This window comes from Pelophylax lessonae (genome assembly GCF_965119305.1).
Source record: "Pelophylax lessonae genome assembly, chromosome: 3".
NCBI classification, from domain to species: Eukaryota; Metazoa; Chordata; class Amphibia; order Anura; family Ranidae; genus Pelophylax; species Pelophylax lessonae.
The window spans coordinates 180,920,952-181,048,801 of record NC_138770.1 but is presented as its reverse complement, the minus strand read 5'-3'; the positions used below and the strand labels follow the sequence as shown (position 1 = coordinate 181,048,801).

Sequence of the window (127,850 nt, the reverse complement as noted above, 5' to 3'; positions counted from 1 at the left end):
TATATGTGTGGTTTACACTTTACTGTATTGCACTGCTCTCTTAAATGGACAAGTGTTAAATGTTTATTGTATGTACACACTGTACATATACTTATGCAAGCCAAAAAAAAACACCTTAAAAAAATTTCCCACCAAAAAAAGCCCAATCTGTCCTGAAAAAAAACAAGATATAATCCACCTGGATACACTATGTAGTTGCAATGATATGTACACTTTTACTAACACACATCAAAGGTGAAAACTTGGGCTTGGGCATTAAGGTTTGTTTTGACCCTGGTCATAAAGGAGTTAAACTATTTTCCAATAAGGAGGAGAGCATATTTAAAAGAAGAAATACTACCACAAGAGGACACCGTTTTAAACTAGAGGGGCAAAGGTTTAAAAGTAATATGAGGAAGTATTACTTTACTGAGAGAGTAGTGGGTGCATGGAATAACCTTCCTGCAGAAGTGGTAGCTGCAAATACAGTGAAGGAGTTTAAGCATGCATGGGATAGGCATAAGGCTATCATTCATATAAGATAGGGCCAAGGACTATTCATAGGATTCAGATATATTGGGCAGACTAGATGGGCCAAATGGTTCTTATCTGCCGACACATTCTATGTTTCTATGTTTCTATGTTTCACACATTCTTAACCCTTTTTCTGCCTTGCAGCCCATCGTGTCATGGGCCATTTGTTAGATAACAGGAGATTGGAGACCTATTTTCATGTGAAACTTAGATAACTGGTTAAACGAGGATTGGTGAATTGTGCCTTTGTTTGCTTAGGATCAAGAATACCTGAACCTGCAGAAATAATGATATTTTGTAGAGTATGTAAAGTAGAAAGGAGGGAGTGAAAGGGGAGTGACCTTTTCTAAAGATGCAGAGTAAGTAGACATGTGAACAGAAGCCAGATCATTCTGGAGTAAAGAATGGTGACCTGGAAGAAGGAGAAAAGTCTATGAAATTAAATTCTCACCATTAAGTTTTATTACAGATGATTGTTTTAAATATCAACAAAGATGCCCATGCAATGTGTAAGCTGCAGGTAAGAAGAGAATGACTGACAGCTATTGTTGTATGCATGTGACATTCAGTTTCTGTTTATTGGGGGGGAATTATCAGTTGAGCAGTTTATGACTGATCATTTAGCACTGTAACCTTATGCCTGTATTTTATGCATATTCCCCATTAAAACTACCTGTAATCTGGTATTTTAAGGTTAGAAAGCATGGTTTTCAGTGAAATACCTTTTCAGCCACACAATTGCGTATTAATGGACCACTATACCTTAAACATCTATGTAAATGAAGAAAGGGAGTTCAAACTAGAAGACAGCAATTCCAAAATAAGATATACATTTAAAATTCATTTATTTTCTACTGGTCACTTCTTTAGATTGTGTAGAAAGGTGCAACAAAGTGACCAGGTTGCTATTTTATAACTTTATTTGGCACTGTTATCTACGGAAGAGCCCTGGGGTGATCCTAAAATGTATTAGGCACAATTCTCAGTTTCACACAAATTTCACAGTCAGAATTCTGAGATTAAAAAACAAAATTCTGAGTTTCAGAATCAGAAGAATTTTGACTTTAAGCCCTCGTTCACATTGGAGCGATTTGTCATGGGATTTGACAGGTCAAATCGAATGACAAGTCACAGCCTATTGATGACAATTGCACTATTCAATGTGCACGAGGGCTTAATCTCAGAATTCTGACTTTGAAAAATGTTTGATAAATTTTAGGATGTCTCCACGGTTCTTCTGTATTTGTATTTGGGATGGCCCCAGGGCTCTTATGTATTATTATGTATTTATCAGGTGAAATCGCATGACAAGTCGCAGCCTATTCTTGGCAATGGCACCATTCCAATCGGTGCGGCGCCGACTTTGTGGTGCCACACCGATTTCCAAAAGTAGTTCCTGGACTACATTTGGTGACTTTGGGTGCGACTTCACTAGACATCTGTGCATGAAGCTTCACAGATGTCTTTCAAGTCACACCTAAAGTGGCACTGAAATGCGGCTTTGAAATTGTGCAAGTTCAGATGAAGTTGCACGATTTCAAGGCCATGTTCAATGTGAACGAGGGCTTAATCTCAGAATTCTGACTTTGAAATTTGGAATTTTGTTTGATACATTTTAGCATGGCCCCAGAGCTCTTCTGTATTTGTATTTTGGATGGCCCCAGGGCTCTTGTGTATTTATCTTCCAGTTTAGTTGTCCCCATACAGTTTGAATGACAGTCAAATGCCCCAATGCTCCCAGCAGAATTGGGAAGGAGTTTTCCACTGCAACATGCTGGTTTTACGCTATTGTGCCCCTGCCTAGTGATTTTTATATTTCCATTAGAAAACCATACGCCGATCTGGAGATCATTTGAAGGAAAGCTCTCATAGTTAATCAAGTTTATTTACATGTTTTAAAGTTACGATTGTCAAAACGAAGTAGTAGCAACCATGTATACCTGCTCTACCTGAAATACTATAACATATTTTTAGGTCACACACGTAAAATGTTCCGTTGTTTATTAAATGCAAAAAAAACCTTTCATGAAAGAGTTCGCTTATGTGTTTTGGACGAGTATGGATTTTGTCATAGCTTACCTAGTTATCTATATGACGGGCCATAGATGGTTCATTTTTGTTTGATCAGCCAGCGGCTGATAAAGAAAAAAAAAACATTTTCTCCCATCCACATGGTAGATGGAGGAACTCCTTTAGCCGTCAGAATACACTGATTTGCGGATTTAGCCAAATGTAACTCATTGTTGTGTGCATTGCATTTTGTCTAATCTGATGTCTACAGTCTTATATCTTTTTTTTTTTTTAAATTATACATAAAAACATTGTAATGAGTCTAACATGTGATACAGCATTGACCTATGGCAATGGTTTTACAATTGAGCAGTAGGTATGCTTTGATAAAGTCTCATCCTATTTGAATCTCCATTCTGAACAGAGCGGGCAGGAAGGTATAGGGGTTAATATCTCCTCTGACTCTTTTAACCATGTGTGTTTGAGCTTTTGATATTAAGATTTGAAAACAACAGATTTTTTAATTAATTACAAACTATTCACTTTCAATATTTCATATTTACTTGTAACCTACAGCAGAACACTGCAGGCTAAGTAAAGGGAGCACAGCTCACTTTGCTGATGAATAGTAATATTAAAGATGTTGTGGTATTACATTTGCTGAATAATAGTAATATTAAAGATGTTGTGGTATTACATATACTGATTTAAGTACAAACTATTGGCTGGATATATAAAGTACATGTCAGTTATTTACATATATTAAAGTAGAACTAAACTCACTGCAACAACCTTTTTTGTTTTATTTTATCCCTCCCCTCCCCATCCATACTCAAATGCTTAAAAAATGTATTCTATTTTTTTTCTGCTTTACTTCTTTTTGTGCTGCAAAGCAGCATGTCTGGGTTTCTGGCCTCGGCTGGACCTCACTGTCTCCTGGGATTGCTATGTTAAAACTATTCCCAGGAGGCAGTATGTTACTACACTGCCATGGTATACTTACATAGTATAGTCTGGTCAGCTATTAAACTAACAGAATACAAAAATCTGATCATGTGATGACTGAATTTGGAATACAGGTGCTTATATTGGACATCATGCAGTCTGGTAGACTAGCTCTGGTATCTGTCAATCATAGAGGTCCTTTGGCTTTGACCCTAAACATGTATAATCAGGTAGCCAGGTAAGGACCTAGGACTAACCTCACACATCCAAAGTTCCCTACCTGGTAGCACATGCCATGTCAATTTGACAGCTGGGGTTCTAATCGCTGTAGAAGAGTTGCTGTCAGTCAAGTTTTTAAACAACTCAGGGTGCAGTGATTTATTTGTTTCGGAAATGTGTGTCAGTTGTGCACACATGGAATTTTTGACATGATGAGTGTAGTATAGTGTAGTATAGTGTGTCATGTTTAACAATCTACTGTATATACAATACATTCTTCATGCACAGTACAAACTTTTCTATGTCGCTTCACCTATTGTGTTTAAATTTTTGATTATGTTGCCAGCAAAGGGAAAATAATGCATGTATGCAGAGCTAGAATGCTAAAGAATGTTTGACAAATTGATGTACAGAAATTGTAGTGTAAAGTTACTTATTTTGCATTTGTAAATAATTATTTAAAAAAACATGTAAACTCGATCAGTGAGTTAGTGTTTTTTTTAGCAATCAATGTAGATGTGAGGCAGAATGTTTACATCATTTAATAAAGCTGAGTACTCTTTAAGCCACTGTGACCAGAATCCAAGAGCAATCACAGAGTCACTAGCAGTGTACTTCCTGAAGTAAGTTCTGTGTAACTTTTTTTCTTTTCTTCATGTGTCACCAACTATATTCAACCATTTTTTTTTTTTCAAATCAGGTAAGACTTTATTGAGATGTCGCAGAAATAGACAAAAAACAAGAAAATATATTTCAAACATCCAGTTGCATTACAGTCCCAACACCAAGATCAGTCAGCTTAAAAAAAATTGCAATTCAAATTACTGAGAACACAGTAAGCAATAAGATAAACAGTTAGTACAAGATAAAGCTCCCAACAATCCTAAAATATCTACTCATTGACCCAAGAAGAATAGGAAGGATATCTATCTGTGCAGTCAGTTATCTGCTTTACCTATTACAGGATACTGAAGCAGATAAATTGTACCGCGTATTACAGTAGGATCCTATCCATTACTAAGTCAGTCGATGCTAGCCCTGGAGTAGCCAGCCAACCTTTCCCCACTTTGTCAAACTTTGAATGGCTGTCTCTGTGCTGATATATAATTTTCTCTATTTTTAACATTAAACCATTTGCTCAATCCACATCTGGAGCGTTGGGGGAATGGGAGAGGTCCAATGAAGTAAAAGGAGGTTGCGGGCCTTAAACAGGGCTCTGGTAGCCGCCTCTTTACCATACCTCTTAGTAATTACGGCATCAAGCCTGCTTAAAATGCAGTGTATAGGGTCTCAAGGAGTGGACACCTGGAGGGCAGTATTTACCGTGGCAACAATAAAGCTCCAATAACGATGCAATTTCAGGCATCTCCATAACAAATGTATTAACCACTTAAGCCCCGGAAGATTTTACCCCCTTCCTGACCAGGGGGTTTTTTGCGATTTTTTACTGCGTGACTTTAACGGACAATTGCGCGGTCGTGCGACACTGTACCTAAACGAATTTCACGTCCTTTTTTTCCCACAAACAGAGCTTTCTTTTGGTGGTATTTGATCACCTGTGCGATTTTTTGATCATGCGCTATAAACAAAAAAAGAGCGTAAATTTTGCAAAAATAACAATATTTTTCACTTTTTTTTTATATAAAATTTCCCAAAAAAAATGTAAAAATCAAAATTTTTTAACATTTTCAGCCAATTTGTTTTATGCTACATATGTTTGGTAAAAAAAATCGCAAAAAGCGTATTTTGATTGGTTTGCGCAAAAGTTATCGCGTTTACTAACAAAGGGAAAGATTTTTGTCATTTTTGGTGTTTTTTTTTTAACGAGTAATGGCGGCGATCTGCGATTTTTTTTGCGGGACTGCGACATTGCGGTGGACAGATCGGACCCTTGACTGACATTTTTGACGCTTTTGGGGGTACCCAGGGCAGCCATCAGAAATTTTGGGGCCCCTTACACAGTTTTAGGCCTGGGCCCCCCCTCGGGCCTGACCACCAACATTCCCCAGGGCCCGCCTACCATAGTGTCATCCTCCTCCAGTCCCATGTCCTCCTGCATCCCATGGCCTCCTTCTCCAGATCCATCTCCTCCATCCCATGAAAAAAAAGGTGATCGGTACTAGTAAATGCCGCTCCTCCTGTCCAGGAGTGAACAGCTGGAGAACAGGGGAGGGCGGGGCCTACAGCGGTGTGTGGGGGCTAGTGAGGGGCAGGACCCCCTACATAGTGCCAGTCTGCAAGGGAACGGCGGAGCTTACAATTGAATGGTATTGTGAGGACAGGAGGCAACCCTACCCTGTTTGGGGCCCCTCGGGAGGCCCGGGCCCCCTACATGTGTATGGGCTGTACCCCCCTGATGGCAGCCCTGGGGGTACCAGTGACATTACTGCAGTAATCAGTGCTATACATATGCACTGTTACTGTAAAAATGACACTGGCAGGGAAGGGGTTAACTGTATTGGAGAGGGAGGGGTTAAGTGTGTCCTAGGGGCGTGTTTCTAACTGTGATGGGACATGTCTCCTATTGTAAAAACAGAGATCAACGGTTCTACATAGTAGAACCGTCTGATCTCCATTTTTACACAGGGGAGAATGACAGGCGGCTTGTTTACATAAGCCGCCCGCCTTTCTCCCGCTCTACCGACGTTCGTAGTGTGACCGGCGGACATCGGGTCCTCCCCTCACACGCGCGGACTCCTCTGTGAACGAGCCGGGGCGGGCGCGCGCCTCAGCGGGCGCGCGCTCGCCCGCCTCAGCGGGTGCGCGCTCGCCCGCTATTGGCTCAAAAGCCGGTCACAGGCTAGTGACGTAGATCTACGTCACTCTGCCTGGCCGGGGCTGACTGCCGCAGTAAATATACTGTGCGCAGTCGGCAAGCGGTTAAGTTCTCTACATCTCTACTACATCTTGCACATATAGGATCAGGGCGCAAAACCATAGAATGCAACCTGAGTGGGGTGCAGTGAACCTCATTAAAAGAACATAGCCATACAACCTCCAAAGCCTCCTCCCACAGGTCTCCAGGTATATCACCCACATCCCTCTCTCGAATCTCACACGCAAATTTTAGGGAAGTTCTCCAAGTACAACCCTATTACCCCCATTAAAATGGTGTAGCAATTAGAGATAAAGCCTTTTGTGGAGGAAGATTGTTGCATGTAATTTAAGATTGGGGTAGGGGACATTTCTGAGGCCCCTAGGGACCGCTGAGCCATCACAGCATGTTTTAATTGTAGGTAATAAAAAAGCATATGAGAGGGAATTCCATATTTAACCTGTAGTTGCGAGAAGGAAAGTAGATGACCATTGGCAAGAACATGTTTAAGATGGGTTACCCCATAGGCTCACCACAAAGAAGCATGTTGCAGTTTGGCTATTTCAGGGTTGGTATGGTTCTCCCAGATAGGGCTATAAAGATCTGAATATGGAGTTGACTATACAGAAATTTTTAAGGGGAATGACTTCAGGGGAACTGTGGAAAAAATAGAGTGGGGGCATTAAGATCATTTTGAACAAATTAGCCCTTCCTGCCACCAAGAGCCACAGTTTGGTCCATAATTTAACTTTTTCTCTAAATCTTGCTAATAGGGGGAGAATATTTAGATGGCAAAAATCTGTAAACAGAGGGGAAATTATTATTCACAGGTATCCTGACAAGAGCTGCTAGGTGTCCCTATAACTTTGGGATTACTTTGGGAGGAATTAGGGTAGATAAAAAGGGATGTAGTTGGATTGTGAAGAGGAGTGGAGAGAAGCAGAGTTTCTGGTAGAGTGGAGCGAGGATGGTTCTCACAGTAGTGGGATCGTTGGGGATGATTTGGAAATCATGTAAAGACCTACTGTGTAGCCCCCACCACTCCATTTCACTGAGGACAATCCGGAAACGAATCCCCCAGAGGGGCTAAGCCAGGGCAGAACTGCTTGAGTGCCTTTGAAGAGAAAGATGTATTTAAAAGTTTTCCTTTTGTGGGAAGTGGACCTGGAACATTAAAGCTGAGGAAAGAGGAGGACAAAAACATTATTCAAAAAAGGACCATATGCTCTGAAATCTCTGATTAATGTAAACATTGTTACAAGTGAGTCTTCTTATATTCCTATGGATATTTGGATAAGCCTATACTAGGGGGGTAGAGGCACTGGGGGAGATTTACCAAAAACTGCATTGTGCAAAATCTGGTGCTCTGCACAGAAACTAATCAGCTTCCGGGTTTTACTTTCAAAGCTTAACAGAACAAGCTGAAGTTAGAAACTATTTGGCTACCATGCATAACTGCACCAGATCCTGAGTGCATCAGTTTTAGTAAATCTCCACCCATGAGACCAGTTATTGTTGTTAAATAGGTGGAAATGTAGTTTAGGAGACTCAAACTGTCTGGTGGTGGAAAAAAGAGTTACCTATCATACCACATGGCAGTAACTTGGGACCACCATGTCACATGGGCCTAAGTGTACAGCATGACTCTCCCATAAACTAAGACTGGAACCAACAGAAGCAGAGAGTCCCTTTGTGTATGTATATGAGCGTGTGGTTTGTTACAGTGTCTCAGACCCCTCATCAATGAAAATGTACAGTATGCTACAAGTATTTGATCTCCAGCTGATTTTGTACATTTGCCCACTGACAAAAAAAGAAAGCATATGTACAGGCACCTCTGAAGTTTGCTAATGAACATCTGAATGATTCAGAGGAAAACTGGGTGAAAGTGTTGTGGTCAAAAGAGCCAAAAATCAAGCTCTTTGGCATCAACTAAACTCACCGTGTTTGGAGGAATGCTGACTATGCCAGCAAGAAAACCATCCCCACTGTCAAACATGGAAGTGGAAACATTATGCTTTGGGGTTGTTTTTCTGCTAAGGAGACAGGGAAACTTTACCGCGTCAAAGGGTTGATAGACAGGGCCATTTACCATCAAATCATGGTTGAAAACCTCCATCTCTCAGCCAGGGCATTGAACATGGCTCGTGGATGGGTATTCTAGCATGACAATAACCCAAAACGCATGGCCAAGGCAACAAAGAAGTGGCTATAGAAGAAGCAATTTAAGATCCTGGAGTGGTCTAGCCAGTCTCCAGACCTTAATCCCATTGAAAATATGTGGGGAGACCTAAACGTTTGCTTTACTAAACGTCCGCCTCAAAACCCTAATGACTATGAGAGGATCTGCAAAGAGGAGTGGGACAAAATCCCTCCTGAGATGTGTACAAACCTTGTTGGCAACTACAAGAAACGTCTGACCTCTGTGATTGGCAACGAGAGTTTTGTCACCAAGTACTAAATCATGTTTTGCGAAGGGGTCAAATTCCTTATTTCACTAATTTAAAATGCAAATCAATTTATAACTTTTTTTTAAATGCATTTTTCTTGATTTTTTTTTGTTGTTATTCTGTTTTCTCACTGTTAAAATAAACCTTCCATAAAAATTATAGACTGATCATGTCTTTGTCAGTGGGCAAATGTACAAAATTAGCAGGGGATCAAATACAGTAAAACCTTGGTTTGAGAGTAACTTTGTTTGAGAGCGCTTTGCAAGACAAGCAAATTTTTAAAATAAATTTTGACTTGATATACAAGCGATGTCTTGATATACAAGTAGCGTCATATCACAACTGGGTATAAAAGAGAAGAGAGGCGCCTCTAAGTGTAGCAATATGGTTACATTTAATGAAGGTTCAATATTTAGCAGCTCCTTGGTTGATGATTAAAACAGGCACATCTAAGTATGCAGGCATCTGGGGTAAAGCTGTCCACATAGACCATCCTCCGCACTGCCATCTTCATCACACCCTTCCACGCTGCGCTCCACGAGCGATTCAAAGTCTCGCTTTCAGATCACTCTACTGCAGGGTAGTCTTCCTAATCACAATTGCAGACTGACATCGGTGAGAGCCAGTGGTTCAGAAGATGGTCTATGTGGACAGCTTTACCCCGGATGCCTGCATACTTAGATGTGCCTCTTAATCATCAACCATGTGAGTTGCTACATGTTGTACCTTCATTAAATGTCCCCATACTGCTACACTTAGAGGTGCCTCTCTTCTCTTTTATACTCTGTAGCTCCTGCTGGATGTTGCTTCTAATCCCCTTGTGGAGGCGCCATTTGTGGATGGACATTTTATGATGACACAACCTATCACATTGCTATAATCTTTGTATATGGACTATAAACTGAAGGACTTATGAATAAATGGTTGTGGAACGAATCATCTGAGTTTCCATTATTTCTTATGGGAAAATTTGCTTTGATATAAGAGTGCTTTGGATTACAAGCATGTTTCCGGAACGAATTATGCTCGCAATCCAAGGTTTTACTGTACATGTTTCCCTCACTGTTAGTGACAAGAATTGGTTAAACAATTTGCCACAAGCAGAACACTACATGCAGTTATACACATTTGCTATAAACTATAAAACCGCAATTTAAATACAATAAGATCTAAATAATAATCTAATAAAGTCTATAATTCACTAGTTTAATACCATTAACCATCAACAGCTACCACTAGAGACTTACCACACACTGTTTCTTTTCTATATTGTATGGTATGGAGATGAAACATAATTTGTTGTACTGTCAGCCAGTGTAGCCACAGCAAAGTGAAAATCGGAATGTTATTTGGTTTATAGCAATTGTATAGATGCAGATTGTACCTAATAGTGCAGTGTAAAAATGTCTCTTTATCTACGTATGTAACAGGCTTGTATTGCCTGAATCATGTTGTTTTTCGCAATTCTTAAATAGTCTGGTTTATATAAGTTTCTGAAGAAGGAAGAATCCATATAGACCATACAATCAGTGAGAATCTCATATTCGCCCATTCATACTGCGTGAAAGGGAAACGGCGTCTAGGACTCTTTCGGTTTCAGGCAAACAATGCACCGACTCCGACTCCTACTAAATATAGATTGGAATTAAAAAAAAAAAACAAGTTTAAATGTCCCAATTCACAAAAAGTTATAATTAATGACTTAGTATAAGGAAACTTATAATTGAGGAGGCCAAATGTAAAAAGGAAGAACTACAGAAAGTTCTGAAAGGACGTTTTGTCTTCCTTAAAATGGATGCATGCACACGTCACAGAGTCAATTATTTTGCTATTAATGTTAGATTTGTGGATGAAAATAACAAAACAATAACACGGACCCTCGGATTAAAGGACGCTCAGGCACATCACACCAGTGATTACCTTCAGAAGTTAGTGGAGGGTGTTCTAGAAGATTTTGAAATTACAAAGGAACAGATTTTATGTGTTGGGACAGATAACGCTTCTAACATGTTGAGCACAATTGAGAAGATGAACGCAGATGAAGAAGGTAACAAACAGATATTAGAGTTAGAGCTCTGCAAGTATTGGAGAAAGTTTAGAAACTGAAGAGAAAGCTGTCATTTTTTTAGACAACTTTGTTGAAGAAGCATTGAAGCTTGCTACTATTCATCATATGCAATGTACTGTTCATACACTGCAACTTGCCATAAGAGATGGATTAAAAGATCGCCATGCAGCTACACTAATTGGCAAATTACGACAAGTAACTGTTGCAGCCAGGGCCCCGAAAACAGATGCAATTTTGAAAAGACGTGCAGGAAAAGGAGCCATTTTGGATCAAACAACTCGCTGGGGAAGCACGTATTTAATGGTGAAGCGTTTGCTTGAACTTAAAGACTTCATAGAAGAAATGGACAATGAAAATATTGCATTAACTGAAAGCCAGTGGACACAAACAAAAGAGCTGGAGAACCTTCTTTCTCACACCTTCACTGTCACCAAGAGGTTGCAATGTGACGATCTAACCCCGGGTTAATTCCTCTTGGAATGGAAGAGCCTGTTATATCGCCTGAAAAAAAATGGAGGGTTAATAGCTGAGGGCATTGCATCAATGATGAAAAGAGAGAGTCTTTTGCTGGAAAATGAAACCTTGTTAGCGGCTATTTATGTAAACCCAATGAGCCGACTTTTGTTGAACAGTGAACAGACTGCTACTGGGAAAAAGGCCCTCTATGATGTAGCAGTTCGTATGAAGGGATTACGACCTGAAATACCTCCACAGGATGAAATTCTTTTAAGCAATAGTGGTAACTCAGGATCATCTTCTTCAAACGAAGAAATAGACTTTGATTCCTTCTTAGACAAAATGGAAGTTGCTAAAGGAAAGCGAGTAGCCAGTAGTCCTGTGGTAATGACATGTATGTTGCCTTTCTTTCCTTCAAGGAATGTATAAAATACATTTGCATATTAATACAGAGGAGTCGGAGTCGGGGAGTCGTAGTCGAAAGTACAAAAAACTGAGGAGTCGGTGTCAGAACATTTATCTACCGACTCCACAGCCCTGGTTTTAATACAGTTGTAACTACATCTTTTCACCCCTTTTTAATATTAACAGTCATATACCATGCTCCTCAAACAGTTAGCCACTTAATTGATCAGATGACCTTGCATGTTCTTGGGTCAGCAATATTACACTAACTGCTCTTTGAATTTCCTTAGCTACTTTGTTTGTCAATCAGCTTTGACATTAGCTAAATAAGGTATCAGAAATATTTTTTTTAAAGGATCCAACCCTTATCTGCCATTTCAAACGCAATGTTGGCTTCCACTGGTTTTATGTTTGCAATCTTTGATACAGGTAGGGGAAAGGGACACACTGTTCTCAATTTTGTTTGTTTTTGTCCTGGAGACATAACTTATAATGGCAAACCCCAACAAATTGCCCATAGACTGGTTGGCTAGGCACTACGTTTGCTTATTTGCTTATAATATCATAATCTTCACATTAGCCAGATTTCCTTATCTACATTTTCTGTTGGATGAATTTTCTATTGTATCAGTGCTGAAGATCAGTAGCTTTGCGTTCAAAGCCCTTCATGTCTAACTCAAATAACTAGAAGTGAATTTTGTCTTTCTTAGGGAACCCATACACGTTTCTCTAGAATCCACCAATTTAGTGGATAGAGATTGTGGTTTTATTTTGGTCTTGGATTTTCATCCTTACACACCTTTACATGGACCAGCCATTTGGACTGCTACAAAGTGTATTGTTTAGATTGATATAGGGCTACAAATAGTCAAGAATTATTAACCTTATATAGGAATAGCTAGTAGAAGTTTTCACATTCAGTTGGACTTGTTCTGTTATGTTAAAGACAATTTGCAGCTTGTTCTTTGCAGCTTGATGCTTCTTTAGTACTAATGAATGCAAGGAATATATCCTAACATTTACAGTCACAAGGGAAACTCCTTAAAATGGTTCTAAAAGGAAAATGTTTTTTACTTGAATGCATTCCCTGCATTTTTGTAAAAACTACATTTTACCACTTGCCGTGGTCCCCCACCTCCCTAAACACTTACCTGAGTCATCTATTGATCGTAAGACTGTTAGTGTGGGGGGGGTCAGTGTAGGGGGGGTCAGTGTAGGGGGGTCAGTGTGGGGGGTCAGTGTGGAGGGGTCAGAGTAAGTGTCAGTGTAGGGGGAATCAGTGTAGGGGGGTCAGTGTAGGGGGGGGCCAGTGTAGAGGTCAGTGAAGGTGTCAGTGTAGGGTGGGTTCAGTGGGGGGGAGCAGCGTAGGTGTCAGTATATGGGGTTCAGTGTAGAGGGTTTAGTCTAGGGGGGCCAGTCTAGGGGAGTCAGTGAAGGGGGGTCAGTGAAGGAGGGGCAGGGAAGAAGGGTCAGTGAAGGGGGGGCCAGTGTAAGTGCCAGTGTCACTGTAGGTGTCAGTGAAGGGGTCAGTGTAGGTGTCAGAGAAGGGGTCAGTGTAGGTGTCAATTAAGGGGTCATGGTAGGGGGGGTCAGTGTAGGGGTGTAAGTGTAGGGGTCAGTGAAGGTGTCAGGTAGGTCAGTGTGGGAATCAGGAATGTCAGTGTAGGGGTCAGTGTAGTAATAAGGTAGGTCAGTGTAGTGATCAGGTCAGTGTAGTGGTCAGGTAGATCTGTGTAGTGGTGAGGTAGGTCTCTGTGTCTCTGTAGGTGTCAGTATAGTGATCAGGTAGGTTAGTAGTGTTTGTTATATGATTATAAGAAGGTACCGACATCCCAATGAGATACACATTAATGGGAATGACCCCAATGAAAAATAGGATGGGGATCGGCTCAAGGTGCCCGAGCCAGTCACCAAAAAGGAGAGAAATATGGGAGAAGGGTACAGAAAGAAAGGAGGGGGAGGGTGTAGTGTATTAACACAGACAGGCTTGTACAGGTTGCTTCTTTATTCACTGCACATCAGCATGCAACTAACCTCAGCCACACCCAGCTCCCAGACATATACATAATTGTAACATTTTGCAGACAGCAACTTAACCCGTTGCTTACCATACTACATTCCCTCCTCTCTTTGAATAAAACATAACATGCACAACGTATTAATAAGATTAACAAAATGCATGGATGAACAACTAAAAATTTAAACTATAAACTCCTGACTATACACATAGTCCTTAAGGTAGGCCGGTGGATTTGTTGCTCGTTTTTCTCTCGGCCATTCCGATGTGGATGGTTGTGGATTGAAGTCTGGATCACTGGCAGTATCATCACTACTTTTTGCCTGTTCGCCATCTTCCGATACTTGACCTTCTGACTCAATAAATTTCTTCACAAATGAGGAATTACGCACTTTTGTGTGACCATCTAAATCCTCTAAAACCACTTGAGTACCTCTTTTCTCCTTTACAACATAAGGCTCAGGTTCAAAGGACGGAGCCAGTTTGTTAAACCGATCACTTTGAAGCAACACCTTATCACCCTGTTGAAGGCCACTAGGTTGACAATGGCGGCGGTGGTTTGCATACTGTTCAGCCCGGATCTTCTTTTCCTCATCAATATGCCGAAAAGGTTTCTGACTTGTAGGAGGACCCCCAAAGTCTGGCAATTTTGTCCTGAATTTGCGACCACAAAGAAGTTCCGCAGGACTAACGCCAGTGACAGTATGCGGAGTTGTGCGATAAGCCAAAAGAAAACGCCACAGTTCCTTTTTCCAGTCTCTTCTCTCTAAATGAGCAATCCGCAAAGCTTTCAGCAAGGTTCGATTCTGGCGTTCCACTTCCCCGTTAGCCTGTGGCCAGTATGGAGTTGTACGATGATGTTCAATAGCATTTGATTTCAGATAATCCTGAAATTCCTGAGAAGTAAATTGGGCACCATTATCACTCACAATCCGTTTAGGCAACCCATGAGATGCAAAAATGCTCTCCAACCCCTCAATTACAGTTGATGATGTAGCTTTAGTGAGAACTACCACCTCTTGCCACCTTGAATAATAGTCCACAACAACTAAAAGATGGTGTCCAGATGGAATGTCGCACAGATCAATGGCTAAATCTTCCCGTGGTCCCTCAGGTAGAACAGTGTGAGTTACTGGTTCTGGTTTAGGTTTGCTGCCCACCAACTGACATGCTCGACATGAAGAAACCAAACGTTCCACATCCTTGTCAATTCCTGGCCACCAGACTTTCTCACGTAATCTTTGTTTGGTGCGTACAATGCCTTGATGGCCCTCATGGGCTAAATGTAATGTATGTTTCCGTAAGTCTTTAGGCATCACAATACGATTGCCACATAGAACTAGTTGTCCTGCAATACTCAGCTCTTGTTTGATTCTGTGATAGCTTGGGTCACAATCCACCCAAACCCCTTGTCTTACACATTTCCTCAACCGAGCAATTTCCGGATCCACAGATGACAATTCTTCAACCTCCCGCGGTGTCAATGCCTGAGGCATGGCGTTAGTAGCCACAAAACTAATGTACTCTTCTGCCAGGTTATGAACAGGTGCAGAAGACTGAGGCAATCTGGTAAGTGCATCTGCCGCATTAGTCGGTCCAGGTCTGTACCGCACTGTAAAGCGATACGGTAACAATCTGAGAACCCATCTCTCAATTCTGGCGGATGGTTTTGAGCGTGGCGAATATATCACTTCCAGAGGCTTGTGGTCTGTGATGATTTCAAAATCAAGGCCGTAGAGATAGGTGTGAAACCTTTCACATCCCCAAACAACAGCCAAAGCTTCTTTCTCGGTCTGAGAATAACGTCTCTCTACATCAGTGAGGGATCTGCTTGCATACTGAATAGGCCTGTAATTGCCTGTGCATTGTCTCTGAACCAAGATGGCGCCTAACCCCACAGGGCTAGCATCGACAATAACTTGGGTGTGTGCAGTAGGATTAAAATAAGCCAAAGTTGTGGCGCAAGTCAGCCGTCTCTTAAGTTCATCAAATGCACCTTGTTCCAAAAAGCCCCACTTCCAAGGGACTGCTTTGCGAGTCAACACTCTCAAAGGTTCACTGACAGTCGCCATATCTGGAATAAACTTGGCACAGTATTTCACTAGCCCAAGAAAACTGCGTACTTCTGCAGGGTTTTCAGGATTTCTGGCATCAGACACAGCTTTAATTTTACAGTCCTCCGGACCAATGCCCCTGTCAGGCAGCACATGGCCCATAAAAGTCATTTTATTCATTTGAAATGTGCATTTCTTCTCATTTAATGTCAACCCTTTCTCCTTCAAGCGATTTAGCACTGCACGGAGACGTTCATCGTGCTCCTGTGTGTTTGTTCCCCACACAATTATATCATCAGAAATGTTATGTGTGCCTTCACAACCATGTAGCACTTGCTGAATCACATGTTGATAGGCCTCCGGTGCGGACGATACGCCAAACATCAACCTCTTGTATCTAAAAAGACCTTTATGGCTTGCAAATGTAGTGATGACTCTAGATGCTGGGGTCAATTCAATCTGATGATAACCCCATTTCAAATCCAGTTTACTGAAGACACTTGCCCCATTCATTGCATGTAGAACATCTTCAATAGTGGGAATTGGATGTCTCTCTCTCTGCACAGCTTGGTTAGCACATCTCATGTCCACACAAATCCGAATATCTGTGCCCTTTGGTACAACAACTAACGGCGATACCCACGGAGTGGGCCCTTCCACAGGTTCAATAATGTCAAGGTCTAGCAGCTCTGCCAGTTTGTGCTCAACAGGTGATCTCAGGCTATAAGGAAGTCTGCGTACTGGCTGTGCAATAGGCTTTACATGTGGATCAATGTGAAGCTCCAACTGAAAATCCTTTAATTTTCCAAACCCAGAGAAGCAATCTTTAAATTCCTCTTTCAATGCAGAAATAGCAGGAGACACCATATTCACTCTTGCGCTGCCTACATCACGGCCAATCTGTAACACCCCTAGTGCCATTGCGGTTTGACGACCAAGCAGAGGCGACCCTGTGCCATCTACAACATAGAATTCGGTCTGCAATGGAGGACCAGTCTCATGTGTTTGAACAGAGGTATAAAATTTGCCTTTAAGTTGCAGTGGTGTACTGGAGCCATAAGTATAAATCTGTTTAGTGGTGTTACACAATTTAAGGTGATTTTCTCTGCCATTAAGACTGTGCCAAGAAGCCAAGTCCATAACATTGCATTTAGCTCCAGAGTCAATCAACACTGACACATCTGTATTTCCAATCTTAATGGTTAATGCCCCAGCTTGCAGAGAACACAGGGAGAAAATAAATTCACAGTCAGGAGCACTCTCTTTATCCTCAGCTATAACATTTACTTGTGCAGATTGTCCTTTGGTTTTGTTATCTCTGGTTGTACTTCTACACACAGCTGCAAAATGACCTGTCTTTCCACAAGCAAAGCACATTTTATTCTGTACCACAGTGCAGTCCTGACTTGTGTGTCCCGCCCTGCCACATTTATTGCAGGTGATATGTAAAGTCCTCTTTGGAAAACTCTCTTTCCTACTCCAGATATTCCTATTATTATAGGTATATTTGAGGATTCCCCTTGGGGTGGGACTTTGGAGGTCACTCAAAAGATATACAAAAAATTGTATTTAAATATATATTGGTTTTATTACAAAAATAATAAAAAGTAAACATACACAAATAACATTGAAAGCTAATAAAATTATTGGCAAAACTGATATTGATATGAAGGTGTGCAAATCACTCAACCAATTATTCCAAGCAAGATCCGACGTTTCAAGGTAAGAACCTCTTCTTCAGGGATTTTTTGGGGAATAATTTTATCTGTAAGTATTGAAGAAATATATCAAAGCAAACAAGCAGTTGTTGATAATATAAAATATAGCAACAAAGTATTCATATGAACATGTTTTTGAGTATAAACATACATTCATTATAGAACAACATTGTAAGTAAAAAAACGTTGTATACACTTACATGGTTGAAGGATGCATGGACACCACAATTGTTTTGCCATAGATTAAAAACATGGAACATTAGCAACACCCACAGAAATCATCGTCAGCCTTGTCTATAAAAGGGAGGTTTGGTATTTGGAGTGGATCCAATAAAGAATATAGCATATGGTAGAAAGTGTGCAGACCAGAGGGGGCCCAAATTGCTCCAGCTGGAGTCCAAATTGGCTCAACCAAGGGGGCGGGGGTCAGTCACAGTAATGCTGTAAATAGCAAGGAGATACAATGAATAAGACGTAAAAGATAAAAATAAAATACAAAAATGTTTGTTTTATCTGGGTACAATGCACAGAGAGTACAATGACGCAGCAAAACCAAAAATATGCACGTATATACAAATACTACATATATAAAAGGCAATAGCCCGATAGGTATATGTCTAATGAATGCATGTGTGGCATCTTACTAGGATCAGGCATGGTTGATAGCACTGCTAAAAAAGAAGCTAATGCATAGAATTAAATAGAGCCCATGCTCTAGCAATTTTGTGACTATAGAGGATAGCCAGTGAGACTGGATATATAGAGATGAAATATAGTCATGACATAGGCTAAATGTGCATATTTATATATGAATAAAGGTTGGTAAATCCCTTTGAAATAATGAGAACTGACCTTAAGACAGCAGACTCCAAGGCAAACTTCCTCCCAGCAGTGGATGTACTCAGTACTCCATGCTGGGAGTGGTGCCTAAATAGGAGCGCAGTCCGATGAGAGCAATCAAGCTGATTGCATCTCCGCCCCCTGGTGGCCCTGGGCTCCCTGAGCGGCGCTCGCCAGACCCGCCCATAACCACGCCTCGATGACCACAGGAAGTGCGTCACCGGAACGAGAGGCCAGAGGCGTAGCCGGCGGGCGTCTCCCACCGGCACGGGATGTGACGTCGCTGAAGCGCACGAATGCGTACAGCGGCGTGTCCCGGAAGTGGAGAGGACATCCGGAGATGTCAGCAGGGAAGGTCCCCACCGCCAGGAATCTCTGGGTCTTGTATAACAGACCCGGACCCCGTGCCGGGCTAGAGCAGAGGGTCCCCGAGGATGCACGAACATATCCACACAAAAGAATGTCAATCAAACAGATGCATGTACTCTAAATAATACATGCAAGTATTAGAAACAGAGATGTCTACATGTTGTGACCATAATAACATCAACTATTATGATCTTGGGCTATTTTATGCTATAGTGGTGCCAATTGGCCACTTGTTAGTAGGCAGCCAAACATACACTCAGTGCTGACATCTCCGGATGTCCTCTCCACTTCCGGGACACGCCGCTGTACGCATTCGTGCGCTTCAGCGACGTCACATCCCGTGCCGGTGGGAGACGCCCGCCGGCTACGCCTCTGGCCTCTCGTTCCGGTGACGCACTTCCTGTGGTCATCGAGGCGTGGTTATGGGCGGGTCTGGCGAGCGCCGCTCAGGGAGCCCAGGGCCACCAGGGGGCGGAGATGCAATCAGCTTGATTGCTCTCATCGGACTGCGCTCCTATTTAGGCACCATTCCCAGCATGGAGTACTGAGTACATCCACTGCTGGGAGGAAGTTTGCCTTGGAGTCTGCTGTCTTAAGGTCAGTTCTCATTATTTCAAAGGGATTTACCAACCTTTATTCATATATAAATATGCACATTTAGCCTATGTCATGACTATATTTCATCTCTATATATCCAGTCTCACTGGCTATCCTCTATAGTCACAAAATTGCTAGAGCATGGGCTCTATTTAATTCTATGCACTAGCTTCTTTTTTAGCAGTGCTATCAACCATGCCTGATCCTAGTAAGATGCCACACATGCATTCATTAGACATATATCTATTGGGCTATTGCCTTTTATATATGTAGTATTTGTATATACGTGCATATTTTTGGTTTTGCTGCGTCATTGTACTCTCTGTGCATTGTACCCAGATAAAACAAACATTTTTGTATTTTATTTTTATCTTTTACGTCTTATTCATTGTATCTCCTTGCTATTTACAGCATTACTGTGACTGACCCCCGCCCCCTTGGTTGAGCCAATTTGGACTCCAGCTGGAGCAATTTGGGCCCCCTCTGGTCTGCACACTTTCTACCATATGCTATATTCTTTATTGGATCCACTCCAAATACCAAACCTCCCTTTTATAGACAAGGCTGACGATGATTTCTGTGGGTGTTGCTAATGTTCCATGTTTTTAATCTATGGCAAAACAATTGTGGTGTCCATGCATCCTTCAACCATGTAAGTGTATACAACGTTTTTTTACTTACAATGTTGTTCTATAATGAATGTATGTTTATACTCAAAAACATGTTCATATGAATACTTTGTTGCTATATTTTATATTATCAACAACTGCTTGTTTGCTTTGATATATTTCTTCAATACTTACAGATAAAATTATTCCCCAAAAAATCCCTGAAGAAGAGGTTCTTACCTTGAAACGTCGGATCTTGCTTGGAATAATTGGTTGAGTGATTTGCACACCTTCATATCAATATCAGTTTTGCCAATAATTTTATTAGCTTTCAATGTTATTTGTGTATGTTTACTTTTTATTATTTTTGTAATAAAACCAATATATATTTAAATACAATTTTTTGTATATCTTTTGAGTGACCTCCAAAGTCCCACCCCAAGGGGAATCCTCAAATATGCTTCTCATATCGGGATGTGGCACTCATATTTAGGGACACAGTGAGAGCACACCTTCCATATTATTATAGGTAGGTTTGGAGACTGTATTGACAGATGCAGTGTTCTTGGATTCAATATGCAGAGCCTGGAGCCCAGACAGTTCAATGGCTCTTGCAATCTCCTGCAGACTAGTAAGTGTGAGACTAGGTTCTCTCAATAATCTCCTCCTGAGGTGCACAGATGTGCATTTCTCTATGACCTGATCTCTGATTATCTCCTCAGTTACAGTCCCAAAATCACAAGACTTTGCCAGATATTTCAGCCTAGTCACATAACTGTCTGTGGTTTCTCCCAGTTCTTGCACAGCCTGTCTAAACTTATATCTTTCATAGATAATATTTTTCTTTGGCTCAAAGTACTCACTCAGTCTATTCATGGCTGTCTCATAGTCTGAATCTTCCCCTGTTGCTCCCAGGGTTTCAAAAATGTCCTGAACTTGAGGTCCAGCTAGATGCAGCAGCATGGCTCTCTTCTGAGCAGGTGCAGTCACTCCTGTGGCTATAACATAGAGCTGAAATCCCTTCTTCCACTTGTCCCAGCGCTGTGAGAGACTAGTGTGGTCTCCAGACACATCAAACGGTCCGATAGCCGGTAAATCCAGAAAGCTAGCCATCCTCGTCGCCAAAATGTAGTGTATTAACACAGACAGGCTTGTACAGGTTGCTTCTTTATTCACTGCACATCAGCATGCAACTAACCTCAGCCACACCCAGCTCCCAGACATATACATAATTGTAACATTTTGCAGACAGCAACTTAACCCGTTGCTTACCATACTACAGGGAGGGGAATGTGGGGGAGGGGAGAGGGGGGAAAAAGGGGAGAAAAACGAGGGGGGGGGAAGGGGAGGGGGAAGAGAAGAAAAGGGGGAAAAAAGAGGAGCAGAGGAGGACTGGTGGGATTTTTAAATGGTACCGTAGCTCATGAACATAAAGAAAAAATATTGAATTAAAATGTTTAAATATTTATTATTACAACATTAAAAGCAATGATCAAAAAAAGAACATATTGTAGAAACAGAATGTACAATAACAAGTACATACAAATATATTGCATACGCGGCATATATTTATACAATTTGTCCAATGATAAAATCATCGGAATTTAACCCGACATGTTTCGCGGTCTGAGATGATCCGCTTCTTCAGGGGTGTATATCATATTGTAGAAAAATGCCTTTGTTTACCTGCATAATACAAATTGCAAAGATTGTTATCATCATAAATAGACCAGGTCATGCATGTGAAGCTGGTGCACCCATGCGCGCCCAAAGATCTCACCCACGTCAAATCACCGAACCAAGACCAGGGAGGGAGAAGACACCCCAATAACGCCTCACCAACGGACGTGGAAAGAGAAAAGGTAAGCAGACCAAACCACCGGCAAAGGGAGAAGGATAGAAATCTTATAAGGTGTGTCACATATCCGTGTAAACAAACACGGATAAGAAAAGATTGTATCACCAGAAAAGATGCTAGTAAAAAAAGTCTGTATCAAGATATCGTTGTAAATACCTGGGCGTGAGCCACTAGTAAATATACTGCAATAAATACAATGTGGACATGTGTCGGCTGCTGAAGCGACACCAAAGAGGGTCCCTGTTTGGAAACACAGATGGTAGGGTATAAGGGGTCCGGAATGGACACAAGGTGGGTATACAGCTACATGATATGAAAATGTAGATTACCTAGTGGTATTGGTAATTCGAATATCAGGAGGGCGGGCCGGAAAGAAAGGACAATAAATCCAGCTCAATAATCCAGGGTCATAGAATGTGACTAAGGATCATGGAATTCCAGTGGTGAAGTAATATGATGGTAATATAATAGTTTTACATTCGCTCTATCCCAGTGTCTTAGAACATCTGAAATTAGGAATAATGGACAGTGGGTGTTACAGATCTTGCCATACAGACGTTAGATATATAGAAATATAGCCACCCGATCTAGACCTACCCAATGTTGTTCTCAGCAGCAGCCATGGCCATTTCTTACAAGCCACTGGGGATCCGCCCTCGTAAATACTCTTTCAACCCGGCACGCGGTGCGCGTCATCAACATGCGACGCACGCACGCCGGGTCAGGCCCTCAACTGCGCACGCTCAGAAGGAGCGTGCGCAGTGCCACACTCAAATACAGCCACACCGCGCGACTGTGTGTGACCACCGTGACGGCCGAGGGGAGGAGATCCTGCCCATAGGCCGGCACGTCCGAGGACCACACATCCGTTGGGAGACAAGGGGAACATTGGGTGTGTTGGTTATTGGGGTGTCTTCTCCCTCCCTGGTCTCGGTTCAGTGATTTGACGGGGGTGAGATCTTTGTGCGCGCATGGGTGCACCAGCTTCACATGCATGACCTGGTCTATTTATGATGATAACCAGGGCCGGTGCTTCCACTAGGCAAACTAGGCAGCCACCTAGGGCGCATTGCAACCTAGGGGCGCAGCCATGAGTTGGCACTCTCTGTCCATTATGAATGATCCTTGTGAGCTGAGGAGAGGGGGCGGCAGTTGGGGAGGAAGTATAGACAGAGGAAGATGCCAGGTGTCTGGGGCAGTGGCTGAACTACCAGGCCCTGTCTTTCCACCACTGTTGGGGGGGGGGGGCAAGAGGCAGGAAGGGAGCCCACAGGAGTGCTGCCTGCATGATGATCCTCTTTGGCTGGAGCTGAGTGGTGTAAACCCTGGACAGGAAGTGACTCTCTGCACTGAGCTGGTGGGCAGCCATTCATTTCCCTGGGTCGGTATTAAGCAGGGAGCGGAGGAGAGCTGAACCTGACCCCAAGCTTGGCACTGGAGGGCGGCACCTTTACTGGAGCAGAAACGACGAGGCACCGGAATGGTCTGAGGAGGTTGGGGATTAGGGACGTGCGGAGTTCTCTGACTGCTGCTTCTCCCTTCACCAGGAGCCGGTTGGAGCTGTGGTGAGCACTGTGGTCCAGAAGAGGGGCATCCTAGGAGAAGGAATCAGCAGGATCACGGTGAAGGTGGGCAGAGTGCGGGCCACTCTCTTCATACCGCCCAGTGAGTGTCCCCAGAACAGGGGATCAGGGTCCCTGGGTGTGACACGGAGGTTCCCTGGTGTGAAAGGGAATCAGGGTCACCAGGTGTGCCATGGGGGATAGGGGTCACCGGGTGTAACAGGGTTTCGGGGTCACCAGGTGTGCCATGAGGAATTGGGGTCCCTGGGTGTGCCATGGGGGACTGAGGTCCCCAGGTGTGCAATGGAGGAACATCAGGGTCCCCAGGTGTGACATGGAAAAACATCAGGGTCTCTAGGTATGACGTGGAGGAACATCAGGTGCCCCTGGTGTGACATGGAGGATTATCGGGGTCCCTTGGTGTGACATGGAGGGACATTAGGGTCCCCAGGTGTGACATGGAGGAATATTTGGGTCACTGTGTATGACAGCATAACATAGAGGAGCCATCAGATCAGGGTCACTGGGTATGACATAGAGGAGTTTTTAGCCCATTCCCTTTTTATTTTACATTTTTTGGTGGCGGGGGAGGGGGCGCAAGTAGCTGGTCTTGCCTAGGGCATAAAATAGTCTAGCACCGGCCCTGATGATAACCATCTTTGCAATTTGTATTATGCAGGTAAACAAGGGCATTTTCTACAATATGATATACACCCCTGAAGAAGCGGATCATCTCAGACCGCGAAACATGTCGGGCTAAATTCCGATGATTTTCTCATTGGGCAACATAGAAACATAGAATGTGTCGGCAGATAAGAACCATTTGGCCCATCTAGTCTGCCTAATATATCTGAATCCTATGAATAGTCCCTGGCCCTATCTTATATTAAGGATAGCCTTATGCCTATCCCATGCATGCTTAAACTCCTTCACTGTATTTGCAGCTACCACTTCTGCAGGAAGGTTATTCCATGCATCCACTACTCTCTCAGTAAATTAATACTTGCTCATATTACTTTTAAACCTTTGCCCCTCTAATTTAAAACTGTGTCCTCTTGTGGTAGTTTTTCTTCTTTTAAATATGCTCTCCTCCTTTACTGAGTTGATTCTCTTTATGTATTTAAAAGTTTCTATCATATCCCCTCTGTCTCTTCTTTCTTCCAAGCTATACATGTTAAGGTCCTTTAACCTTTCCTGGTAAGTTTTTTCCTGCAATCCATGTACTAGTTTAGTAGCTCTTCTCTGAACTCTCTCTAGAGCAGTGGTTCTTAACCTTGTTGAAGGTACTGAACCCCACCAGTTTCATATGCGCATTCACCGAACCCTTCTTAATTGGAAAAATAAAATATGATTTTTTTCAAATTCAAAACATAGGTATATATTATTTTAGGTATATATTTATACATAAGTGCACAAAATGAACAAAACCATTAAGAACAAAGAACAAAACCATTAAAACATGATTTTCACACAAAAACATAATAATGAATATTTACTGCAAATTAGTGTGACTTCTGCTGTTGTCTTTCAGAGACCAGTTCAGAAATGCGCAGCTTTATCTTGGCAAGTGCCACTCTCATGTCATTATCATGTCTCATGTCACCTCACCCTGGCCTGCTGTAAGGGGGGATCTATATGGGGGACGGAACACCACCTCACCCTGGCCTGCTGTAAGGGGGGATCTATATGGGGGACGGGACCTCACCTCACCCTGGCCTGCTGTAAGGGGGGAGATCTATATAGGGGACGGGACCTCACCTCACCCTGGCTTGCTGTAAGGGGGGATCTATATGGGGGACCTGGTCCCCCATATAGATCCCCCCTTACAGCGGGCCAGGGTGAGGTCCCCCATATAGATCCCAGGTCCCCCATATAGATCCCCCCTTACAGCAGGCCAGGGTGAGGTGAGGTCCCATCCCCCATATAGATCTCCCCCCTTACAGCAGGACAGGGTGAGTTGAGGTCCGGACCCTGGCCTGCAGTAGGGGGGATCTATATGGGGGACCCCAGAGTGACCTAACCTCACCCTGGCCTGCTGTAAGGGGGATCTATATGGGGGACCCCAGAGTGACCTAACCTCACCCTGGCCTGCAGTAGGGGGGATATATATGGGGGACCTCTCCTCACCCTGGCCTGCTGTAAGGGGGGATCTATATGGGGGATCATGTCCCCCATATAGATCCCCCCTTACAGCAGGCCAGGGTGAGGTGAGGTCCCGTCCCCCATTTAGATTTCCCCCCTTACAGCAGGCCAGGTTCCCCATAAAATAGATCCCCTTTACATAGTCTTCTCAGACAGTCAGTCACTAGACTAGTACAGCCAGTACTACTCCAGTCCTACCTTTTTTTCACCTGTGTCCCGACTCCCGATCACAGGCTAGGTTTTCCTCCTGCAGGCTGCAGCACCACTGCCACCACTGGCTCTCTGGCCTCTCACCTGCCGGCTTCTTCTGCTGCTGCGGCTGCCTGGCCTGGTGGTTCTCTCCCGGGCTGCGCTGGGCGGCCGCTGCACGGGTTAGTCCCTCCCCCAGACAGTCCCTCTCCACACGCCTGGCCTATCTCTCCCCCCCCACCACTCCACAGTGGGCAACGCCGGCTCCGGGAGGATCGGATTCGGCCGGGAGCCGAGCTGCACAGCCAGCAGTGAGAGTGAGCCAGGGGCAGAGAGAGCTGCGAGTGCGAGCAGATTCAGCGGGCGGCGGCGGCCAGCCTATCATGACAGAGTGAGTGACATGACACTGCGGAGCAGATGCGCCCCCCCCCCCCTCAGATGTTGCACCCGGCCCCCCCTGCACCCCCCACGCTACGCCACTGGATGTTATGTATTTTCATGACGACGGAGCGGGAGCGGAAGGACATGCCCGAAACTGGAGAAATAGTCCCTGACAGCGAAGTGGTACTAGCGGAGGGTGTGCCGAACCCTCGAGACTGACCCACCGAACCCCTGGGGTTCGATCGAACCCAGGTTAAAAACCACTAGAGTATCTATATCCTTCTGGAGATATGGCCTCCAGTACTGCGCACAATACTCCAAGTGAGGTCTCACCAGTGTTCTGTACAGCGGCATAAGCACTTCTCTCTTTCTACTGCTTATACCTCTCCCTATACATCCAAGCATTCTGCTGGTATTTTGTGCTGCTCTATTACATGGTCTTCCCACCTTTAAGTCTTCTGAAATAATTACTCCTAAATCCCTTTCCTCAGATACTGAGGTCAGGACTGTGTCAAATATTCTATATTCTGCCCTTGGGTTTTTACGCCCCAGGTGCATTATCTTGCACTTATCCACATTAAATTTCAGTTGCCAGAGTTCTGACCATTCTTCTAGTTTTCCTCCAGGAACATCAACCCTGTTACATATCTTTGTGTCATCAGCAAAAAGACAAACCTTACCATCGAGGCCTTTTGCAATATCACTTATGAAGATATTAAACAAAATTGGTCCCAGTACAGATCCCTGAGGTACCCCACTGGTAACATGACCTTGTTCTGAATGTTCTCCATTGACTACAACCCTCTGTTGTCTGTCACTCAGCCACTGCCTAATCCACTCAACAATATGGGAGTCCATGCTCAATGACTGCAGTTTATTGATAAGTCTTCTATGTGGGACAGTGTCAAAAGCCTTACTAAAATCTAGATATGCAATGTCTACTGCACCTCCACCGTCTATTATTTTAGTCACCCAGTCAAAAAAATCTATAAGATTTGTTTGACATGATCTCCCTGAAGTAAACCCATGTTGTTTTTCATCTTGCAATCCATGGGATTTAAGATGTTCCACAATCCTATCCTTTAATAGGGTTTCCATTAATTTGCCTACTATTGATGTCAGACTCACTGGTCTATAGTTGCTCGATTCCTCCCTACTACCTTTCTTGTGAATGGGCACGACATTTGCCAATTTCCAATCTTCCGGGACGACTCCTGTTACTAATGATTGGTTAAATAAATCTGTTAATGGTTTTGCCAGCTCACCACTAAGCTCTTTTAATAATTTTGGGTGTATCTCATCAGGACCCTGTGACTTATTTGTCTTCACTTTAGACAGCAATCTTAGAACGTCTTCCTCTGTAAAGACACATGCATCAAACGATTCATTAGTCATCCTTTCAAGTGGAGGTCCTTCTTCTTCTTTTTCTTCTGTAAAAACTGAACAGAAGTATTCATTAAGGCAGTCGGCTAGCCCTTTATTCCCTTCTACATACCTTCCGTCCTTTGTTTTTAAGTTATTCCTTGTTTTAATTTCCTTTTTTCATTTATATATCTGAAGAATGTCTTATCCCCTTTTTTCATAGACTGATCTAGTTTTACTTCTGCCTGCGCTTTAGAAGTTCTTATAACTTGCTTGGCCTCTTTATGCCTAATCTTGTAGATTTCCTTATCTTCATTGCTCTGGGTTTTTTTTATAATTAGTCAGTGTATTGGTCAGGTAGGTTTGTGTAGTTGTCAGGTAGGTCTGTGTAGTGGTCAGGTAGGTCTGTGTAGTGGTCAGGTAGGTTTGTGTAATTGTCAGTATAGTAATTAGGTAGGTCAGTGTAGTGATCAGGTTGGTCAGTGTAGTGGTGAGGTAGGTCTGTGTAGTGGTGAGGTAGGTCAGTGTAGGTGTTAGTATAGTAATAAGGTAGGCTAGTGTAGGAATCAGGTAGGTCTCTGTAGTGTTCAGATAGGTCTCTGTAGGTTTCAGTATAGTGATCAGGTAGGTTAGTGCAGGAAACAGGTAGGTCTGTGTAGTGGTCAGTGTAATTGTCAGGTAGGTTTGAGTAGTGGTCAGGTAGGTAGGTTTGTGTAGTGGTCAGGTAAGTCTGTGTAGTGGTCAGGTAGGTCTGTGTAGGTGTAAGTATAGAAATTAGGTAGGTCAGTGTAGTGATCAGGTTGGTTAGTGCAGGAATAAGGTAGGCCAGTGTAGGAATAAGATAGGTCAGTGTAGGTGTCTGTGTAGTGGTCAGGTAGGTTTGTGTAGTGGTCAGGTAGGTCTGTGTAGTGGTCAGGTAGTTCTGTGTAGGGGTCAGGTAGGTCTGTGTAGGTGTCAGTATAGTAATCAGGTAGGTCAGTTTAGGAATAAGGTAGGTCTGTGTAGTGGTCAGCTAGGTCAGTGTAGGTGTCAGTGTAGTGGTCTGTGTAGTGGTCTAGTAGATTTGTGTAGGGGGCGCAAATTACTTACCTTGCTCCGGGCACTGGCAACCCACACTACGCCACTGCCTCCACACACCATTCAATTAAGATTATATGAGATCTTTTCTCTGGATCTAGCAAGCGCAGCACAGAATTCTGGTGCCTTCTCTTGAAATGTAAAGATTGCCTGTTTGATTACACAATCTCTCTTATTGTCTACAGGACTGCCCGCTACCTGAAGTTACTGTTCACGTTTTTTATATTTACTGGAATTATTTGTTTGCTGACCATACTACAAAATCAGAATACATCAGTATGGTAAGTAGAAAAAGCCATAGTATCAAATTATACATGAATGTTGCCATATGCAAGGGAAAAGGGCATATTTGAGTACTCATTATCCCCAAATAGGGAAAGTTTAAAAAATATAGCATGTTTAAGAATTATTTCAAAGTTTTGTGAGCTGAGTGGTGATATGGATGGATGAGACAAGAGAACCACTTGACCTAGTCCCAAAAAGAAACTCTTAAGCGTACCTTTAGTTACATCGTTTGTGAGGTTGAAAAAAGACATCAGTCCATCCAGTTCAACCTATGATGTGTGTGTGTATTTGCTGTTAACCGTACATTGTATACCACTGTATGTTGTGGTCTTTAAGGTGCCCATCTAATCGTTTTTTGAAACTATCGATGCTCCCTGCTGATACGACTGTTTGCGGAAGAGAATTCCACATCCTTACTGCTCTGAAAGTGAAGAACCCCTTACGTATTTCAAGGTTAAACCGTTTTTCCTCTAGTTTTAGTGAGTGGCTATGTGTCTCATTGTATTCCCTTTCTCTGAATAGTTTGTTGCTTATGCTAGGTTCGCCAGTACAGTATTTGTACATTGATATCATATCCCCCCTTAATCTTCTCTTCTCCAGAGAGAATAAGTTTAGTGCTTGTAGTCTTTCCTCATAGCTGATGTCCTCCATTCCCCTAATTATTTTTGTTGCCCTTCTCTGGACCCTTTCCAGTTCCAGCACATCCTTCCTGAGGACCGGTGCCCAGAACTGGACAGAATACTCCAGATGTGGCCGGACCAGAGTCTTGTAGAGTGGGAGAATAATCTCTTTATTTCTGGAGTGAATCCCCTCTTTTACACATCCCAGTATTCTGTTGGCTTTGCTTGCAGCGGCTTGGCATTGCATGCCACTGCCAAGCCTGTTGTCTACCAGTACCCCCAGGTCCTTTTCCATCTTAGATTCACCGAGAGGTTCCCCCCCTAGTGAGTAGCTTGCTTTCTGGTTTCTGGCACCCAAGTGCATTACTTTACATTTTTCAACATTAAACCTCATCTGTCATGTAGTTGCCCACCCCATTATTTTGTTCAGGTCCGCTTGTAAGGTTTCCACATCCTGCATAGAAGATATTGGCATGCTTAGTTTAGTATCATCCGCAAATACTGAGATTGTACTAGATATCCCCTCCTCTAGATCATTTATGAATAAATTAAACAGGATTGGTCCCAGGACAGAACCCTGGGGGACCCCACTTTCCACACCCGCCCAATCCAAGTACTCCCCATTAATCACCACCCTTTGCACTCTCCCCTGGAGCCAGTTCTCTATCCAGGTACTCACCTTACCTACCTTCCGTAGTTTGAACAGTAAGCGTTTGTGGGGAACTGTGTCAAAGGCCTTTGCAAAGTCCAGATACACCACATCCACAGGCTTACCTTTATCTAGGTGGCAGTTCACTTCATCATAGAAGGTTAATAGATTGGTTTGGCAAGAACGATTTTTCATGAATCCATGCTGATTACTACTAATAATGCCATTTTCATTACTACATGTGGTCCCTTAACATCCCCTCCAAAATCTTGCAGACTACTGATGTTAGGCTGACTGGCCTATAGTTACCCAGGATGTATCTCGGCCCTGATTGGCGGTGCGCAGTGCATTGGAAGCCCTGATTGGCTGAAGCAATAAAGAATTTGCCCATTCAGGTCACAGAAAACTGTCAGAGCCATGATTGGAGAACGTAATGATGACTGTGCCCAGTCATGGCTCATTGCTCATAGACCCATCCCACACTATAAAATATTCCTTCCCAGAGCAGCCATGTGTAATGTGATATTGGAGTGGAGAGAGATAGAACAGGGCTATGTTCATTGCTACCAGCGGGTAAGTGTGCTATAGTGTGCTATTGTGAGTGTAAAGTATCAGTGCAGTGTAAGTTTAGTGCGACTATTCATTTTTACTTTAGTGTCAGTTTAATGTTTCAGGGCAGTTTTACTGCAGTATAGTAGTGTGTCAGGGCACTTTTACTGCAGTATATTGAAGTGCGTTAGTGAAATTTTACTGCAGTATATTGAAGTGTGTTAGTGCACGTTTACTGCAGTATATTGAAGTGCATTACTGCTGTATATTGAGGTGTGTTACTGCACATTTACTGCAGTATATTGAAGTATGTTACTGCATGTTTACTGCAGTATATTGAAGTGCGCTAGTGCACATTTGCTGCAGTATATTGAAGTGTGCTAATGCACGTTTACTGCAGTATATTGAAGTACATTAATGCACATTTACTGTAGTATATTGAAGTGCACTAGTACTTTTATGGCAGTATATTGAAATGCATTAGTGCAGTTTTTTAGCAGTATATTAAATTGCGTAAGTGCGCATATACTGCAGTATATTGAAGTAAGTTAGTGCATGTTTTCTGCAGTATGATGAAGTGCACTAGTGCGCGTTTACTGCAGAATATTGAAGTGCATTAGTGTACATTTATTGCAGTATATTGAAGTGAGTTAGTGCATGTTTACTGCAGTATATTGAAGTGCATTCGTTCAGGTTGACTGCAGTATATTGAAGTGTGTTAGGGCACGTTTACTGCAGTATATTGAAGTACATTAGGGTACTTTTACGGTCGTATGTTGAAGTGCATTAGTGCACTTTTACTGTAGTATATTTATTTGCGTTACTGCACCTTTACGGCAGTATATGGAAGCGTGTTAGAACAGTTTTACCGCAGTATATTGAATTGTGTTAGTGCACTTTTACTGCAGTATACAGGGAGTGCAGAATTATTAGGCAAATGAGTATTTTGACCACATCATCCTCTTTATGCATGTTGTCTTACTCCAAGCTGTATAGGCTCGAAAGCCTACTACCAATTACGCATATTAGGTGATGTGCATCTCTGTAATGAGAAGGGGTGTGGTCTAATGACATCAACACCCTATATCAGGTGTGCATAATTATTAGGCAACTTCCTTTCCTTGGGCAAAATGGGTCAAAAGAAGGACTTGACAGGCTCAGAAAAGTCAAAAATAGTGAGATATCTTGCAGAGGGATGCAGCACTCTTAAAATTGCAAAGCTTCTGAAGCGTGATCATCGAACAATCAAGCATTTCATTCAAAATAGTCAACAGGGTCGCAAGAAGCGTGTGGAAAAACCAAGGCGCAAAATAACAGCCCATGAACTGAGAAAAGTCAAGCGTGCAGCTGCCAAGATGCCACTTGCCACCAGTTTGGCCATATTTCAGAGCTGCAACATCACTGGAGTGCCCAAAAGCACAAGGTGTGCAATACTCAGAGACATGGCCAAGGTAAGAAAGGCTGAAAGACGACCACCACTGAACAAGACACACAAGCTGAAACGTCAAGACTGGGCCAAGAAATATCTCAAGACTGATTTTTCAAAGGTTTTATGGACTGATGAAATGAGAGTGAGTCTTGATGGGCCAGATGGATGGGCCCGTGGCTGGATTGGTAAAGGGCAGAGAGCTCCAGTCCGACTCAGACGCCAGCAAGGTGGAGGTGGAGTACTGGTTTGGGCTTGTATCATCAAAGATGAGCTTGTGGGGTCTTTTCGGGTTGAGGATGGAGTCAAGCTCAACTCCCAGTCCTACTGCCAGTTTCTGGAAGACACCTTCTTCAAGCAGTGGTACAGGAAGAAGTCTGCATCCTTCAAGAAAAACATGATTTTCATGCAGGACAATGCTCCATCACACGCGTCCAAGTACTCCACAGCGTGGCTGGCAAGAAAGGGTATAAAAGAAGAAAAGCTAATGACATGGCCTCCTTGTTCACCTGATCTGAACCCCATTGAGAACCTGTGGTCCATCATCAAATGTGAGATTTACAAGGAGGGAAAACAGTACACCTCTCTGAACAGTGTCTGGGAGGCTGTGGTTGCTGCTGCACGCAATGTTGATGGTGAACAGATCAAAACACTGACAGAATCCATGGATGGCAGGCTTTTGAGAGTCCTTGCAAAGAAAGGTGGCTATATTGGTCACTGATTTGTTTTTGTTTTGTTTTTGAATGTCAGAAATGTATATTTGTGAATGTTGAGATGTTATATTGGTTTCACTGGTAAAAATAAATAATTGACATGGGTATACTGTATATTTGATTTTTGTTAAGTTGCCTAATAATTATGCACAGTAATAGTCACCTGCACACACAGATATCCCCCTAAAATAGCTAAAACTAAAAACAAACTAAAAACTACTTCCAAAAATAGTCAGCTTTGATATTAATGAGTTTTTTGGGTTCATTGAGAACATGGTTGTTGTTCAATAATAAAATTAATCCTCAAAAATACTAATTTGCCTAATAATTCTGCACTCCCTGTATTAAAGTGCAATAGTTAATTTTTATGGCAGTATATTGAAGTGAATTAGTGCACTTTTACTGCAGTATATTGTAGTGTGTCAGTGGAATGTGTCTGTGTAGTAAGCAGTGATGGTAGTAACTGCGTTTAAGTAAACGCCGTTACTTAACACAGTTACTTTTGAGGGTAACGAGTAATCTATCTGATTACTCGTCCTCTCCCTGTAACGCCGTTGCCGCTACTTTCGGCTGCGTTACCGCAATTACATCTACCGCCACTAGATGGCAGTAGATGTAATTGTAATTCCCCCCTCTCCTCCTCTCAAGGAGCCCCGATGTCCCGCGTGCCAGAGATATTTCTATCTGTTGCCTGAAGGCTGGATTTCCTGTCACCTCCCCTCCACCAATCACAGCAGGACTGCATACCTAGGCGTCTAATTGGTGGTTCATTTGAGGAGCTTGTCGTTACCCCGGCAATCAGGAAGTGTGGTGGAGTGGCTCAATGATAGAGGGTCTCACGGCCATAGGACAGCTCCTGATGCCTGGGAACAGGATTGAAACTAGGGGGGGCATCTGGGGGTTTCATCCAATCTTCTCCTCCTGCCACTCCCCCAGCGCCAGATCTCCGTCACATCACAAGTCTATTGACATGGGATGGAGGAGGAGGGAATATGGGATGAAGGAGGAAGAGGACATGGGATTGCAGAGGAGGGGGCATGGGATGGAAGAGGAGGAGGACATAGGACGGAGGACATGGGATGGCAGAGGAGGGGGCATTGGATGGAAGAGGAGGAGGACATGGGATGGAAGAGGAGGAGGACATGGTGAGGAGGAGGAGGGGGGCATTGGGATGAAGGAGGAGGTGACGTGGGATGGAGAAGGAGGGGGCATGGGGTGGATGAGGGGACATGGGATGGAAGAGGAGGACATGGGATCGGGGGATGAGATTGTAAGAGGAGGACATGGGATGGGGGAAGATCTGATTGTAAGAAGAGGACATGGGATGGGTAGATGGGACTGAAGGAAGAGGAGGAAGAGGACATGGGGTGGAGGAGATGGAACTGGTGAAGGAAGAGGACATGTGATGGAGGAGAAGGAGTACATGGGATGGGGGAGATGAGATTGTCAGAGGAGGAGATGAGATGAGATGAGGAGATGGGACTGAAGGAGGAGGGGGACATGGGAAGAATTAGGGGGAAATGGTATGGAACTCGGTGGGATTGTCAGTGACCGGATTCGGTAAGACGGTCAGTGAGCAGGCCCTAGGGAATGTTCGTGGTCAGGCCTGAGGGGCCCAGACCTAAAGCTGTGTAAGGGGCCCCAAAATTTCTGATGGCTGCCCCGTCTGCGGTACTGGAAAGAGAGGAGGAGGAGACTCAGACTGTGAGAGAGGAGAGGCGAGCGGCAGAGAGAGCACATCGCGCCAGGCCCAGGAGGAGGGCATGCCAGAGCATGCGGCGACCCTCTGCCACTTTGCCAGCCTGGCCGGCCATATAGATAGAGAAAATAAGTATTTTCAGTCACAGGCTCAGTCACAGTCAGAAGTCAGGACTCAGACCCCCACCACCACCAGTGTGCCACACCGCCACCACCAGTGTGCCACACTACCACCACCACCAGTGTGCCACACCGCCACCACCAGTGTTCCACACCACCACCAGTGTTCCACACTGCCACCACCACCACCAGTGTGCCACACCGCCACCACCACCACCAGTGTGCCACACCGCTACCACCACCAGTGTGCCACACCGCCACCACCCGTGTGCCACACCACCACCAGCCAGCCACTCCAGGCAGCAGGTACCAAAAAACAGAAAAAAAAAAAAAATACAGTTACTCACACAGTCAGGACTCAGGACTCCCCACAGTGTGCCACACCGCCACCACTATTAAAGATCTTATAGAACATAATTGCATTATAAAATAGTAAAAAAAAGTCACAGTTACTTTGCTGAGTAACTAATTACTTTTTCAATGTGGTAACTGAGTCAGTAACTCAATTACTTTTTGGGAGAAGTAATTTGTAACTGTAACTAATTACTTTTTTAAAGTAAGATGACCAACACTGGTAGTAAGTACTCAAGTCAAAGTGCAGCAAACCCCACTTTCCATTAATTAAAATGCATCCAAGTACACATTTCCCTGTCTCTATTACATTTCAGTAATAAGCCCCCCATCATTACTGGGAGGCCAACAAAGAGAGGCATATGTTCCCATGGTTCTGTGAGGGAGCCAGCAGCCCCTCACAGGCAAAGGTGGACGTGGTCTGTCCCCAGGCAGGGCAGCATTTCCTCTTTATAGTGATGCTGCCAATGCTTTCCAGCCACAGCATGCAGAGGAGGGGGTGGACTGGCTTACTAAACCATCCTCATCCACCACCACCAAGCAGAGACTAGTGTGCACTTTACCGCAGCTGCCAGAGCAGCTTATTCTGCCTAGTTGTCCATGGCTAGTCCTGCCATAGCCCCAGCATCATGCATGGAGGAGTCAGCTGAGTTATTTGAACACCTTGACGATGCACAGGCATTACTTGATTCATCAACAGTACCTCTATAGGTTAACGGTGTGAAGGCACCGCCAACACCTAAAGCCCAATTTTTCCACACCTGTTACTTCTATCCAAAGTCTGCGAAACAGACATCATAATTTATCCAAAAAATCTATAATCTTGTTCCTAATGCACTAAATTGTGGCCTCATTATACAGACTGGCTCCCCTATGCCTTTTTTATAAAAATAAAGAATGCTTGCACGGAAACTGTAATTGTTTTGCCTTTATAAATGCCATTTTTGCTGCAGCAGGTTCTATACACAGTACAGATGTGACACTTTACAAGCAGATTAGGGGGACCCTCCAGGCACTATATTTAAAGGAATTTTTCATTTTTATTGTTTCACTTTAAGCATTGGTAAATCACTTAAAAATAGAGCTACTCAATAAGTGAACAAAACCTTGTGTATGCAAAATATACAAAAATCTCTATCCCCATAGATCTAAAAACCAAAAAAGGATTTAGAAAAGTTTCCCAAACAAAATATATAAAAAAGTGCAAGAAAAAAATTAAAATTAAATTAACAAGCATGTATCTAGTGAAAGTCAGTGACATGTGCTCCTATGACAGGAAATCCATGCCAATCTGTGACTCTAATGCAATAGACTGTGTTCCACACCCCAGTGTGAATCCACTTACTAGACGGTGTGGACCCCTTAGCAGTAATGCATGTGGGTCTATCGAGCTCAATCTGGTAAGTATAGGGATGGTAATTCCTGAAGTCTCCTAATGACCGTCACTCATAATAAGGAAGACAGAAAAATCCAATAGTGTAATGTGTTCTTGTTTATTTAGGAGTATGAAAGAAATTGCACTTACAATAGCCAGATGTAAATTCGCATTTCATAAGAATAATGGAGTATGCAGAAAACCTGGAGACTTTTGAATCCGTGTCCTGTGTAAAACACAGCAGCATGCGCACTTCCGTGTGCGTTCCACTCGGACCAGGAATGACGTTGCTGAAGGGCCGGAATCTACATCAACGCGAAAGGCATCAAAGTAAATTTCTTCAGCAACGTAATTTCCGGTTCGAGTGGAACGCACACGGAAGTGCGCACATTTTCCACATCTTTAATACATTTTATTAATAAACACCTTCCCATCATGTCTGGGAGGCAAACAAGGAGAGGCAGACATTCCCATGGCACAGCAGGGAGCCAGCAGCATATGTGTCCACAGGCAAAGGTGGAGGTGGTCAGTCCTCAGGAAGGGCATCATTCTCTCTGTTTAGTGATGTTGCCCATGCTATCCAGCCACAGCATGCAGAGGAGGTAGTGGACTGGCTTACTAAACCATCCTCCTCATCCTCCACCCAAGCAGAGACTTATGCGCAGTCCACTGCAGCTGCCAGAGTGGCTAAATCTGCCTCCTTGTCCACAGCTATTACTGCCATCAGGCATGGAAGAGTCAGCTAAGTTTTTTGAACACAGCCATTTCTTGATTCAGATGTTGGTTCTGAGGTTGAGGAAGGTAGGAACATGAGCCTACAGAGAGGGTAGAAACCCTGGTACATAACTTGGCAGTCATGTTTCCCCCCAGCTGCAGCGTATTGCCAAGTTGTCTTCGGTGGCCAATTTTACACCTGTTACTTTTTTCCAAAGTATGCAGAAGAGACACCAGAATTTATCCAAAAAAATTCTAATCTACTTCCCAGTGCACTATATTGTGGCCTCATCATACAGACTGGCTCCCCAAGCCGTTGTTTACAAAAAAAAGAAAGCTTGTAGGGAAAATGTCATTTTTGTGGCTTAAGAGCCGGTTCACACTACCGCCACCTCTAAGGCGCCTCATAAGGGGCGACTTGTTAGCGCGACTTTCAGCGCGACTTCAGCGCGATTTTGCGCGTATTCAGCGCGACTTGTATGATAGACGACTTTGTACGACTTTGTATTTGGCCAATCAGAATATGATGGTTCTGGGTCATGCTTAATCACACAAAAAAAAGTTCTTAAAAATTGTCGCTTTTGATAGAGAGCCAATTATTGAAAAAATTATTGAAAAAAAAATGAGATTTCTTTGGATTTAGTGTCTGGGGGGTCTAAAAAGTGTACCTGTGAAGTTTCAGCTCTGTAGCATGTCCAAAACCAGAAAAAAAAGATAATTTTTCTTAGAATTTTTAGTAGCACAGGGATAGGGCTCCGCTCCTTTCACACCTGGGCGTTTTTGTTTCAGGCGTTTATTGGGCATTTTTTGGGCATCTTTGGAGGCAGGCATAACATCTGAACTTCTGTGTAGGGGTATATATATATATATACACACACACATATATGTATATATACACATACACACATATAGATGTAATAGGAGCGGAGCCCTATCCCTGCTATACTAATAATTCTAAGAAAAATTATCTTTTTCTTATGGCGGTCACCCTGACATGGATGAGTTCTGTCACCCTGGCATAAAAGGAGCAGAGCCCTATCCCTGCTCTACTAATAATTCTAAGAAAAATTATCTTTTTCTTATGGCGGTCACCCTGACATAGATGAGTTCTGTCACCCTGGCATAAAAGGAGTGGAGCCCTATCCCTGCTCTACTAATAATTCTAAGAAAAATTATCTTTTTTTTATGGCGGTCACCCTGACATGGATGAGTTCTGTCACCCTGGCATAGCAGTCAGAGTCAGTTCACCCTAAAATACACTACGGTCTACCTGACACTAAACACTTTCCCTACAGAAACTAGATTATTGAATCTAACTATAGTGGTATATAGTACCGTAACTACACTGCATATCCCTTTCCTCACACTGTGTCCACCAGTGCCACGTATCAGTGCCACGTAGCAGTGCCACAAATCAGTGTCCACCAGTGCCACGTATCAGTGCCACGAATCAGTGTCCACCAGTGCCACGTATCAGTACCATGTATCAGTGCCACGAATCAGTGTCCACCAGTGCCACGTATCAGTGCCACAAATCAGTGTCCACCAGTGCCACGTATCAGTGCCACAAATCAGTGTCCATCAGTGCCATGTATCAGTGCCACGAATCAGTGTCCCCCAGAGCCACGTAGCAGTGCCATGAATCAGTGTCCACCAGTGCCACGTATCAGTGCCATGTATCAGTGCCACGAATCAGTGTCCACCAGTGCCATGTATCAGTGCCACGAAACAGTGTCCACAAGTGCCACATATCAGTGCCACGTAGCAGTGCCACGAATCAGTGTCCACCAGTGCCACGTATCAGTGTCCACCAGTGCCACATATCAGTGCCATGAATCAGTGTCCACAAGTGCCACGTATCAGTGCCACGAATCAGTGTCCACCAGTGCCACGTATCAGTGCCACAAATCAGTGTCCACCAATGCCACGTATCAGTGCCACGAATCAGTGTCCACAAGTGCCACGTATCAGTGCCATGTAGCAGTGCCACGAATCAGTGTCCACCAGTGCCACGTATCAGTGCCACGAATCAGTGTCAACAAGTGCCACGTATCAGTGCCACGTAGCAGAGTCATGAATCAGTGTCCACCAGTGCCACGTATCAGTGCCATGTATCAGTGCCATGAATCAGTGTCCACCAGTGCCACGTATCAGTGCCATGAATCAGTGTCCACAAGTACCACGTATCAGTGCCACGTAGCAGTGCCACGAATCAGTGTCCACCAGTGCCACGTATCAGTGCCACATAGCAGTGCCACGAATCAGTGTCCACCAGTGCCACTCACACAGACCAGGCAGAGATAATAGTATATAGGAACTGTAGGCATGGCTGCAATGTGTGGAATGCCTGGCTAATTTTCCTTCTTCTTCCTGCAAAGTCGGATCACAAATCGCTTCAAATAAGATAAGGATCCGACTTGGAGGCGACTCCTATTGAAGTCTATTGGGACAAGTCGGATACAAGTCGCCTCAAAGTAGTACAGGACCCTTTTCTGAAGTCGGAGCGACTTCAGTAGTGCCAATTAAGACGGCTCTCATTGATTTACATGGGATTTGTTATGTCAAGCGACTTGGGGCGACTTGAGGGCACACAAGTCGCCTCACAAGTCGCGGCAGTGTGAATGGACTCTTATACATGCAATAATTTATGCAGCAGCTTCTATACACAGTACAGATGTGCCAATTTACAGGTAGACTGTAGGGATTTTTTCTTTTTTATTGTTACACTATTTCTCATTTTGATGCTTTTATTTTAAACATCAGTAAATCCCTGCTTATTTAAAAATGAAGTTTTTTACAAACTTGTTTTTTTATAGTAACATGTCCCCCAGGGCCGTACCCGGAAACCCCATAACCATTTTATGCCCAATTACTTGCATATAAGCCTTCAAAATGGGCACTTTTTATTTTTCAAGTCCAGGTCCTATAGACTTCCATGGGGGTTCGTTATTTAGTTCCAAACTTTGGCGATGTTCGAAAGTTCTGGTGTGAACCAAACAGTGGGTCGTGCGGCCCATACCTATTATACTATTGGATGTCAATAGATAGCTAGTGCTCCTAAAAATATTTTATGTATTAACAAGGTACCCTAATCCCATGTCATAGTAAACATCTTTTAGGCAACATTGGCCAAAGGACAATAAGGAAAAGAAGGGAACAGGAAGGGGAAGGGAAGTGGGGCACGTGGGGTTTTCATGGTACTATAGAAAAGCATGAACAATTGGATAAAATCTAAAACAGTTTTTGTTACAAAATTAATGAGAAAAATAATAGAACATATGACAATCAATAGTACATAGTTCATTGATAATTGGTCAATTCAAGAGGCTTGAACTTAAATACAAATAACTTGAACTTTAAATTCACACATAACATCAGCAGAGAAAAATTATCTTTTTTGGATTTGGAAATAACTATTCAGTCCGATGGATACCCACCACTAATCTCTACAGAAAGAGAGTACTACCATTTTATGCAAAGCAAGTGCCCAATGCCCATCCCATCTCCTGGTTAGAAGCATCCCATATGCTCAATATTTAGGAATATGGAGGAATTGAACATCAGAATTTGATTTCAAAACAAAAGCAGACAATCTACAATCATGTCTACTTGTCTACTTGATAGGGGCTATTCTTGCTCCACTCTCAAAAAAAGCTTTTAAAATAGCAAAAAAAAAAACAATTTAGAACATCCTTATTATTTAAAACTCCTACTAAAAAAGATATAGGTATAGTTAAACTTATTACAAGGTTTTCAGCACATGAACAACAATTACGTTCAACCCTTGCCAAACATTGGCATATGTTGACAAATGGGTATACAACTTTGAAATAGTTTAGGCGAATGCCTGAATTGGTATTTAGACGAGCAACTTCGTTACGGGACCATCTCACTACAAGCCACTATCAAACTAGTGTAGACCATTCTCAGCCCCTTAGAGGCACTTATAGGTGCGGTAATTGTACACGTTGCCCGTGGGTGACAGAAGGTACAGGCATTCGCCTGCCCATTGGTGAATGGCACAGGTTGGGACATTATGCGGACTGTGCTACCCAAGGAGTGAAATATTTAATGATATGGCAATGTAAAGTTTTCTATGTTGGAAAGACGATACTTCAGTTTGGCCAGAGGATAGGGGACCATACATACTATTTAGGTGGAGGAAAAATTCTTACCACTGTTACCAGACACATAGCATTGCATCACAGATATGACAATTCAGTAATACCATTTCTTGTACTTGAAGTCGTCGTCCCGGAGGACAAGTGTATCCTCCAAAGAGAGACATTTTAGATTGAACGATTAAATGCGATCAATCCACCTGGCATTATTGAAATGATTACCTACAAATCTTTTCTATAAATTAAATGTGATAATTGGGAAAGGAGGACCTATTGGTTCTCTTTTTTTTCCCTAATTGCCTTCAATTATGAAAACAATCCACCTTTAGGGTATTCTCACACAATCTGGCCCTATGCTAGTCAATACAAACAATACTTATAGGCCTGTTAACTATGGTCCCATTACAGTCTGTATTTGGATGTTCGATGAATCAGCCCGTGCATCAGTGGCAGCTGGTGCTCAAACATTTTGGGGGGGCGCATAAAGAAAAATGTAATAGGTATTGCTTTGCGGCAAAAAACGCGGTAAAAAAATTGCGTGACTTTGAGGTCATGGTACAGGCATGGCACAGGTCAATGTACAGGCATGGCACAGGTCAATGGACAGGCATGATGGCACAGGTCAATGTACAGGCATGATGGCACAGGTCAATGTACAGGCATGATGGCACAGGTATTGTCTAAAATCGCCACTTCAAAGTTCTTCACATACTGCTGCTGGTCCCTGACATTCTGTCACACACTGCTGGGAGCCTGGGACTGTGTCTACTCACCCTCCCTGGCTGTGCCTGCGGACTGCCTGAAGTCGACTGCCGGTCTGTGGTGGGGTGAGCCAGGATTCAGGACGTCTCCTACCGTCCTGGCCGCGGGCGGCTATGGCTCACTCACTCCTCCTCGCGCTCCAATGTCCGATCCGTCCGACTGTCAGCTCCTCCACGCCGGTCACGCTGCTCTTGCTTGCGAGTCGATCGCCACTCCGAGTTCTCTCTCTCTGCGTCGGGCCGCGGGCGGGAACGGAAGGGGATCGTGACGCCGGGGCGGTGCACCGCCCCCAGGCGTCATGTCACCAGGTCCGATGTCCTCCTGTTATTGGTCCAGGCTGGACTCTGGGCCAATCATAGCCCGGACATCGTTAAAGTGGGGTGTGTCGGGGCGCATTGCTTTGCGCCCCGATACACCCCCAGAAGAGCACCAGTCGGCGCCTCTGCCAGGCAAGGGTGGGGTCAAAAACCCAACCCCCCCCATACTCAGCACTAAGTCTGGCGCCCCTAGTGGGCGAAAAATTGACTTTTTTTTTATTTCATCTTTTTATTTCTTCTGCTTCTGTTTGGGGGGGCCGCACCCCTGCGCCCCCTATAGGCGGGCCGCCACTGCCGTGCATATGTTAAGAACCCTGGACTTGGATGGCCAGGAAACTGTGTGCTATAAAATTTTCTTGAGAACTATCTTATTATCTTTCTAAATATTTGTTTTGTTTGGCTTTCACTATTTGAATTTTAAAATGTGTAGTACATCTATGTTGGACTATATTGTGTATCATTTTGGTCACTGTGGAGCATCCCGTTAAGAGACGCTCAGCTGGACCCAAACAGGCATTTGTGCGCATGCCCAGGCACACAGGTAGAAATGTGCCTATGCGCATGCGCGAATGCGCGAACGCGCGTATGCGACGTGCACACGTATTTGGCACCAAACAGTCTATTTAAACTGAGCAGTGACAGAAGCATATTGCTGAGTGGTCTTTCAGCTTGTTCCTGTTTACCTGTGCCCTGACCTGCTTCTGGATTACCCATACTGACCCGGCTTGCCTCTGACTCTCCTCTGGATTCCTGCCTGCCTACCTGTGATCCCGGCCTGTGTTTGACCCTGCTCCTGTCTTTATGCCCTTGCACCTCGCTGCCAGACTGTTTACCGACTTCGGCTTGTATCCTGACTCCTCTTCTGTCTCACGTACCCGTGCTGCCCGGCTGTTGACGACTCCTTGGCTTGTGTTCCGGCTTCACTCATGCCTTTTCATCCAGCATCACCAAGTTCCAGTTCCAGGTGCTCATCTGGTGATCCAAAGCCATCAGTCTCCTGTCAAGGCACCACCTGCTATACCGGCCCTCGTGCCACTCTGTGTCCTACACTGCCTGTCATCTCTACCAGGGGTGTTGGACAGGAGGGGCAAGAGAAGCCCTCTCTACAGCTTGGTCTCCACCAGGTACATGATAATCACTTTACACTGGATTTTTCCTCCTGGTATTTAATTTTTCCACCACTGGGGGGCGCCCTTTGGTCTCCTGGGGGATGAGTGTACAATCCCATGTGGGAGTTCTTTTGCCGGGAGTTTCTTTCCCCACTTACCTCCCTTGCCTGATGCACCTGTGAGCGGAGCTTCGGCCCTGCTCTGTTAGTATCAGCACTACGCATGCACCGAAATCCGGCACATGCGCAGTAATGGATCGGGTCCGGCATACGTCATTTCAGGCCTGGATGGCTGAATATGACATGGCGGATTGGAGCGGATAGAAGTATGCCATCAACGCACACAGCGGTCTTGTGGCAGGCATGCATTAAGTGGAACCATGAGATAACAAAGATAACGACAGAGGAATATATGAGGGACATATACAGTATACCTGGCTGTACCGTTTGTCACTCTGCAGATTACCTGAGGTCATTCTTCTTTACAGGCCTTAATTATATAAGGACTTAATTATATAAAGGACTTAATTATATGCAGGGACTCTATATATGTTTATGGCTACAGATCTGGACTATTCTGGGTAAGGACACTTAGATTACATGGATTACACTTTATATTTAGCAGATAATGTGCTACTAACAGATGCATGTCTTTATACATGCATAGTGATCAATTAACCCAGTTTTTTTTATATATATATATCCACGGTTTGTTTTCTGTAGGGTATGCCTGTTTTAAGGACCATAAACAACTTTCAAGCAATGTTCAAATTACTGATCTCCTCAGCAAAGTGACACTATTGTGATTAAGTACCACAACATTATCATCAGTTTCCAACTATTAAAGGCCTTTCTCTTTGATCTGATACTCTCAGTGCATGCTCTCTTGGTGTGTACACATCCACCTGCCACTTATTATAGGCTACAACATGTCCTTGTTAATATATACTAGGGATCGACCGATTATCAGCAAGGCCGATATATATCAAGAGCCGATATGCACTTTCCCCGATATATCGGAATCGCCCCCGGAGATTACCGATATTGCCGATATTGTCGTGACGTCATTGCGTATGTTGCGCCACGCGCCTCCGCATACTAGGACAGCTTCTGCCTTCTTAGGCTGCCTCCCTCAGCCTCGTCTGGAGTTGGGGAGTCTCGGGACAGCGAGGGTACAGTGCAGTGTATAGTGCACACAGTGTGTTTAACACAGCCGCCATACATACACCCACCCACAGCTGCCCGGTGCCAGCCAGTCAGCCACCCACACACCCACAGGCCTGTACCAGCCAGCCAGCCACAGGCCCTGCCTGTACCAGCTAGCCAGCCACAGGCCCTGGGCCTGTACCAGCCAGCCACCCACCACACAGGGTGCCAGCTAGCAACCAACCAAAGGGTGCAATCCAGCCAGCCACCCACCACAGGGTGCCAGCCAGCCAGCCACCAAAGGGTGCCAGCCAGCCAGCCACCCACCACAGGGTGCCAGCCACCCACCCACCACAGGGTGCCAGCCACCCACCTACCCACCAAAGGGTGCCAGCCAGCCACCCACCACAATTTTGCCAGGCAGCCAGCCAACCACCCATCAAAGGGTGCCAGCCAGCCACTCACCACAGGGTGCCATCCAGCCACCACAGGGTGCCAGCCAGCCAGTCACCCACCACAGGGTGCCAGCCAGCCACCCACCAAAGGGTGCCAGCCAGCCACCCACCCACCACAGGGTGCCAGCCAGCCAGCCACCCATCAAAGGGTGCCAGCCAGCCAGCCACCACAGGGTGCCAGCCAGCCAACCACCCACCACAGGGTGCCAGCCAGCCAGCCACTCACCAAAGGGTGCCAGACATCCAGCCACCCACCCACCACAGGGTGCCAGCTAGCCAGCCACCCACCAAAGGGTGCCAGCAAGCCAGCCAGCCACCCACCCACCACAGGGTACCAGCCAGCCAGCCACCAAAGGGTGCCAGCCAGACAGCCTGCCACCCACCAAAGGGTGCCAGCCACCCACCACAGGGTGCTAGCCAGCCAGTCAGTAACGGATTTGTCGAAAATTTTGTTTATTTTGCAAAACTTTAAATGTTCAAAATATCGGCCGATACCGATATGCAATGGCCAAAATATCGGTATCGGTAATGAAAAACCAATATCGGTTGATCCCTCATATATACCCCCTTTGTATAAATTAGAAAGTCTTTTCCTTTTTTGGCATGTAGAAGCTAGCTTGTTGCCTTTTGCGAGTGATAACATGCTTTCAGTAATTCACATTCTTTTTATAAATCTGCATAGATTTTAATTTCGCCTCGGGGACAGTTTCCAACATATCTATTTTTGATTGGGCATTTGAACTATCTCCCTACAATTGCCACATATTAGGAGGTTTCTCGTCTGCAATACTAGTGTGGTACGTACTGAGGATATTTAGATCACTTGCTGCTACATCTTTCTCACCCGACATGATTATGATCATGATCTTTGTATTACCTTATCTGTACCATTCAGGTTAGCTAACAACATATTGGATACATATTGGTTTAGATTTATGAGGAAATTTAATTTTTACATTTTTTTTTTAATTGGATATGTTTTTTATAGCAGAAAGTAAAAAAAAATATTTTTTTTTCTAAAATGTTCGGTCTTTTTTCGGTTATAAGGCAAAAAATAAAAAACCCATTGGTTATCAAATACCAACAAAAGAAAGCTTTATTAGTGGGGAAAAATACATTTCATTTGTGTAAAGCATCCTATGGTGCAGCTGTCAGATAAACTAATGCAGTGCCATTAAGAAAAAAAATTGCCTGGTTATAAAGGGGGTAAATCTTCCGGAGGGCAAGTGGTTATGCACCACAGCTTTTGCGTGTGCAGTTTACAATTGGTGCATATTAGAATGATTTGTTATGGCTCCATCCACTGTACTGAAATGAGGAATAATTCACTACATTTTTTTTTTTATTTAAACTCTTCTCAACTTTCATGGGTATATTTTCTTATTGGTCTCCTAGTCTAACTCTGTAAAACCATTGTTTCCATGCAGTGCCATGATGATGGACCATGGCTGCATGCAGGGGCATAACTAGAACCTTCAGGGCCCTGGTGCAAAAACCATGAAGAGCCCCCTGGCCCCCTGCAGGGCCCTTTCCACTGATCATGGGGACTGGGGGCAACAGGACCTGGATAGGAGGTGTGGCGGGGGTTGCATATAGAGAAACGAATCCCCTTCATTTTTCTTCTGCAGCCGTTGAATGCCCGTGGGAGGGAAAGGAGGAGAAGCCAGCTTTCAGTGTAGGTGTACAGAGCTACAGGGGCGACTCACGGGCCCCCTGGAGAATGGAGCTGGTTCGCAGTTGTGACTCCTGCGACCCCTGTAGTTATGCCTCTAGAATGAGTGGCAGCAGTGGTGGGGGGGGGGGGGAATGGGATCAGGGGCAGTGGTGGTGAGGGGATGGGATCAGGGGCAGAGGGGTGGTGGTGGGGGGGGGGATGGTGACTCTGCAACTCACTTGCTCCCAGTGTCAGTCTCCCTCCTTGCTTAGTTCTCTCTCAGTCTGGCTTCACGTGTCTCCAGTAACACCTCTCCCGACATGGGGTCTCCTCACAAAAGGGAGAGCTCCTCCCCCTTTTCTCTACTGGCCCATCAGCTGACTTTCTCCTCCACTCCAGTTTCCCCCTCCCAACATGGCATCTGTCTGCAGCAATGGGAGGAGACGATAGGCAGGTGGTGCGCTGTGCCAGTCACAGTGTGTGAGTGCTCAGCCACAGAGTACTACTATGTCCCAACTCCCATTGTTGCCACTAACTAGAACCGGCCCCCCACAATGATGGAACGCCAGGGCCCGGTCGCAAGTGCGACCTTTGCGACCCTGGTAGTTCTGCCACTGGCTGTATGCAGTTGGTGTAAATGTCTCTATATCAGGCTGTACACTAGAATAGGGATTATTTCCATAACTCCATACACTGTATTGAAATGAGGAGTAATCATTTTTTCGTAATTTGTAATGCATTTACTATCTGAACAGCTGCATTTCTAAAAAGGCACTGGTGTTAACCAATCAATTAGCTGGAGGCCTTTTCAAGTCTTTTACACCCAGGGCCGGTGCTAGACTATTTTACGCCCTAGGCAAGACCAGCTACTTGCGCCCCCTCCCCCGCCACCAAAAAATGTAAAATAAAAAGGGAATGGGTTAAAAACTCCTCTATGTCATACCCAGTGACCCTGATCTGATGGCTCCTCTATGTTATGCTGTCATACACAGTGACCCCCATATACCTCCATGTCACACCTGGGGACCCTAATGTCCCTCCATGTCACACCAAGGGATCCCGATGATCCTCCATGTCACACCAGGGGCACCTGATGTTCCTCCACGTCATACCTAGAGACCCTGATGTTTTTCCATGTCACACCTGGGGACCCTGATGTTCCTCCATTGCACACCTGGGGACCTCAGTCCCCCATGGCACACCCAGGGACCCCAATTCCTCATGGCACACCTGGTGACCCCGAAACCCTGTTACACCTGGTGACCCCTATCCCCCATGGCACACCTGGTGACCCTGATTCCCTTTCACACCAGGGAACCTCCGTGTCACACCCAGGGACCCTGATCCCCTGTTCTGGGGACACTCACTGGGCGGTATGAAGAGAGTGGCCCGCACTCTGCCCACCTTCACCGTGATCCTGCTGATTCCTTCTCCTAGGATGCTCCTCTTCTGGACCACAGTGCTCACCACAGCTCCAACCGGCTCCTGGTAAAGGGAGAAGCAGCAGTCAGAGAACTCCGCACGTCCCTAATCCCCAACCTCCTCAGACCATTCCGGTGCCTCGTCGTTTCTGCTCCAGTAAAGGTGCCGCCCTCCAGTGCCAAGCTTGGGGTCAGGTTCAGCTCTCCTCCGCTCCCTGCTTAATACCGACCCAGGGAAATGAACGGCTGCCCACCAGCTCAGTGCAGAGAGTCACTTCCTGTCCAGGGTTTACACCACTCAGCTCCAGCCAAAGAGGATCATCATGCAGGCAGCACTCCTGTGGGCTCCCTTCCTGCCTCTTGCCCCCCCCCCCAACAGTGGTGGAAAGACAGGGCCTGGTAGTTCAGCCACTGCCCCAGACACCTGGCATCTTCCTCTGTCCATTCTTCCTCCCCCACTGCCGCCCCCTCTCCTCAGCTCACAAGGCTCATTCATGATGGACAGAGAGTGCCAACTCATGGCTCTGCCCCTAGGTTGCAATGCGCCCTAGGCAGCTGCCTAGTTTGCCTAGTGGAAGCACCGGCCCTGTTTACACCTCTCTCACCATAGGAGAGGTGATTCTGGCAAGCTCAGTAAATTGCATTAAAAAAGGCCTGGATTCTTTCCTAGGTGTACATAATATAACTGGATACTAATATTTATAGGTAAAGTTGATCCAGGGAATATCTGATTGCCTCTCAGGGGATCAGGAAGGAAATTTTCCTCCTGCTGTAGCAAATTGGATCATGCTTTGCTGGGGTTTTTTACCTTCCTCTGGATCAACTGCGGGTATAGGATTGTGTATATGGGATTGTATGGTTGGGTTTTCTTTTTTATTGGTTGAGCTAGATGGACTCATGTCTTTTTTCAACATGACTAACTATATAACTAGGTAACCTTCACAGTTATATACTTTCTTGTCAGATAATATACATAATTTGTTTAATTTGATTAAGTGGAAAAAGTCATTTAAAAAAACAAAAACGGACCTAACATGTATTCTCTTTTCCAATAGTGATCTAGCACAGAAGCCCACTAAGGGCTCTTTTAAAGATGATGCTATAAAGAAGAAATCGTGTAAGCCTCACAAACATATTTTCTTCATGAAAACTCACAAGACGGCCAGCAGCACCATCATGAACATTCTGTTCCGCTTTGGAGAATCAAACAATCTGACAATCGCCTTTCCAGCTTATAACGCATCACAGTTCTTTTATCCTTTTTACTTCAACAAGGCTTATGTGGAAGACTATTTTAGGAGGGCCGTTCATAGCTTTGATATCATGTGTCACCACATGCGATTTCAATTGGGAGAGGTAATCTGTAATTAAAAATCTTTGAAAAAAACATATGAGCTAATAGATTAAGTCATTAAAGAAGAACTCCAGGTTTTACAAAGTGCAATGGATAGTTTACGCTTGCCTTCCAGTGTCCATTAGTGGGTAAAAGATTCTACAACTTGGCTGTCACTGTAGCACCATGACACTGTGGTACCATTAACTGAACACTTCTGGCCCCAGGAGACTAAAGGTGCAACTGGTATCAATAGGCAGCACTGACAGCGGAGTTTCCAGAGCCTTCTATTCGCCAATGGACAACGTGCAAGTAAGTGAAAACTGCACATTACACTTAAATCTCATTATAATTTAATGTTGTACTTACTGAAAAAACTTTCCTTTAAATTATTATTTAATTAATTCAATTAATATTTAATTATTATTATGGCATTTTTCTAAGAGACTCCTTTTACCAAATCCAGTGTTCGATGAGGCTAGCAACATGTTTCAAGAAACTATTGACAAATTGCAAGAGACTGTTAACATGGTACCAGAGATAGGTTAAAAGGAACATTACCATAGATTGCACACAATTCTAATTATAAAATCAGACTTTTAATTTTACAAGTAGCCATAGTCAAATTATTTAGAAACATATAAAGTAATTCATTGTTTGGACTTCTGTTTTTTTTTTTTAAGAAATAAAGGCCTAAGGCCCCTTTCACACATGCGGACCAGATCCGCCAGTCAGTTTTTGAGACGGATCTGAATGAATGCCCCATGCATCCCTATGGAGCAGCGGATATCAGCGGAGACATGTCTGCTGACATCCGATCCTATCCTGTCCATAAAATCCGGAAAGATGGAAACCCTATTTTCCATCCGGATCGGATGAGAACGGACAGGTGGTCAGTTCTCATCCGATTCCCCCATAGGGGACAGTGGGGATCTGACACCTCTGTCTCCGCACACAGAGCGGAGGCGGATCGGTCCCCCGCTGAGCAGAACCGCTCCGTTGACGGAACGGACCCGCGTGAAAGGGGCCTTTAAATAGAGCTTTGGCCCGGCATTTAGATATTTACAAATTTATAATAAACAATAAATACACATTATCAAACAAATCCTCACTGGCCTCTGTAGCTGCATACAAGGTGGGGTAAATAATTCTAAAAATTCCCAAGCAAAGGGTAAGTCGTTCAAGTTGAGTCTCAGCACCCTGCTCTCTTCCCTCTACTTGTGCACCTGCTCTGTGTTTACATTACAAATTAAAAGAATGACAGGCTACTAGTTCACTGCTGGTTGAGGAGAAACAAAACTATCTAGAAAAAAATAAAAATAAATAAAATTGATCACTTTTATAGTGTGGAGTGGTTTGTGTGCATCTTAGCTAGATGCAGTTTCGCAATCACAGCCAGTTTTGTGTACTGGTGCATTTAGTATCTATTTACATTACATAATATTTTTGTGACACTAAAATATAGAATTAAGCACTTCAACCCCAGAAGGGTTACCCTCCTTCATCACCAGGCCATAGTTTGTGATACAGCACTGCGTTAATTTAACCACTTTACCACCGGAGGATTTTGCTGTCTTCTGTCCAGGCCACTTTTTGCGATTCGGCGCTGTGCGACTTCAACTGACAATTGCGCGGTCGCGCGACGCCGTACCCAAACGAAATTTACGTCCTTTTTTTTCCCACAAACAGAGCTTTCTTTTGGTGGTATTTGATCACCTGTGCGATTTTTACTTTTTGCGCTATAAACAAAAAAAGAGCTTTTATTTGGAAAAAAAAACAATATTTTTAACATTTTTTTATATGAAATTCCCCCCAAAAAAGATGTAAAAACCAATTTTTTTATAAATTTTTGGCCAATTTGTTTTCTGCTACCTATGTTTGGTAAAAAAAATCGCAATAAGCGTATTTTGATTGGTTTGCGCAAAAGTTATTGCGTTTACTAACAAAGGGAAAGATTTCTGTCATTTTTGGTGTTTTTTTTTTTAACACGTAATGGCGGCGATCTGCGATTTTTTTTGCGAGACTGCGACATTGCGACGGACAGATCGGACCCTTGACTGACATTTTTGACACTTTTGGGGGTACCAGTGACATTACTGCAGTAATCAGTGCTATATATATGCACTGTTACTGTAAAAATGACACTGGCAGGGAAGGGGTTAATTTTATTGGAGAGGGAGGGGTTAATGTATGCCTGGTGCTTACTGACGTGTAGGGGGGGAGGTGACTGAGTGAGTCATGGACAGATCAGATGTCCAGCTATGCTGAACAGTCCGATCTGTCACTCCCTGTCACTATGGAGATCCGCCCGCTGTGTTTACACACAGCGGGCGGATCTCCAGACTCGATCCCCGACGATCGGGTAAGAGCAGCGGCGATCGCCGCTGCTCCTCCCCTGGCCCGACTCCCGCTGTGAATGAAAACAGCGGGAGCGAGCCTCCGGCGGTGCGCAAGCGCCGCCCAGAAGGATGAGTGTCTGACGACGTAGTACTACGTCGTCAGACAATAACAAGCCACTTTGCCGCAGTAATATTACTGTGAGCGGTCCTAAAGTGGTTAAGTGACAATTGCACGGTCATACGAAGCTGTACTCAAATAAAATTGATTTCCTTGTCCTTTTTTTCCCCACAAATAGAGCTTTCTTTTGGTGGTATTTGATCACCTCTGTGGTTTTTATTTTTTGTGCTATAAAAAAAAAAACCTGACAATTTTGAAAAATTTTTACTTTCTGCTATAAAACACAGCCAATAAAATAAATGAAAAACAATCTAATTTCTTCATCAGTTTAGGTCAATGTGTATTTTGTTTTATCTTGTTTTTGGTATAAAAAATCCCAATAATCGTATATTAATTGGTTTGCGCAAAAGCTATAGGGTCTACAAACTATGGATTCGATTTATGGAATTTTTTATTTTTTTTTTACTAGTAATGGCGGCAATCTGCGATTTTTAGCAGGACTGCGACATTGCAGTGGACAAATCTGACACTAAGTGACACTTTTTGGGGACCAGTGACACATATACAGTGATCAGTGCTAAAAAAGACACTGTCACTGTACTAATGACACTGGCAGGGAACGGGTTGGGTTAGCATCAGGGGCAATCAAAGGGTTAAATATACTCCTACGCAGTGCCTTCCAACTGTAGGGGGGGGGGTAATTTGGCTGTGAGAAGACAGAGATCCGTATTCCTGCTTAGCAAAAACAGAGGATCTCTTGTCTTCCTTACTAGCAGAATGGCAGACCGCCTTTCTGCCTCTCTCAGGAACGATCGGCAGGTTTCTGTATGTGATTTTGTGCAGGAGAGCCGCCGCCCCGCAGTATATATACGTGGAGTGGTCGGCAAGGGGTTAAGATGATATTACAGATATTTTCTTAATTCAGTTGACTGTAGTAGACAAATGTTCCCAGATGAGATGAGATGAAAAGTATTTATTTTGACAGTACAAGCTATCAGCTACATGGCATGTTCTGGCTGTGTAGAACCGTCTATGGCAAAACGTTTATAAGGACCCTGCTTGCAGAGGTCATTCAGTGTTTGGATCTGCAGCATTCGGGAGGGACAGCTGATCTATATAACCTGAAGCAAGAATCTTTCCCACACTAGGTGGGATAACAGCTCCAAAGCTGATTGGCCAAAGGTTAGAGTCTGTCCTAAACAGGGGCTACTATATCAGTTTACTTATTGACTGGGTTGTAGTTAGCTCAGACTGATTGTGCAGGTTTTCACCTGGTTTGTCCCTAAGCTTAGAAGGTGTTTTGTCTCACTGCTGCCAGTAGATGTCACTGTTATCACTGGTCATAGTATGAGATTTCACCAACAGAACTGTTATGACTATTTATATTTATATTTCCTTCAGCCAATCCAGTAGGAAGTTTAGACCACTGGGGCATGCTGGGGGAGAATATAAGTATTTGGGACAGGCCATGTGCTCCATCTAACTTGTGTCCATGTGAATGATTCTCAAACCATTATCAACTGTGCTCCCTTGTGTGACAGTCCATAAAGACATGGATGAGCGAGTTTGGGGTGGAGGAACTTAACTGGCATGCACAGAGTCCTAACCTCAAACCGATAGAACACCTTTGGGATGAATTAGAGCAAAGACTGCAAGTCAGGACTTCTCGTCCACATCAGTGCCTGACCTCACAAATGATGTTCTGGAAGAGTGGTCAAACATTCCCATAGACACACTCCTAAACCTTGTGGACAGCCTTCCCAGAAGAGTTGAAGCTGTTATAGCTGCAAAGGGTGGCAAACTCAATATCTAGCCCTACGGACAAAGACTGGGATGTCATTAAGGCTCCGTTTTCACTAGTGCGAATCATCATGCAACTTTGGACACAAAGTCGCATGACAAGTCACAGCCCATTGATTTTAATGGCACCTGTTTCAATCTATGCCACCTAAAGTTGCAGTGATTTTGAAAAGGCGCCTGCACTACTTTGATGCCACTTTTAGTCAGAGAGTGTAAAGTCAGATCAAAATTGGACTCACAGTTGCATCAAAGTCGCACTGCAAAGTTGCACTCTAAACCGTGTGACTTTGGCTTCGCACTAGTGGAAATGTAGCCTTAAGTCCATGTGCATATAAAGGCAGGTGTTCTAATACCTTTGGTAATATAGTGTATATACTCTGTATAGTAAGTATAACACATTTGTTTTGTTTTATTCACATAGTTGAATGTTGCACATTCTTTAGGGTATTAGTCTTGTAAACATATTGGTGGTCTGAGGGTGGTCTCAAAGCCTCATTGTAGTAATCTGAGACATTGTGAACAACTTCTCCTTCCTTGTCTGCTATTTTCACAGTAACTTATCTTTTACAGTAAAATGAACTCTTCCTGTGACTATTCTTAAAAAGCGTTAGTACAATTAAAAAGTTCCAACTTTTCTTTCCATCTACATCTTTTAATTCTATTTCTCCATCCTCCTTTTATTATTTTGTTCCTTCTCTCCTCATTTGCTTCTTGTCTTTTGTATATTTGATTTATTTCAATGATCTACTACCCTTGTCTCCGTCTCAGATTCATCCGAAAAGCTATCCATGAGTTTTCTTTTTTGATTAGTTGTCATCTTTATTTTTTACATATAACTATGTAGAAAATATCCATACAATGAGTTCTTCTTTAATGAAAGTTTGTATTCCCTGGAGTTAAGCTTTAATTTTGGTCAGCAGTGTTGCATGCTGGGGAAATTTGTGCACGCCTAGTAATTATTCACATTTACTAAGACATGAAATAAATACATTTTCAGCTATACTATTATACATAACTGGCCTTTAGACTTCTCACATTAATTTCATTTCACTATTATTTGAAACAAAAAATTATCTGTGTGACCTTTACTTACAGGTGGAGAAGGTGATGCCAGAGGACACTTTTTTTTTCACTATATTACGGAACCCTGTATCAGTCATGGAATCATCTTATACATATTACAATGGTATAGACATCTTCATCAATACTAAAAGTCTGAAAGAATTTATAATGAACCCCTACAAATTCTATAACAAAACAAGTATATACAGCAGTTATGCAAAGAATTTAATGACATTTGACCTTGGTTTTGACCACAATGGACCAGAGTCTTCAAAGTACTTCCAACTAGTCCAGAAATCTGTAGAGATAATGTTTAACTTGGTGCTTATAACAGAATACTTTGACGAGTCACTAGTGCTTCTAAAGGATGCCCTTTGCTGGACCTATGATGATGTCCTATCATTTCCATTAAACCGCAGAAGTAACGCCACCCGAAAAGTCCTCCCTGTAGAAATTCAGGAGAGGATCAAGATCTGGAACCAGCTGGACTGGCAGCTGTATGCTTATTTTAATAACACTTTCTGGGAAAAGGTGGATGCGTTTGGGCGAGAGCGTATGCAACAGGAGGTAGAGGAACTCCGGAGGAGAAGAGCTTTGCAATCGGAAATTTGTCTTCATGGTCAAGTGGATCCAAACCACATAAAAGATGATTCTCTAAAACCATTTCAGACTGGGTTAGCCAGAATCCTGGGTTACAACCTGAAACAAGGGCTGGCAGAGCCTGAGAGGTCACTGTGTAAAAGACTTATTACCCCAGAACTTCAATACAGCAATTTGTTGCTGAACAAACAAAAACAGATTACTAAAACAGTGAGAAAGATCATCAAAAGAAAAACCAGTAGGTTTGGACACAAAAAAATACAACTGTAATAACATTTTTAAATTGGCTGTGCTCTAAATTAGATAAATGTCACAAGTCTAAGGTATACCTCAGGTTAAAAACATTCATAAATGGTCAGAAAAAATTGCTATTTAGGTATACGAATGTTTTTATGATTTTTGTTTATAGCCATATCAGGGTTCAACAACCTACAACATATCCAGAGCATATAACCTATAGGGCTGCTAGGCTGCTATTTGAAATGAAAGAAGTAAAAAACAGTCAGATCTGAGCTTCACTTTTATTTCAAGGAACATAAATTGAGTGGCTTTGTTGACCTTTCCCTGTGAAAATGCTGATCAGGAGTCTGACTTTCTGGATCTGCAACCTTGTTTATGGGCAGTCATTTTGAAAGTACTAAGGGCTCTTTCACACGGGCGGTCCGATCAGATCCGCCTGTCAGTTTTTTAGGCGGATCTGATCGGATCCTCCATGCAGCTCTATGGGGCAGCGGGTGTCAGCGGAGGTCACCTCCGCTGACACCCGCTGCCATCCGCATCCGATCCTGTGCTGAAATCTGGACGGATGGAAACCCTATTTTTCCATCCGTTCAGTAATCGGAGCGGAGCGGATCTGATGAGAGCGGACAAGCGGTTCGCTCTCCTCCGATCCCCCATAGAGGGCAGCGGGTGCTGAGACACCTCCCTCTCCGCACTGCAAGCGGAGACGGAGCTGTCATCCGCCCGGCTCAGCGGGGATCGCGGATCGATCCCCGCTGAGCAACACGGATCCGCCTGCGGAGGCGGACCGTGTGAAAGAAGCCTTAAGCTGGAGGCAGACATTTTAGTAGTATTATACGAAGTGGATCAGGATGGCAGATTCTGTATAGCTCTTCATGTAGGTTTAGACATTCAGTTAAAAATATTTCTCCTAGGGTTGGTAAAGGTCTGAACCTTCACTAGGTTCATACCAGTGATCGACCGTTATCGGATTTTCGTTGCTGATATCGATATTTTGGCCATTGCATATCGGTATCGGTCGATATTGGCCGATATTTTCGTACATTTAAAAAATTATATTTTTTATTTTTATCACTTTACAGGTACTCTTGTGGAGGGATCCGGGGGTCTAAAAGACCCCAAACCCCTGCTCTGCACTTAAAAGCATTCAAAACGCCAAGTTTGGCTGTTTTGAATCCTGTCTTTTTTTACATCACTTTCGGTTTTTACACGGAGACCCGATCAGAGCCGAATGCGGTTTTGATCGTGTCTTCGGCGGCCGTGCAGGCTGCTTGCCCGGGTCTCCCGGTGGGACGCCAGTATTGGGGTAATGCCTCTAGTTGCAGGCATCACTCTGGTACAAGCACTTTCCCGAAATATCGGCAATATCAGTCACCTTGGTGGCCAATTCCGATATATCGGGGAAAGTGCAGATCGGCCCTTGATATATCGGCTTTGCCGATAATCGGTCGAGCACTAGTTCATACTGATGCTTGATATAGGCAAAAATATTCCACACCTCTAACACCATGGTTACAACATGCCAAGTTCCCATTGTCAATAAGTTAAAACCGTATTACATCCAAAAAACAAAAAGTTAATATATTGAAGCTTACCAATCCTTAGATGTGGCGACTGCATTTGTTTTATTTTATTTAGGTTTTTTTCCCTTTATTTCACTTGGTATTCCACCAGTAACACACTTCAGGGGGGATTTAGTAAAACTGGAGCATGGAAAATCTGGTGCAGCTCTGTACAGTGTCCAATCAGCTTCCAGGTTTTATTGTCAATGCCAAATTAAACAAGCTAAAGCTAAAATCTGATAGGCTACTACACATTTTAGGGTGTCTGCATTCTGAATGGAGACACCTTTAGACAGCAGCATTGTCAGTCTGGGTAGAGGGTCGTGTTAAACCAACATATTTAGATGAACTTGACTAAGAAATTGAAGTGGAACTCCAGCTAACACTTTATAAGCAGTTACGGTAAACAGTTTACTTTTTCTTTTGGGATAACATTTTTTTTTAATGAAAATGGATAAAAGAAGTCTAGAGTAAGCACCCCTGTCAGTGGTAAATTGTTTGTCTCATCCCTCTAACTGCCACTTCGTCTAGACACCTCGGTCTCCTAATGAAGAAATGCAGCCAAAGTTCATTTGGCTGTACTTCTCTGATGGATCACAGGTGTGCAGTTAGTTCTGCACTCCTGTGACCCGTTTTCAGCATACAGCAGGCTGTAACCCACTGTCAGCTGACATCACAGAGCCAGTCCAAGCTCAGGAAAAAATGCCACCATATGGTTGGGATCCACCCACATGCCTGGACTGGCACCCGACTCAATCACTCAGGTGGAGGATGCAGGTGGATGCAGCATTGAACCAATGCTGCATCCACCTAGGCAGGTTTGATTCTAAAAAAAAAAAAAAAAAAAAAAAATTCATACTTCTTTTTTTAAAGTAAGTTGAAAAATAACAAACTTACTGGTGGGAACACCAGGTGAAAAGAAAGGGAAAAAAGGGTAAAAATGAAAACTAATGCAGCCACCAAATCTAAGTATTGGTGAGCTGTAGTTTATTACATTTTTGTTCTTGGGTTTAATATTGCTTTAATCTAGTAATTTATTAATTCATGTTATGTCACTATGTTTGTAGTCTACCATTTTGCCCAAAAACCATGTGAATTAAAAAATAGATTGTTACTCCTCATGGTCATATCACAGTGACCTTTTAAAATGTACACTAAATTACTGAAAGTATTGGGACACCTGCCTTTACATGCACATGAACTTTGATGGCCTCCCAGTCTTAATCTGTAGGGTTAAATTTTGAGTTGACCCACACTTTGCAGCTATAACAGCTTCAACTCTTCTGGGAAGGCTGTCCACAAGGTTTAGGAGTGTGTCTATGGGAATGTTTGACCATTCTTCCAGAAGCGTATTTGTGAGGTCAGGTACTGATGTGGACGAGAAGGCCTTGCTTGCAGTCTTCACACTAATTTATCCCAAAGGTGTTCTATCGAGTTGAGGTCAGGACTCTGTGCAGGCCAGTCAAGTTCCTTCACCCCAAACTCGCTCATCCATGTCTTTATGGATCTTGGTTTTTGCACTGGTCCAAATTGTTTGGTGGAGTGGGGTTGTTTTTCAGGGGTCGGACTTGGCCCTTTAGTTCCAGTGAGGAACTCTTAAGACGTCAGCATAGCAAGACATTTTGTACAATTTCATGCTCCCAACTTTGTGGGAACAGTTTGGGGATGGCCCTTTCCTGTTCCAACAAGACTGCACACCAGTGCACAAAGCAAGGTCCATAAAGACATGGATGAGCGAGTTTGGGGTGAAGGAACTTGACTGGCCTGCACAGAGTCCTGACCTCAACCCAATAGAACACCTTTGGGATGAATTAGTGTTGAGACTGTGAGCCAGGCCTTCTCATCCAACATCTTTGCCTGACCCCACAAATGTGCTTCTAGTAGAATGGTCAAACATTCCCATAGATACACCCCTAAAACTTGTGGACATTCTTCCCAGAAAAGTTGAAGCTGTTACAGCTGCAAAGGGTGGGCCAACTCAATATTGAACCTTACGGATTAAGACTGGGATGCCATTAAAGTTCATGTGCATGTAAAGGCAGGTGTCCCAATACTTTTGTCAATATAGTGGATGTGATCACTAAATCTATTTTGCAGTATGTTTGGCATCACGCCCCACTGTATACAGTTTTATTAAGCACGTTTTTTGTCAATCAGTTGAAATCTGATCTGGAGATCCTGCCAGTAACACAGCACATCCTGTTGCAACCAGTGGCGGCTGGTGCTCAAAATTTTTGGGGGAGCGCAAAAAGAAAAATATAATAGGTATTGCTTCGCGTCAAAAAACGCAGTAAAAAATTGGTTGACTTTGAAGTCATGGTACAGGCATGGCACAGGTGATGGTAAAGGCATGGCAAAGGTGATGGTACAGGAGATGGTATAGGCATGGCACAGATATGGTATAGGCATGTCACAGGTCATGGTACAGGAGATGGTATATGCCCCCTTTCAATGCAGTGACCAGCGTACATGCCCCCTTTCAATGCAGAGACCAGCGTACATGCTCCCTTTCAATGCAGAGACCAGCGTGCGTGCCCCCTTTAATGCAGAGATCAGCGTGCGTGCCCCCTTCAATGCAATAAACACTGTGCTGTGCCCCCTTCAATGCAATGAACACTGTGCTATGCCCCCTTCAATGCAATAAACACTGTGCTGTGCCCCCTTCAATGCAATAAACACTGTGCTGTGCCCCCTTCAATGCAATGAACACTGTTTCTGTGCCCCCTTCAATGCAATGAACACTGTGCTGTGCCCCCCCAATGCAGAGTTCAACGTGCATGCCCCCTTCAATGCAACTGTGCTGTCCCCCCTTCAATGCAATGACCAATGTGCTGTGCCCCCTTCAATGCAATAAACACTGTGCTGTGCCCCCTTCAATGCAATAAACACTGTTCTGTGCCCCCTTCAATGCAATGAACACTGTGCTGTGCCCCCTTCAATGCAATAAACACTGTTCTGTGCCCCCTTCAATGCAATGAACACTGTTCCGTGCCCCCATCAATGCAGAGTTCAGCGTGCGAGCCCCTTTCAATGCAGAGCGCCACAGCATTGTCCCCAATCACTGCAGAGAGCCACAGAATTGTCCCCAATTACTGCAGAGCGCCACAGAATTGTCCCCAATGATTGCAGAGTGCCACAGCATTGTACTCCAATGATTGCAGAGTGCCCACAGCATTGTACCCCAATGATTGCAGAGTGCCACAGCATTGTACCCCAATGATTGCAGAGTGCCATCAGCATTGTACCCCAATGATTGCAGAGTGCCACAGAATTGTACCCCAATGATTGCAGAGTGCCATCAGCATTGTACCCCAATGATCGCAGAGTGCCACAGCATTGTACCCCAATGATTTCAGAGTGCCACAGCATTGTACCCCAATGATTGCAGAGTGCCCACAGCATTGTACCCCAATGATTGCAGAGTATGCCACAGCATTGTACCCCAATGATTGCAGAGTGCCACAGCATTGTACCCCAATGATTGCAGAGTGCCACAGCATTGTACCCCAATGATTGCAGAGCGCCACAGCATTGTCCCCAATGATTGCAGAGTGCCACAGCATTGTACCCCAATGATTGCAGAGTGCCCACAGCATTGTACCCCAATGATTGCAGAGTGCCACAGCATTGTACCCCAATGATTGCAGAGTGCCATCAGCATTGTACCCCAATGATTGCAGAGTGCCACAGAATTGTACCCCAATGATTGCAGAGTGCCACAGAATTGTACCCCAATGATTGCAGAGTGCCATCAGCATTGTACCCCAATGATCGCAGAGTGCCACAGCATTGTACCCCAATGATTTCAGAGTGCCACAGCATTGTACCCCAATGATTAAAGAGTGCCCACAGCATTGTACCCCAATGATTGCAGAGTATGCCACAGCATTGTACCCCAATGATTGCAGAGTGCCACAGCATTGTACCCCAATGATTGCAGAGTGCCACAGCATTGTACCCCAATGATTGCAGAGTGTCCACAAGGACAATGCTGCTCTGGATGCACCCCACCCCGACAATAGAAGAGGAGAGGGACCCATGTAGCTAAGGAAGGGCACAAGGTTGTTCCCATAATTCAACCAAAAGTGTAAACCTATTGTAATTGGTACAATGGATGTCCAGAGTTGTTTGCATGCATTTAGACCAGCAAACAATGCCATGCTTGAATTTTTTAGGACACGTTGTACATTCATATGTGGCTTTGTACAGCTTTTTGTATTTTTTAATAACAGCTAATCAAAAATCGGTGACAACAGCGGGAAGCTGTTTGTTACAAAGTGCTGAACCTCTGCATATGTTGCTCGGAAGCATCTTGTGACAATTCATACAATGCACCGTCTCTGCGCTCTGTCAGAACATTTCAGTGAATTGTATGGAGCTTGCACGCCTCGGCTGCTAAAGGAGAAACAATTACTTATTGCAGAAGATGGGAAGCAGTGTTGCAAACTGCACCACTTACCGGTGGTGGTCTGGACGGATGGATCCGATTCCGGTCCGGTGACTCCGGTCTCCTCTTCGCTCTCTGCCGGTGCCGCTGTCACTCCCGTCTCCCGCCGTTACCGTCCGTCCACTAGTCTCCGACTCGGTGCGGCAGCGTGACTGACGCACGCGACGTGACGTCAGCGGGGTCAGTATGGGGCCATGGGATGTCCTGGATGATGATTGGTCCAGGCTGTAGACTGGACCAATCACAGCCAGGATATCAGAAAGTGGGGGTGTCCAATCGCAAAGACTTGCACCCAGGTTACGCCCCCAGAAGGCAGTCAATCGGCGCCTCTTCTGGGACGTAAACCCCACCCCCCCCCCCCCCAGCCACCAGTGCCATCACAGAGGCCGGCGAACCCAATTTATTTTTTTTTACAACTTTATTTGTTCGCTTTGTAATTTTTGTTTTCTTTTTTTTAGGGGTAGGGGGGCGGCGCCCTGGCGCCCCCTATGCACGGGCCGCCACTGGTTGCAACTCTAAGGCCCCTTTCACACATGGGAGTCTGTCGGCGGACTCCTATTATCTCAGCGGGGGATCGATCCGCCGTTCCCCCGCTAAGCAGGCGGAAGGCAGCTCTGTCTCCGCGCTGTGTGTAGAGACAGAGCTGTCAGGTCCCCGTTCTTCTCTATGGGGGAATCGGATGAGAATGGACCGCCTGTCCGTTCTCATCCAATCCCATCTAATCCAATCCATTGGATGGATGGAAAATAGGGTTTCCATCTGTCCAGATTTGACGGACCGGATCGGATGTCAGGGGACATGTCTCCGCTGACATCCGATGCCCCATAGAGATGCATGGGGCATCCGTTCAGATCCGCTTGAAAAACTGATAGGCGGATCTGAACGGTCTGCCTGTGTGAAAGGGGCCTAAGGGCTAAAGCACACTGCAGCTCAAAGAAGCTGCTCCTACAGACTTTTGAGCTTTTTTGAGCTTTCGAGCAGAACAGGCGCCTAAATGCCCAAAAACGCGCGTAAAAGCACGAAAAAGCATGGAAAAGCTCAAAGAAGCTCGAAAACACACACAAAAAAAATATATAGGATAAAGGAAGGGTTTGCGAAAAAAAAACGCTTATGCTCAAAGAAGCTCAAAGGAGCTAAAATAACTTCAAAGAAGCTCAATAAATAAAAAAAAGTGCAAAAGAGCCCCAAAATCACAAGTTCCTTCAAGCTGAAATAAAAGCTCAAATGCCTGTAAAAGCAGCTTTTTCCGAACAGCAGTGTGCATGAGCCCTAAGCCAAAGTCTCTCAATTAGCAGCAGTGTTGTCAGTGCAGCTTGCAGTGTATGCACCTTCAGGTGGCCATTGGGTTGCCTATTTGTACATAGTCCAATGTTCAAGTGAAGAATTGGGATCCACAGGGTCAAACCGCTGCTTCTAAATTCGAGGGGCAGCCGCTTAGCATTGCAACAGGAAGTGCTGTTACTTGCAGAATCAACAGGTAAGAAACTTTACAACAATTTCACAAATTATTTGCTTAAAAAAACGGTATGCAGCACGACAAGATGCCGATAATACTAAAAAATTGATTTAGGATTTACATTGATGTTAACACTGCACCTCTCCTACTTTGCTCTGCTGATGACTCCAAATAGATTGCAATCATTGAAGTATGTAAATTTGCTTTATCCCATTTTCTTTGTAAAATTCAATATGTGGCTTTTACAGTAGTTTTGGAACATATGCAATATACTGTACATCTAAAATAAATCTCACCAATACAGCCAGAAATATTTGTATTACATTTTTTATTCTTAAAATGTCTGTTAAAGCTTCTTGTTCTAAAATAAAATATATATGCTGTTGAGAGAGATATTTGTTTATTAGAAGAGGATCATTGAGAAGGACCTATTTACTACTTTAAATTAAAGAGGATCATTGAGAAGGACACATTTACTACTTTAAATTGAACAGAATCATTGAAAAGGACACATTTACTACTTTAAATTAAAGAGGATCATTGAGAAGGACACATTTACTACTTTAAATTGACCCTGTGATGGACAGATTTTAGGGGCTGCCTTTGCTGACCTCCTTTTTAAAATGCCAGTTGTTTGGCCATTTCTGAATTCAATATTTTTTTAAACATAAATGCTGAAAATGAGTGTCAGAAAATTGTCAAAATGCCTTATTTTATTCTCAATCTAGGTCAGAAAGCGTTGAAGCCAATGCATCAACATAGCACACCCAAAGAACTAGCATTTTCGGGAGAGGTCAGCAACGGCAGCCTCCAGAATTCTCTCATGACAAATTTCCTTTACCACGCAGTCCCTGACATGAAAAGGCACTGTAGATAGACTTTTGATGAACCCCAAGATACAGTGGAATGAAAAACATCTGTGGTGTAATTTCCAGAGACTGCTGGGGTGTTTTTTTCTGCCTTTAGGTAAAAGAATCTAGGACAATATTTCTAGAACAGGTTTAGCCGCTTTTGTCTTTTAATGACGCATTTTCCACTTTCTGCTGCCTGGCCTCACTGGATTTTTTCTTTGAACTCTTTGAAGGCGATGATTTATTACTTGAAGTTTTAGGCTGAACATTCTTTGTTTTTGGGGTTCTGAATTTGCTTTTCTGGCTGTAGAGAAGATTCCTCTGGAAGAGTCGAGGGATGTTTCCCTTGTACAAGAAAAGGGCCATCATCATGCCTGGGTAAAAAAAAAAAAACAGTTAATAAGTAGAATGTATGAATTAGAAACCGTGGCACAATTTAGTAAAGCTCCACTTCAGTCAAAAACTTTTTTTTTTTTTTATAGCTTTGAACAGAGTTAAGCTGGATACACACTATCCAACTTTTGTGGTTAGATTTCCTTCAGATTTACCTTTTCTATGAAGTGCAAGGGCCTGCCAGATTGCATACAAATTGAAAGTGTTTAGGTCTGACCTCATATTATATGGTTTTGGTAAGTCTAAAGGAAAAAGTCTTCAGAAAATCTTATAGTGTGTATGGCCCATTAGGAAGGGATTGTAGCCTTGGAAAGTTTTCACTGCATCCCATTTGGAGACAATTCCCCTCACTTGTTGGGACAGAAAGTGATGGGGAATTTCTCCTGAAGAACAAAGCCTGCATAAAACCCAAAACACTTTTCAGTATAATGGAAAAGAGAATACTCCTCAGGCTATTATTATTATCCATGGGGTTGATTAACTAAAGGCAAGTGGACTGTGCACTTTGTAAGGGAATTTGTTCCAGAGCGTATTACATGAGGTGAAGCTTTGCATAGAATACCCAATCACATGCAAGGAAACTAGCAAAAAACAAAATAGCATTTTTGCTTGCACATGATTGATGGAAGTCCACGAGCAGCCCCTCATTTACTAAGCTTTGGAGAAAGCAAATTCCCTTGCAGAGTGCAAATGCACATGCAAAGTGCACAGTCTATTTGCCTTTAGTAAATCAACCTCGGTGTCTTCCTGTCCCAGTTACAATTGCTACTTTTTTTTTTTTTGCCATGTTGTTTTCACAGAGCTGGAAAGTGAAGTGATATCTCAAAAGCAGGGTCCTGGACAGCAATTAAAGCTTGACAGCTATTTACTAGTCTATTAAAAAAAAAAAAAGTTGAAGACTACAGTACCAGACTCTTATTATTTGGATTCATCATTCAGGCACTCTGATAACCAAGAACTCTGTGAACTGATGAGATCAGTCATGAATACTACAGTGCGGTGATCTTGCCATGGTGTGCGAAAAGCCTAAAATACTTAAATAAATATGTCCCCGGTATAGAATCAGCAGTCAGTTCCTGCAGTTATCGCAAAGCTCCCAGTTTTACTTTCTCCACGCTATCACTGAGGAGTAGAAAAAGAAGGACAGCACTTCCACATAATGCCTATTTTATATAGAGGGATTTATGGACAGCTGTACAGTGATGCAGGTTCCACAAGAGAGAAAGAGATTTATTGTGCTGACTGAAAATGGCTCTTTTTAGCACAAGAGGGCTAGTAGTGGACTAACGAGATTATTTTATCCAACCATTAGATGTTCCGCCTGATAGTGGCTGTCCAGTAGGGTTGGGAGAACCTTTATATTTGCACATTTAAAGTAATAGACCGATCTTATCAATCCTTTTAGGGAGAGGCTGGAGATAGGCAGGTGTCAGTGGTCCACATCGATTTTGCTGTGTGTGGGGTGCAGTGAACACAATCTTTTTTGCCCACTGAGGAGGAGGGAGAAAAGTCTTTTTCTATCAGTCACTGTGTGCAGCGTTTTTCCTTCAGTGCTGTGCTGTGCTGACTGTGATAATACACTGCTGTGTTCACATGTGCTATTATTGAGAGATTTCAAAAGTTATACACTTTTTTCTATTCCACTATTCAATATACACCCTTGGGTTAAAAAAATTTAATTGTGGCATAGTCTGTACTAATCTAGTTAAAAATTACAAACTTAAAAGGGGAATTTTTTTTTTTCCCCTCCATAGCCTGCAGCAGAGCTGAATGATATAAGACACTGCTGTTCACATGTGCTATTAATAAATCACACCAATTTTATATCATATTTTCTATTCCGCTATTCAATAAAAACCTTTGGGTATAAACAATTAAATTGCGGGATAGTCTGTGTTGGTACGTGTGAGATACACCTTTCCAATTTTTGGGGTGCATCTCATACTTCTGAAGATTTGAGGGTGCTGCCTGTTCCGAACTCCTCCTACTCCTCATCCTGCCTTTGGGAGTACAAAAAATAGTAATTGGGGCCTAGTCTGGTTCTGTACGTGTGAGATACATACACCTTTTTTTGATAATATTTTCTATTCCGCTATTCAATAAAAACCTTTGGGTATAAACAATTAAATTGCGGGATAGTCTGTGTTGGTACGTGTGAGATACACCTTTCCAATTTTTGGGGTGCATCTCATACTTCTGAAGATTTGAGGGTGCTGCCTGTTCCGAACTCCTCCTACTCCTCATCCTGCCTTTGGGGGTACAAAAAATAGTAATTGGGTCCTAGTCTAATTCTGTACGTGTGAGATACATACACCTTTTTTTGATAATATTTTCTATTCCGCTATTCAATAAAAACCTTTGGGTATAAACAATTAAATTGCGGGATAGTCTGTGTTGGTACGTGTGAGATACACCTTTCCAATTTTTGGGGTGCATCTCATACTTCTGAAGATTTGAGGGTGCTGCCTGTTCCGAACTCCTCCTACTCCTCATCCTGCCTTTGGGGGTACAAAAAATAGTAATTGGGGCTTAGTCTGGTTCTGTACGTGTGAGATACATACACTTTTTTTGATAATATTTTCTATTCCGCTATTCAATAAAAACCTTTGGGTATAAACAATTAAATTGCAGGATAGTCTGTGTTGGTACGTGTGAGATACACCTTTGCAATTTTTGGGGCGCATCTCATACTGCCGAGGATTTGAGGGTGCTTCAGTCTGCCTCCTGCCTGTTCCGAACTCCTCCTACTCCTCATCCTGCCTTTAGGGTACAAAAAATTGTAATCGGGGCATAGTTTGTGTTTGTACGTGTGAGATACACCATTTTGTAAAATTTGTCCTATTCCGCTATTCAATATACACCCTGTTTGAGTGTAAAAAATTAAATTGCGGGATTGTCTATATCGATACATGTGAGATACACCTTTTTAAATTTGTTTGGCGCATCTCCTTCTACCGCTGAGGATTGCAGGGCGCTTCAGTTTGCCTCCTGTTCCCAACTCCTCCTACTCCTCTTCCTCATCCTGCCTTTAGGGTACAAAAAATTGTAATCGGGGCCTAGTTTGTGTTTGTACGTGTGAGATACACCGTTTTGTAAAATTTGTCCTATTCCGCTATTCAATATACACCCTGTTTGAGTGTAAAAAATTAAATTGCGGGATAGTCTGTATCGGTACATGTGAGATACACCTTTTTAAATTTGTTTGGCGCATCTCCTTCTACCGCCGAGGATTGCAGGGCGCTTCAGTTTGCCTCCTGTTCCCAACTCCTCCTACTCCTCTTCCTCATCCTGCCTTTAGGGTACAAAAAATTGTAATTAGGGCCTAGTTTGTGTTTGTACGTGTGAGATACACCGTTTTGTAAAATTTGTCCTATTCCGCTATTCAATATACACCCTGTTTGAGTGTAAAAAATTAAATTGCGGGATAGTTTGTATCGGTACATGTGAGATACACCTTTTTAAATTTGTTTGGCGCATCTCCTTCTACCGCCGAGGATTGCAGGGCGCTTCAGTTTGCCTCCTGTTCCCAACTCCTCCTACTCCTCTTCCTCATCCTGCCTTTAGGGTACAAAAAATTGTAATCGGGGCCTAGTCTGTGTTTGTACGTGTGAGATACACCGTATTATAAAATTTTTCCTATTCCGCTATTCAATATACACCCTTTTGGAGTGTAAAAAATTTAATTACAGCATAGTCTGTATCGGTACGTGTGAGATACACCTTTTAAATTTGTTTGGCGCATCTCCTTCCACCGCCAAGGATTGCAGGGCGCTTCAGTTTGCCTCCTGTTCCCAACTCCTCCTACTCCTCTTCCTCATCCTCCCTTTAGGGTACAAAAAATTTTAATCGGGGCCTAGTCTGTGTTTGTACGTGTGAGATACACTGTTTTTTATCCTTCTGTGCCGCCTGTGCGCACTTTCGGCGTTCTCACCCTGCTGCTGCTCGCCTGTCAGCGCTGCAGCGTAACTTCGGCCTTCCAGCTCACCGCCTCATATGTGACGTGCCCACAAGGTGGAACTCCACCTTGCACATGCTGGAAAGACTGTGCGAGCAGCAGCAGGCCATAGTGGAGTTTCAGCTGCAGCATGCACGGGTGAGTCGCTCTGCGGAACAGCACCACTTCACCACCAATAACTGGGCCTCCATGCGAGACCTGTGTGCCTTGTTGCGCTGTTTTGAGTACTCCACCAACATGGCCAGTGCCGATGACGCCCTTGTCAGCTTAACTATCCCACTTCTATGCCTCCTTGAAAAAACTATTCGGGCGATGATGGAAGAGGATGTGGCACAGGATGAGGAGGAGGAGGAGGAGGATGAAGAGGTAACATTTCCAAGGCTTTCAGGGCAGTCATTCACAAGGGGCTCCGAGGGTGGGTTCCTGCACACACAAACGCCAGGGACACAATTGTCCAGCAGGGGCACAGTTCTGGAGGATGAGGAGGAGGAGATGGAGGAGGAGATGGAACCATGTTCACAGCAGGGTGGCACCCAGGCCAGCTCATGGCCATCACTGGTGCGTGGCTGGGGGGATACAGAGGACACAGACGATACACCTCCCACAGAGGACAGCCTTTCGTTGCCTCTGGGCAGCCTGGCACACATGAGCGATTACATGCTGCAGTGTCTCCACAACGACCGCCGAGTTGCCCACATTCTAACTTGTGCTGATTACTGGGTGGCCACGCTGCTGGATCCCCGTTACAAGGACAACGTACCGTCCTTAATTCACTCACTGGAGCGCGATCGCAAGATGCGCGAGTACAAGCGCACGCTGGTAGACGCGATGCTGCTGGCATTCCCACCTGACAGCGGGGCCACAGTGGAAGCACTCTCCTCGCTTTTTAAACATTTTTGGTTAATAAGTAGGGGTACTTTCACCCCCCCGCAATCCCACAACCACTGGGCCAGGGTTGTGAGGAAAATGCTCTTGTCCTCATCAACATGGGGACAAGGTGTTTCTGGGAGGATCCCCCCTAACTCAAAGCACCCCTAATGTTGAGGGCATGTGGCTTGGTATGGTTCATGAGGGAGGCACTTGCTTGTTTCCCCCTTTCCTGGGCCGTATGCTCAGATAAGGGTCTGGTATGGATTTGGGGGGGGGGGGGGGGCATGCCATTTAAAAAAAAAAAATTTGCTGTGGGGTTCCCCTATTAAAATTGCTACCATCCGGATGGGCCTGGTATGGATTAGCGGGGCCCTAACGCTGTTTTATTTCCTAATTTTTTAATTGTCAGCAATTGATTTGTTTACATTCAGCTGTCAGCTGGGAACCCCACTGACAGCTGATAAGTCATTGGTTGTTAAGGATGCGGCGGTCGGCTTGCCAGCCTGCTTCTTAGCAACCAGCTATTCTTCTGTTGAAGTACCCCTGTAGGAGTTGCAAATGTCAGGGTTCCCCACTGCTGCACAGCCAGTCATTCAACATTTTCAACATGCATCCAGACATAGGAAAACAGCTCTTGAGCTTTATTTTGGTGTTTTATTGAGGGGATGATAACTTGGATGGGGTAAAAGATTTATGAGGTGCCTAACTTGACAGCAACAGAAAATCCAGGGAAAACCTCCTCCCTATTTACAGCTCCTTTTCTTCCTCCTGCACAAAACTTGATCTTTGTACAGCTCTGCTGGGTAAACTCCTTTTGGGAACTAACATTCTCTATGTTAGTTTAGTAAAAGCCCCTTCCAGGCCAGGAACTCTCAGCCCCTTGAAAAGAAACACGTGGAATGAACTGCATTTTGCAACACCTTCTGCTTCCCTGTAGACAATAATCCGAGTTCTACTGCTTTCAGAAATGCTAGCCCACCTGGCTGCCACCAGGTGCTTTTTCTTCCCAGTCCTCCTGCATTGACACTCTCGACCAGTCCTGCCCGATTGATACACTGGAGATTTCTCAGGGCAAGGTTTGATGAAGACTTAGCACACCACTGTCTTCAATAAAAACCTGCTACAGCTGGCAGTCTCTCCCCTTGTCTGTTCCTACACCGTGGTGATCAACTCATTGTCTATCTTTGCTCCTGCTGCCTTTCTTTCAGGCCAACCTCTTGAGCTCCAGCCCGAGGTAAAACCTCTCCCCGGCAGGGGTCCCCCAAGGCCCACCTACAGACTCCCCAAGCACTGCATTTCTATCTTCCACCCGACTCCCCTTCCAGCTTGTTCCTTAGTCCCCTGTCAGGCCCACTCCTGGTGTTTGGCTAAGAGCTCCCAAATATGCAGAGCAGCCCCTCCTTACCTCCACCAAATAGTATAGAATGTTCTTAAATTTTCTAGATCCTGGGGGAGACACCATGAGTCATGCTTGCCTAACCTCCAACAACCCTGACCCAATTACAGACTCACAGGCTAGGCATGAGCCAGAGTATATTTTGCCTACTCTTACTCTAGGTAGCACACACTAGAGGATGCTATACTTCAAATAGAATTCTGATCATCAATCAATTTTCAATCAATTCGAATTGTTCTGAAAATTTAGAATTTCGTTAGTAAATGAATATGCGAAATGAAACTAAACGAATTTCAACAAAATTCATTACTATTTATTTTGGAGATTTAGATACATCCGAATCTCAGAATAACCAACAATATGTAACCAATAATAAATATATATTAGGACTGAAACTAATTGTGCATGTCCATCTGGGACACTAGTTCTGCTGACTCTGAAAAGATTCCCTCACTATGGAGGGATTACCTCTTACTTACTGTTGTGGCTTTGGGACAGGAAATGAAGGGAAATCTCCCCAATAGGACACAAATGACAAAAAAAAAACCTGACAATGGTTTTAACCCTTCCTTACTCTATCCAAAATAAAATAAAAATTTTGCCTTTAGTTCTACTTTAGGTGATTGTGACCATTGAATTGGAAGCCAGGACAGACAAAAGTTTAATGCCAAACTCAAGAAAACGAAAAAGTTCTTCCTTGCATTGGAGCTGTGGCTGCACTTCACAGGTTAAGTGCTTGTTTAGTCCAGGGGACAGGAAAAGTACAACTCCAATTCCAAAAAAATTTGGAAACATATCAAAATGTTTAAACTGAGAAAATGTACCTTTTTAAGAAAAAAAGCTGAGTTATACTTACTGGTAACTCCTTTTCTAGTAGTCTTCCAGGGCAGCCCATGAGACCTTAGGGCTCTACCCCCAGGGACAGTAAGCACATTCCAAAATTTAAATAAAAGGCGGTCCCTTCAGTCCTCACCTTCAGTATTTCATGAGAACCGTAGGACATTCTGTAAAACATACATATATAGATATACATAAACACATATCATACATTATACATAATACCAGATAAACCGGGTGGGAATCCGGCTGTCCTGGAAGACTACTAGAAAAGGAGTTACCAGTAAGTATAACTCAGCTTTTCTCAAAAACGTCTTCCAGGACAGCCCATGAGACGATGAGCAACAAACTTTCCAGTCTAGGGAGGGACTACTGCCTGGAGCACCTTTCGACCAAATGCCTGTTCCTGAGAAGAGAGGAGGTCCAGGCGATAATGTCTAACAAAGGTCGAAAAGTTAGACCAGGTAGCTGCCTTACAGATCTGGTCTGGTGAGGCACCGGCCCTTTCAGCCCAAGACGTGGACAAAGCTCTAGTAGAGTGTGCATTAATGAAAGGTGGAGTCACCTTCTTCACCAGATAGGCTTCTGCGATGGCCTGTTTTATCCATCTTGCTAAAGTGGCCTTAGAAGCTTTTTCCCCTTTATGGGAGCCGGAAAACTGTATAAATAAAGTATCACTTTTCCTGAAGGTTTTAGTTACCTCCAGGTATCTCAGAAGGGCTCTTCTGACATCTAAATAACTAAATTCTTTTTCCTTATCGTTATTTGGGAAATTACAAAAGGTAGGAAGAACTATGTCCTGAGTCCTATGAAAGGAAGAAACTATTTTGGGCAAAAACCCTGGATCTGTTTTTAGCACAATCCTGTCATCAAAAATCATGAGAAAAGGTTCTCTGATTGAGAGAGCCTGTAGTTCGCTTACCCTTCTAGCTGAAGTTATAGCTACTAAAAATAAAGTTTTTAGGGTGAGCAATTTCTCTGACAAATCTTCCAAGGGTTCAAATGGACTGGTTACCAAAACCTGAAGTACCAAGGATAGATTCCAAGCTGGACACGTTTTTATCACGTTCGGCTTTGTCCGGGCAATTGCTCTGAAAAAATTATTTACATTTGGGTCTTCTCTAAGGGAAAACTGAAGAAAGACACTAAGGGCGGCAGCCTGTACCTTTAAGGTTCCCAGGGAGAGACCTTTGTCGATGCCCTCCTGAAAGAATTCTAAGATAGTTGGTATATCTGGAGAATGTCTCTGATTCTCCATCATCCAAAAATGAAATTTCTTCCAAATTTTAGCATACATCTTTCTTGTGACTGGCTTTCGACAGCTGGTTAATGTTTGGATTACTCTGTCTGAGAACCCCTGAGAGCCTAGTATCTGTTCCTCAGATAACAGGCCGTCAGATTTAGGGTCCTGAGGTATGGATGGACCACCGGACCTTGTGTCAATAGGTCCGGTCTCCAGGGTAAGACCATTGGAGATTTTGCCGCTAGAGCCTGAAGGCGTGCAAACCATGGCCTTTTGGGTCAGTACGGGGCTATCAGGATCATCTCTGTGTCTTCCTGGATGAATTTCTGAAGGACCTGTGGGATCAATCTGACCGGAGGGAATGCGTAAGAGAGCTTGACTTTCCAGGGGTAGGCAAAGGCGTCGATGCCTAATGCCTGATCCCCCTGAGTTATGGAGAAAAACCTTTCTGTTTTCCTGTTTGCCTGGGCAGCAAATAGGTCCACTACTGGAAGACCCCATGAGGTTGTGATATTTGCAAATACCTCTGGGCTGAGGGACCAATTGTCCTGATTCACCTGGTGGCGGCTGAGATGGTCTGCTAGACAGTTCTGCGTCCCCTTCAGGTGGATAGCCGAGATGGATGTTAGATTCCGTTCGGCCCAGACAAAGATACTCTGTGCTATGGATTGTAGACCCTGACTTCGAGTACCTCCCTGTTTGTTCAGGTACGCCACAGTTGCTATATTGTCTGACCGAATTTGTAGATGGCTTCCCTCTACATCTACCTGAAAAAACTCTAAGGCCTTTTTGACTGCCATAAGTTCCTTTTGGTTTGATGAAGTTTTTATCTGTGATGGGGACCATGTTCCCTGCGCCCATTTGTTCTGCAGATATGCCCCCCATCCGGAAGCGCTTGCATCCGTGGTGATCCTCTGTGACACCTGGATGGTCCAGCCTAGCCCTTTTGATAGGTGAAGAGAGGATCTCCACCACCAAAGAGTTCTTTTTATTTTGGTGGGAATCTTTACTTTTTGTTCCAATGAACTTGGCCGTCCGTCCCAACTCTTTAGTAAGAATTTTTGGAGTGGACGTTGCTGGAATTGTGCCCAGGGGACTGCTGGGAAACAGGAGGTCATCAAGCCTATTATGTAATGTCCCTCAAAGAGACCCATAAATTGGTCTGTAAGGAGGCTACCATCTGGTCCATCTTCCCTATCTTGGACTGAGGGAGAAAGATCATCTGATCCCGAGAGGAAATCTCGTATCCGAAGTAAGTTACTCTCTGTGAGGGTATTAGGCAGGATTTTTGCCTGTTGATGATCCAGCCTAGGGAAGTCAGAAATTCCTGAACTATTAGGAGGTCTGCCTTCAGTTTCTGGTATGATTCTGCCACTACCAGGATGTCGTCCAAGTAGGGGGTGATCATGATGGACTTTAGTCTTAGTGGGGCTAGTGCCTCCCCCAGGACTTTGGTAAAGATCCGGGGGGCTGAGGATAACCCAAAGGGTAGGGCCTGGAATTGGAAGTGTTTGACTTCTAGTCCTATCCTTACTGCCAGTCTCAGGAACTTCTGGTAGGATTTGTGTATCGGGATGTGAAAATATGCATCTTTTAGATCCAGGGTTGCCATGTAACACCCTGGATACAATAGGTTCCCTATGGAGTATATTGATTCCATGCGAAAGTGTTTGTATGCTATTGAGAGGTTCAGATTGCGTAAGTTCAGGATCAACCGATGATTTCCTGAAGGTTTTCGTATCACGAAGATGTGAGAATAAAACCCTGTTCCCTGTTCTTCCTTGGGGACTGGGATTATCACCTCTTGATCTAATAGGTCCCGTAATTGAAGACTCAGGGCGGTGGCCTTGGCTGGATCCCTGGGTAGACTTGTAATCAGGGTTCTTTCTGGAGGTTGGAGACAAAACTCCAGTTTGTGCCCTCTGCCTACCAGATCCAGAATAAAAGGGCTGGAAGTAATTCCCCTCCACTGTGGGAGGAAGGCCCTTAATCTCCCTCCCACTTTGAGAAGGGAGTCATTGGGGCTTGTTGGGGCATTGAGGAGGGTAAAACAAGATGTTACCCCTCCCCCTACCTTTATGCTCAGTCCAGTGCTTCTTTAAAGTTTGCTGAGTTTCGTTAGATCTCTGCTGTTTGCCCCTGCCACAAAAATTCTTTGGGGCATAGGGGTACTTTTTCTTTTCTGGAAATCCCTTCTTTTTATCTGCTGTGCGCTCCAGAGCCTCTGTTAGGCCTGGGCCAAAGAGGTGGTCGCCTGTGAAGGGAAGACCACAGAGGCGTGACTTAGAAGTGAGATCCCCTGACCATGTCTTGAGCCATAGGCTTCGTCTGGCTGTGTTAGCCAATACTGAGGTTCTTGCTGCCATTTATTCAGCCTCAGCTGAAGAATCCGCTAAGAATCCTACTGCCTGAAACAAGAGTGGAAATGACTTTATAATCTGTTCTCTTGATGTTCCGGCAGATAAGTGCATTTGGATCTGAGATAGCCATAACTCTAGGTGTCTGGCTATGCAGGTGGATGCCAGGGCAGGTTTTAAACTCATAATGGAGGCTTCCCAAACCCTACGTAATGTGGTGTCAGTTTTCTTATCCATAGGGTCCTTTAGTGACCCTGAATCCTCAAATGCCAAGTCAGTTCCCTTGGATATTCTGGCAAGAGAAGCATCCAATTTGGGGATTTTGCTCCAGGGCTGCTCCTTACTGTCGTCAAATGGATACCTTCTTTTCAAGTTTCTGGGAAAGAAAGGTTTCTTATCAGGTGAATTCCATTCCTGTTTAATTGTATCCAACAGGGAGCTATGCACAGGGAACACTCTAGCTTGTTTCTTATGACTGGCGTACATAAGGTCATGCTTAGAGAGCTGCACTTTCTCCTCCTCAATTTCTAAAGTGACATATACTGCTTTGAGAAGGTCATCCACATCCTCCAAGCTCAGTTTGAAATTGGAGTTACCATAAGAATTACTTTCTTTAGGTTCCTCCCCTGACCCTGATCCCTCCACAGAGGAGTGGGAAGACTCTGCTTCTTCCTCCTCAAAGCCTTGTGATGGCTTGGTCAGGGATGCGGGGATCTGAACTGAGGTGGGGATCTGGGTTGGTGCCTGCATTTTTTCCATGAGAGTTCTAAATGAACTGAAAGTGTTTGTCAGTTCATCTCTCACTGAGGACAGCATCCTCTGGGTAGAGACCGTAGGGTCATCTCTGACCAGATTTTCTATGCATGCACAGCACACTGTTTTGTTCCAAGAGGAACTTAATTTAGCTCCGCATACAGCACATTTCTTTTTGGGGGGCTGAGGTTGGATTTTGTCCTGAGCCTTGGCCTAAAAGATAGGAAACAAAAATACAGTTTTTTAATTTAGGGATTTGTGCCCCCCCCCCTCCTCCCGCTTTTCCCCTTCCACCTCGTGGACAGAAAAGAGGGAAATGGTGCTCTTTTTACCCGGCCCTTACAGACATTAGAGGAAGGGAAGGAAAAAAAACGGAGTTCCTAACAGGAATCTGCAAATAGAGTATACATATCCCCCTTGCTTACCTGAGAGGTGCCGATGCCAGAGCCGACTTCTGCCGCCTGTGCGGTTGCTGCCGTGGGGTTCATCGCTCTGTATGGTGGTCCCAGCAACTGCTGTTTCACCTAACATCGGTCGCCCATTTGTCTTCTCTGTTCGCACCTCCGGAAACTGGAACGAGGGTTTCCTGGCGCCCGCGGATGTCGTCACTGCGCCGGAAGTAACACTGTCACTTCCTGTGAGGCCAGAGTGGACGCGCCTGAGTTCCGCCCCCTCCGTTTTTGGCGCCAACTTCAAATTTCTTCGAAGTCGGCGGGTCACGGGTACACAGCACTGCTGCTCCAAGGACCCTGCCGAAAACGGAGCGGACTCCCCAGCGTTCCACCAGACAACATCCGTGGTCCTGCCGGGTGGCCAAGAGAACAGGAGACAGCGGTCAGCCCCTATTGCGGCACTTAAGGGGTTCCGCTATGGGCAAGAGTAGATGCATTCTTTCCAAGTCTTTCCGTGGACAGTCCAGGAGACCGGGAGCTTCAGTTCCAGGAACATGTTACCCCCTGTCCGGAGGAAACATTAAATACTGAAGGTGAGGACTGAAGGGACCGCCTTTTATTTAAATTTTGGAATGTGTTTCCTGTCCCTGGGGGAGGAGCCCTAAGGTCTCATGGGCTGTCCTGGAAGACGTTTTTGAGAAAATAAGGTAATTTTGAAACTGATGGCAACAACACGTCTCAAAAAAGTTGGGATAGGGCAACAAAACTGACAAAGGGCAACCCCAATTCCAAAAAAAGTTGGTGTTTACCATGGTGTAGCAGCCCCTCTTCTTTTAACCACTTAAGCCCCGGAGGATTTGGCTGCTCAAAGACCAAGGCCTATTTTGCGATTCGGCGCTGCATGAATTTAACATACAATTGCGCGGTCGTGCGATGCTGTACCCAAATGAAATTGACGACCTTTTTTTCCCCACAAACAGAGCTTTCTTTTGGTGGTATTTGATCACCTGTGCGATTTTTACTTTTTGCGCTATAAACAAAAAAGAGCGACAATTTTGAAAAAATAACAATATTTTTCACATTTTTTTATAAGAAATTCTCCAAAAAAAAAAGTAAAAATCCAAATTTTTTAACATTTTTGGCCAATTTGTTTTCTGCTACATATTTTTGGTAAAAAAAAATCACAATAAGCATTTTTGGATTGGTTAATAACAAAAGTTATTGCATTTACTAACTACGGGAAAGATTTATGTCATTTTTATTGTTTTTTTTTTTTAACTAGTAATGGCGGCGATCTGCAATTTTTTTTGCGGGACTTCGACATTGCGGCGGACAGATCGGACCCCTAACTGACATTTTTGACACTTTTGGGGGTACCAGTGACATTACTACAGTAATCAGTGCTATAAATATGCACTGTTACTTTAAAAATGACACTGGCAGGGAAGGGGTTAACTTTATTAGTGATCAAGGGGTTAAGTGTGTCCCTAGGGGCGTGATTTAACTGTCAAGGGGTGGCTTGTGATGTAACCACAGAAACATACGATCCTACATAGTAGGATTGTATAGTCTCTGCAGTTACACCAGGGAGAATGACAGGCGGCTTTGTTTACATTAGCCGCCTGCCTTTCTCCCTCTCCAGCGGGAGATCGTGAGTGGCCGGTGGACATCAGAGCCGCCGGTCACTCGCGCAGGGAACGAGTGGGGGCGGGAGCGCGCCTCCGGCAGCGCGTGCACACCCCTTAGATGCTCGTGGGCGAGCGACATACCGATACGTCGCTTTGCCCAGGAGGGGCTGACCGTCGCAGTACATAGTCGTAGTACTATGTACTGCGGCGGTCGGCAAGTGGTTAACAACACTCTGTAAATGTCTGGGAACTTAGTAGACCAGTTGCTGGAGTTTTGGGAGAGGAATGTTGCCCCATTCTTGCCTGAGCATATGCTGCTCTAAAACCTGGATATATCTTTCAGCATTGATGGTGCCTTTTCAGACATGCAAGCTGCCCACTCCATATGCACCAATACATCCCCATGTAGGCAAGTGCCTACAAAGGGGTTAATGTGTTTTTCTTTCTGTGTGCCTGTTTTTCCTGTCTGTGCTCATGTCCTCAAGTTAACTGAACGAGCCGGGTACAAATTGTTCTAATGTAGATGTGTGGTGGGTCTTAGGAATTGATTAGCTAGATTTCCCCATCAATTTTCAAGAGATTCAAATAACCAAGGCCCACTGAAATGTCCTAGGAGCTCTGTCTAGGAAATAGTGCCAAAATGTAGGCTGTAATGCTGCTGGACTGTGGACCAGTTGGGGGTGCAGTTGGGGTTACCTGATGGGCTGGGAACCTAAATACTCTAATGGACTTTCACTTACCAGCTATGAACTTACTGCCTTTAAGGATCATTGCCAATCATGGCCTCTATGGACACTGACTACCTTTGTGCAGTATAGCGCTATTCTGATCAATCTTGGCGGCTACTGGGGTATGATGACGCCACCTGTGTAGTATCTAGGAGTAGAGTCTATATAATCTGTGTGATCAGGACAGGATTTATAGTAAGCGCCAGTGCCTCCACTCAATCAGGGCTTGTGATTAGCAAGTGAAATCCCAATTGAGAAAACATTTCCATATAGACAGTAATCCACACAGCAGAGTGTTTAAATGTCCATGTATTGAAGAAATAACTATCAGTGAACCATACAACATAAGATATTTTCCTCAGGAACATGAATTCATTAGCAGTGTCTCTGTGTGTCTCAGTGAGGGGATGTTACAGCACTTACAGTCTCTGTTCTCCAGCAAGAAATGTCTGTGTCTCCTCATGTCTCTCTTTTCCCCAGTCTTACCCAGCAAACCCCGCTCTGCCCTTTTTGATGACCTCATCCTTCTTGCAAAGAGAGAAAGATAGCCAGCAGCCATGTTGAAAAAGGGCAAAAACAAACACTGCATAACAGGAATACACAATTGAAAGATGGGCAAAGAAATTATTACATCACTACATTCTCCCCCTGCTGAAAATCCTTCCGGCCCGGCAAGGATATACACATAAAAGAACAACAAAAATTAACATCGTTGTCGCCTTCTGCAGACCACTTCTCCAGAAGCAATCTGTTACAGAGCTTAGCTGCAAAGAAAGCATGGTTAGTAATATCATGCTAACTAGTCTAGAATGAGCTGCAATCATGTCCGTCAGAACATGAGGTTGTACATAGTTCTGTACAGCATAGCAGGGTCTTCCCAAAGTGTCATAAGTAAACACCGGTGGAGGACGTCGAACACGATCTCCTCTCCTCAACCCCTCAGGCATAAATCCAGAGAACTCTGGGACAGCATTAGTGGGGAAACTTGGTGCTCCAACCATGCCTGGAACATTTTGGGCTGTTGGTTCAAAAGCCGGAGTAGCTGGGTTCAAACCTCCCCTCTGAGGGAGGCCCCCATCAATACTAGGTGAAGGAACCTGTACAGGAGACTCTGGTGGAGGTGTAAACCAGTCACTGTCATCACTCTGGTCTCCACTGTTGGCACAAGGCACATCATTAGAATCTGTAGCAATGTCAGATTGTGGCTCCTCATCAACAGTAGCAACTTGTGGTACCGGAAGCAAATGATTCCTATGCCAGGCTTTGATCCTCAGGTCCTCGAATCCTGTATACTGGAATCTTAGGCAGTTTTTCTACAACTTCAAACAACTCATTTCTCCAGCGATCAGCTAACTTATGTTTGGCTGAGGGTCCCAAATTGCGGAGAAACACTTTATCACCAGGTTGTAAGTCTTTGTAACGAACTTTGGAATGAAAACGCCTTTTATTGGCAGCATTTAATTTTGCAGCATTTTCCTCAGCCATCTGATAGGCCTCTTTCAAACTCTGTTTAAGTCGTGCCACATACTGATAGTGATTCCTCTGTTCCACTCCATCAGTAGACACGCCCAACTGAATGTCAATAGGTGGATTCATGTCTGGTGCAATTGTAGGCATGTACCATAGCTCCAACATGTCGGCTCCAGGTCTGCTTAGCACCATTGAGGGTACCCAACATGTTCAACAAGGTACGATTGAAACGTTCAGGGAGAGCATCACCCTCTGGATGATAAGGGGTGGTGCGGCTCTTGTTGATGTTAAGCATTGTTAACAGCTCTTTAATTAGGCGACTTTCAAAGTCCCGCCCCTGGTCAGAGTGAAGTCGATTTGGCAATCCATAGTGAACAAAAAACTTCTCCCACATCACTTTGGCTACAGTTACTGCTTTCTGATCTTTGGTGGGATAGGCTTGAGCATAGCGAGTATAGTGATCAGTCACAATCAAAATATTTTCCACACCACTGCTGTCATTGTCAATAGACAAAAAGTCCATGCACACTAAATCCATGGGACCAGAACTTTTCAAGTGTTCCATAGGAGCAGCTCGAGTAGGCAGAGTTTTCTGTTGCAGACATCTCACACAACGGCGGCAATAGTCCACAACAGCTTCCCTCATTCGTGGCCAAAAGAATCGGTCTTGGATTAATCCATAGGTTTTTTCAACTCCTAGATGCCCATGTTGATCATGCAAACTTCTCAAAACAGAGTTTCTATAGACTTGAGGGAGCACTAGCTGTCTCCTTCCAGGATGATCATGAAACAAATGTACCCTGTATAAAAGTCCATCAATTATTTTGAGCTTATCCCATTCCTTAAGATAGTAGGTACTCTGCTCAGGTAGGTATTTTCTCATGTAGTTAGGATCTTTGCGGAAAACAGACTCTCTAACATGTCTGATTATTGGATCTCTTTTTTGTAGAAGGATCATATCTTTCTTTTGCAGCTGGATGTTTCCTGGCACCCCTAAAGCAGTTCGGCAGCAATACATGTTTGGAATACACTCTTCACCAGCTCCCAGGGAATCAATAGCTCGTAGGTCAGAGAAAACAATATTGTCTCCTTGTACAGCAGCTGTAGCACAATAGGCAGCCACAATAGGCCTAGGTACTTCCTCCCAGTCACTTTCTTCCAAGTTCATGGGTAATCCAGGGCGCCTAGAAAGAGCATCAGCCCCAATATTCTTGGGACCTGGCTTGTACTTGAGAGTGAATTGATAATTAGACAAGGCAGCAAGCAACCTATGACCAGTGGCATCTAGCTTAGCTGTAGTCAAAACATAAGTGAGGGGGTTGTTTTCGGTTCTCACCTCAAACTGAGTTCCATACAAGTAGTCATGCAGTTTTTCAACAATAGCCCACTTCAGGGCAAGAAATTCCAGTTTATGAACAGGATAATTCTTTTCTGCTGGGCTTAGACTGCTGCTTATATAAGCAACAGGCCTTAGTCCTCCTGGGTACTCTTGATGTAAGACTCCTCCCAATCCATCATAGCTGGCATCCACATGCAGAATGTATGGCTTTTGTGGGTCTGCATAAGCCAACACTGGTGCTTCTGTAAGACTTTTTTTAAGCTGTAGAAAAGCTTCCTCACAAGCAGAAGTCCATCTCTCACTGAAAGGAGTTTTGCGGTTTGTGTCCAAGTCATTAAGGGGCCGAGCAGTCTTGGAATAGCCTCTAATGAATCGACGAGAATAGCCACAAAATCCCAAGAAGGACCTCAGTTCTGTCAGATTTGTGGGACGGGGCCAGGTTACCACAGCCTCCACCTTAGGAGGATCAGTTGCTACCCCTTCTGCAGATACGATGTGACCCACAAAGTTTACTGAAGAACGAGCAAACTTACATTTGTCCAGTGAAAGTTTCAGACCTTCCTTCCTCAAACGATCTAGGACTTTAAATAGTCTCTGGTCATGCTCCTCTAGAGTGGAGCCAAAGACAATTATGTCATCAAGGTAGACGATACATTGAGTGGGACAAAGGTCTCCCAGGGTCCGATCCATTAGACGTTGATAGGTTGCAGGTGCACCACTAATGCCCTGAGGCATGCAAACAAACTGGAAAAACCATAGGGGGCAAATAAAAGCCGTCTTTTCTTGATATTCCTCACTCATTGGGACCTGGTAATAACCAGATCTTAAGTTCATTACTGTGAACCATTTACTGCCTTGCAGGGCATCAAGAGCATACTCAATGCAAGGTAGCGTGTATTGATCTGGGACTGTTCGCCAATTTAGAGTCCTGTAGTCAATACATATTCGCACTCCACCATTTTTCTTTCTGACTACCACTATTGGGGATGCATACGGGCTTTTAGACTCAGCAATGATGTTTTCATCTTTCATTTTGTGCAAGCACTCTCGAACATCATCCAGATCTTTAAGAGGTATGCGCCTGGATCTTTCTCTAAATGGGGTGCTATCTGTTAGGCGAATACTGTGCTGAATACTTTTTGCACACCCAACATCCATGTCATCAGTAGAGAAAACATCATTGTATTCCATTAGCTGCTCTCCTAGTGCTTGTTGGTGCTCTGCAGGACTATCAGCATCATTCAAGTGAAAGTCTAATTTGGTTTCTTTCTCCTTGACTTTAGCAGTGTAGGAGCTAATGGTTTCCACTGCGTAACAATAGGCTACCTCTTTCCAGGCTGGTATTATAACTGGGTGTGTGGTAATGTTCCGGACAGTAACAACATCCATTCTTGGACATTTTACACGATAGTCTTTCCTTTCTGGTACTATCTCCCAGCCATTCTTTGCAGCCTCTTTTGTATCAGTCTCTAGCAAAAAGAAACTACCATTTGCACTTGGTGAAATTTCCACATAAACCCGCAACACTCTCACTCCCCCTGCTGGAAGCTCTATGGGATGCCATGGATTTCCCACACACCCTCCAGGAAGATCAGGAGCAAAAGTTTGGCAGATATTTTGAAGTTCTGGAGCAACAAGCAGTGAAGGTAGGGGAGTTCCCCGTTGGGGCTGAAGAAACTGTATGAAAGCAGCCTCAACAGCTTCAACATTAGAACCCACAATCAAAGGAGCATACTCATTACCCCCAGGTGGAGGGCTCACATAAGCAATAACTTTAAGTGGGGGATCCTCCTCAGCTATCACGCCAGGAATGCGAAGCTCAACTTCTAGGCAACCATCCATAAAAACAGGATTTTCTCCCACACCATAAACAGGCAAAGTGTCCACAGGTTGCAAAGGGAGGTGGTTTAAATGTTGTTGATAAAAGGGCCTGTATATGATCGTCAGCTGAGAACCAGTATCAAACAGAGCAGTAGTGGGTATATCATTAACAAACAAATTGAAAGTACATCTGCGGCCTACCCCAGGTAGCTTGGTAAACGTTTGTTTTCTTGATCTTCCATGTTTTCTTTGGTACATATGTCCAGCTTTACTGTAAATTTCAGAACTGTCAGCAAGCAGTGGACACTGACGAACTGTGTGGCCTGCTTGTCCACAGCAGAAACATTTAATGTGGAAGAGAGGCTTATCACTGGAGGGTTTATTAGCAGATAGAGCTCTAGGCTGTGGGAGTCTACCCACTTCTTTGTTCTTAGCAACAGTCTCATTTGTGGGCTCCACCCCAGCATTCTGTTTAACTTTGCTCTTGGAAGGGGTACTAAAAAGAATATCAGACTCCTGTCTCTTTACTTCAGTCATAATTTCAGTGAAAGTAAAGTTCCTCTCTCTCAAAACAACTCTTAGAACTGGTGATATTGGGTGATGTGGCAGTAGCCCCTTTATTATTTGAGCAGTCCTTAATCTGTCAACATCTGTAGGAGAGATGACTTTGTCAGTGAGCAATCTCCCCAGTAGTACTTCTAGCCTCCTCACAAACACAGAAACATCCTCTCCCTCTTTATGCTTTGTCTGTTTAAAATCAGAAAGCATCTGATCAGGGTCACGGTGCAGTCCATAAGCATCTGTCAAAATATCAATATATTCTTGAGCACTGGTACTCACATGAGTCTCCTTGTAAGCTCTGATGATAATGGATGCTGGTGGTCTTAAACTTTCCATGATGCGCTGTTTTTTCTGAAACAGGGTCCATTCCTCTATCACTTGTTGTGCAAAATCTCTCCACACCTCAAAGCTTTCTTCACCAGTGGGGACAGGTAGCACTCCTGAAAAAGCCTTTAATTTGCGATAAGAATCCGCATGTAAATTCTGGGCAATGACTTCAGTGAATTTTAGCAGCAGATGCTCAATATCTGTTTCCTGCTTAACAGCCGCAGCAGTCGACATTACAGTTTATCCTGATGAAGCAGTTGTATTCAATGGTTCACACTTATCAGGCAGGGCTGGTAACTTCCGCCTTACTGGAGGTGAACTTACTGGAAATACTACAGCACAAGCAATTTCTTCAGCCCCTTTCGGATATATACAAAAGGGCCCTTTAACTGGATTTAAATCCACCTCACTGAGACAGAGATAATGGGTATACAGTTCATAACTCTCATCTTCCTCTCTTTTATCCACAGGAGCGGCATACCGCAAGGTTTCATTTGCTTTTAGCGCCTCCTGCAGTTTGTGGACGCTCACACGGATAGGTACATATGAAATAGCATATGTCCTTTTAGGTGGCAGTCCCTCTTTCAGGGCCCACTGCCTCACAGCTTCTGTAGATAACAATGACATGTTCGTTCCTTAATGTCCTGATCCAAGATTTGTATCTCAGCAGTGCCTCCAAATGTAGCGCTATTCTGATCACTCTTGGTGGCTACTGGGGTATGATGACGCCACCTGTGTAGTATCTAGGAGCAGAGTCTATATAATCTGTGTGATCAGGACAGGATTTATAGTAAGCGCCAGTGCCTCCACTCAATCAGGGCTTGTGATTAGCAAGTGAAATCCCAATTGAGAAAACATTTCCATATAGACAGTAATCCACACAGAAGAGTGTTTAAATGTCCATGTATTGAAGAAATAACATTCTGTGAACCATACAACATAAGATATTTTCCTCAGGAACATGAATTCATTAGCAGTGTCTCTGTGTGTCTCAGTGAGAGGATGTGACAGCACTTACAGTCTCTGTTCTCTAGCAAGAAAATGTCTGTGTCTCCTCATGTCTCTCTTTTCCCCAGTCTTACCCAGCAAACCCCGCTCTGCCCTTTTTGATGACCTCATCCTTCTTGCAAAGAGAGAAAGATAGCCAGCAGCCATATTGAAAAAGGGCAAAAACAAACACTGCATAACAGGAATACACAATTGAAAGATGGGCAAAGAAATTATCACATCACTACAGACTCTTGCCCTAATGGACTGCTTATGAACTTGCTGCTAACTCAGGTATAATTACCCTAACAGCACTAGAACACCTCTGTGCAGGATTTCAAGACATTACCATGCAAGACTGTTCTTCTATGTCTGCATTTCTTCAGTAAAGACTGTTTGGGTTCCTTTAAATGCCTGGGCTGAAGTCTCTCTAAGCAGTACATTGCATGTCATATCTAAAGAACAGGGCTTGTAACAAGGGGACTGTAGGTTAGAGTAGATACAGTACATTTTAGTCCAGCATGTAGTTTGCTATCTATTGTAGGCTATAGTGTCGTCGCTAGGGACAACCATTCATGTGTCATTGCTTAATGCACCTGCACAGCCAGGGAATGGGTGGCTTGGCGTAGGGTGATGGCTACTTTGGTAGTGAAGGGGGTTAAGTGCTTTGCACCCTCACTTGTGGCAAGCTCCCCACATACAGGGACCAGACCCGTGGCACAGCGTACCTAGGGATCTAGCCCAGGAGTCAAGTGAATGTTAGGTAGAGAGAGGGGCCCTGAGAGAGAGCAAGCAAATAGTTACAGAGTGAGGTTAATTTCCTATATACATTGGTAACTAACTGTGGACATGTCACTGGGTATAAGGTGACAGATATTGCTGGGTTGGTGGATGCTGTTGCAGGCTTTGCGGCACGAGTTCCTAAATGCTGTGTACTTAGGGGTTGGTGTTTTCTGACTGCAGTAGTGTCTGCAGTGCTTAGTGTTACCAGTGCAGCAAGGTAGCCTCAGGTTGCTAGAGGGTTAACTGTGTTTATTGGATTGCAGTTTAATGTTGATTCCCCCACTAGGGCACCTAAGCCCCACCTAACCCCATAACATCAGAGATGCAGGTTTTTTAACTGAGCATTGAAAACAAGCCAGAAGCTTCCTCTCCTTCTTAGCCTGGAGGAAGCGGTGCCCACTGTTGCCAAAAGAATGTTAAATTAAATTTTTTTCCAACCATAAAACAATTTTCCTCTTTTCAGCAAACCATTTTTAATGAGCTTCTGGATCATGTTCATATATGACTTCTTCTTTGCATGATAGAGCTTTAACTTTGTAATTTTTGTATGGCACAGTGAATGGTGTCCACACACGAAATTACTCCTGAGCCCATGCAGTGATGTCCATCACAGAATCATGACTGTTTTTAATGCAGTACCATTTGAGGGCCTGAATATCACAGGCATCCAATATTGTGTTTCGGCCCTGTTCCTTGCTCACAGACAGGGCCGGATTAAGAGCATCATGGGCTTGGTGCTGAGGATTTTGAAGGGCCTTAAGGGCCGTGCCTTGGCATGCACCCAGAGGAGGAAGGGTGCAGCCATGCATGCCTAATTCAACATGGGATGCTGTCTCTGAAGCCCATAAACACATCCATGCATCGGCAACTGTCCCTCCTTGTCCGGCCTTCGTGCTGTGTGGGGAGGTTCTGAGGGTGCTGCCTGGGGAAGCGAGCATAGAAGCCAGACTTCTGTGTTTACAAGTGACAGAAGAGCGGTAACAGTGAATATGGCCAACCCGGGGCCTATATAAAGGTAGGGGCCTGGAGCTGCAGCTCCAATAGCCCCTACGTTAATCTGGCCCTGCTCACAGACATTTCTCCAGATTCTCTGAATCTTTTAATTGATATTATATACTGTAAATAATGATATATTTAAAGTCTTTGCAATTTTACGTTAAAGCACATTATTCTGAAATTGTTGAACAATTTTTAGACACAGCTTTTCATAGTTTGTCAAACCTCTGCCCATCTTTACTTCTGAGACTTTCTGACTCTCTAAAGGGCCCTACACACTTGACGAAAATCGGACGAAATATCCTCCGATTTTTCTCTGTCTTCTCAGCGTTCATTACCATTTTTTAGTCTACAGTGCATAAATGTTCACGAAATTTCTCGTCCGATTTTTCTTTTTTTTTGGCACATTTGTTCCTAGACTTCCGGGTTGTCAGCAATTTCAGATCATGCGCGGTCTTTCGTATCCGATTTTTCATGGACGTACTGAGTACACATTAAAGGAAAATCGGTCATCTGGGGAGGGACGAAAAAAATTTTGTTGTTTGTCCCTCCGTTTTTTTTTTTCGTTGAAAATGTTGGCATCGGCTGCTGAAAGTTGTGTACACACTAGGCGAAAATCGGACGATTTCACATCAGGCGGGAATTTTCAGCAGATTTTCTACTAGTGTGTACCCCACTTAAGATGCACTTTTTATACCCAAAGAAGTTACTGACCTGTTGTCCATTAACCTAATTAGTTGCAAAATGTTCTTCCAGCTCTTCCTTGTTAGTACCACATACTTTGCCAGCATTTTGTTGCCCTGCCATAACTTTTCTGAGATATGTTCCTGCCTTCAATTTCAAAATTACCTTATTTTTTTCTATTAAAATGGCACATTTTCTCAGTTTAAACAATTGATATGTGCTTTTTTTTCCTATTGTGAACAAAATATAGGTGGATGAGATTTGCACATCATTGCATTCTGTTTTTATGTAGATTTCATACAGTATCACAACTTTTTTTTGGAATTGAGGTTGTACATTTACTTATCTGATTTTAACTGATCATCTGGCTCCCCTGACAAGGCAGGGCTATGGGGCCTGCAACAAAATGGTAGAGAAGAGGCTCCAGGGACCATTCTAGGACTGCTGAGGAATCTGCAAAGTGGAGCATTAATTGAATAAAACTGATTTACCTGGTCATCTAGACATAAACAAGCAGTTTACCCTTGCAGTTAGGGCAAACCTTTAAGGGTAAGTGGGTAAGTGTACATTTACAGCTGTTGTCTCTCTGCAATCCTGGAAAAAAGTCTAATATAATAGTGTACATTAGATGAGGCTAAAATACACATTTTGAGTCAGATTTCCTGGCACATGCACTGGACTGCAAATTGGATACAGCTGAGGATAAAGGGAAGGGGCATTGAAGTTGGCTTTACTGAAGGAGTACATCAATCTTGTAAGAAATATTCTGTCACATACCTATGCCAGTTTTATAATAACATTTATGGGCTTGCTAAAGCTGAAAAATAGCAGATAAAGGCAATTAATTAGGTTTTCAATGGCACCATCTAGTATGTGCCTGGCATTCACTTACCTGAAACCTTCATTTATATTTGTTGGCTTTAATGCAAACAAAAACATGTTAGAACACTATCAACCAAACCATTAATTTAATCAAAAACCTTTCCATAGGTTTATACAGTATGTACATTTTATGTATATTATCCACATGAATTACCTGTAAAAGCCTTTATTGTTGAAATCCAAAAGCCCCACAACTGGGCAAGGAAACTGACTAGTAACTTCACATTGCAAGTAAATAACATTAATTTATAAAAGGGGAAATTCATTGCAATTAAGCATTTAAATACTAGATTGGTGACAGGGTTTCTTTAACCAAATTAATTATATCTTAGTTTGCATTACAGCCATTTATCAATGACCATTTTATAAAATTCTGATCAAATGAATTCTATGATAATAGTTTATTTTATCATTACTCACCAATGAATGAACCACCAATATAGACGACAGAGTTCTCCTGAAGGCTCTTCCCAGTGCAGTGAAACGTCAAGGCATAAGCCAATACTGGGTTGAAGTATGCCGCTGTGTATGAGGAACCTGAGGACAAGAACAACTAGGTGAACATTGCTAAATAGAAGAACTAACACTGGATTAGAGAAGATGCAGTGAGCCAAAGGTGCAATTAACTACATTGTTGGCTCAATTATACACATAAATAAGCAACAACCTTGGTTCTGGTGCCATGTAAAATGGTGTTTACTATTGTGATTTATGCGTAACATAGAAGTTAGAAGTCCATCTAAATGTTCATGAGGAAATCAGAGAAAAAAAATGATGTTTGTAAAGGGAACTGTGTGGGACCAACATTACTGGACATTTTATGAGTAGGAGCCAAAAAGGCAGCCAAAGAGACAACCTTGACCCTGTTTGAGCATGATGTATAGACTTCAATGCTTCTTTTTTTTTTTTTTTTTTTTAGATATACATATACAAATCATCAACTTGATGTAAATCCTGCAAATGTTAGTGTTTTGAAAAGCCTTTGATTCTACAGGTACATCTCAAACACTTAGAAAATCATCAAAAAAGTTCTTTATTTCAGTAATTTAATTCACAAAGGTAAATTCATATATTATGTAGATTTATCACTCACAGAGTGATATACTTTAAGCATTTTTTTCCTTTGAATTTTGATGATGATGGCTTACAGCTAATAAAAACCCAAAATGCAGTATCACAGAAAACTTACCGTTAGTGTACCGGTAACGGCCTTTCTCTTAATCCTTCCAGGACGGCCTACATTTGAGAGATTGTGGCTCCGCCTCACAGGAAACACAACTAATTTGCAGCTGTTTAAAAGGGTCCCACCCATCCTTAGCTTCAGTAATAGAAAAGTAGTTTCCAACCGAACCTTAAGGAATATAGCTATTCAAACAGCTACACATATATACATATACATTTATATATACATATTTTTTAGAACTCACCACAACATTGGGCGGGAAGTAGGCCGGCTGTCCTGGAAGGATTAAGAGAAAGGCCGTTACCGGTACACTAACGGTAAGTTTTCTCCTTACATCCTTCCAGGACGGCCTACATTTGAGAGGATGATAAAGGAATCCATACTGGCCTACCTTAGGGCGGGACCACTGCCTGTAAAACCTTTCTGCCAAAGGCAAGGTCTTGTTGCGACAATACTTCCACACAATAGTGCTTTAGGAAGGTATCTTGACTGGACCAGGTGGCAGCATGGCGGATCTGTTCCCAGGATGCTCCGGCTTTTTCGGCCCAGGAAGTTGCCATGCCCCTTGTGGAATGTGCCTTTAGACTTGTTGGGGTGGGGGTACCTGACACCTTATATGACAAACTAATGGCTTGTTTAATCCACCTAGAGATTGAGGGTTTTGATGCTTGTAAACCCTTTCTTGGTCCAGAATGTAGAACCAACACGTGACTAGATCTTCTAAAGCCCTTGGTTCTTTCAAGATATGCTAGAAGACATCTTCTTACATCTAAGCAATGGAATTTTTGTTCTTTTGCACACTTAGGTTTCTCTCAGAAGGACGGGAGAACCATCTCTTGATTCCTATGAAAAGATGACACTACCTTGGGCAGGTACAGTGGATCTGGTTTAAGAATCACCCTGTCTTGGAGAATTCTCATAAAGGGTTCTTTTATGGATAAGCTTTGCAAATCTCCCACTCTCCTGGCTGTGGTGATTGCTAACAAAAAAGTTAACTTAATAGACAAAATGTTTAAACTAATTTTGTTTAAAGGTTCAAATGCTTCACTAGATAATGTCTCTAGTACTAGCGTTAAGTTCCAGGCTGGAACAATAGTTCTGTTAATTGGAGATACCCTTCTCCGAGCCAACAGAAATCTCTTAATTAAAGGCTCTTGGGCTAACCTTTTGTCTAAAAAAAACGAAAGTGCCGCCATCTGTACTTTAAGGGTGTTCACCGCAACCCCCTTATCTACCCCATCCTGTAAAAAATCCAGGATCCTTGGGATTGAGGCAGAGGAATCCTTCTTCTGACTCTGCCAAGTACAAAATGTTTTCCAGATTTTGGAATAAATTTTTCTAGTTACTGGCTTTCTACTTGAAAGGAGGGTCTCAATGACTTTGTCTGAGCATCCTTTTTCTTTTAATATTTGGCGTTCACTACCCAGGCTTTTAATATTTGGCGTTCACTACCCGCCATCTGTACTTTAAGGGTGTTCACCGCAACCCCCTTATCTACCCCATCCTGTAAAAAATCCAGGATCCTTGGGATTGAGGCAGAGGAATCCTTCTTCTGACTCTGCCAAGTACAAAATGTTTTCCAGATTTTGGAATAAATTTTTCTAGTTACTGGCTTTCTACTTGAAAGGAGGGTCTCAATGACTTTGTCTGAGCATCCTTTTTCTTTTAATATTTGGCGTTCACTACCCAGGCTGTTAATTGAAAAAACTGCAGCCTGGGGTGAATCAGAGGTCCTTGTAGTGACAGGTCTGGAATTTCTGGTAGTTTCCAAGGTACAGTCACTGATAGAGACACCAGGGTTGCAAATCACGTTCTTTTTGGCCACCCAGGTGTGACTAGGATGAGGCGTAGTTGCGGCCATTCGCTGCGTTTCTGCAGAACTCTTGATATTAGGTTCTGTGGGGGAAAGGCATTTAGCCTGAAAGGCCAAGGTTGTGCTAGGGCCTCCAAGCCCCGCATATCCTTCTGTTTTTTGAGTCTGGTATCTATCTTGTACCCTAGACACCCTTGGCCCAGTAGTTCTGCTGATTTTACACAAATCAACATATCGTCCATACACGGGATCAACTTTAGGCCTAGAAGGTGCAGGAGGCCTACTACCTTGGCCAAGATTTTTGTAAAGATCCCTGGACTTGCTGCCAAGCAAAAAGGAGAAGCTCTGAACTGCCAACGTGCAGTACCCTCTTCTGTTACTATGGCGAATCTGAGAAATGATTGATGTTTTCAATAAATTGGAACATGTAGGTAAGCATCTCTTAAATCCAACATTGTCATAAAGACATTTTGGTACAGATTTTATCTGACCGTATAAATGTTCTCCCTGGAGAACTTTTGTTATATTTTTGAGAGATAGGTCATTATTATATTCGGTACCAGTTGTGAGACAAACTCCAATTGGTACCCTTCCCGATGAAGAAAGTAGGGACTGGCAAAGATGTTTTCCCATTGGGAAGCAAAATGGGTCAGTCTGCCCCCTACTCTGACGCTGGCGTCAGTTAGATTCTTTGGACTTAGGCCCAGGTTTAAGGAACAACAATTTGTCCCCCTGTTTTCCTTTTTCAGAACCACCTTTCCTGGCCCTAAAAGGCCTTTTTTGATTCTTGCCTTGGAAGTTTCGAAAGGAATATCTTCCTAATTTGTCCTTTTTCTTAATGGGAAACTTTTTCCCCTTTTCTGCCGATCTGGACAAGGTATCATCTAGTCCTGAACCGAACAGTAATGAACCTTCAAAGGGTAGGGTACAGAGTCTTACTTTGGAGTTTACATCACCTTCCCAAGCTTTGACCCAGAGCGCCCTTCTGGCAGAATTTACTAATGCTGCTGTTTTAGCAGATGTAACTAATGACTCCACATCTGCGTCTGCTAGGTAGGATGCTGCTTTACTAATCATGGCCAGGGAATCTATCAGGTCTTGTGATCCTGCCATATTGCGGACACATTTTGAAAGTTCCTTGAGCCAAAAGTCTGTATTCCTGGCCATACAGGTATCAGCTAAGGCTATAGTTGTATTATATGCATTAGAATCCCAGGCTTTACTTAATACGGATTCAATCCTGCGATCCATAGGATCTGTAATATGTCCGGCATTTTCAAAGGATAAATCTGTTCCTTTTGATAATTGTGCCAGGGGAGCATCAAGTTTTGGATTTTTTGTGAATACTTACAATTCTTGAGGCTCAAAGGGAAACCTTCTTTTCCAGTTTTTTGGTCTGGATAAGGCATGAGTAGGAAATTTCCATTTGTGGTGTATTATGTCTTTTAAGGACTGGTGAATGGGAATGGTTCTGTACTGGGCTTTTCCCAAGCCTTTGTACACCTTGTCTTTGCAGGAAGACTCCTTTGTAGGGGTAGGAATTCCTTCAGTGTCATGTATCACTTTAAGAAGACCCTGCATATATTCCAAGGAAAAAAGATTTTTGTCTTTTTCCCCTTCACTGTCACTTTCTGAGTCCTTATCTGAACTGGAAGGATCTCTTAAATAACTAGAACCTTCTTCTGGATCCTCTTGTTCCCTAACTTGAGTTGAGGGAATGGATAGAGAATCTGCCCAGAGGGATGGGGGTCCCTTTGACCACCCACAGTCTTGGGAGGAAACATTATCTTTCGATACTTCCTCTGCTGGGATTTGAGGGGTAGCTGCTGTAGCCTTAAATGACTGAATAGTAGCTGCCATTTCCTCCTTCATAGATTTAAGGAAATCTTTCATTAGGTCCTGCCCCGCTAACTTATTAATACAAGTAGTGCATAAGGGCTTTGTGTAAGACTTAGACAATCTAACCCCGCATTCCCCACATTTTTTAGCTGAGGATAGGGGTCTGGCAGGGGCTTCCTGTGCCGGTGGCGTACCTGTGTAAACACATGAAGACAAGAAAAAAGGACACCATGAAGCGACATAATAGCCCTCTTGTCCACCACTACGGCTAACATGCAGGAAGAAATGGCATGGCATACCTGTCACTCAATAGACAGCAGTTGGCCGCCATCGGTATCACTTACCCGTTCCTGTCGCCACCTGCGTTGCCGCTTTCTCCTCTGTAGGGATTGCGGCAGCTCGTGTCTCTTTCTGGGGCTTCCGCCCTCTCGGAGTCGGAGAGTCAGCCATGGCTGTACTGAACTCACACAGACCCGGCGTCTCCTCCACGCTGGGTCTCTTCCGGGAATCAGCCACTCCGCCCCTTCCGCCGGAACTTCCTGTCTCCATAGCGAGGCTTGGGGCTCACCGCTGGCGGGAAATTCAAAATCCTTACCGCCCAACGTAGCGAATGGAGGAGACTTCCTGCAGAGACAAGCAGGACTTCAGGTATGAGGGACCTTCACCATAAGGCAAACCGCACTACCTGGTATGTTTGGCAACCTGAAAGTTCCTTTTCCAAGGACACAGCTAGGGAGGAACCAGCTATTAGGCCGACCGAAGCTGCCTTCCAGGGGTACCTTTTTGGCCAGCTATTTGCCTCAGGTTAGTAAAAAAACAAACGTTCCGATGTGAGGTTGGAAACACAACTGAACTGAAGCTAAGGATGGGTGGGACCCTTTTAAACAGCTGAAAATTAGTTGTGTTTCCTGTGAGACGGAGCCACAATCTCTCAAATGTAGGCCGTCCTGGAAGGATGTAAGGAGAAAATTAGAATATTACGTAAGACTAATAAAAAAAGGATTTTTAATACAGAAAAGTTGGCTTACTGAAAAGTATGTCCATGTACAGTATAGTTTGTACTCAATACTTGATCAGGGCTCCTTTTGCATGAATTACTGCATCAATGTGGCGTGGCATGGAGGTGATCAGCCTGATTCTGTGCCTCTCTACTCTTCCTCCAGACTCTGGGACCTTGATTTACAAATGAAATGCAAAATTTACTTTCATCCGAAAAGAGGACTTTAGACCACTGAGCAACAGTCCAGTCCTTTTTCTCCTTAGCCCAGGTAAGACGCTTCTGACAATGTTCAAGAGTGACTTGACACAAGGAATGCAGTTGTAGCCCATGTCCTGGATATGTCTGTGTGTGTGTGGTGGCTCTTGAAGCACTGACACCAGCCGTAGTCTGCTCCTTGTGAATCTCCCCCAAATTCTTGAATGGCCTTTGCTTCACAATCCTCTCAAGGCTATGGTTATCCCCGTTGCTTGTGCACCTTTTTCTTCCACACTTTTTCCTTCCACTCAACTTTCCATTAATATGCTTGGATACAGCACTCTGTGAATAGCCAGCTTCTTTAGCAATGATCTTTTGTGACTTATCCTCCTTGTGGAGGGTGTCAATGACTGTCTTTGGGACAACTGTCAAATCAGCAGTCTTCCCCATGATTGTGTAACGTACTGAACCAGGCTGAGAGATCGTTTAAAGGCTCAGGAAACCTTTAGGCTGGGTTCACACATGTCCGGCTGTCATTTGCAGTACGGATGCCGGTGCGGTTTTGTTCACCCGTTCAGGTGCGAACTTTTACTTGAATTCACACCTAAACCGGACCCAAAATCGCACAGGACCCTTTTTAGTGGACTGTGGCCACCCCAGACATGTGTGAACTGGCTCCATTAAAATCCGGTCCAATTCATATGTTATGCGAATCGGATAAAGTTAAAGCGCATCCGATTCGCATATACGTGAACCGAGCCTTACGGGTGTTTTGAGTTAATAAGCTGATTAGAGTACGACACCATGAGTCTACAATATTGATTTTTTTTCACAATATTCTGATTTTCTAAAATACTGAATTTTGGGTTTTCACTAGCTGTAAGCCTTCATCATCAAAATTAAAAGAAAGAAATGCTTGTAATATATCACTCTGTGTGTAACGTATCTATATAGGAGTTTCACTTTTTGAAGTGATTTACTGAAATAAATTACGATAACTTTCTGATGATATTAAAATTTTTTGAGATGCACTTGTATATATAGTTTTTAATTTTATATGTATGGAGGGCAGCCATGTTCACTAATTTCATATACAGGCTCTGCTTCCTGCTTTGCAGTGCTACACGATAGTTCAGTAGCCCAATAGCAATATACAGTACTGTGCAATAGTTTTAAGCAGGTGTGAAAAATGCTGTAAATTAGGAATGCTTTCAGAAATAAAAATGTTAATAGTTTATTTTTATCATTTACCAAAATGGAAAGTAAATGAACAGAAGAGAAGTCAATATTTAATGTGACCTCCATTTGCCTTCAAATCTTTTAGGTGCACAGCTTTTGAAGGACCTCGGTACGTACTGTAGGTTGTCCCAAACATCTTGGAGAGCTAACCACAGATCTGTGGATGTAGGCTGCCTCAAATCCTTTTGTCTCTTCATATAATCCTAGACAGACTCGATGATGTTGAGATCAAGGCTCCGTGGGAGCCAGACCATCACCTTCAGGATTCCTTGTTCTTCTTTACGTTAAAGATGGTTCTTAATGACTGTATGTTTTGGGGTCATTGTTCTGCTGCAGAAAAAATTTGGGCCAATCACACACCTCCCTGATGGTATGGCATGATGGATAAGTATCGGCATTGAGGACATCATTGATCCCAGGTAAGATCAATGATGTCCTGACCAAATCTCTAACGCCATTTGCAGAAATGCAGCCCCAAACTTACAAGGACCCTCACCATGCTGTACTGTTGCCTGCAAACTCTCAATATTGTATTGATCTCTGGCCCTTTGGTGGACAAACTGCCTCCCGCTACAGCCAAATATTTAAAATGTTGACCCATCAGTCCAGAACACCTGCTGCACCCCAGTTCCTATGTTTTCATATTCGAGTCGCTTAGCCTGGTTTCCATGTCGAAGGTATGGTAATTCTTTCATGAAGACCACTTCTGGCCAGACTTCTTTGGACAGTAGATGGGTGTACCTGGGTGTCACTGGTTTCTGCCAGTTCTGTGCTGATGGCACTACTGGACATCTTCCGATGTTAAGGGAAATAAGCATAAGGGATTGATTTACTACAACTGGAGAATTCAATATCAGGTGCAGCTGTGCATGCTAGCCAGTCAGCTTCTATTTTCAGCTTGTTCGATGAAGCTTCGACGAAAAAAAAAAGCTGGAAGCTGATTTGTTCCTATGCAGAACTGCACCAGATGTTGCACTCTCCCGTTTTAGAAAAATCAACCCAAATGTGTCTTTCATCTGCTGCATTAAGTTTCCTTGGCCGAGCACTGCATCTACGGTCCTCAGCATTGCCCGTTTATTTGTGCTTATTCAAAAGAGCTTGAACAGCACATCTTGAAAGCCCAGTCTGCTTTGAAATGTTTAGCTGAGAGAGACCTTGCTGCTAATGCATTATATCTACCTTGTGTCTTGTTGCTTTGCTCAGTCTTGCCATGGTGTATGGCCTTGTGACATTAAATGGTCTTCCATAACCTCACCAAAGTAGCCGAGTTTGGCTGTTCCTCACACAGTTTTAAGCCTCCTACACAGCTGTTTCTGTTAATGACTGTGTTTTAACCTACATATGAAATTGATGATTATTGGCACCTGCTTGGCATTATTTAATCATACACGACTCTAATCTTACAAAATCCCTGACAAGTGTGCAAAGTGTGCAAGTGTAATGGGCCATACACAATATACAATTGTCTTTAGATAGTTTCCATTAGATTTACCAAAACCATATAATATGAGGTCAAATCTAAATACTTTTAATTTGTATGCAATCAGGCAGGCCCCTGCACTACATATTTGAAGGTAAATCTAAAGGAAATCTAACAACAAAATTTGTATAGTGTGTATCCAGGTTAAGAACTGATGCTGATTTGAATCCAAAGGGTGGTCACACCTAATATTGATTTGATTTAGATTTTTCTTCTATTCGCTCACTTTGCATTTTGCAAATTGATAAAAATAAACAATTTTTACTTTACAGCATTTCTTTACACCTGCCTAAAACCCTCTTCACAGCACGGTATATACTAAGTAGACATGTTAATACACTATTTATGTGCATCCATTGATTTCAGTGGACACCGAATGTGCATTATGTCAAAAACCATACCTACATTTTTTTTTTAATTTTAAACAAAGAGGATGATTTTACTATGTTTCATTCTGCAAATGCTAGTTGCTTGACCTTGAACAAATAAGCAGATGAAGACTTTTGACTTTACTGACTTGCATACTTGGTCTGGGTCAGTGATTAAGAAATCATTTGAAGGGTTAGTCCATCTTCTCACAAAACATTAAAAGGAGAACTCATCACCTTCCCCACACCACCCTCCCCCTCTGCACTTATCTCACTAAAGTGTTAGTCCACCTTTTCACAAAACATCAAAATGAGAATTCAACCCTCCCTTTACCCTCGGTCCTCACTGCACTTGCCTAATGGTTATCTTTCACTGCCCTCGTTAGTTGATGTAGTGGTGTACTGCATTTTTGGCATGGGCTGCAGAAGATAATAATTGAAGCAGATCAGTACAGTAGGAAACGGGGACGTAGCGAGGGTGTAGTTCACTTTTTTATTTTTTGTGAAAAGGTGAACTAACCCTTTAAGCTAGATTAGGACAGACAGCTATTGTCGAAAACCATTGTTACATTGTGCTGAGGAGCAATTTTATTGAGTTATCTGTAGCAGGATTGCAAGCACAGAAGCTGATCAATGTTTAAGCCAGGGCTTAAGCCGTCCATAGGGGCCATTTTCTGCAATTTTGGTTGCAGGAAAGAAAAAAACTTATATACCCGATCAAACCAGTTAGTGTTGATGGGGTAATCCCTCCTGAGGGGCTATTGTGTTCATCTGGCGGGAGAGCGGGGGTAGCTGTTCTGGCTGGAAAAATACACAGTGATTATTGCAAGCGGCTATAACCGCTGGCAGTATTCGCATGACAAATTCAACAGGCTGGTGGTACCCAAGTTGATCGATTGATCAACTTGGGTATAGTCACCTTGCCCATACAGGAAATTTATAGAGTGTGGTTCCTGCGCTATCTTGGAAGGGTCAGCTAGTCACCCTAATGCTGCATGTACGTTAACTGATACCAAAATAAAACAGTTTCAATATACAATATAAGGGGGGTTGTACTGCGCTCCAGGGGTTGCTAACCGGAACCTCAAAACCTTAGCGATGTTGTGTTTACTCCCCTCTGGTCACAAATATTATTCTTAAGCCCCGTACACACGTACCGAATGTCGGCCGAACGAACGGCCGTCTTTTGTCCGGTGCTGTCCTGTCGGCTGAAAACTGCAAAAGACTGCACATGAATTTTGTTGGCCAACAACAGCCGACTGCAGAAGGGATGTCATGTGATGGTTAACTTTCCGTGTGTTTTTTCTTCTCTGAGCATGCCCAGTCTTGCTAATTGGCTGTTTGTCGGCCGAATTCTGTACTGACTGGCGAACAATCGGACGTTCTGGTGTTGGCCAACAAAAATTTTAATGCCTGCACACCCGATTCTGTTCGGCCGAAAATGCGCTGTCGGCTGTTGGAAGCATCATACTAACAAGCCTACAATCGGCCGATCGGTCGTCGGCCGAATATTTACGGCTGACAATCGCTACGTGTGTACGGGGCTTTATATATAAAATTCTTCCTTCGTTTCTGTGACATCAATCAATGTTTCTATATTTCATGCACAGTGAACAGTAGAATGAATCAAAAAAATCTTTGTATATTTAAAGTGCTGTTGTGACCATTTACACACTTAAATGGCGAAGAGGGTTAATAATGTGCTTAAAATATTTTTTACTTCCTCAGACCCCCCCGAGTCGAACCCCCCCCCGTACACTGCTAAATGGGAACATGATTTGGGGCTTACGCTTGACCCCGCAGACTGGTCACAAATTTGGCAGACGACGAAGGCTGCCTCGCAAAATGTAGTGGCATCCGAGACGAATTACAAGGTTCTAATGCGCTGGTACCTTGTGCCAGCGTGCATTGCTAAGTTCTTACCCACGTACCCCTCCGTATGTTTCCGGGGTTGCTCAGCTGTAGGCACTCACATGCACATCTGGTGGACTTGTCCTACAGTTCAAAAGTTTTGGCAAGCGGTCTTTCGAATCCTCTCCACCCTCATGGAAGTACCCATCTCCCCGGATCCTTCGCTGGCCCTGTTGAACCTGAAACCAGACAATGTTTCTAAATTTCGACAGAAGTTATTCCTGCAGGTCACCACAGCGGCCAAACAAACTATAGCGAAAGCTTGGAAGACGTCCCATTTGCCTTTGCCAGAACTCAAACATAGAGTCACCAACGCGATGATCCATGCAAAAATAGAAGCGATCTTAACTGACAAGGTGGAGAAGTTTGATAAAATTTGGCACCCCTGGGTGACCCATTATCTGCCCCCCAACTTTGACGAAGCCTTGCTGCTTCCTTAATCGGCTTTCAAGCATTTTCATAGCTCACACCGCTTATTTCTGGTGTCCCCCCCGGCGACCTGTCTTACCCCCCCCCCCCACCCCTCCCTCTCTCTCTCTCCCACCCACCCCTCTCTCACCCTCCTCTTTACTTCCCTGTTCTGTTCCCCTCCTCCTTTTTCCATTACTGCTATCTATTGACCCCTCTTCTTTTTCTTTTCTCTTTTTCGTTTTCTTTTTTGACAACGTATTTGTCTGGTTCAACTACTATTGTTCAACCACTGGTCATGTGGTAACGGAGAGCTATGTTTCCCCCTGTTTGCTACTCATAACCTCATGCTCCAGCTGTCTTGGTCCCTGCCCAGGACAGCCCTATTTGTCCCACGCTTCCCTCCTCCGGGATCTGATTACCCTCTTGCAGTTGCCTCATAACTTGGTGAGTGCTTGTTGGCCGCGCCTCTCCTCCTGGGCACAGCTTGTTCCCTTTACGGGGTGCCTAGGGGATGGGTTCCTTTTACCCTTCTCCATCCCGAGATCCCCCATTGGTTCATAGCCTTTGTTGTCACTTACTGAGGTTTTCCTGAGGTTACGACTGTTTGTTACTTTACTGTTTGCTCTCTGTACCCTATGGGTTATTAGTTGTATCTCTGTAATTCTCCAGTGCATGTTAAACGTTGTACTACATTTGTTAACTCCAATAAAATCTTTGAAACAGAAAATATTTTTTACTTCCAAGGTGCTGCTGTGCTTCAAATTATATCCGTGTCTTTATACCATTAAAATTATATATAGTGCTTGTGTTCCAATTAAAATTAAATATGAAGTGCTTATCTCATTTAAAGTGAACCGATCCCTCCCCCCCCCTCGTTGGAAAAAAAATTTTGGCGTATAACACCCACTGTTTGCACTATATTTTCAGGGGAAAAAAGTGCGTGTTATACGCCGATACAGGCGTATTACTGACCTCATCTGAGGTGAGCATTTAGAGCACATAGAAGTGAGAGCACTGAAAGCATCCGGGACACAGAAAAAAAAAGGTGGAAGAAGAAAATAAACACCACGGATGACTTAGACTGCATTTGATTTTGCACTAATTTGGATTGGACCCTTATTATTATTTTTTGAAGAGAATATGTTGAAATTATTATAACTATCACCAAGAAGAAAAGTATTTAATTTTGTATTATCACATCAGCACTACGGAATACACCAGTTATATTTATTTACGTTTGCACGAGTTCACTTTAAATGAGATAAGCACTTCATATTTAATTTTAATTGGAACACAAGCACTGTATATATTTTTTAAGGTATAAAGACACGGATATAATTTGAAGCACAGCAGCACCTTGGAAGTAAAAAATATTTTATGCACATTATTATTAAAGTGTGTAACTGGTCACAACAGCACTTTAACTATACAAAGATTTTTTTGATTCATTCTACTGTTCACTGTGCATGAAATATAGAAACATTGATTGATATCACAGAAACGCAGGAATTTTATATATAAGATTAATATTTGTGACCAGAGGGGAGTGAACACAACATCGCGAAGGTTTTGAGGTTCCAGGTAGCAACCCCTGGAGCGCAGTACAACCCCCTTGCCCATACAGGGTTCGCATCTCAGCTGGCCCCTGCTGAACTGGCCTACATTTGAACTGTCTATGGCCAGCTTTAGTGATGGACCATGGCTGCTAATCAGATTGTAAAAACAATGCCCAGGTCAAAATAGTTAAAGGACTTTTCAGTCTTTGTAACTTGTCCTTGGAAACCACAAGTTTCTTGATTCTTCCTTTATGTAATTGTCAGATCATCTCTCCTTTCTCCAGTTCTGTATTCTACCAATAAAACAATTATGAAGAGACAAGTACTGTTAACTGACAACTGAAATTGGTGTTGATGGATAACTTGTAACTGTCACTTATAACAGTGGTTCCCAAAGTGGGGGTCGCGACCCCCCGGGGGGTCGCGGAGTGGGGAGAGGGGGGTCGCGAGATGCGTGTTATACGCCGATATTAAAAAAAAAAACGGCCAGGAAGCATCGCCGAGAGCAGAAGGGGCGGGCCGGGCCGAGGAGAAGGAAGGACTAGCTGTCATTAGAGCAGAAGGGGCGGCCCGAGCCGAGGAGAAGAGAGAACGAGCGAGCGCAGTCATCGGTAGTCCCGCCTATGACAGACGTCACACGTCTCGGCAGAGGAGACGGGACTTCCGATGACTGCGCTCGCTTGTTCTCCCTTCTCCTCGGCTCGGCCCGCCCCCTTCTGCTCTTACGGTATGACAGCTCGTCCTTCCTTCTCGGCCCGGCCCGCCCCTTCTGCTCTCGGCGCTGCTTCCCGGTCTTTTTTGAAACAAAATGAGGTTAGTTCCAATGGCGCTTGCGATGCTGCATATTTGGACATTGCGCTTGCTAGGCTGCATGTATGGACACTTGGTGGGCTGCTTATATGGACACTTGGTGGGCTGCATGTATGGACACTGCTGGTGGGCTGCATTCATTGACACTGCTGGTGGGCTGCATGTATGGACACTGCTGGTGGGCTGCATGTATGGACACTGCTGGTGGGCTGCATGTATGGACACTGCTGGTGGGCTGCATGTATGGACACTGCTGGTGGGCTGCATGTATGGACACTGCTGGTGGGCTGCATTCATTGACACTGCTGGTGGGCTGCATGTATGGACACTGCTGGTGGGCTGCATGTATGGACACTGCTGGTGGGCTGTAATTTGTTAATAAAATAGCCTGGCTTAGAGATTGTGTTCCTTTTTGTTTTAGCTCTGTCAGTATGTAACCAAATCGCAAATCTTACATACGAGGGGGAGGGGGAGGGGTCGCGGGTCGTCAGCAATCTAATATTGGGGGTCGCGGTCTGAAAAGTTTGGGAACCCCTGACTTATAAGTCCAAATCTCCATTCACAGGCCTCAAGCCACCTTCCAGCCATGGGTGACATCAAAACTGAGCTCCGTCATCTACCCCTTGCTGCAAACACTAAAACTGAAAACTGGACACTGCTTCCAATCCCCCACGCAAAACTTTATTGTACAAAAGGGCACTATACCTGTTCCTTCCACTACGTGTTTTACCCCCTTACTGAGGCCAGTTCAGAAAATATTATGCAAAATGACAACAGGAGGTAAGTGTAAAATGTTTATTACTTGTACCTCTGTGCTATGGATCTCTGAAAACTGTGTGAGAACAGCAGTGTTGTTAGCACAATGCTTCCAGACCATGTGCTTTCTACTTGCAGTTCCTGCCATTGGATGAATGAAATTACTTTCTGCAAATGATGGCCTCAGACTTTTTTGCAGGGACTAACTGTGCTGCAGCACTCTGTGCTTTCATTTTTTCAGCAAGCTGTATCTGGTAAAGGACAGCATAGAGGTAAGTGTTATTAACTACTTCTGGACTGGAAGGATTTGCCCCCTTAATGACCAGGCCATTTTTTGCGATTCAGCACTGCGTTACTTTAATGGACAATTGCACTGTACCCTAATAAAATTGATGTCCTTTTTTCCCACAAATAGAGCTTTCCTTTGGTGGTATTTGATCACCTGTGTGATTTTTATTTTTTGCGCTATAAACAAAAAAAAGAGCGACAATTCTAAAAAAAAAAAAAAACAATAAATTTTACTTTCTGCTATATAACATTCCCAAAAAAGAAAATTAAAAAATCTACATTTTTTAACATTTTAGGCCAATTTGTTTTCTGCTACATATCTTTGGTAAAAAAAAATTGCAATAAGCGTATTTTGAATGGTTTGCGCCAAAGTTATAGCATCTACTAACTACAGGAAAGATTTATGTCATTTTTATAGTTTTTTGTTTTTTTTACTAGCAATGGCGGCGATCTGTGATTTCTTTGCGGGACTGCGACATTGCGGCGGTCAGATCGGACCCCTAACTGACATTTTTGACACTTTTGGGGGGAATAGTGACATTACTACAGTAATCAGTGCTAAAAATATGCAATGTTACTGTAATAATGACACTGGCAGGGAAGGAGTTAACACTGTGGGCGTTAGATGTGAGCCTAGGGGCTAAATGTGATTCTAACTGTATGGGGGCGGGGCTTTTTAAATGATCACAGAGACCTGTGATCCTACATAGAAGGATCACAGGCGCTCTTTGATCATTCCAGAGAGAAGCATTTATTTAAAACAGCAAAGAGGTACTAACAAATAGAGCACTATTCCAGTGCATATAAAACAGCGTGTAACAGTCAGAGCAATGTGATGGCCGCGGGTGACGTCATACGTAACTCCTCCCTCCATACTCGTTACGTCTGTGGGCCGGACTTCTTCAGCGGGATCAGAGTAACGTCAAACACCCGCTCCTTAAATACACGCTACAGAGACACTCTGCCTGCAGATAGGATGCCGTGAAAGGTCCAAAAAGAATGTCAACACCTACAAAAGCTGGCTAAAAGACATCACCTGCCTGTTAAGCAAATATGTAAACGCAGGTTAAAAGGGAACTCTACCATCCAAAAAACTATTATTTATAAAAACATAAAAAAAATAATTCGATAAAAATAATTTTAAATAATTAATTGATGACGTAAACTGCAGCCACCATCACAAAAAGGTATTCCCTGAATAAAAATAATTCCAAAAGGAACTATCTATCTGAAATAAAACATTTAAGATCCCACTCAACATTCAGGCCAGCAGGGGTCAGAACATGTGTTTGATACATCCAAAATGACTCCCTGTGGCTTTATTGTCATATAAAATTGCCTCCCCTCCAATGTCGTGAAACCTTCGCTATAATCCAAACCACAAGGGGCTGAATTTTTTATGTCACCTATGGACTTTATATATAATTAGGTTTCATGATATTTATTTTGCTCAATTTTCTTGTATAGATTTGATAATGCACTGCACTGTTATGTTATATTATAAAATAAGCATATCATTTTATACCACTTATTGTATGCACATATAAGAAGGACCAAGTCACATATCAGATTGGGGATCACCTGTTCATGATCCGTGTATCCCATCGTTAAGTGTAAGTAGCCACTCGATTATTCGATGATACTCAGCCTTGGATTTATTACGATGGTGCACTTACAGCGCACAGTCACTCACCTCCTCCCCCATTTTACCTTTGTGGGGGAGTAGATTATTATAGAACATAGGTTCTACATATTTATGTTAGGTCCTCTCTTCTCTCCCTCTTATGTGCGCATATATTTCTCTTTAATATCAGGAATGGCCTTCACTTTCATGTGATCCTCGTGAGCTCCTGTTTGCGTGTTTTGTGGTGCACCTAGTTGGCTATTACTTTCCATTTACCATCAGCACTCCAATCCTTTGGCTGCCCTCATTGGAAGTCTGTGATGCAATGGGGCACGTTTCATCCAGGTGTATCATGCAATTACTGAATCTGATCATATAATTTGAGTACATACTTGCTTGATGACAATTATGTGAATGTATCTGTAAATACTGTATACTACTTATATTATTTTTATATCAAATGATTATGTATACTGATATATCTCTCATTACATCTATAGACTAGAGTATATTGCGCTCATCCCACCTCCCCTTGAAGAAGGAATTTTCCATATTCCGAAACATGTTGAGAAACTTAATGAGCACCCCATGTCCAGATGGGTTTCTGCATTCATAAGATCCATCTTGGGTTCTTTTCTTAAGTCGACGATATCAGCTCTATACGATATTGTATGATGATTTATTCATTGTTCTTATAGTGTATCGCAAGTAGTGATGAGTCGAACACCCCCCTGTTCGGTTCACACCAGAACATCGCGAACAGGGGAAAAGTTTGTTCGAACAAGCGAACTCCATTGAAGTCTAGTCCTCGTTTTAAAGGCTTAAATGCAAGTTTTTGCCCAAAAAAAAGTGTATGGGGGTTTGGGTACTGACCTGGGGAACATGTAGCAATGCAAAAAATGTTTAAAGACGGAGCAGTGATTTACTGATTTTATTAATGCTTAAAGTGAAACTATAAAAATGAAAAATTCCTTTAAATATCTTGCCTGGGGGGTCCCTTTGATGTGCTTGTAAAGTAGCACATCTGTACGATGTATGTAGCCTGCTGCAGCAATACTGACTTTTCTAAAGGAAAAATGTCATATACAAAAATACAGAGAAGGTTGGTGCCATTATCGGCTTACAACCATTTCTGGCTCAAGCTGTCGTGGCATCAACCATCTCTGAGCCTGCCCCTGCTGAGCTGACAATCTCTGGCCCAGTGGGACTCCTATCCCCTAGACAGAACAACTGATGCACTGCATGGCATCTTTTAGCCTGACTGCTTGCATAGGCCCTTGAATGCTTAGGGAGCACTGCTGCTTCAGAGGACATTTTAGCAGAAGAGGACATGGAGGAAGAAGAAGAAGAGGCAAAGTAGCCAGATGTGGAAGAACCATCACCAGTTTTTTGGAGGCGTGGTGGCAAAACAAGCTGCAGCACTGAACCCTTTTCTGCATCCTTCCCAGCTGCCAGCAGATTTACCCAGTGCGCCGTGAAGGAAATGTAACGTCCCTGTCCATGCCTGCTGGACCAAGAGTCAGCAGTAATGTGAACCTTCCTGCTGACTGTTCTGTCCAAGGAGGTCAAAACACTACGTTCCCCATGATGGTAGAGAGACCCGGAATGGCCTTACATGAAAAGAAATGTCTTTTTGGAACCTGCCACTGTGGTACAGCACATTCCACAAATTCACGAAAGGGAGCAGAGTCTACCAGATGAAAAGGCAGCAATTGTAGTGCTAGCAATTTGGCCAAGCTAGCATTAGGGCACTGAGCATGTGGATGGCAGGGAAAGTATTTTTTTTTCTATGATTCAGCAACTGGGGTAGTGAAATTTGCCTGCTGGACAAATCAAGTGGTGGTGTACTGCTAGCAGATTGGGTGCAAGTATCTGAGGCACTCATTGCTATACCATCATCCCTCTCAATGCAGGTTTTTGAGAAGACATGAAGGTTAGACATGAAGGTGAAGTATGCTTGTTTTTATCTTGTGCCTCTTTAAGGTGCTGTTGCCAACAGACTGCATAGCAGGTTATCATATGTCTTGTCAAGCATGTGGTGCCCAAGTGGCTGGTGTTCTGGCCACGCTTGATCCACTTCAGACAGATATTGCAAACAGAAACGCTGCGCTCTACTGCACATGTGTTGAAAAAAGCCCACACTAATGAACTTTTGGAAGTCAGCGGGGAGTTTGCAGCACCCTGCACCTGTGGAGGTCTGTGGTGTGATGCAATAGGTTGGCTACTCCTATGGTGGCCCCTGGAGCACATCCTGCCTCATTGGAGTTGTTCCAACTCCTCCCCCTCACTTTCCTCCTCTATTCTCTCAGGCACCCAAGTACAGTCAGTGACCTCATCATCCCCTCCCTCCTCGTCACTGGACCAAATTTGGCAGTATATGCTGCAGCTGTGGCAACATGACTGCTAGTTTCCTATCTATCATTGTCACCCTCTCTCTCTAGGCTCACATTATTCCCTTCATCAACCTGGGAACCAACATCACAGCATTCAAATTGCTGTGCATTCCTCCAGCAGCATGTCACTGACACTTTGATCGAATAGTTCAGATAACTCCTCTGTGCATGATGGTGGGGCGACAAAAGGAGTAGCTGTGGAGAAGGAGCTTGTGGAACAGGTTGGAAAAAGGTTGGTAAATGGCGCTACCGGTTAAAGGGAATTTGAAGTGGGAGAAAAAAAAAACTACTTAGTGTATATTGCAAACCTTAAACATATATCTCCAACATAATGCAATAAATTCAAATCAAAGTATTTCCTCAATATTGTTATCAAACATGCAATAAAATTTGGTGAAAATAATAATAATAATAATATTGTTTAATTTATTAGTTAAGGTGAACGTGCCAGGTGAAATGCTGATTGGGCATATGCCGATGCCCATACAAAGTGCTCAGTGCCAAGTGTAATTCAAGGCTATAAATGAATGAAAAAATGTGCCCAATACGTGGTAAAAAAATAATTTATTGACTTATAAGGTGCTTATATTGTGTTCCTCCTTGGAGGTAGTACCGGTGTTGGAAGTACTATTTATTGCTGCCTTCAGTGAATAGTTATATTAAAAAACGAGTGCAGATAAACTCACAATGTGGATGATCACAATCAGCGAGAGATGCCGGGATACTTCCGCGTTCCACGGCCTCGGCTCCCTTAACCAGAAGTGATGTTAACGTACAGAAACTCCGCCTTACGCGTTTCGTCATACAGACGTCATCTGGAGCGGCCGGAATCACGGAGAACACGGAGGAAAAATGGGAGTGCTTCAAGAGCATACTTAACAAGGGGATTGACCAGTGCATTCCAAAGGGAAATAAATTTAAAAGAGCAAAACTAAACCCTGGGTGGCTAAACTCCAACATAAAAATGCATATTAGTGCTAAAGAAAAGGCCTTCAAAAAATACAAGACTGAGGGGTCATTGGCAGCATTTAAGCATTACAAAGAGTGTAATAAGAAATGTAAAGACGAAATCAGGGCGGCTAAAATAGAACACGAGAGACATATAGCGGAGGAGAGTAGAAAGAACCCCAAGAAGTTCTTTAAGTATATAAACAGTAAGAAAGTAAGGCCAGAACACATTGGCCCCATAAAAGGAAATATGGCCACTGAGGACAGAGAAAAGGCAGAAGTGTTAAATAATTTCTTCTCTTCAGTCTGCACAAAAGAATCAGGGGGCTACACGAACCTAGCTTGTAAGGCCGAACTAAACAACACACCTCAGGAAATACCGCCATGGCTAACAGAAGATAGACTTAAAACTAAACTAGAGAAACTTAACATAAATAAATCACCGGGACCGGATGGCTTGCACCGGAGGGTTCTTAAAGAGCTCAGCCAGGTGATTGCCAGACCATTATTCTTGATCTTTAAGGATAGTTTACAGACAGGTATGGTGCCAGCTGATTGGAAAAAAGCCAACGTGGTTCCAATATTTAAAAAGGGGCCGAGATGTATCCCGGGTAACTATAGGCCGGTCAGCCTAACATCTGTAGTCTGCAAGATTTTGGAGGGGATGTTAAAGCGGTTGTAAACCCTTAGCACAAAAAAAAAAAAAAAAAAAACCTGCAAGACAAAGGCATAATGGGCTAGTATGCATCACATACTAGCCCATTATGTGTAACTTACCTTAGAACGAAGCCCCGACACGGACCCCCGGACATCGCTGCGGGTGCTGCCATGATCCCTCGCCGTCTCTTCCGGGTTCGGCGGCTCCGGCGCGGTGATTGGCCGGAAGAGACGGCTCCGGCGCGATGATTGGCCGGAGCCGCGATGACGTCACTCCCGCGCATGCGTGGGGGAGTGATTTTTCCGGCAAGCTCCCGGCAAATTAATTGAAGGTCCTCCCGGACCTTCAGAGCGCATGCGCCGCTCGCGAGAGCGGCTGCATGCAGTGTAAATATCTCCTAAACCATGCCGGTTTAGGAGTTATTATTTGTACCTAAAGGTAAGCCTTATTATAGGCTTACCTGTAGGTAAAAGTGTCAAAAAGCGGGATACTACCGCTTTAAGGGACCACATACAAGACTTTAGTAATGAAAACTGTATTATTAGTAGTAATCAGCATGGATTCATGAAAAATCGTTCTTGCCAAACCAATCTATTAACCTTCTACGATGAAGTGAGCTGCCACCTAGATAAAGGAAAGCCTGTGGATGTGGTGTATCTGGACTTTGCAAAGGCCTTTGACACCCTTCCCCACAAACGCTTACTGTACAAACTAAGGAAGGTAGGTATGGACCATAAGGTGAGTACCTGGATAGCGAACTGGCTCCAGGGGAGAGTCCAGAGGGTGATGATTAATGGGGAGTACTCGGATTGGGCGGGTGTGGAAAGTGGGGTCCCCAGGGTTCTGTCCTGGGACCAATCCTGTTTAATTTATTCATAAATGATCTAGAGGAGGGGATATCTAGTACAATCTCAGTATTTGCGGATGATACTAAACTAAGCTTGCCAATATCTTCTATGCAGGATGTGGAAACCTTACAAGCGGACCTGAACAAAATAACGGGGTGGGCAACTACATGGCAGATGAGGTTTAATGTTGAAAAATGTAAAGTATTGCACTTGGGTGCCAGAAACCAGAAAGCAAGGTACTCACTAGGGGGGGGGGAACCTCTGGGTGAGTCTAGGATGGAAAAATACTTGGGGGTACTGGTAGATAACAGGCTTGGCAGTGGCATGCAATGCCAAGCCGCTGCAAGCAAAGCCAACAGAATACTGGGATGTATAAAAAAGGGGATTCACTCCAGAAATAAAGAGATTATTCTCCCGCTCTACAAGACTCTGGTCCGGCCACATCTAGAGTATGCTGTCCAGTTCTGGGCACCGGTCCTCAGGAAGGATGTGCTGGAATTGGAAAGAGTCCAGAGAAGGGCAACAAAAATAATTAGGGGAATGGAGGACATCAGCTATGAGGAAAGACTACAAGCACTGAACCTATTCTCTCTGGAGAAGAGATGATTGAGGGGGGATATGATATCAATGTACCAATACTGTACTGGCGACCCTAGCATAAGGAACAAACTATTCAGAGAAAGGAGATACAATAAGACACGTGGCCACTCACTAAAACTAGAGGAAAGGCGGTTTATCCTTAAAGTGCGTAAGGGGTTCTTCACTGTAAGAGCGGTAAGGATGTGGAATTCTCTTCCACAAGCAGTCGTATCAGCAGGGAGCATTGATAGTTTCAAAAAACTATTAGATGGGCACCTTAGAGAACACAACATACAGGGGTATACAATGTACGGTTAAAAGCAAACACACTAAAACTTCCGGTTCCGGCGCCGCATGGAGTAGGTGAGCGTTCTCCAGCTCCCGCGGCTTGTCCCCCGAAATCAGCTTAAAAAGCCTGCCCACAGCTCAGGATCGGCTCCTACTCCCCCACCGGAGGTCCATCGATACCCAGGGTCCTGGCGGCAGTGCCTCAAATCCGGCCAGATGGAGCGGTTTCTCGAGAAGGCCGCGCCCGACCTCCGCCGGCCCCTCCACAAATCGAGGCCCCGGTCTCGGCCTGCTCCGGCGCGGCTGCGGAGCTTACAGCCATGGACACCTCTCAGCAACAGCCGGGGACAACACAGCAGCCCCCTACACTGGCTCTCTCCCCCACCTTGCAAGGTACCTCCACCGAGCAGATCGCTCAAGCAGTAGCGGCGCTGTTAACCCCTACCATCTCGGCCTCAGTGGAGAAAGCGGTGGCTGCTGGCATGGCCAGCATAAAGAAGGAGCTGGAGTCACACTCTAAGAGGCCCAATGAGGCTGAATCCCACTTATCCAATGTCGAGGATGAGCTATATCAGAAGCAGGGATCAGAACAGTCTCAGGACAAGCTTAATCGCATCATAATGGATAAACTGGAGGATCTGGAAAACCGATCGCGTCGGAGCAATCTGCGATTTATTGGGATTCCAGAGAACGTTGCCCCCTCTGCTATACCAGAACTTTGCGCAAAAAAAATCCCCGCTGCTTTGGGGCTACATGGCACATGTGTGGTTGAACGGGCCCACAGGATGGGGCTGTACTCCGAAGATCGTAAGACTCCACGCCCGATAATCGCAAAATATTTGAATTACGCGGACAAGTCTGCTATCTTACAAAAGTTTCGGCAAACTTCCAATTTCCAAATTGAGGGCATGAAGATCCTGATTTTTGCGGACTATTCTGTTGATGTCGCAAAAAGACGCAAAGCCTTTCAGACCGTATGTACGAAACTGCATCAGGAACACCTGAAATTCACCTTGGCCTATCCGGCGACTTTGCGCCTTCGTGCTCCTAACGGCGACCAAATGGCGTTTCAGGATCCAGAGGAAGCAGAAGCTTTTGTTCGCTCACTCCGCCTGGGGGATCAGGGCCCCTCTTCATCTTCATCTGCTAAAGCCCTTCCCTTTTCCAGACCGTTAGACCAAAGGAGCCCCAGAAAGAAATCTCCCAAACGGCAAAGATATGCCGATGTGGTCAGCTCTGGTCGCCCGAACGTCCCTCGCTGACAAGACCCCTTGCGGTTATCTGTGATTTGCACTACTAGGTCGACGCTTGGGACTGTTCCCACTAGGCCCTGGGCCTAGAGGACTCGTGGCGCCCCTGCCATTCTCTCAGGTTTGCTCTTTATGCTGTTTTGTTTTCATTGGCATACCACTTTTGTTTGTACCATTGCCTAGGTCTATAGCTCAGTGCACCATTTATTTTAACATTATGTGCTCCCGCTCTGTTTCTGCTCTGTACACCTCGGCTGCCCAGCATGCCAAGATTGGCTGGGAACCCGGGCTATAGTGTCCACTCGGGCCGTTCAGTGGGTCTCAACACCATTGCTCGACTCAGGGGGCACGCTTGGTGGGCTGGGCTCCGTGTTGTACACATGCGGAAAAAAGAGAGGTTCTTAATGTTTGTACTATTGATCTGCTATATTACGTTGTGTGTTTATTCACGGTTCCATCCCATTTTCCCACCCATCCCGCCCTCACCCCTTCCCCCTATGAAGGTGTGCTTTTGTCCTCAGTTTGCGAGCTCACGGTTACGAGAGCTTCCACGGGTCAGCCATATCATCTTGGTTTACCCCATTCCGCTGTCCCAGGGTAGGGCTAGGCCATGTTGGATTGCTTCTGGTATAAATTCTTTTTTTCCCATCCCATGCCTATAGTGACTTGGAATGTTAAGGGCCTTCGATCCCCGGTTAAGAGGATGAAAGTCTTGCGCCACCTTAAACGGCTTAAGACAGACATTGCTCTCATCCAGGAATCGCATCTGCTTGCGGAAGATATGAAGCGCATGGAGAAACTCTGGGTGGGCAAGGTCGTAGGATCGCCCGCCTCCGGACGCAAAGCCGGAGTGCTGATATTGTTCCATAAACGCCTCCCGGTTGAAATCCTTTCCACGGACGCGGATAGCGAGGGGCGATATGTATCTGCACATATACGGCTTTGTAACACTGAGCTAGTCATTTCCAACATTTACGCCCCTAAAGTCCTGGATCGCTCCTTCCATGCCGCAATTGCGGCTCGGCTTCTCTCCCTTCCCGATGTCCCCCATATTGCGGGCGGTGATTTCAACGCGGTAATGGATCCTGTTCTGGACAAATCCTCACCCCGGCAGGGATCGCATGACACCTTACGAGCTGGCCCCACTCCACTGGCGTCGGTAATTGAATCACTCTCCCTGACTGACGTTTGGCGGCATTCGCACCCCACGGATCGGGAATACTCCTTCTACTCCCACCCCCATAAACTATTTACTAGAATCGATTACCTGTTTTGTACTGACTCCCTCCTCCCTCTCCTGCGCGACGCCACCATACATGACATAGCGATCTCAGATCACTCCCCAGTTTCAGTATCCCTAACACTAGCGGAATCCCCCCCAACCCCTCTAATCTGGAGATTCCCCTCCTACCTTAAAAATAACTCAGACTTTACCTCATACCTACATCGTGCGTGGGAAGAATACTCGGCGACGAATATGCAACACAGCAGCTCCCCTCTCCTCTTTTGGGAGGCGGGGAAGGCCTTCTTGAGAGGCCGTATCATTTCTTATGCGGCGGCTTTTAAGCGGCACACAAATAGCGGATACAAAACGGCCAGCGAACGGTTGACGATTGCCCAGCGGGCACTAGTACAGGCTGATACCCCCACGGCGCGCACTACATGGCTTGAGGCTAAACAGGACTTTGACACTTGGGCCGACAGGGTAGAAATGATCCACAAAGCACACCTCGCGGCAACACTGCACCGCTTCGGTAACAAGGCCGGGAAACTGCTAGCCAGGTTGTGCAAGGGCCCGATGTCCACCACACACATTGGCTCGTTATGGAACAAATCGGGAGCGGTGGACTCTACCCCACAAGGGGTGCAAGGGATCATGCGTGATTTCTACGCCTCGCTGTACGCCCCCGAGGACATGGACAGCTCCGTGGCTGACTATTTCCTATCTGGGACTGAACTCCCCAAAATCTCTAAAGATCACTTAGATTCACTGAATGCCCCGATCACGGCGGACGAGATTGCGTTGACGATAAAACATCTTGCGGCCAACAAGTCACCGGGCCCCGATGGTCTATCTGGGGAATTTTATAAGACAGCCTCCCCCAGTATGGTTTCGACTCTAGTGGATGTATACTCCTCTATCTGGAACGGCGGACCCTATCTTCAGACGGGTAACCAAGCCATCATCAAGCTTCTCTCAAAAAAAGGGAAAGATCCACTGGAGCCGGGCTCATACCGGCCCATATCCTCGATGTCAAGATCCTATCGAAAATTGTTGCCTCCCATCTAGCCAACATTATGCCCCATCTGATACATCCTGCGCAATCAGGGTTCACCAAGGGTCACTCGGCTACTGTTAACATAAGGAAGGTCCTGGTTGCTCTAGACCAGGCTCGTGTACATCCGGACCGAGACATGGCTATTGTAACTCTTGACGCCGAAAAGGCATTCGACAACGTCAACTTCCAGTGTCTTGGACAGCATGGGCTTTAGTGGACCCTTCGTCAACCTTATTACCTCGATGTATCTCACACCTTCAGCCAGATTGTGTGTAGGGGGTGCCCTCACGGACGATTTTAGACTATACAAAGGCACCAGACAAGGCTGCCCCCTATCGCCGCTGTTATTCAATCTTGCGCTCGAACCCCTCTCCCGGTATCTACTAACCAAAGCCCCTCTACATGGGATACAAATAGGCTCCCAGGAGCTGCGCCTCTCCCTCTTCGCGGACGATGTTTTACTATTTACCTCTAACCCCTCGGCCGATGTCCCAGAGATAGTTTCCGCATTTGACAGATTCAAACAGTGCTCGGGTCTCAAGATAAATTATTCCAAAAGTGAAATACTCCCATTGGGAACAGGCCCCCCCCGCTCATGGGAAAGGGAATCCCTGTTCATGATTGCATCTCAACACATCACCTATCTAGGGATTAAAATAGGACGCACCCCGGCATCAATTTACACCCTAAACTACCCCTCCCTATTCTCCAAGATAATGAAGGAACTGGACAATTGGATGGAACTGCCGCTGTCGCTTTTGGGGAGATGCCACCTCATTAAGATGGTTAGCTTTGCCCAGCTCCTCTATCTCCTGCAAACCCTTCCTTTACTAATCAGACATAAGGATGCGCAAATCCTGCAGAAAGCTTTCTCCCATTTTCTGTGGTGGGGAAAGAGACCAAGAATTTCGTATAAAAAACTGCAACTCTCCAGAAGCGACGCGGGTATCAACCTGCCTAATCTGAGAATGTATAACCTGTCTTGTTTGCTCAGGGCAGCTTTGGACTGGGTATCTCAGACCTCACAATACTCCAACTTTGAGCTGGAGTCTCAGATGGCCAGTCCTCTCTCCCTAACTGCTCTTTTGCATACTAAATGGGCGACACTATGCCCGGAACTCCGCCACAACCTACTTCTAAGAGACACTGCCATAGCATGGAGGGAGATACGCAAACTCTTGAAATTGCCAATACATTTTTCCAAATTCCTTCCGATACGGGGTAATCCTACCTTTACTCCAGGCTTAACCCAATCCGTGTTTCACCAATGGGAGGAGAAAGGTTTATTGACCTTTGGACAACTATGTGATATCAGTTCTGGTACCCCCCTTCCCTTCCATGCCATTAAGGACAAATTTGATCTACAGGACAAGGACACTTTCTACTGGGCGCATTGCCTCCATTACCTCTCTTCAACAACTGGGAAACCAGAGACCCGCTTTAAAACGTCCTTAATTGACTCCCTGCTGGACTCTAACACCTTTACGATTTCCTCGATCTACAAGCCCCTTTTGAAGCAATGCCCGCCGGCATTGTCCACCTCAACTGCCTCTAACTGGCTTAAGGACTTTCCAGGCGATGATACCTTACCCAACATAATCAAAGGTCTCAAAGCCACCCTTGCTCTCACACCCAACTCAATATGGAAAGAGACCCAACTGAAGATCTTCCACCGTGCGCATTTGCCTTTTCTCTCGGATAAAACTATCCCGGATGCTCACAAATGCCCTCTTTGCTAGCAGAGGATGTCCATGCCGAGGTGAACAAGACATAGGAGAATATCTACGTCAGACAAATGCCCTACTCTCATACCTTATTTACCTACTGCCATGGACACAAATATACTTTGTAGAGTGACATTATGGGACTCTTTTGAGTGACTTTACCACTCTTGAGTCATCTGGACCAGTGACGGATCACTGTGGTGCCCTCGATCCGGCCAGCTCCCGCCAACATTGACTTATCTCATTCCTATCTTTCCAATTGAATTATGTTCTTGTAGCTCCTGACATCCTCTCGTCGGTTGACACCGATTTTAATCGACAGTCCAGTTGCCCCTACTAAGAAGCCCCCTTTGGGTTGACATTGGGTACTGAACTCTGGTTGACCCCTGATGAAGGGTTTACAACCCGAAACGCGTAGGGTCCTGTCCGGTTCATCCTACCAATGACACCCAAGGGTCTTCTGTACGGATACTGGTCTGTCAACACTTGCAAGTTTTTAATTGTTGTGTCTATCCTGCTCTAGACATACACGTTGTATAATTTTTGTGTTCTGTGTAAAAAATAAAATTTGTTTTTTATCTGTACAATTTTTGTATTCTTGTTCAGTGTGTGCGTGGCATATAAAATCCCACACCATTGGGGGTTTCTCCTTTTTCCTTGGATTTCCAAGGGTAGGTTGGTGGCAGCTTACACCTGTGGCTAACATTTACATATACCATAGTGCTGGTCACACCTGATTTTTCATACCTGAGCCATGATTGGCTAAAGGCAGTCTGCCTTGGTCCAATTATGGCAGAGATGATTTGATTGGCCAAAGCATGGAGGTCAGGGTGCATGCTTTGGCCAATCACAGAATGCACTGCAAGTGCACGCGCAGTGCATTATGGATGCGGGCGCTCGAATTTCCCACGAAGAAGCATATTTGTTCATCATTCGACTAATGGGTGAACAGCCAACGTTTGACTCGTACTTGAAGCTCATCCCTTATCATGAGTTTCATCACTTTTACCTCATGTATCTAATAAAAACTTTTTGATTTTATACATGCTTTTTGACACTACAGTAAACCCCCCTCCATTGCAGGGGTTACGTTCCGGACCCAGCTGCGAAAAGTGAAAATCCGAGAAATAGAAAAACCGTATTAAAATGCATTATAGGCATGTTTTTTTTACTGCCACTGTACGTGTAAAAGCATTTTAAGATCATTAAACACACTTTTAAAACAATAGAAACTCATTTAAACACATAAAAGATACCAAGAGACATAGCAAGAGCTATGGAAAACACAAAAATATTTCATTTTTATTGATTTATATAGTAAAATAACATTACAAAAAAAAACGCAATATACCAGGACCGCAAAAACTGAACCGCGATGGAGCGGGGGTTTACTGTATTTACTGCCTGTAAAATCCCAATGGGGTTCGTTCTTTCTTGGGTGTTAATTGTGCCCATTAAACCTACACCAAAAAAATGTCTTCCAAATGAAACCAACACCCACAAAGCTAGGCAGCCTAGACAGTCGTTCAGAGAATCCAGATCCAGAAAGCACTTAATCAGCGACATTGGCATCAGGGGCTTAATAGCCACTGTTAATCCATGAATAAGTCATTTTGAGAAATGTCAGCTGGTCCACAGAGTCTGTGAACAGACACGCTCTCTTATCTGTCACAAAACCCCCAGCAGCACTGAATGCCGTTCGGGAAGCACTCTGGGTGCAGGGCAGCCCAGTAGCTTAATTGCATACTAGGCAAGTTCTGGCTAGTGGTCTATTCCTATTACCCAGGGGATTGTCAACTGGAAAGCTCTCCATGTCTTTTTTCGCCCCTAGATAATCTCCCACCATGTGATGCAGATGGGATGTGGAAGCTGACAGCCCTGGGTGCCAAGGGCTAAAAAATTTTTGAATGGCATCACTGAGGCAGCCCCCTTCTCCACCACTCCACTCTTGACCATCAGAAGCCTCAAAACAAAGTTTTCCACCAGACTATAACCTACTAGAGTCAGGAAAGGCGTTACATAAACTGCTCTTTGGGTAAGCTACATAAACTGCTCTTTAAGGTATCCTCAAGAGATTTCATCTTCCGTTCCCTCGGTGGGGACGAGATGAGTTACGAGACTTTCCCCCTTGTAACGATGGTCAAGGAGAGTTGCAAATCAATAGTGATCCTTCTCCTTAATGCAATGTATTCTCGTGTCCTTTCGCAGGCTTTGAAGAATGATGGAGCCTATGCACTGCAAGTTTGCGGAGGCATGAGAAGAAGACTCCTCGGGGTAACTGAGGATTACAGTATCTGGAACTGCCTCCTCCTAGCCACATACTATGCCCAAAGGTTCTGGAAAAGGAAAACCATCTGTTAAGGGTTAACTTATATCTTACTCTGCTTCAATGCCTCCAAAACTGTCATAATCCTCCCTCTCTTCTTATGTGTTCTGCGGCATAGCAAGAATGGTGTCTGCATCAGGAGGCCCTGAGGGGAAAGGAAGTCCTCCTCTTTCTCCCGCTGCTCTGCCTCAAGTGTCCTGTCCTCATGTCATGCAGAGTCACTTTGCTCCAGCAGGAACACAACAGGGATTGTGTCCCTGATGCATGCATTGTCACGACTCACCATCCTTGTGGTTGCCTCAAATGGTGACAGTACAGTTGCATGCTTTATTGGCAGCCATTGGCGTGGGGAAAAAAAAGCCGGTCATTGTGCCATACTTACACAGGTACTTGTTGGCCCTCTGCTGCATGTACAGCCACTGCAGCATTACCAAAGTCAAGTTCCACCTGGTGCACATGTCACAAATCAGGCAGGTTATGGGAAGGTGGAATTCCCGCTGAATTTCAGCCAACCAAGTACGGGCTGTGTATGACCACCTGTACTGGCTACAGACTCTTCTGGCCTGCTTTAGCAGATCTTCCAACCCTGGGTTCCTATTTAAGAAATGCTGCATTACCAACTTGAGGACATGTGCCAGACATGGCACATGTCAACTTTCCTTGTCTGTGGGCGGACAGGAGGTTTGTGCCATTATTGCACACCACCATTTCTGGCTCCAAATGGCATTAAGTGCAGCACCTCTGGGCCTGCCGTGCAGAGCTGCAAGAATCTCTGCTCCTGTGTGGCTCCTGTCCCCTAGACAGACCAGCTAAAGCACCTTATGGCACCTTTTAGCCTGACTCAATTAATAGCCTCTTGAACGCTTAGGGGGGTACTTGGACAATTTAGCAGAAGAGAACATGAAGGAGGAGGAGGGTAGAGCTAACAAATCTTGCATCATCACTACTAGCTGTATGGAGATGTGGCGGCATAACAAGGTGTAGTACTGAGCCCTATCCTGCATCCTTCTGAGTTGCAAGCAGAGTTCCCCAGTGTGCTGTGAACTAAATATATCGTCTCTGACCATGCTTGCTGGACCATCTGTCAGCAGCAATGTGTACCTTGTCACTAAATGCCTTTGGCCCAATGATGCTACAACATTGCCTTCCATGTAATGGTAGAGAGCTGGAATGGTCTTACGTGAAAAGAAATAGCCACTGGGAACCTGCCATTGTGGTACAGCACATTCTGCAAATTCACGGAAGGGGGAAGAATCCACCAGACGGAAAGACAGGCGTTGTAAAGCCAGCAGCTTTGACAAGCTTGAATTTAGACGCTGGTCATGTGGGTGGCAGTCCCTTTTGTGTGACTTTCAGGTGCTCTTGCCAACAGAATGAGTGGTGGGAGGTAAATGCATTAAGCATGGCTGGTGTTTTTGCCACTCGATGTGCTTGAGGCAGAGTTTGCAATTTGCAACAGTGAGATCGGCTGCACATGTGCTAAAAAAAGAAAAGTCCCAGACAATGGAGCTGTGGGAAGTGGGCTGAGAAATAACAGCTCCACAATCTGGTGGAATAGGGTGGCTGCTTTCTACTCTTCCATGATGGCTGCCTCTTCGGGGTTGTGCCTCACCCTCACTATCCACCTGTGCTCTAGCAGGCACCCAAGTCACGTCAGTGATCTTATCACCTTGATCATCATCCCCTCCATGCTCATTATCACTGGAGACAACTTGTGCTGCAGCTGGGGGAAAATGACTGCCAATTTGTTGTTTTCCAGTTTTCCCCACTTGCTGTAGGGCTCATGTTCTTACCTTCCTCAACCTTAGAACCAAGATGTGAATCAACGAATGGCTGTAGTTGACGCTTTGTTCAAATAACTCAGCTGACTCCTCAATGCCTGATGTTGGGTCTAAGGAGGCAGAATAAATCACTCTAGAAGCTGCAATGGACTGCACCCTAGTCTCTGCTTGGGTGACGGAGGATGAGGATGAGAATGGTTTAGTAAGCTAGTCCACCACCCCCTCTGCATTCTGTGGCTGGATAGCACAGGCAACATTACTAAACAGAGGAAATGATACTCTGCCTGAGGACGGACCATGTCTACGATTATTAACAAAATGTAATAAAGATGTGGAAATGTGTACATGGATACACTTTAATCAATGAAAAGTGGTGTTTGATGAACTTTAACTTGAGTACTCACTACACAGACACACTACAACATACTGCAGTAAAACTGCATTGATGCACTGAAAACAAGATTTTTGTAAGATCTTACCGTAAAGTCTTTTTCTCTGAAGTCCATTGACAGACGCAGCCTCCATCTTCATTAGCTGAATGGGTTATGCTCCTCCCTGCAGAAGTGGTCTAGGCAGGAAAAAAATGTACACGCCCACTGGGCCATCCCCACAGGCATAACCCACACACCCTCTTTCTTAGCAAACCAGTAAAAGTTGTAAGCAGTGAAGAAAAAAACATCACCATATCAAAGGGGCGGGTGTTGTGTCTGTCAATAGACTTCAGCGAAAAAGATTTTACAGTAAGATCTTACAAAAATCTTCTTTTCTCTATCGTCCATTGATAGACACAGCCTCCATCTTCATTAGCTGAATGGGACATCCCAAAGCAGTGTAGGCATGAGAGGTGGGAAGAAATAAAACTCCAAAGGCTAAACTTAGCCCACTGGGCAACAGGAGCTCACCCAGGTAGAACTACCCCTAAGACAAACAAAATCATTCTCTTATGAAACAGCAGCCTGCAAAATCTTGCGGCCAAAAAGAGGCATCCGAAGATGCCAACAAATCCACCTTGTGGAATTTTGTAAAGGTGTGTACAGACGACCAAGTCACTGCCTTACAAACTTGTACAACAGAGGGCTGATGGCAAAAAGCCCAAGAGGCACTAAGCACTTTAGTAGAATGCGCCTTCTCAGGGAAAGGAGGAACCGGACACTTGAGTGAATAAGCCTGAAGAACCGTCTGCCTGATCCACCTCAAAATGGTCGCAGCAGACGCAGCCAAACCTTTCTGAGGATAGTCCGTAAGGACAAAGAGTTCGATCACCTAAGGACTCAGTAACCGTCAGACAAACTCTTATCGTCCGAACCACATCCAAAGAGTGCAGGGCAAATTCTTTGGAATGCTTAGGCTTAGGACATAAGGAAGGCAACACAATGTCTTCATTAAGATGAAAACCTGACACCACCTTAGGGAGAAAAGACGGATTAGGTCGGAGAACCAAATTATCCCTGTGGACCACCAAATAAGGTGAAGGACAGGACAGCGCCGCTTACTCAGATACTCTGGGAGCAGAAGTAATAGCCATTAGGAAGGCAACCTTCTGCAACAAGGAAAGCAGAGAAATCTCCCTAATTATTCTCAAAAGGAGGCTTTTGAACAACAGACAAAAGCAGATTGAGATCCCACGGAGGCAACGGGGATCTCCTCAGAGGCGCCAGGTGACGCACCCCCTGAATAAAAGTGCGAATCAGGTTATTAGAAGCCAACAGGCATTGGAAGTAAATAGCCAAGACTGACACCTGACCCTTGATAGTGCCCAACGCCAGGTGCTGCTCAACCCCTTTTTGTAAAAAAGCCAAGACCCTAGCTATAGAAAACAAGCAAGGGATCAGCTGCAGCTATTCACACTATGAAATGTACGATTTCCACATACGATGGTAGATCTTCCAAGATATCGACTTCCTGGCCTTCAAGAGGGTAGGAATCACTGAGTCAGAAAGGCCTCTATCCCTCAACATCTTGCTTTCAACAGCCAAGCCGCTAAAGCCAGCGACCGTAAAGCAGGATAGAAGATCGGTCCCTGAAACAGCAGATCTTCCCACAGAGAAAGTCTCCATGGAGGAATCCACGACCAATTTTACCAGGTCTGCGTACCAAGACCGCCGAGGCCAGTCTGGTGCCACTAGAATGACCAGAATGCCTCCCAATGCCACCCGGCGAAGAAACCTCGGCAGGAGTACGAGTGGAGGGAAGGCATAAATCAGCCGATACTGGCTCCAAGGAGCCACCAGAGTGTCTGTGGCGTCAGCCAGAGGATCCCAAGACCCAGCCACAAATCTCTGGAATTTTCTGCGGAGGTGAGACGCAAACAGATCCACCTCCGGAGTCCCTCACCGGTCACACAGGAGGTGAAACACCTCCGGATGAAGGGTTCATTCCCCTTGATCCAACACCTGACGACTCAGGTAATCCGCTTGCCAATTCTCCACACCCGGGATGTGGACTGTGGAAAGAGCTGGAACATTGGCTTCTGCCCAAACCAGAATCTCAGCCACCTCCTTCGTCGCCAGGACACTCTTGGTGCACCCTTGATGATTGATGTAAGCCAGAATCTCTTTCTGCAGAGGCCTGGAATGAGACTGAGCAAACGGGACCGCTTCAAAGGTTGACACCATCACACCCAAGGCCCTCATGCAGGCCCGCAGGGAGGACTGATTGGTTTCTATCAGCAACCTGATCGCCATTTGCAACTTCTGAAGTTTTTCCAAGGAGAGAAAGACCCCCGCAAGAGTGGGGTCAGCCCCAGATAAGTGACCCGTACGGATGGCGATAGAGCAGATTTCTTGAAAATGATCATCCACCCGAATTCTTGAAGGGTCTGAACTGTAATAGGGATTTTGTCCAACAGATCAGAATGAGAGTCTGCTCGCAACAGGAGATCATCCAGATATCCCAAAATTGAGATTCCTCTCTGATGTAACAAGGCCAGCACGGGGCCAGGACCTTGGTAAAAACTCTGGGAGAGGAGACGAGACCAAAGGGTAACACCAAAAATCGAAAATGCTCCTCTGCCAGCGCAAAGCGGAGGAATCGCTGATGTCCCTCGAATATGGGGATGTGGAGATACGCATCCTTCAGATGGATGGAGGCCAGAAAATCCCCCTCAAGGATGCCACCACCGACAGAATGGACTACATTCAAAACTTCTGCACCCGCATAAAGAGGTTCAGAGCCTTGAGATCCAGGATTGGATGCACCTTGCCCTCCTTTCTGGGCACCATGAGCAGGTTTGAACACCCAGAAAAAATCAGTTTGCGAACCCATTTGTCCTGAACGAAATAAGTCCAGAGTTCCTGAAAGAAGCGCAGACATCCCCCTACCCCAGAAACGGGTGAGGGCGCCCTCTTCACGCTGAAGAGGACTTGTCTGCAGCACCAGACTGACTGGTCTTGGACTTACGCCAGTGCTTCTTAGACCCTCCAGAAGCTCGGAACAGCTTACTTTTTTCTTGCGCCCCGGGGGCACGAAAAAAATGTCTATGAGCAGTAAAGAAAGGACCCCACTTAGCATGGGGTGTTTTACCTTTGGAGGATTGAGGAAGAAGAGTACTCTTCCCGCCAGTCAGACCCTTGATCAACTCATCCAGTGAGTTGCCAAACGCTCTCCCAGAAAAGGGAGATCCGTCAAGGCTTTCTTGGAAGCTTGGTCAGCCGACCAGCTCTTCAGCCAAACCATGCGGCGTAGGGCGATCCCCACAGCCGAAACTCTGGCCACCAGGGGAGCTGCATCACACAGGAACACCAGGGCCTGGGCCATCTGGTCCACAAGTTCCATCAGTTCTGGGGGAACTACGTCAGGTTCCAATTTCCCTTTCAGAACCCTAATCCATTCCGCAACTGTCTAATACCAAAATAGACACAAAGAAAGGTTTCCAAATGGAATCCGCCAACAAGTGAAGATAGCGGAAAAGGGATTCCATCCGCCTGTCCACCGGATCCGTAAAAACCGGGGGAATCTTCCACAGGCACAATGGTAGATTTGTTCGACCTGGAAACAGGGTGGTCCACCTTAGGTAGCACCGTCCAACGGTTGGAGACAGTATCAGCAAAAGGATTCCGGCATTTAAAGCCTTTTGGCAAAACTAGCACGTGCTTAACGCGCCGCCATTGGTCATTCACAATATCATGAAAAGTCTCGGGACAGGGAAAAACCTTGCCAGACTTTTGAGTCTTGTGGGAGCCAAAGGCCACCCGTGTCCCTGCCGACATGGGCTCATCAGCTAACTTTGAAGCATTCCTCACTGAAATAATCAGGGCTTCCACCAAAGTGCATTCCCACGCTGCAGTTGAAGAAGACTGGTCCTCTTCACCATCTGACTGCGAGGACAGCGACCCTTTAGGTAGGGGGGCATCTGTGGTGACCAAAGATAGAGAAGGCAGCAGGGTTTTTGGCTAGTAACCTTTTTCATCACAAAATCAACTTTTGTTGCCAGGCTTTCCATAGCTGCTGAAATCGCGGCCAGTGATTGCGATGCGGACTGTCCGGGAGTTGCACAGAGTGGGTCTGAGGGGGAAATTACAGCCTGGGACTCCATATTCAAAGTTACAGAAAAAACGGAGTACTGTCACTTTAAGAAGCGCCAATCCCAATTCCTACCACCGATCGCATCGGTCTGCAGAGTCCCCCTTAAATATACACTAACAGCAGAGTGTGCAGGGATATGCCCGCAAAGACCCCAGGACTTTATCACCACCTGAGAAAACCCTCCTGAACAGCCTGCAGCAGGAAGAGGAATCACAGGAAGTGACCTCGGCCTGGCTGTAAAAGGTCACACTGCTAATGCAGTACATGGGACTACACAAAAATGGTTGCCAATGCCTTTTAATAGGAAGCGCAGGGAAAATGGCTGCCCCATACAAGTCAATGGGAAAAATAAACACATTGCCCACACTTAGTTGCGCCCACAGCGTGCCATGTGGCCAGGGACCCCCACAACGAAGGCCTCAAAGATCTACAAGACCCAGGAAGCAGCAATGTACTATTGCCACCCCCCTCAGGATACCAGGCGCCCCAGTTACATAGCCCCTGGTGGGGGGCAGGAGAGGGAGAAAGGACACAGAGGCCGGGTACCTGACAAGCCAGGGGGATCTTTTAGAAGGTACAGGTCCCTATTATCCCCAGGAGAGGGCCCACATCCCCCCCAAGGCCACTAGGGGCAAGGGGGGGTCACATTTACTCACCATACCATGGACTGGGTGGGCTCAGCTCCAGGCAGACTTCCTCCCACCCAAAGTGGGGGTGCTACAAGCCGATGTCCCCATCCGGAAAGAGGCACCATCGTGGTGGGGCCTAATGTGGGACTATAACCTGCTTACGCCCATAGGCCAGGCTGGGGGGACCATAAGGATCTAGATTATCCAGTGCGAAGCCCCAGCCGGCATTGCTTGGAGATCACCAGGAGGTTCCCCATGAGCACTAGCTAGCAAAATGAGTAAAGAGAAATTAAAAAAAAATATTCTGAAAATAATACAAAAACTGAGTCCCAGCAGGAAACCTAGGTCCTACTCCTTCTCTAGGCAGAAACAAACTGGTTTGCTGAGCAGAGGGTGAGTGGGTTTTGCCTGTGGGGAGGGCCCCGTGGGCATGTACATTTACAGTTTTCCTGCCTAGACTACTCCTGCAGGGAGGAGCATAACCCATTCAGCTAATGGAATAGACTGCAGTAAATGTGCACTAAACCACTAAAATATATTGCGTTGAACGTACAGTACTAAAAAATACTGCGTTAAACATGCAGTAACACACTAAAAATACTGAGTAAAGCACTGAAATATACTGCAGTAAACCTGCCCTGGAAAAATAAACTGACACTAAAGTAAAAAAATGAATGGTCAAACTACACTCATGCTGTATTCTTACTGGATTCACACTAAAGTAAAAATGAATGGTCATACTAGACTCACACTGCACAATCACTAGATTCACACTAAATTGATATTCTACACTGACAATTGAATCACAATAGCATACTATAGCACATTAACTCGCTAGTATCACTGAACAGAGCCCTGTTCTATCGTTCTCCACGCCAAGATCACACTGCAAATGGCCGCAATGGGAAGAATATTTTTATAGTGCGGTGTGGGATTAAGAGCAATGAGCCATGATTGGATAAAGTCATCATCACAGTGTCCAATCATGGCTCTGAGAGTGCTATGTGCCCTGATTGGGTAAAGCATTCGTTGCTTCTGACAATCAGAGTTTCCAATGCACTGTGCGGTGGCATAGTGCATTGTGGTCGTTCTGCGGGCTGAACAAACGCTCAAACGCCCTGATAATTTGGGTGTTCTCAAAGGGACTAACAGCTAATGTTCGGCCGGAAATCATGCTCAGGCTGAACCCTTCGCCCACCTCTAATTACCAATCATATAAAGAGCCGTGGACACCACCCTTGGGAGAAAAGCACTACATGCAACAACCACTCACTGAAAAATGCTATCAAAGATTTTTTAGTACTTAAACATTTAAAATATGGAAGGATGAGATATAACAAAATGAAACATATCTAAACAAATCATGTTTGACTTACTTTTTATGGGTTGCATCCTGAAATTACAACTAAAATTGGACATAGGTTGCCCGAACTATGACGATTTCTGTTAAATCAGAGAAAATTCAAGCTGTGGGTGTCCCTGCAAGCATCCCCTGGCTTGAAAAATTGCATGAGATAAAACAGTGGAATTGAATTATTTTCAAATAATGTATAGCCAAGCTGTATAACACTCACACTCAAGTTAAGGGAGCCAATCAATGATATCAGTCAATATATGACAGGAACTCAGCTTGGGCGAATGATCCCCATTTTAGTTTGTGTCAACAGGCTTAGCCTGGGTGGGCAGCATCGATGAAATTTTTTTGGATTCAGATGGGTTTTGCATTCCTACACAAGTCTATGTGAATATAAATCTCACTTGAAGCAGGTCAAATGCAGGTCAGAAGGAGGACAGCTGAAGATGCACCTGTCAAATTCTGGATGATCTCAGAAGCATCTCAAAAACTGATGACAAACTGATGCAATCAACACAACCCCAAAGTATATTGACACATGCCTAAAGAAATAGAACACTGTATTTTACTCTTATAGTTTAAAGAAATAAAATTGGCTTCTTACCTGCATAGGCCAATATAGTTACAGTAAGAGCAACTGTTGGAATCTTGTAGACAGGTTTTGAGTTTTGGAAGCGGAGAAGTACCAAATGGTAGCAGAAGGCACATATTGCCTCTACAAATATGCCTTGACCTAGAGAGGTTTGTAAAGATGAACTGCAATCATCTAACATCATTATCTGGATTGTGTGGAAATCTGTTAATTCCAGCATCCAATACTGTTTGATCAGGAACCTAGCAGCCTCCATGCCAGAATACTGAGCCAATAGTTTAACTGTTGTATCTACGAAAGGGCCATCCCGGAGCAGAAACTCCTGTAGAGATACCATAGGGTTGGCTGATGCTCCATCAAAGGTAAACCCATGAGCTAAAAACAGCAGGAAGAGAAGAGTGGAAACCACATCAGGTCCATAACCTCCACCCCACATGCCAATCTCCACTAACATGCGGAGTTCCATGTAGCAGGCACAGAGCTGCAAAGAGCTGGCTAGCTCGTTGGTTGTGCATTTGTAAATCCTGGCAGGCAGATATTTCTTAGTTATCCAGCGAATTAGCTGGGACAGTGCAACCACAGATATGAAAAAGCCAACCACTATGTTCAGCCCAGCCATGAGAACAAGCAAGCACGCTGCACCAGAGAGCTTTCTGACAAAGAAATACAGACTGTAAGCTTACAACTTATGTGCTGCTTAGTGTAGGTAAACGTGGCCCAATCTACAACCACTGGCGTCAAGGACACAGCTGGGAAGCTCTGCAGGTGTTATTTTACCCTATATAGATATTAACAGCATGCTTGCTAAGTTATCTCTTGAATGAAAAGAGGGGTCATTGTGGGCAGCACTTATTA

The 127,850-nt window shown here is 44.4% G+C and overlaps 2 protein-coding genes across 2 annotated transcripts; one reads left to right on the top strand and one right to left on the bottom strand.

Annotated features, from left to right (window-relative positions):
- Positions 1-49,220: 49,220 nt before the first annotated feature.
- Positions 49,221-55,661, top strand: LOC309550432 (galactose-3-O-sulfotransferase 2-like; the record flags this gene model as incomplete). The annotated part of the gene is made up of 2 exons (XM_082250814.1): positions 49,221-49,495; positions 54,825-55,661. Exons 1-2 carry the CDS (start codon positions 49,283-49,285, stop codon positions 55,659-55,661), a joined length of 1,050 nt encoding a protein of 349 aa, XP_082106940.1. The 5' UTR covers positions 49,221-49,282.
- Positions 55,662-64,011: 8,350 nt separating this feature from the next.
- AQP12B (aquaporin 12B) lies at positions 64,012-127,614 on the bottom strand (the record flags this gene model as incomplete). The annotated part of the gene is made up of 3 exons (XM_082249341.1): positions 64,012-64,321; positions 88,770-88,886; positions 127,008-127,614. 3 exons carry the CDS (start codon positions 127,612-127,614, stop codon positions 64,098-64,100), a joined length of 948 nt encoding a protein of 315 aa, XP_082105467.1. The 3' UTR covers positions 64,012-64,097.
- Positions 127,615-127,850: the final 236 nt, after the last annotated feature.